Source organism: Centrocercus urophasianus, unplaced genomic scaffold (genome assembly GCF_019232065.1).
Source record: "Centrocercus urophasianus isolate 14NV4802_14NV808 unplaced genomic scaffold, USGS_Curo_1.0 seq_10, whole genome shotgun sequence".
Classification (NCBI taxonomy): domain Eukaryota; kingdom Metazoa; phylum Chordata; class Aves; order Galliformes; family Phasianidae; genus Centrocercus; species Centrocercus urophasianus.
The window spans coordinates 31,890,441-31,998,133 of NW_024884142.1; the positions used below are offsets into that span (position 1 = coordinate 31,890,441).

Below are 107,693 nucleotides of genomic sequence, written 5' to 3' on the forward strand. Positions count from 1 at the left end.
AAGAGGAAGAGGAAGAGGAAGAGGAAGAGGAAGAGGAAGAGGAAGAGGAAGAGGAAGGAAGGGAGGGGAGGAGAGGGGAGAAAGAGGAAAGGAAGGGAATATATTCCTTTCCTCAGGGATCTTCCATTCTAAATAAATAAGCAATGTAATTTAGATTCAAGATGTTACCTCATCTGAAAAAGTAAACACATGTTTATGTTTTAGTCTTTTAATTTCAAAATTAACTGCAAATGCAACTTATAAATCTACAAATGATAGCACTTTTCCTCTCAGACTTCTATGCTGTGAGTTTATTTTGTACATTACGTAACACATTTATATATACATCCATATGAGTTTCTCAAAGGTTTGTGAAAGAAAAGCTCTATTATCAGCACTGAGCTGCACCTAGCAAATTTCCTTGACATTTAAGTTAAAGCTTTCTTCTTTGCAAGATCTAGGGGTAAAATAGTGGGACTCTGCCATTGGCTAGATGCTTATAAACCATGCCTTTCATTTCTGTGCATTATGATCTCCAGTCTATTAAAAAGTGATTGTTTCAGCTGCCTTGAAGCTGCCTGCACATATACATAACCTGCACATCTCACAGCCCATTGCAGAATAATCAGAGTTTTATGAGAGCATATTTAATGCATTCATGCACTTACACTTAGGGCATTTCATACTTCATGCCATGAGGCATTTCAACCATATGAAGCCAGAGTGCTGGTCATCTTAAAAAACACCTGGGTCTCCATATTCATTAAATAAACTGTCATATAATGAAAAGAAAACAGATTTAAATATTAAAATAAAAATTAAATACAGCTGAGATGTAGGTGATGGGACAGAATGCACCCTCAGCAAGCTTGCAGATGACACAAAACTGCAAGGACTGATACCCTCTGAATGGCAACCTCAACAGGCTAGAAAGTGGAACTGGTAGATTCATAAAGCTCAGAAAGTGAAAACGCAGTGTCCTGCTTCTGGTGAGGAGTAATCCCAGCAGCTCTGCCAGAGAAGGGTTTCAAAGTCCTGGTAAACAATGGATTGACCAGAATCCTGCAACACTCCTTCGCAGCAAAAAAAAAACAACATCAAGACAATCATGGCCTGCACTGAGGAAGAATTACTGGAAAAGAGGAATGAAGGTTCTCTCTTCTCAGCCCTGGTCAGGCCATGCTTGGAATGCTGTGTCCAGTTTTAAGCTCCCCAGTAAAAGAGAGCTATAGACATGCTGGATCAACTGACATACCACAGAGGTGTAGATCAGTCTGAAGTCTCTGCAGAGGTGGGAGAGCCTGGAGAATAAAAAGACTCAGGAAGGATCTAATCAATGTTTATAAATACCTGAAGGGAAAGAATGAAGAAAAGGGAGCCAGATTCTTCTCAGTGACATAAAATAAAACGTGATGGCATGTCACGGCTTTGTGGTTTTTGTTATCATGAGATTTTAACTTTTCTTACTGCTCGTCTCTGCAGTGTGTGCTCCCTAGCCCTCTCACCTTCAGCTTTAGAGTAAAGGCTTCAGTTTTGGACACACTCTCATTTTATTTGATTAATTAGCTTCAATTCCAATTATACTGTATTATACTGTGTTATCCTGCATTCCGCTGTCATATTCAGTAAATGAGTTTTTGCCCTTAGCTCGCTGATGTTTTGTTTTTAGGTCCATCTCTACCTTTTCCCTTTTTCCCCCCTTCCCCTGGGTCCATGGGTCCCTTTGCCCTATTACTCACAAAACTGGGCCAAAGCAGTCTAAAACCATTGACATGGTCACGAGTTCAAATACAAGGAATCCTATTTAAACTTCTACTCTAGGAAGAACATCAACCTGCAATGATGAAAAAAAAATTACGTTTTGTAAGAAAACATAAGGAGTGAACCAGTGAGACTGTAAACTTAGAAGGCAAATGAAGATCTCCAAAAATATTCTTTTAATTAAAAGGAGGAAAACACAGCCACTAAGTTAAAACTCTTAATTTCAGAGCATAAACTCAGATTTGGCTGAACATTTATGGACCTGCCTACTTGTCAAGGAAGTTAACTGAAACTCCTTTTGCAGCACCTGTACACAGCTCTCCAGGTTGCTGCCCTCCTGTGGTGCCAGTGAAACAGCAAACAGAAACCAGGCAAAAACATCTCATAATGTTGCCTAAGACTTCCCCTGTAAAAAAATAAAAGATCCCTCACATACCTCCTGGCTCTAGCTCTCTTAATGGGAAACCATTACCACAATATACTCTTTCTGTCCATGCTAACCTCACAGCAATTAAAATTATAAGGAATTTCAAAAGAACAGAGATACAAGTCACAAATTAAACCAACATTTCTCAATTTTAACTGATAAGATAATCTTGATGAGCACCTGATAATATTCCAACATAAAACAATTTTTTATTTTTTATTTTTTGTTCCAGAAGACATTGTAGGTGTTCTAAGCAGCCTTGAAATAGAATTTCACAGCTGAGGAATGTTGAAACTTGAATCATCTCCTGTGATATTGCTTTAGAGACAATACCAAAAGATCAGCAGAAACATCCACCCTTGATAAGTTACACCTAAGCATTCAGTGTTAGTGCAGCTTTGATGGAAAGCCTGAGAGCTTGTTAGCACGTTCTCAGCTGTGAACTTTCCAATTATGAAAGGGAAGATTTATATTGTCAACACCAGCCACCTGGAAGTTGACTACTTCAAAATGAGTAACCTTAAGCTCTATATATATCAAAGGAATGAATGAAGCATCTCTAGAGAGTAATTCATCTCATCCAAAAACTACTGTTTTAGACAAAATGAATCCTTCTCTGCAGATGTTTGATTCATTTCACTGACTACAAAACTCAGCATTTAAACTTAGACAACTTCCAAGATTATTTGTCAGATAGGATAACATTTTATAAAATGTCTATTGGAAAGCTGTTATATCAGACGTCTGTGTAGGCATTTTATTTGGGAATATATGTCCAGAAATGCCTGGAAAAACAAATTCCATAATGACAGATATGTTCTGGGTGAAAATCATACAGAAAGCAGCATAGTTATTACATAGCTAGTAGTTACTGATATCTGAAGACATTATAGACTGCTATATAATACATATGAGCCTTCAGTAAAAAAAAAAGCACAATATTGAAGAATTATACTAATGGACTTTTCAAATATCTTGTTTGAATTTACTTTTACTATCTTTCATATTCTGTTTCTAACAGAAGGATGTATTGATATTCATAAAGATATATCTGAAAAACAGTGGAGTTTTTTTTTATCCAAGCGCATCTGTATTGTTTTCAGTGTGAACAGCATGAAGTCACCCTTCAGAAAAACGATACAGAATTAAATGGATTCATATGTCAAGCCAATATAGAATAAAATTACTCTGTTTGAGCATGCCTAAACTTCAGAGGCTGTAGGCTGTCATAGCACTGAGTTGAAGCAAAAATACTCATACAAAATTCACATTAACTCCTTAAGTTCTTTTCCCACAAATTCTTTTACTTCTTTGTGTCCATTTAACTATTTTTCTAGAAAGCTGTTGAAATGAAATTTTAAAAATAATTCTATTATTCTGTTTATAATATTCTAATATTCTGTTTATAAATAAAAGCAATCCTATATTATTTAACTTACTAATGTAAAAGAAATTTTGCTAATAGCAGTGAGAAAATGGATTAGTAAATAGCACGGAAAAATGCAGCCAGAATCATTTGGGCTAATGCAACTTTTCAAATTACCACACATTAGTTGCAATGTGATAACTGATCACTGCAAGCTCCTAGCCAGTTCCACTGGCAACACTAGATACAGTTGTTCCAGCTCTGAGTTTATTTTCTTTCACAGTTGGAAATTTTTGAAACACATTCATTCATGGGTATTAGCACGCTTTTTTATTGTGTCTCCATGCACAGAATTTAATTTAAATATAAAAAGCTATGTAACCTATTTATATCATCAGAATGATTTACTATGGAAAATAGAGTTACCAAATGTCTCAAAAAATCTTAAAATCATTGAATCGCTCAGGTTGGAAGGGACCTTAAAGATAATCCAGTTCCAAACCCTGCTGTAGGCAGTGTTGACAGACACTTGATCAAGCTGCCCAGAACCCCACTCAACCTGTCCTTGAGTGCCTCCAAAGATCGGACATCCTCTTGAGTAAAAAATTTCTTCCTAACATCTAATCTTATTTCCCCTTTTAGTTTACATCCATTCCCCCTTGTCCTATCACTATTAGACTGCGCTAAAAGTTGTTCTCCCTCTTGCTTGTAGGCTCCCCTCAAGTCCCAGAAGACCATACTAAGGTCTGCCCAGAGACTTCTCCAAGCGAAAAATTCACAGAACCACAGAACCATAGAATCGCGGGGATTGGAAGGGACCTCTAGAGACCACTGCATCTAAATCCTGCTAGAGCAGGCTCCCTACACTAGATCACACAACCATGTGGCCAGATGGGTCTTGAACATCTCCAAAGGAGACTCCACAAACTCTTTGGGAAGCCTGCTCCAGTGCTCTGTCATCTTCACTGTAAAGTTCTTTGGCATATTTGAGTGGATCTTCTTATATTCCAGATTTTCAGTATTGCTTCTTGTTCCATCACTACACACCACTGAAGAGTCTGGCTTTATCCAATTGCCTCCCAACCCTTTAGATATTTATACTGATCAGATCCCTTCTCAATCTTCTCCAGGCTGAACAGTCCCAGACTTTCAGACTTTCCTCATAAAGAAGATGCCCCAAGTGCTTTATGACCTCCACCTTTCTCTGCTGGACTCTTTCTAGGAGATCCCTATCTTTTTTGAACTGCAGAGCCCAGAAATGGACACAGTTTTCCAGATGTGAATTCACCAGGGCAGAGTGGAATACTAAAACATGTAATTTATTTTTGCTAGGGGAAAAAAAACAAAACAAAACAAACAAAAAAAACCCCACAACAAAACAACAACACTTAACTGTAAATAAGAGAAAGATCTCCTACAAGTGATCCAGACATTGAATACAAGTAAATACCATATTCTCTCCTTCAGGTAAAAAAAACATCCTCAGTTATTTTCCTCATAAAATACATCTTGAGGTAGTTCTGGAACATCACTGTTATTGGGTTTCATGCCAATTTCGTATATAATTTCATTAAAGGTTTTCCATATGCATCAATTGTGTATTCTTCTATTAAAGGACCAACCATATTTCAGCTCTTTTTAAAATGAAGAAGATAGGCCCTTCTTATAAAACAGACCTCCTACTCCCCTGCCTTCATAAGTTGTCCCTACAAATCTTTCAATTTCTTTGTTTTTAATCTGATCACACAGAATTAACTGCAAGTGATTCTGATAAAATCTAACCAGTGCCTTTCTCTGTGTCATTAACACTTCCATCATTGCCAGAGATATCTTTCCCTATGCACCCTTATATCACATTGATCATTTTTACAAATACTACACATTTTTATTCCACACTGATTCTTCTATTGATTAAGAAACCTGTTTATGTATGGTAAAATAATTCAGCCAAAGTGCTATGGTGACATAAACACTAATGTTTTTGAATTAATTCAGTATGGGAATTAGAAAATTTCTTATCATCTACATAGACTGAATCTAAAACAAATTTCCAGAGGGAAGAGAACATGCAGAAACAGCCCAATGACTATTTTAACTTCGAACTGAAAAATGTAATATGGTCATCTCTGATATGAGAGAAAGAAAACCAATGATCCAAAGTCCTCTTTTTCATTCAGGGATGAAAAGCAACCACAAGAGGTTGGGAAAGAAAATGTGAGTCAAGAGCCTGCTCCCTTGTAAAGTGATGGAAACCACATGGGTCAAAGGGGTAATTTTGAAAGTGAAGAAGTGACAGAAAGGCAGGCAGGCTTGAAACCTGTCTCTTTTCCTCCCATTAAAATTCTCTCACATGTGAAAAAGAGAGTACTCTGTGGTATAATACACTCTTCCATTTAATGGTGACTTCAGGCACCTTTAATACCTAAACCTACAATATGCCCTGAGCTTGCACCTCTGCTGATAATTCAGTGCCTATTAAAAATTATCCAAACCTCAGTTCATGGCTGCTTTCACATAGGATCGATGACATCTCAGCTGTAACTTAAGCTTCAAACAGAAGAAGCATCATGAAATACTGTAAAAATATCTAGCTGTGGAAGAAGATTCTTTGTTGCCTTTGACAGCATGAATACTTGTATATTTATGCAACAACATGTATTTTATGTTGTTTGCAATATTTTACAAGTGCTTTACTATGAATAAAAATTTTATATACTACTTCAGTGCTCTGTTCTATGACAGCTCAGTATATCAGAGTAAGATATACTTGATGTTTGCAGTAGTTCACTATATGTAGTAGTTCACTACATATGCTATAAATGACAGATTGGTCTTCTATTTCGCATTAATCGAAATACTTAGTTGAGTGGTAGAATACAGGTATATACAGCAGCATTCATTCAAATACAACAGTTTGCAACAGTACATTTGGTTTCTAATTGGACATGTTGCTGAAAACCTGTGAACATCTCTTCCCCTAAGTATTCCCAAATATCAGTTGAAACAAATGGTTACTCTGAATTCTGCGTGTTATGTTTAACCATTCCTCAAAAAAACACCAGAGGCTTTTGTCTAACACAGTAATGGAATTTGGTCACTCAAACACTTCAGTATACCTAGTTTCTAAACCAAATATAGAAAACAACCTTGACAAACAGCAATATAAACTTTATAATTTGAAGTACAGATAATTTCAGTAGCTCTATACATAGAGCAGCAACACAAAAAAGTTATTTAAAACAATAAAAATGGTATCTACATGACTCTGATTTTCTGAGTATGTCCAAACCACTTAAATAAAGTGTATGAACAAAACAGCCACTTGTGAATTTAATATTCCTTTTCAGTAGTGAAATGATCCATGTATGTGCTGTTTCATACTCTGTACATTTATAAATATTTTACTCAAAGATGGCTGTTTTATTGTTACGAAAACTCAGTGCAAAGAAAGAATCAAGGGAATACCAAGTTTATTCTATTTACAATTAGGAAGATGATCGCACTAATTAACTGAGTTGGAGTTTGGAGTATGGAGTTTCACAACTAAAGTAATTATATAGGAAAAGCTGCCTGAGGTTGGACTAAGCACTCTCCAATTAGTGTACAGCACAACCACTGTACCAGACAAAAGAGCGCAGTGAAAAACAAAACAATGTTCTTTAAAACTCTTCATTAAAGGGGGACTGTGAGCATGAAGCTGTTTTCCACAGTCTGTTGGACAAGCAGCTATTAATTCCCACTCGCATCATTTCAACTTTTTTTCTTTTAATCACTGTAGTGGTTACATTATCTCTCACCTTTTCAGGTTACCTCAACAAAATACCCCATATAAAAAAACTTACTCTGCACACAGACTAGCCAACCAAATAATCATAACTTTATGCTATATTTCTCTGTTAAGATCGGATCAATTGCATTCCCAGATTAACAAATTGTTATGCTACTCTTTCTGAGTGAAAAGAAAATATACTATTCACATTGCAGTTCCCCTGATTCATTTTTATACTAAGTAAAAAGGTTTCTAATGAACCACCCTTCTTAAGAACTTGGTTCTTTTCTATTTTGCACTACTCATTCTTTCTACATATTTTCTATATAGTGATAAAAATTCACTATGGAGCAAAAAGCACCTTGTTATATTATCAGTATTTTTTGCAAATGGCATCATAATCCATGCACAGTAATTTAACATTATAGCGTTGTCCTCCTGTCCTGTGGATTTTCCTTTATCAATAGATTAATTTGCTAATTTATCTTCAGCAGCCACATCAAATGACATACAAGTCATTTATTCCTATTATTCTATAGCTATTATTCCTAGCTATCCAGATTCCAATGGCTTTAATAACAATACTTTTTCATTACAGCCTTACTATGGCAGGCCTAACTACATTGACTACATTTTTACACTCTCCTTTCCTGAAAAATTACTAAAAAATCCAGAAAACGTTGGCCTTGTAGACTGAAATTGGTGGGCCAACAAGTAAGACTGTATGATTTAGCTGTTGTGTATCACTGTTTCCAATTCCTTCATAGAAAATATATTCTGCAAAGCACAAGAAACACATTTGTGGTCGCTTATCCAAATTTCAGAATCTTTAATATTTGAAGAGTCTGCTCTTCAACAAAGGAGATTACACCAAGGGCATTTTTAGAGATCACTAATTACTCCAAATAAGCCTTACATTAATGCTTTCTTTCAAATATTTTGTATTAATTAATGTATATTCCAGTACAACGCTACAAATCAATAGATGAACAATAAAGTACACGTGAACACAGAGATCTGAATGGGAAGTTACAGATTTTTCAGATTTCCTGCCTTTATAAAAGAAAGCTTCTAGTGTTGAAAGCTGATTAAAAAAAAAAAAAAAAAATTAAAAAAAAATTAAAGGACACTCCCATTTGATCTTAGGAGCCAAGGTTTGGAGTATGGAAATACATGTGCCTGGACTTTTCAGAAGCAATTCCAAAGCAGCAGAACTAGGCAAGTCTAGAACTAGGCAAAGACAGGATTTTGTGCATTTGAGCGCTATGTTTGTCTTCTGCTCTAAATGTTGTAATGAACGCACAAATCTTTTCTGGTCTTTTAGCTAGGAGATAATATCTCCAGCTGACTAGAACGAAAAACCATTATAACTTTCTGTAACACTTGGCAGCCTGGAGTGACCCCATCCAGTTCTTAACATTTTGGTCTTTTGAATGGTAACGTGTTGCATTGGCAAGCAGGAAAAAACTCAGAACTGAAAATCTCATTCTTTAATTCACGCTCCTTCGGTGGACTGGTAGTAATTTCAAGCTCCCTGGAAAGAAAGTTCTGAACAGTGCATATGAACATGTGTGTATGTTAGAAAATCCATTTTTGTAATGCATTTTATGTAAGATGTACAGCATTGACTCATTTTAACACCATTAACAACACTGTTTTCTTTTATTACCCACATTTGAGACAGAGTGAATTAATGCAATATTGCACATGGCCATCATAAGACATTATTTACTTTGCTTTTTATCAATGAAATGTGGCAAACAGTCATACTATGATACTTATGTAAAGTTTTATTTAATCCTTCATTAACATTAAAGCTATAAAAATCTTCAGATTTCATTTATATACCTTAAGCAGTGAAACAAAAGCATTTCTGTTACCATCACAGCTCTGGAATCAGTCAAACTTAGAACACAGTACTAAAATTAATTGCACCAACTTTATTTTCAATGGACTTACCTATCGCATGAATTTCAGGTCTCTGGTATAAGTAGCATTAGAGTTTAGTTACCTGCAAGAGGTTTGTGGATACGTAACAAATTTAACCATTTACTCTGTTTTTAACATCAGAAAATTTAATATACGAGCTGACTAAATAAAGCACTGATTTATGAGGTAAAGAACAATCTGTATGTTACTTGAGCAATAGTTGAGCATAGAAAAACTTAAGGCACAAACTGTGCAAATGTACACACATCTGGAAAGAAAAGGGTTGTTTATGAAATCTCTTTGAGGACTCAGAACCTGCAATTTAGAATTACTGATACATTTGTAATTGCTCCGCGTTTACAATCCACATGCCCCTTCTTTGCTTGCTGCTAAAATAATATGGCTCTTGAAAATAACGACAACAACAAATCTACACACACTCACAGTCTCTACAGATGATTTTTTCCCCCCAGGTTTTGCAGCTGTTGCTTGAATTCAAGTTGCACCAGGCACAACATGAATGCTTAATCTATTATACCTGAATTGGGTTTTTATCTGCAATGTTCAATGCGGCCAGCTCAAAGAAAGTGTCAGACTGTGCGGGGGGGGCCCCCCGCCGCCGCCGCGGATTTTCCAAAGGCTGTGGACTATCCTTAAAATCAAAGCACTCTGCATACATCCATGGTTAGGAAGAAGGAACCCAGCTAAGTTCCCTGTTCCTTTTCCCGACAGGAACAGCTGCGAGGATTCTATTTCCTTGCTCCTTCAACAGCGAGTTGAAAGGGACCAATGAGAATCATCGTCTCGTGGCTCCACGCAGGACTTTTCAGCTTACTCAGGCTTGTAGTTTGGACGGGGTTTCTACGAGCAGCCCGCCAACCTCGGATCCGCTCCTCGAAAGCAGCCCCGGGCTGACCCGCGGGCCGGAGACAGCCGGGTCGGCAGGGGGCGCTGTGTGCGACGGGCGCGCCGCGGAGGTGTGTTCGCTCTGGCTATCCGTAGTCGCCCGGCGGGGCTGACGTGGAACGGGAGGGCGGCCATGGCGGCCGACTGGGAGGAAATCAGGCGTCTGGCGGCCGATTTCCAGCGTGCTCAGTTTGCCGAGGCGGCCCACAGGTGAGCAGGGTGCGCCGGAATCGCGTCGGGCTTTGGAGCCCACCGTTGCGCCGGCAGCCGTCCCTGCCCGCCTCTTGAGTGGAGCCGAGCACAGAGCGATGTGTGTGTGTGGTGTGTGGGGGTGTTCTGCAGGCCCTGCCCCCGAGGTGCTGTGCTAGCGCCTGTGAGCCCAGAACGGCACCTCTGGGGTCACACGCGGGTCTGTGTTCAGGATGTAGCGCAGGTGCCTTATGGCTTACGTCTGAGCTGGCAGACAGCCTCGCAGCTCTTCTTCCCCTGCACTGTTGAGTATTCAGGGTTGTTGCAAGAGCCTGTGCGCGTTATGAAATAAAGTATATTAAAAAATAAGGCGTTGAGGTAGCTTGTTAAGTGTCTGACCCGAATTCTGTAAGCACAGCCGTGCCTCCCTGCACAGGAAGGCGCATCCTTACTGAGGGAGGAGCTGGCAGCTGATCGGGACGGGAATGGAAATCACATCTCAGCGATGACTCTCCTGAGAGAAGCTGAGTGCCTCGTTTGTGGGGGATGAGAAAAGTATGCTCGTGACATAATTTTTCTGATCAGAAATGTATGTAATACACAGAAACACAAAACAGTCATTTTCTTCCCTGTGCGTAGAATTGTCAAAACGTGAGTTGAAGTTACAGGTGCTTAGAATTAACTGGTTGTTCTTTGTGTTGTTCTCAGATTGTCGGAGCGGAACTGTATAGAAATTGTCACTAAACTAATTGCGGAAAAGCAGCTGGAAGTGGTGCATACGTTGGATGGGAAAGAATATGTCACTCCAGCACAGATCAGTAAGGAGATCTGGGATGAGCTCAGCGTTTGTGGTGGTAAGTGGCATGTGTGCTTTCTTCCTCTGGATCTAAAGATTAATTCTGAAGATCAGAGATAGATCTGAAAGTTTTGTTCAGTACCCATTGTGTTCCCAAAAAGGTGGGCACGCTCCTTGATGCTTCATCTATCCAGGAATTTGATTATTTATTTTTTCACTTCAAGTCTGTATTAGGCTTTTACTTAATTATTCTCTTAAGCCATTGTGGAACTTCTGAGGTGGAAGTGGTCTAATTTTAAATCCATTTTAAGTGTATTTAAATACTCAGCTGGGTGTTTGGCATGGACTCAGAATTTCGAAACCATTCTCTCTTCACTTCTTATTAATATTAATAATAATGACATTTTAAAATTATCATTGGTAGGTCTTATTTTATCTGTATGTGAAGCCATCTGCTTTGTCTGACCTGACGTACATGTGCAGGGAGTTCAGTAGTGCTTCAAACTTCTTTTTGTCACTGATTGTAATGAGGAGACTGTATTGTACTTCAGTTATGTATGTGGGTGAATTTCACAGTATTGTATATTTTAAAAGATAACATTTGCAATGTTCTTATAGAATATCCATTGTTTTGTTACTATTACAAGTAAGTTTCAGTTTGTGACACCACCGTGTATCATATCATTATGATAGTTTGATTTTAAAGTTCCTGAGGGAGTGGTTTTTTTTGTTTTTGGAGTTTCTCTACCAGTTTACTAGCAAAGCTGTAGTGTAGAATAAGATCATGGAATCATAGACCCATGGAATCATGGTTTGGGTTGGAAGGGACCTTTAAGAACATCTAGTTCCAACCTCCTCCTATAGGCAGGAACACCTTCCTCTAGAACAGGTTGCTTACAGCCCCATACAACCTGGCCTTCAGTGCCTCTAGGGAGGGGGCATCCACAGCTTCTCTGAGCAGCCTGCTCCAGTGTCTCACCACCATCCCAGTGAAGAATTTCTTCCTGATATCTAGTCTAAATTTACCCTTATTCAATTAAAAGCCATTTCCCCTCATTCTGTCACTACATTCCCTTATAAAATGCCCCTCCCCAGCTTTCCTGTATAACCTCTCCAGACACTGGAAGGCCACTATAAGGTTTTCTCAGAGCCTTCTCTCTCCAGGCTGAAGAGCCTCAGCTCTCTTAGCCTGTCCTCTAAGGGGGAGGTGCTCCAGCCCTCTTCCTCCTCTGGATCTGCTCCAACAGCTTCATGTCCTTCTTGTGTTGGAGGCCCCAGAACTGGACAGAGTACTCCAGGAGGAGTCCCATGAGAGCAGAGTAGAGTGGCAGAAGCACCTCTCTCCACTTGTGATTTCTTTCATTTGTCCATAATTAAAGCTGAAATTGGTCGAGTTGGTCTATGTAGAAGTAGTGAAGTATTTTGTATATAATGAACTACACTGTGTTCTAATCTTTTTCGAGCATGGTTTATGCACTAAAAGTATGTTTGTACTTTTCTTTTTTTGAAGGTCGAATAAACATTGTTGACTTACAACAGGTAACTTTTTAATAATAAAAAGTATATTCTTCCTCCTTTTCTTTACCATATATATTGTAAATGTGGATTTTGTCCATTATTTTATGCAGATTATTTTATGCATCCGTTTGCTGCATTATTTAGAGTTCCTATGTGCTTAATGATATTCCATGATCTATGAAATCAGCCCTAAACATACAGATTTCCTTGATGAACTCTTCGTTTTTAAACTGAGGGCACAAACAGAAAAGATGTGTTTCCTATTTAAATCTAAAGCAGCAGGAGCATGCATAATTAACTTTGCACGCCTCTTTGGATCTTCCCTCTTCCTTCATTAATCTCTTGTCTCCACTAACCTTTATCCTCCAGTAGTCTTCCTCTGTGACTAATTTTCCCTTCTGGCTAGAGCAGAATTACTTAGAATCAGAAAACCTTTCTGAAACACAGCTTAGTATTATCTATTCATAGTTTTGTGCCCTTTTATTTACTATGCAGCTTTCTTTTAACATTGTCACAGTTGCAAAGTTTATTATTTTTTTCCCACTTTTGTACCAAATTACAAATTTACTGTAGATGTGTGCATTATTAGGGAAAAAAAAAATCTTTTTTTCATTTAGTAGCTCAATGTTTGAGAATTAATTTCAGTTTTTACTTCTTATTTTTAGATAATAAATGTGGACCTTCTGCACATTGAAAATAGAGCTAATGATATCGTTAAATCAGACAAAGCTGTTCAGCTTGTGTTAGGACAGCTTATAAATGAGTGAGTACTTTCAGGAGCAACGTGCGTAACTCACTTCTCTTCTGGTTTTGAAAATGCAAGCTAACAGTGATGATCAGTCTTTGGTGCTTTTGAGGTGAAATACATTTTTCTTGATTGCTACTACAGCTGCTTGGTGACCACTGTTTCTTTTCCAAGTGGCTAGAGAGGCATGTCTGAAATCATCACTGAAGCCATGAAGCAAAGGCATTTTGAATGTCTCTGTCTTGAGGGCTTTACTTCTTAGTTCCTCATGTCTTTATATACAGGAGCCAGATTGCATTTTCTCCGTGGCTTCACTGTTGGCCTCAGCTGTTGACAAACCCCCTCATTTTCACCTACTTCTTTGTTTACCTCAGAAGTCTAAGATGTGTGAGCAAGTTATTTCATGGCTTTCAGCACACCAGCAAGCACTGCAGTAATGCTGTTTTGGGGATGTCTCTTTTATTGATTGTATTGCAGGATTTATTCGTGGCAAGGAATGCATAGCTCCTGGCTCCCTTGAAGTACTGACACCTACTTTGCTCACTGAAGTCCTTTTCTAAGACTCCTTCTAATAAGATATCTTCCTGTTCCTGCTTTCCTGATGGATTCATACAAGCAGATAAATAACAAATTTAAATACTAGCTGCAAGGTTACCAGGTTTTCAAAACACACTTTCACTGGCATTGTTCTCCTTTGTTCAACTACAATAACTTAGTTTAGTTTGGAAAATTTATAACAGAAAGAGTTACATATAGTGTCAGGTCAATTCATAATTCAGTAGAGAATGTCTGTAACATGTTGTCTTTTGTTTTCTTCCCCTTGTTTTCAAATAAGGAATTACCTAGATCAATTAGCAGAAGAAATAAATGATAAACTACAGGAAACTGGCCAGGTGACAATATCAGAACTCTGCAAGGCATATGACCTTCCAGGAGACTTCCTGACACAGGTGATGTAACCTGCCAATCCGGTTAGTGTAGAATCAGTTGTGTTCACCTTCTTTTGTCATCTTTGCAATAGCCATGGCTTTAATTGTAATGGGCTGGTTGTAATTCTAGGCAGAAAACAATTAATATATAAAGGTTGCAGTGTGACAGTTGTTGACAGATTTCTGTTTGATTTATTTGAGAGAAGATAGAAAGGTAACTTCATCAGTTTCGTTAAGTGTCTGAGAAGCAGAAATACAACGATAGAAACTTTCAAGGTTATTCAAGAATGGTAAATAAATGCTTTTTAAAGCTGAAGTCAAGATTCATGATAGAAATACAGAACTAACTTCTGTTAGTGACTGTTCAAGTGCTTAAAAGTACCGGGGAGAATTGTCTTAAAATTCATGACTTTTAATTGAGATGGGATTTTTTTTTTTTTTTTTTTTGGAAGATATTTTTTCCAAGGGTAATTCTGAGACATGATGGGTGAACAGTCTTATGAGGTAAAATCATGTTGACTCTCTTAATTTATAAACAGAATCTGTGTTCCATTATCAGCTTCTACAGAAATATTTCTAAAGTATGGGAATTAATATATTGCTTTTCCTTATCTCTTGGAAGATTCATTCACTTTTCACATATATGACCATCTCTTTCTTTTGTGTTTGTTGTTGCTAATTTAGTTCTTAACTATCAGAGAAAATGGATAATGAATTGGTTTGTTCAGGTTTGTACAAAAAAAAATAATAATAATAATAATACCCAATTTTAGTAGTCTTCCCCACTTCTGTTTACAGGCTTTATCCAAGCGTTTGGGTAGAATTATTCATGGAAGGCTGGACCAGGAAAACCGTGGGGTGATTTTTACAGAGGCCTTTGTTTCCCGGCATCGGGCACGCATTCGTGGTCTCTTCAGTGCGATTACTCGGTAAATGGCAGCACCTGCAACCATGTATTAAAATATCTTGTTCCTGGTTCTTTACGGACCACGTTCACTTGTGGTGTAAAAAGAAAAGAGAGATGGGTGGCTACATTTATTTCAAATGCAGTTCAGTTCCCCGAGTGACACATTCAGTTATGTTAGATTTTGTTTTTTCTTTAAATGGGGGCCAGGAGAGCAAGGAAGGTGTGACTGAAACGTTTTTACGTTTTGGCTGAAGTTGTTAATGAGTAGCTTTTTAATAATGTGTTCAGAGAATATCTATCCTTGCTGTCATTGTGCTCCTCCCCAGTCAATTGCGTACTGATATATATCCAGCACAAATGCTTTAAAAGTGGTTTTTTTCCTTATTATATTAATAATCTTCAACTTGCACAAACAAAAAACGCTTCCATATAATTCTCATAGCTCTGTTATATTTTATAATTCCATCATAATTTAAAATAGAAGCCTTTTAAGGAAGGCTTACACTGTTAAAATTCCAGTGTAGTGGATTGATACTGTATAGTTTTGGCCATTTGGAATAACATCTTGCTTCTAGATTCTCCAGGTCAGTTTCAGTAAATGCATTGTTTTCTTTTTGTCTTTTTACAAGGCCTACACCTGTAAGTAACTTGATCACACGGTATGGATTTCAAGAACATTTACTTTACTGTGAGTTTTCATTCAGACTTTTTTGTGTTTCTGTTCATTCATAGATTCTTTATTAATAGAAATACACTTTCAAGGGAACATTTTAGTATATGCTACCAATTCCAGAATAAAGCAATATGTTTCTCTGTAGTATAAAAAGTGTTAAACGTTTTGTGCTATCCATAACTAAAGGGATGTTCTCTGTATCTAAGGCAATGAGAGCATATAGTATTGAAATGCCCTTGGGTGTAGGGTGATGCAAGAAGTGCATTTTGTCATCTGTTATGTTATTTGCCTTTAGGTACTGGCAGTTTTATCAGTGAAGCACACAAAAGGGGACAGATTTTATGTAGCCAAAGAGCACTAACTGCTCTGGATTTTATTTATTGACTTTGCTCTGTGATATTAGAGGCAGAGCTTTTGTTATGGTCACAGTTCAATGTCTTTGTATGCTGAGAGATAAAGCATACTGTTAAACTGTTTACTTATGTTTTCTGCAACTCTTTAAATGGAAATTCGTTAAGATTTCCTATCCAACTACTAATATTTCAACTTTTTCTAACATCACTTCTGATATTTCAGCTTTTCTTTGACTACCAGGCTTTCCTTCTCATCTGTTCAAAATTCTACTTAAAGCATCATTAGTCTTGTGTGCTGGCTGACCACATATTGCTGCTGTTGAGTATCTTTTAATGGTTTTTCTTCTCCTCTCATGGAAGTTAATATCTCTCTTCTGTTTGATTGGGACCCTTTTCCTTCAGGCCACTGCATACTCAAGCTCCATTAATCTCTCTGCTTACTTTCTTGTTTTGTGACAAGCATATTCATTATAAATGAAAATCTTAGCATTTGAATCAAATTGTATAAATACTCTGCTTTCATATAATCAGTTTAAGGTTTTCCTAGGAAAAACTAGTACTTTGTTATCCAACTCTTTGTAGGTTAAGAGGAAAATTACTAAAACATAGATTTATAGGTTTGTTCATAATAATGCTGCACAATAACAAATTTCATTATGCAATTAGTCTTTTTTAAACCGGTCCTGCCTGCAATTACATGATCATATACTCCTCATGTATAATGTTAATATGAAGTTCTAGTGCCTTCTGATCACCAACAGTCAGCACAATGGCTAAGTGCATTTCTAGCACTGCTTTTTCTTATTTTTGTTGCTGCTGCTAATAAGTTAGTTCAACATTATCTTTAGTTCTTCTTACTGTATTTCATTCCATCTGCTGTTTCATAAGTTTTAAAAACCTTATTACTGCCAGAACTCATTTGATGCATTTTTCAGTGATGCTATTTCAATTCCATAAATATTGAAGATATCTTTTTAATGATGTTACTTATACTTTTGTGCCTCTTCCAGAGGAAAAAAAATGCTGCAGAGCTTGACAGTTGAGGTATATTTTTCAGTATACCTAGTGACTTAATGAAAAAGCAAAAGCAGAGCATAAGAGGCAAATCAGACATTCGTACCTACCTTTAATGAACTGAAAATACCTTAGCTAGAATCAAGAGAGGCTTAGGTCTTTGGTTCTAACAGTTACCAGTCCATTTGTTGTCGGCAGTGTTTGTGCTTTTTAAGTGATTTTGTTCCTGGCAACAGTGTGAGCATTGCAAACTCTGAAGATGGCGACCAGTAGGCAAGGTGCTAACATTTGTGCAGGTTAGGTAACAGTTTCTTGTATCGTTTTAGTGTGTTCAGACCTCTCTTTATTTCCTTCTTGGGTGACATGCAAATGGTGAATGCAAAAAGAACACTTTTAATGAAATATATTGTATTGTCTGCTCAGAGCAAGCGCCTTTTATGACTGCATTTTCTAAATTAAAAACTGAAACTGTCCAAATATGTGTTGTATAAAAAGGGTTTTGATCCTTCCATAGTGGCTCGCTCTTTGAGAACTTTGTATGATTTCCTGAGCTTTTGTCAAGAATGTTCTCAGAAGCATTAAAAATAATCGATACGATTCAGAAATGTTTCAGCAGAACAAGCGCTTGTAGCTTGATCTTTGGTTTCTTTCAAGTAATGCTAAAAAGAAAAAGAACTAATGAAGGGGAAAATAGAATGGGAAAAATAATTGCTATTTTCTAATAAATGGGTACATCAAGATGAGAAATACTGTTTCGTTTTTTCCTTCTTTCAGCTGTGCTAGAAGAACTTGTTAACACTGGCCGTCTAAAAGGCACTGTGGTTGGTGGGAGGCAAGATAAAGCTGTGTTTGTTCCTGACATCTATGCCAGAACACAGAGCAACTGGGTGGATTCCTTTTTCAAACAAAATGGTTACTTAGGTAATTAATATTTTTTTCTCTTAGATAACATGTCTTTCTTAAAAGCTAGTTTAGGTAATTAATCTTATGCTAGACAGAACCTATATTAGAGTAAAGCCTCACAAGAATAAGTAGAAATAAATAAAGTAGTTGATTCTCCTCTTTAGAGACTGTCTTACTGTTGTTACTTCAGCACAACCATATTTCAGCATACAAAACCATGTTGTGAAACAGTAACAGTATTTCTTACAAAGCATGTTAACAATGCTGCTTTTACTACTGTTCTGAAAACTTTTCCTAGGCTGCTCATAGTGGATTTTCCACATGGTTGTATTTGACCCACACAGTTGGGAATTTTGGGTCAGGTGTCCAGACTGCAACCAAGCTTTGACTGTTAACTGTTCAGATAGCCAAGAGTGTAGTGCACAAAAAGGAAGAACCTTTTCCACAAGATTTGCAAAACTAGAGTGGATAACAATTAGTGTCCTAATTAGAGTCCTAATATGTATATCTAAGTTGAAGCTGAGTGATGACTAATGATGATTTAAAACAGGAGATGTGGGAAAATGTGGAGCTAAATAAACAGAGAATGTACCCTTATGGTCCCAAAAGGCAAGTCCCTAAATAGCAGTTAGTCTTGCATTTTGAAGAGTCTTGTCAAAGTTTACTGTAGTACTATGAGGCATTTCTGTAATACTGCTTGACTAATACAGTGCTTGAATGTTTTCAGAATATCTTAAGTTTAAACTACCAAATGCTTTGAATGCCTTGCTTGTGAGGCATTGAATGATTCTACAACTGTATTGGAGAAAACAAAAAATTGCCATTTTATGTATTGTAAATATTCTGTTTATGTTAGAGTACTTTGAGAAGATGTCATTGCAAAGATAGATTTTATAATGTAGGAATCTGAATTAAGCATTTTTTCCAAAACTTCACGTGGTAACGTCCATGACTTAATCTTCATATGTATATATTGATTGTATTTACCTGTAACTTGTGCTGAAGTAAGTTTTAGGTGAGCATTGGCTTGAAGTTGCACCTAGGAATTTCTGTGTAGGAACGTAATTCTTCTTTTCCAGCTTTTCAAGCAGATTACTTCTTAGGATCCAATGAGTATGTAACAGTACTTAATTTTAATGGGCTTCTAACTGTTTTTAGAATTTGATGCATTGTACAGACTTGGCATCCCTGACCCAGCAGGCTACATCAAAAAAAGATACAAGTCCACAAAACTCTTATTTCTGAGAGCAGCTTGTGTTGGTCAAGAGATTGTGGACCGAGTTGAAGCTTCTGTAGATGAAGTTATCAGCTCTGGAAGTTGGATAGACGTAGCAGTAAGTGATTCTTTCTGTTGTTGGATTTATTTATTTTGACAGATGTGTGTGTCAGATGTTATATTATTAAAACTGTATGTGTGTGATGTACATCTCATGTTACAGGAGAAAAATACGCAGACTAAGATATAAGTGAAGTAACTTTGTTGGCCTTTAAGTTGACCTGAACAAGAACAAGGATAGACATGTCAGTATTCAGTTAGAGAGCAATATGTTTTCTTAGTATGTAACAGAAAGTACTTACTTTCTGTAACAGAAACTTACTTTCTGTAAGTAGAGAGTTATTAGCCATTTTCTTCTAGTAAATTCTTAGGCCTTAGAGCATTACTGCGTCTCTCGTGAGGAGGTCAGGTGTTGTTTTGGATCTGATGTTGTTCAGTATCTGCTGAGACGCGTTTTGAAGTTGTGCTGTTTCCCAGATGTAGCACTGATGCTCTTGTGCAGTGTTCACTGGGGAAGAAGATCTAAAATAGTGTTTACTCTTAAATTACTATTTTTATTGTATAAGTGCAATATATTCTAAGTAGTTAACAGCTATGAAATGGGGTATCTGTGGATCCTATTTATCCACATGCAAATACGTCCATTCTATAATACATTATTGTCTATAAACTTCTTTACCGTAGACTCTTCTGCCAAGTTCATTGTCAGTAGAAGATGTTGGGATTTTGCTTCAGCAAGTGATGAGATCTTTGAACAAAAATTCTTCGAGTTTAGTCTTCAGTGACACCATCGTGGTCAGTGAGAAATTTCTAAGCAGCTGTACTGATCTGTTCTCTGATATGATGAAACAGAAAGCCGAAAAGGTATGGTTATTCAAGTGGTCAAAATGGTACATTGAGTTTTGGATTGTAGTTTATTTGGCTTTCTAGTTGGTGTTACCATCTCTTTGCTTCTTGCCTCAAATGCAGTTTATGAAAACAAGCAAAAATGAGGAAAGAGATTGTATTAGTGTAATGCAGTGTATATTCAGTTTTGCACACTAACAATGTGATCTGATCCTGAACTTTTAAAAGAAGAATAAGTGCATCCTTGTGTGTTGCTCATGGAAAACGTTGTCTTAGATTAGTATACTTCAAAGTGGCTAAATGGCTTAAATGTTCTTCTATCCATCTTCGTCCTTCTCTTTACCTTTTTTCTATTAATTGCATGTTCTTTGTTATAGGAAATGAAAAACAGCCCTGTTCATTTAATTACTGAAGAAGATTTAAAGCAGTCTTACGTTTTAGAAAATTCATATGCTAATAAAAAGGACAAAAAAGATGAAAGAAGAAAGAAAGCAACAGGTAAGGCATAAAAAAAAATCTTAGCTTCAGAAATATTTAAAATTATTCTATTTTGTAGTCCAGTAATTTCCTATAGTCCACTGCTGAAGATACTTAGGAAACGATCCAGCTACTTCTTATGATTATACTATAGGTGTAGAGCTATGTACGTGAGAATGTATTTGAGATTTCAAAGTACAGATGAAGTCCCATAAAGATATCCTGAATTCGTCCAGCACAAGGCATCTGACTGTAGAAACAAGGAATCCATGTAGATTTTAATTTGAGACAGATTAGAAATAGTCATTTTAAGGCTTTGAAATCTTTCTATGTTTAAAACATTTTTAGAACACTCTATTTTCAGTTCCAAAAACTATGTTGCTACAGCACGGCTCAGCAGTCTGTGTTGAACGCACATGCACAGTTTTATGTGCTACTGAAGGTAGCAGTATTAGAGCACTGATGCATCTCTTTTAATTATATATATATCATCTGAAAATTAAAACATAAGATTCGGCTCTTAAAAAGGCCATGACTGAGTTGGCATGGAAACTAAACTTATTTTTGCCACAAGAGACAGCAGATTTTTCTAGGCCAGTAGCTGAAGCAGAAAAGCTTGAACTTTATTTGAACTGTGGTAAGCAGAATGTCTTCAGTTTCCAGCCTTCTAAGGATTAAAGACTCTACTCAGCATGTACGCTGGATCTGTAGGTGCATTCACGTGTACAGATTGAACATATGCTGCACTGTCAGTAAGCACTAAGTAAAAAAGTGGGTTTTTTTTTTGTAGTGACTTAGCTATTTTACAATCAAAATCGTGGTTTAAGTTCATTTAAGTTTTATTTCATAATGGCAAAACGTGACAAATGCCACATTGCCTATCTGGAAGCCTGTGTGTGACCTGCCAACTGCATAAGGGTAACCTGACCTGGCATATTTTTAATTCCATTTACACAATGCAGATCCTGCCACGTATTGTAGTAATGAAAATTTGGGGGTTGCAAAATAAATTGTCAGTTGTCTTTTGTAACAGTCTTTTATAAACAAGAGACTGCAGAAATGATCCTTCCTGTGGACTGAAGTCATACACCATACCCTCTTTTCTAGCTGAAGTCTTGCTTGTTTGCTTTCTGGATAAGATCTTGACTGCAGATTGTTGCTTTTTCTGTAGTGCTATTAAAGTGAAATACAAAACAAAAGGAGCTTTTTTGGCAAAGTAGCTAATATATTGCATACTTGACAGTTTGTATCTGCTCACAGTGTAGTCACATTTCAAATAGACTTGTGAAAAATATCCATTCTTTTTTATGTTTTGAGAGATCAAAACTCAGAAGATTTCACAACGTTTTGTTATCCGCAGCTGAACAAGTTTCTTGTTCCAGCAAAGTAATTGTGTCCACACGGGTTTCTAAGTAGTATCATCTTGCCTTTGTTTTTCCTTTTCTTAAATGATAGTACTGTTGGGACCTTATATGTATATGCAAAAATAATTAGTCTCTCAAGACTTAGGGACTGTATAGAACTGATTTTTAGTCTCTCAAGACTTAGGGAACGTACAGAACTGATTTTTCTGGAGTTTAGATTTCTTCTAACTCCAAAAAAAAAAAAAAAAAAAAAAAAAAAAAAAAAGGAAAAGAAAAGGAGAGCAAACAGACAAGCAGCTTACATTATGCAGAAGGACTGTATTGCACAGTGAGATGCTGTCTGCAGTGCGAATACGTGGATTGTGGTACCTATGAGCTAAGTAGTTTGTTATATTTGTCAAGACAGAATCATCTCATTGCTTTACTGTCATTGAGGAATAGCTGAACAAGAATTAGCTCTCTAGTTAATTGAATGCACACTTGCAAGAATATTTTGGATAAATGTTTACCATGGAGGATTATTTCTCTGACAGTTAACAAAGTTACATTATCTGGAATGTTTTAGAGTAGCTTTGTTATTTGGCACCACTGAACAAAATGCTAAATGCTTACTAAAATGCTATTTTCAGCCAAAAGAAAATCTCCTATTCCATAATGGAAATTATTATTGCATTTTCTGTCGTTTACAAAAAGATATTACAGCTTTGGTTATGTTAATGATAATTTTAATTTGACATGGCTGGCATTTGTGATTGTTTATGACTGTAGTTTAAATGAGGATTTCACTTGGTATGCTTTTTTTTAAATCTTAAGAATGGAACTGTTATGACACTAGTGTACTGGTTGATATATATTTTTAATTAACAAGTACTGCAGGTAAATTACCATAATATTGCTGACTTTTAAGTGCTGTAACTTTATTATGAAATAAGCAAGTAATTCTCCACCAGAGGGCAGTGGAAGCACGAGAGGAGGAGGAGGTGGTAATGCTAGAGAAATCAAGATTAAGAAAACCAAGAAGAAAGGAAGGAAGGATGCTGACAGTGATGAAGAGTCACAAACCACCAGCACAGGTATGTTTGGGTACTTTCTATTCATGGCTACATTAATATTATCATCGATTGCTTTTCAACACCTCTGATTTCTCTATTGTATTGGTAAGTTTCAATTAAAAAGGAATACGAGAGTACTGTTCCATTAGAATTGTACCAATGGATGTAATGCTGTTATTGAAATGAAATGCTTGTATCATAATCGTGGAATTATATAAAGTAGCCTTTAAGAAAGTAGCCTAAGTCAAGGAATTTAGAGCAGATACCTTAAAACTCTGGTTTTATGTAAGAAACACACTGGATTTTAGGATGAAATCAATGTATGCAAGTATATGAAAGGAGGGTGTAATGGGTTTGGAGCTAGGCTTTTCTCAGTGGAACTTGGTGCCAGGCAAGAGACAAAGAGCACAAACTAAAACACAAGACGTACCCTCTGAATATCAGGAATTGCTTCTTTCTGTGTGGGTGATGAAGCATTGGCACAAATTGCCCAGAGAGATGGTGAAGCCTCTGTCCTTGAAGGTGCTTAGAAGCTGCCTGGACAAGTTACTAGGAAAGCAGCTCTAGGAAAGCAGGGAGGTTGAACTAGATGACGCTCTAGAAGTCCCTTCCAACCTCAACTGATGTGGTTATTTTAGTTGGTTTCTTAACGTTTGTTGAATAGTGTATGATAAATAGAGTAGTTTGTATCCAGCTCCATTACATTTTTAGTATTTTAAAATAAGATCCATCTTGCTTTTTACTGAGATCTTTGTGTTTGAGCTAGTCACCTTTGTAACTTCACATTTTAGTGTGAGAAAGAAGGTACTTTGAAGGCCCATCTTTCTGACTGGTTTTAGATGTATTTTATTGGATGAGTCTGCATCACTCTCTATTCTTGACCATTTCTTCAAACTGACCTAGGAAAAGCATGGATGGCTTCCTCAGAAGTTGATGCATATACTATTAGACTTATATTTAACAGTGGCTGAAAATGAAACAGTGATAATTCTTATTACATCTTTAATTCAAGTACAGAACCGTGTGTTTCCATTTTATATGTAGTGTTTAGACATTGAATACTGACAGCAAGATATTTCTAAACAGAATGTTTGAAGCTTTGATATAGAGCACCTTAATTTTGGGTCATACTCCTCTCACAGTTTTCTGTAATTTACACACAGATGAAGTTATTTTTCAGGATTGCTCACGTACTGAGTAAACTGTGTTAAATTGCCCCTTTCTGGTGTAACTTCTCATGTTTAACAATTGTTTCTGCTAGTTTTGCAGAATTACAGTAAATGGATTGTGTTTGGTGGACTTCACTTTTGCATCAGTTCTTTGATGGGAAAAAAAATACTCAGTTGTCATATTCAAACTAAAATCCAGGATAAGTGCAGATGTAACCATTCAAATATAAGTAACATCCTTCGAATCCTGATTTAAGTTCCCTTTCCATCTCTTTCACTAAGTATTGTATGATGATAATTACTGCTGCAGCATGACTGAGAAAGTTATGATTTCCATTCATTCAGTTTCCTTAAGTGCAAAATAACACTTCTTTATGCTGCAGCTGGTACATGGAATGCCTGTCTCTTTCTGGTTCGCTGTCACCATCCTGATCTCATTTTCAGATGTAAAACTAACTTCTGCTGCTTGCTAATGATCTTAATATTTTGCCAAAACCAAAGTACAGATGTAGTATTTAATGTGCATTTACATGCAGCTTATAAGGTGATCTTAGTACTTGTTGTCTGGTTTAATTTTCTTTAATCTGTCTAAAGTTTTATGTACTGTAATCTCTAGCTGAGGGTTCTGTTACTGATCATTTATGTTACTGAACGGGGTTAAGGAAAAAATAAACAACCTTGTGAAATTTCTCAAATAATAATGTTCTATTTAATTTTGATATTTAAAATTATCTTTTTGGCATTGGTATTGTCATCCTTCCAAACAATTACGGACCAGACAGTTTTGAAATCTCTCACCAAAAGTCTATTTTAGTATATTTCTTCAGTTGTTTGTAACAGAAAATTTCACCAGTTTTTTGTACGTGCAGACTGTAACTGTTGTCTGTAGTCATGCTTTCTTTTGGTAATGACTCTGTGGATGTTTGAAGTTGGAAGCTGTGCAATCAATTAATATACAGATGTTATAATTAAGAAATATACAGGAAAGTTAAGCTAAACAGGTTATTGTAATAAAGAAGAATGGATGGAAAGCTTACCCTTGTCCTGGACTTGCTGAGAAGACTCCAAGAGGAGCAATCTCCAAAAGAGATCTTGCCCATTGGTAGTCAGCACTTAAATGGGGTCTAGGAGAGGTGGAGCCAGGCTCCACACCTTCAGGTAGCCCAGGAGAATTGTCTTCACCTGTGCTCCCAGGGCTGAATCATTGCTCGCCTCAGGTGGTCAATCAGAGGTTCAGGCTGTGATTCATCAGTTCCCATACAGAAGCATTTCCGTGTCTCGTACCACATGGTAGCTACAGCAATGTTAAGTATAAACTTTGGTCAGTGAGTGTTGTTTATGGCCACTGCAGGTAGGAATAAGCAGCTGGAGTTCCATTTCATGTCGCAAGAGGAAATGCAGGATGTTTTAAAGACCCATTTGCAGGACTGCCCTGAAGAGCTCATTACAGAACTTGCTGAACATCTAACGAGGTAATTTCCATCATTCAAATAGAGTTAGAAAGTCTGTGGTTCATTTCGGAAGAATCTCTCAATTCTTTTTTTTTGTTTGGGGAAAAATAATTTTACTGATGGAAGTGAATTACAATATCTTCTTTCTATACAGCTCCATCTTACATAATTCCTTCTTAGAATACAGTACTGATACAGTAATGGGAAATAATGCCTAGCTGTAGTTGTCAGCAAGTGATTTTAGATTCAGAAGTATATTTCTCCACCCTTACATTGATCTGTGTTGAGATTTCATCATTCCTGTCTTCTGTACATGCCTACCTTGCTATATTCATGTCCCGTGTTCCTTGTGTTACCACTGGCACCTGTGGTATGTAGTTAGCTACTCAGGTCAGCAAACTGATGTAGTAAGAGATGAATAATTTCTTTTAAAAAGATACACCATGCAAGAGAGAGATATGAATATATGTGTTCTAGGCAAAAAGAACATGAGAGGACCATAACAGCTTTACCTTGGTTAAACTTGGAGTGCAGCAGTAACTGTGCCTTAAGAAGGGTATATGCTATCTTAATGCATCTTAAGCTTGCAATCTTATGGCTCTCATGGATCTAAAATCTGCGTACTGACTCTTTAAAGAATTCGAGAATAGCATTGCTGCAGTAAATCTTTTCCTGTCTTACATCTCTTCCCCATTTAAGAGCTGTTACGACATTAAAGCTTTGTTAAGCACTTACATACCATGCATACTGTAACGTAGTACTTCTGCAATTACAGAAATATATTTGAATTTCCTAATGCTTTTTTTTCTCTCTCTTTTCAGTTACTTGCTTTTTATTTATTTTGTAACTCTGGCTTTCACGTCCCACTCATTTACTGGTTTAGGAGATAGATTTCTCTGCTGGTATGTTTGGAAAACCTTCAATGTTTTTATGCTTAATTTTTTTTCTCTCCTGTTCTAAGACCTCTAACAAAAAGTTACCAGGAAGTTGTGCGTTCCGTTTTTACATCTTCAACGTCTTCCTCTGGAGCAAGCAGAAGACAGACTATGAAGGACTTGCAGGAGGAGTTCTCAAACATGTACAACAACATTCGGTTATTTGAAAAGGGAACCAAGTATTTCACAGGTATAATAAATACATACTTTATAAATACTTATTGAAGAGTCTCGAATTTATTTCAGAATCTACATGCAGAGTCAGAGGAGAACAACAGTTCCAAGAAGATGAGAAAACTTTAGGATGTATTTACAGTGTTTAAAACTGACCTCACTCTGATGTGCACTTTGTACACTTTCTGAAATACATTCTCTTCATATCCACAGTCTTCATTCTGTCCAAATTATTGTGTGTTCTTGTCCTTTCTTCTGAAATGTTTACGTCCCTTCACAGTTCTTACTATTTCTTTAAAATGTATAGTAAAATTAGTTCATTCTGTCACCCGTGTAATTAATGAAAGCATTGAATACTTCCTGATTCCAAAAACCCCCACGCTTCTCTTGGTTTGGTATGAAAGAAACTGCTCCTTGAAGATGGTTTTTCAAAAAGGTGTAGATTGATTTTTCAGTAGGTTACTTTGTAATCTCATTTTTAGCTACCTGTATTTTGTTACAGGAAAGTAATATTGGGAAAATACTATAGACATTTCCAAGACTCTGTGCTATATTCAATTTTCTTTGAGAACTTTCTCTGTAGCAAGTTTACAGCAAAAGGAAATACCAACACACAAAATCTAGATACATTCCTGTGGTTTGAAATAAATGGAATTATTTCCCATTAACTTCTGTTCTTGTATGCTGGTTCTTTTTTTGAAAAATTCTATTTCAGTCTTACCTCCTGTGCCTGCTTAGTTTAACTGCTTGTCCCATGGCCTTTATGTACTTCTTACCAGTTGATGGGTAGAATCAATGCTGTATTAGTAGTTCAAGAGGATTGCATAGGGACTCATATACCTTTGAAGCACAGTGCATTAAAATGCACTTACAGATTTGAAAGCTCACATTTATACTGAATAATATTCCATAAGAAGCTGCAAATGAGAGATGTTTGCTTCATGCATTCAAATGAATTTCTAGTGCTAATGTTTGTAGGTGGTAGAGTCCATGTTTTGGAAAGCGTTGTGATAACTGTTCATATGAAGCAAATAGCTGTAGTAAGGTATTTTCCTGTCTTTTTATTTTTATTCTATTTTTTTTAACAGATGAGACTCAGACTAACCTTGCTAAGCACCTGTTGAAGACTGTCTGTACCGACATTACAAATCTTATTTTCAACTTCCTAGCATCTGATTCAATGATGACAACGGAAAATTATTCTTCCATTACAAGTGAGGTACAGAGCTATCAGTTCCTTTTCAGCAGTTTCAAGTAGTTGAGTGATTTATTTAATTATCTTCTCTCTTGATACGTCCACAGCTAAAATAGTAATCAGTATTACTAATTATTTCCATTCCTCTCTCATACAGGTGAGGACCAAGATTTTAGGTAAATTGCCAGAAGATACCAAAGGTCCTTTAACTAAACTGCATGCTTCTCTGAATGGCAAGGTAAAGCGTTCCAGAATCTTTGAGTTCAGGTTCTGGTGATGTGCTAATAAACAGCTGTAATGCATGGTATGGTATTGCCCTGCATGTGGCAGGGGGTTGGAGATTCATGATCCTTGAGGTCCCTTCCAACCCGGGTGATTCTGTGATTACGTACTGTACAGAATCACAGAATGGCCAGGGTTGGAAGGGACCTCAAGGATCATGTAGTTCCAACCCTCCTGCCTAGCAGGGACAAAACACACACATTTAGATCAGGTTGCCCAGGACCCCGTCCAACCTGGCCTTGAACACATCCAAGGACGGGGCATCCACAACCTCGCTGGGCAGCCCGTTCCAGGGCCTAACCACTCTCCTTGTAAAGAACTTCCCCCTAACATCCAACCTAAATCTTCCCTCCTTCAACTTGGATCCATTTCCCCTAGTCCTGCTGTTGTCAGCCCTTTTGAAGAGTTTACTCCCCTCCTGGGTGTAGGTTCCCTTCAGGTATTGATAGGCTGCAATGAGGTCACCCATAACTGCTGCTGCAGTGAGAACTGAAGACATCTTTTGAATTTGTCTAAGCCAAAGTACTTCTTTATATTTGAATTTTAACAGGTGACATTTGATCTAACATTAAAACTGGTAGTTAGCTAGCAGTTTGCTTCCAGGTGGAATCTAGTGTATCTTTTATTTGTAAATGAGAAAAACAAAATCTGAAAGATAATCTGCGGTATAGTGGTTGTTGCTTCTTGTAATTGAAAGATTGTTTTCTCCTGTATTCTTTAACAAGTATTCTTTAGTATTTAAAAAAAAAAATACACAACAGATAATGGCAGTGAAGTATAAATGAATGTGATTTATTACTTCTTATGTGCAAGATGCCTTACTGTGTGTTTCTTCAGAAGAAAAATCTGTAAGGAGTTGCAAAATTTGTTTCTTTTTAGTATTTCACTTTCAGACCTGATGTCTTATACTATAGTTTGCATGTTTAAATATATGAACTGTTGGAAGATGAAAAAAATGTTTGTTAAAATTGTTGGGTTTTTTTCTGTAGTTCACTCCAGTTGTATTTGGGATGAATAGCTGTGAACAGTAATTACCTCATTTTGTAGCCTGTTAACACAGATTCTTATATCTGTTATTTTTCAATAGAGTTTAGAAGATTTCCTCTCATACCTTGATACTGCAGCAGACATTTGTGATATTATGGTGAAAAAAGGCGACAAAAAGAAGGAAAGGTACCTTAATTGTGTTTATTCTGTGTACACTATGTGAAAATTAGCTCTGTTGCTGCACAAATGTCAGTTGATTCATTTGCTAGCAGTCACATCGATTGTGCAAGTACGAGTCAGTTGTTCTTTCCAAACTGTTTATCTGAAAAATACAAAGGTGGGCAGTCCTAATTTTGTGGGAGAAGGCAGACAGAAGGGTTTGTATTTAGCTAATTTGACTGACTGATTACATTTAAGTTTGCTAGGGTGGTTTGCAGTATCTGAGCTCCACCAGTGCTTCCATTTTTGGTTTTTGTGTTTTTTTTGTTTTCCCTTTTGATAAGGAATATCACAAATATCACATCAAGAATCGGTCAGTCAGAGAAGAAAATAGCATTCTTAATGTCAGATATGTTTTAGAGTCTATTATGAATTATGACAGAATGGGAAACAGATTTTACTGTAATCTATTCTTGTTCCTTAGGCAAGTCCTGTTTCAACATAGACAAGCTCTGATTGAACAGCTGAAAGTAACAGAAGATCCAGCTCTTGTTCTGCACCTGACATCAGTACTGTTATTTCAGTTTTCAACCCACTGTATGCTTCATGCACCGGGAAGATCTGTACCACAGATCATTAATTTCTTAAGCAGCAAGATCCCAGAGGTATTCCTTTCTGGCCTTATTGCATGAAAGCACTTTTTTTCCTATGACCAAGTGGAATTATAGTAATGCTGCTACATGAGACGGGCATCCTGGTGTTTCATGTCTAATCACTACCATATGTGCAGAGTATGTCATTTGCCTGATCTATAATGTATTTTAAGTCTATTTTCAATATTTCTAATAAAGTCCATCTGTCATTAGTACATCAGTACTGAAGCTTTTGCCTTTACCTGCAGCTAGCTGCATACTGTGGGGTGTTAAAAATCACTGACAATTCTTGCAACTCTCTCTTTTCTCCTAGCTAGAGTATGAACGCTTTGAACTTTTCTAATTCAGTTTGAGAAAAGAGGTACCTCTCCAAAAATTGAAATGTTCAAATTCTGTATCCAATCTGCCAAAACTGATTATTTTTACTGACTACATTGCTTTATTGTTTCAGTTAATTGTCCTGTTTCCTGCTGCATGGGTGCACTTTTCATTTTTCCCCCTCTCTGACTGTTTCTCAGAATTTAGGTTGCAAAACACTTCGATGGAAATATATTTGCCTATCAGTTTCCTCTTCAGACAAGAATGGGAAGATGTTTTTTTTTAACATTTACTCTTCAGTCAATTAAAGGTCTGTGTTATCTTTTCTATTACATTGACTTTTTGTTCTGTTTTGTTTTTTCCCCTCAGGATCAGCATTCTCTGTTAATCAAATACCAGGGATTAGTAGTGAAACAGTTGATCAGTCAGTCTAAGAAGGCAGAACAGGAGGATGACAATAAAACAGAGGAAGAAGGAGCAGATACCATTCGGAAGGAGCTCCAGGAAATCACTACCTCTGTCAAAGATCTTGTTCTCAGACCTAGAAAATCTTCTGTAACAGAGGAATAAAATGAGTACTGAGTGTGTCCATCATACAGCTTGAAAATGCTTGAAAAGCTTTAATTAATATTTGGCTTCTATTAAATGACAGCCAAGGAGCACATCATCATGTAATGGTGACAAATGGAGTTTTGTTTATCTACTACTCCATCATACACGTAAGATGTATATGCATATAAGATATTAATACATTGGGTGAGGAGGATGCTTTGGGTATAAAATTGGTGGTTTTGTTTTAATTTGCAACTTCACTTGCAGACTCAAGAAATGCTTTCTCTTGTGATAACACTGTATTCTGTTACATGCACTTGTTTATAGATTTGCTCTTCTGATTTGGATTTGTCATGGTGTAAGGGTTGCATTTAAGTGTGCATAAGAATATATCTTAATTTTGAAGACTAGGTTTGAAATAATAATTCTTATAAATAGTATACAAACAGAAGCCCATTTTTACATTTTGATAGAATTAGTGGATGTTTTCTACTAAAGAGTGAAACCATCAGGTACAGGGTCATATTCCTAAACTTGAAAGAAGTGATCCAATATTTATGTGAGTCTCTAAATATACTGAAATCTTTTGAAAATCAGCACACCCATGCTATTTATGTGTATTCTATTAATGGCAGTAATGGCAGCTCATTTAAAACTAATTTAATTGGGACAGAGGAGGTGTAATCCTTTTGTATGGGTAATTTGAGGATGGGTAAATACTGTTTCACTTGCCATAATTAACATTCTATGTGTTCATTCAGCAGTCTTGTTGAATGCTCTGTCCAGTTCCCTTAGCTGTACCAAGCACCTGCTTGCATTCTATCTGCTGCTTTGAGGGAACTTCTGATGTTCTGTTTACCCCAAGTTTTTTGGAAAAGAATTTAAATATTAACATTTAAGATCTTTCTACATAAATTTTATAGACTGTTTGTCTAATCTGAAATAGCTAAATGTTGAATGTTCCCTCAAGTTTTTTACTTGCCTTGTTTCCACAAGGACTTTGTCTTGAGGAAGGTAAAAAATACGTAAAATAAAATCTTTTGAGTTCTGCCACTGTTATTGACATAATTATTGTATGTCGAATGCACTTCTGACTTGTGTTTAAGAGAAGGTAGTTTTCAAACCAGAAATGTTTTAGTTGTATCAGATCCTTCTTGACCTTGCATTACTTCAGTAATGCCCATTGATTTCATGCAAGACAAGAAATCTGAAAATGCCATTCACCCATTTTTGCCAAAATTCTTTGATGTTGAAAGGAAGCAAATAGGTTCTATGCAAGTTCTGCTTTGTTTAAATATATTTTTTATTGTTATTATTTTTTAAAATATTTGTTTCCCAGCATTTAGTCTGTCCTATGTGGTTGATCAAAAGTATCTGCTAGCTTGGAAAAAAAAAGAAAAAAAAAAAAGTTGGTGAGGCCCAGTATGAAAACTCAGTAATGGATGAACTGTGATGGATTTTAACCATACATAAAGGTACCTAATGTTTAACAATATTCCCTTCATAATTCTGGTCTGTTACACATTGTAAGGCAAAAACTGTGCCAGAAAGAATAGAGCTAAGGCAGAATCAAAGATAGTTTTTCTCTTTGACTGAAGGATACCTTTGTGAACACTGAAGAGTAAGATGAAAAATACTCTATTTACCTTTGTTTAAGAAAGAATTTGCATATGGAGAATAGGTTTGGTTTGCTGTTACTTGGCCAGAATAATCACTGTGCTCTACAGTGAACATAAACAATTTTGTAAGACATGAATCTATTTTGTAAATAATATGCTATGTGATATTCTGTATGCAAATGTGAAATTATTTTAATAAAATTAAATGATGAGGTATTTAAAATGCAATATTGACTTAAGCAGTGATTGTTAGACTTGCAATGTACAGCTTCCAAAAGGTTTTATGCACTTTTTGATTTAACATGTTGTTTTGAGTTCCTATATTATAATATATAATATAATAATATAATATTCCTATATTATATATGTTCCTATATTTTTGATTGATTTACATTTACATTTTGATTTTGATTTACATATTATAAGAATAACTTACACAATCTACTATATCGTGCATCACAGTTGCTATATGGTAGCCATTATTATAAGAATGATAAAAATATATGTATCATTCTAATTAGATAAGAAAGATACACTAGAATTCAGAGATACCTTCTGGCTACTAAGAATTCTAGTAGATAAAGGTAGGAAAACCTTCCCAGATATTTTTTTCACTCTCAAATGTGAAAAATCAGTCTTCAGTTCATCAGATGGGAGTATCTTGAGAGAGAAAGAAAAGGAATATTCACAATTTTCTGATTATTACCCATGAGAAATGTTTTGGAGAGTAAGAGTACTCTCGTCTTAGAAATCAGAGGTTCCATTCACAAAACAGAATCAATTATTGGCATAGCTAGGAAAATGAAAGGTATCATGCAGTATGTAAATCAGTGCTGTTAATTTGGCTTTAAGTAGTAAGTGTGATCTTGTGTCCTACACCTGCAGTCTTTAAGCAGCACCATTATAAAGCTTCTAAAAGCTGATGTGAATATATATAAACAGGCTTCTCAATCTCATCTACCTCTACAGTCAGCAAATTAAAATTGATTTTTTTAACTGTAAGTAGTAAAAAATTTCAGCATCCTTTTTTTTCCCCCGGTTTTAAGTGGCAAAATCTGACTTTTGTCGCCTGCTGGAAATAAGCAAACTGTTGCTCTACTAGATCTTACAGCCTTCTTTCCAGTTCTGTTCTGCAACTTCTTAAACAACAAAAACAGACAAACAGAAGTCCTCAAGTTTTCAAGTGATAGCACTGGGATTTGATGTCTGAAAGAATCTTTCTTAACAGCTTGCTTAGATGAAGCTACAGGCTCTGCAGGCTCTTGAGTAAGCTCCTTAAGAAATGGTTGCTCCTTGATTTTATTTTTTTGGGGGGGGGAATGGGAAGTTTAGTACTCGTACAGAAAACACAAAAGGCAGATCGAATGTGTACCCCAGGATCATTTCTCCAGCGGTGGCCAAAAGTGAGTGCCTGGGGAGGAACAGAAGAATGAGGCACTCCTTGATTTTTCCCGAGTGCTTTTGGAGCCCCCAGATATGTGCTACTCAAACATTCTGAATCGTGGCAAAAAATAGCAGATAGTAATGGTCAGGAGCTTTTGGGTAAACAGGATACTGGTGCACAGGATTCTTTCTCTGCTGACCCAGGTAACAACATGTTCAGTAAATGGCAAAGATGTTTTCTGAGGAAAGCAACAAATTGGTCGTGTTTTTAATAGGAATGTTAAATATTTAAGCAAGGAAGGACACCTTATTTAAAATAAATAAATAAATAAGTAGAAAATTAAAAAAGTGAAGTGAGATGGGAAGAGAATTTGAGAAGTTTAAAGAGAAACACCATTTGTTTTGTCAACTTCCAAATCAGTGTGAAAAGGAAGCTAGGTCAAGACAGGTCACATCTGGGCTCAGACTAAGAAAGCTGCTTTCTATTTCGGGAAGTTCAGGAGGAGATGAGAGACATCATCTAATTATGAAATGAAGCAGCAGAATTTGTGTTGTATTCAGTGTGCATCTTTTGGCAAAAATACTTTAAAACACTTCCCCTGACACGTGTTCTATTAACATATTTTTCTGCAGCTAGAAAAGTATGGAAAGGATCATCTTTGAAGTTAAAGGCAGGTAATGGCTAAAGGATGTTCCTGTGCTTTTCATCCTTTTTGGAAAGAACATACTGTGTTGAAGCTATTTCTGAGTGTCATTAACTTTTTTTGACAGATCAGTTTGGATAATATTTGCTTGCTCTGACTGTGGGCTTCACAAGGTATTTGATCAACAATTGTGCTTTCAGCTTTTTTTTTCTTTCTGGAAGTAAAGGCAAAACGATGATTCACTTTCTGGACTCATGTTTGGACCTAACTTGTCTTCTTTCCCAATCCATGAAAATAGCAAGCTTAAAAAATCAGCATTTAAAGCATTTGGCATAAACAAAGCTTATAGTTTGTACGGAGATATGAGAAAAGAGTTCAATCTAGTTTGGGTAGAAAACAAAGTGTGTGCAGAGGTTTAATAAACCAGTCAGCTGCTGGAATAGAGATGATGAATTCTTGGCAATAGCAATCAAATGATCAGTCTTAATTGCAAGATACTGCCCAGACACAGAACCACCAGAACACATTGTCCAGATTTGCCAAAATCTTCGTATGTTTGAAATGTTTCCTGTCTTCTGCCTGTGGTACAAAGCAGTTCCCACCCACTTGACGTTGTAGGCTAAATGATTTACATGCATTGGCTGTTGGTGGTGGAACAATCTGCCTGGACGTTAAAGCAGTTCATAGGACGAGAGGCCATCCTTGTTTGTTTTTTTTTTTTCACTGCTTAATTTCAGCCTACTCCTTTAAATGGGTGCAATATTCTTTCTCTTAGCTAAAATTGGTTAGAGAGTCTTATGCAAAATATATGCTCTGTGTACTTCATGTATGTGGTGGAATGCCTGCGAAAGCTATCTGGTCCCTCTGTCTGAACAGCAAGAGATGACTCTGATTTGAAGTAGGCCAGAACTGAGGGATGTTGAGGCAGAACCTGGATGGGGCTGTTAACACTACAGATGGTAATGCCTTACAAGCCACTTCCTGTGTAGTGGAAGGGAGGCAAGTTGTTCCAGCCCAGAAATTGCTTTAGTAGTGTCAGAGGAATTCAGCCCAGTCCCCAGAAGTCTTTCCTTTAATTGGAGAAGTCTTACTCCTGCCCACCCACCCCCATTTCCTGTGCGCAACAGTCATAGGTTAGTAATCACGACTTTTTCCCTTCTCTGAATTACAAGCCCAAGTGAAGTCCTTTGGATTCCTTCTTTGTGGGCCACAGTGTAGCTGGGGATGAATGGTGATCCGTTTTATTTTTTCTATCTACAGAACGGTTTAAGGGTTTTGATTCTTGAGTTTTTAGCAGACATACCTTTTTCTTCTTGACAACTGGCTGAAGTACGTTCCTTTAAGATCCTCCTACACGGTATGTGTTTGCGATTTGTAAATGCACTATGTCAAAAAATGATTCAGTGGTGAGGCAGCGAGCTATTTGCATGTCATGAGGTCTCAGGGAAACAAACTGACCCTCAGCCTTCTTCTATCCAGCCAAATTCTGATGGGACCCTCAAATAGCTCTGGCAAAGTGTTCTGTTTCTTTTGGATTTGATGAATGCTTGTTTCTGTGAAGCCGTGTAATTATTTCTTCCTCTATTTCGCTGCAGAAGTTACCAGGAGAAGCAGAATAAAACCAAATGTGAGTATTGAAGCTTAATTTCCTTACTCCCTTTATGTGATAGAACTGCAAATTTGAATGGCTACTGCTTCTTTAAATTATATGCAGAGCTATGCATATATAAGAAATGTTTGACTTTATGACTCAGAAGAGAAAGCACGCTTTTTCAGATGAAATAGTTTTTGTTTTATGAACTGGCTCGCTCATTAATGTGGGAGATGTTGTTTGTTGTTTCCTTTGTCGTGAGATGGGAGTTAATTCTGTTTACTCCAAAGAACAAGCCAAGAAAATTGAATATACTGTTTCCTGTGGCATTTGAATCATTTTTATCTTTTAGCAAACGTTCATAGCTATTTGCTATCACAAGAGAAGTTGCAAAGTAGTACCTTTTAAAATCAAATTGCAAATGTTTAAAGTAGTGCCTGGTAAGTCACAAATAACATCATTGCCTAACATGGAGCGTTCTTGGTCTTTCTTTGAAGTAAAACCAGTTTCCAAGCTGGTGTTTCTATCAATATTTAATCTTGTTGTGGAAATCATGTAGCATCTCAAAATTCTGTAAATTCTGTATCAGTAAGACATTTTCTTTTTTGTGTCACATTTTTATGATATAATCTTGGTTTGGAATTTAAAGAGGAAGAGAATTGAAAGGCTATATTGCTGCCTACTGAAATGTTGCTGGAAATGTGTGCATGTATTATAGAATTAAAAAAGGAATATGGGTAATAAGGATTATTTAAAGACTACATGTATTAATTGTACGGATACTTGATTTCACAACAGCAATCTTTTTAATAAAGATTAAATTTGGAGGAAACTATCAGATATTACTTCCATTTTGGTAGTGGAATGTTGAAAATATTTTTGTCAGAAGATCTGTTTTTACACTTAGAGCTGGATACAAACTCTCTCATATTTAGAAAATAAGTTTCAGATGCTTTTGTTGTGTTTAATATTTTTCTTCCATAAACAGCTGACATTTCTAAAGTGTTTTAACAGAACAGGACAGATTTGATGTATTGATGTTACAACAGATTGTTGATGGACTTGCTATGCATTTGATTGCAGTATCACAAAAGTCACTTTGATTCACACTTGTGTACTTGGTAGAAACTTGAGGTGACATACTAACCTTCTTGCAACATTAGAGCCGAATGAAAGCAAAAGCTGCTTGAAAAAGATTCTGATCTATTGTGACCAGTGGTATCTCCAGGTTATTTGCAGGCAATCACATTTTGCTAAGCGTGTTTTGTTGACTTGGAAAGAAGTAAGTTCTGCCATAAACCAATAAGCCCAGCTTTCTACATATCTTTTTTACCATGCCTGAGTTTTACTTCTCAAAAATGTTTAAAACTTTCCATACTGCCTTACCATGAACAGACAGAAGCGTGAAAATCTTCACCAGCACGCTTCCTAATGCCTGGGCTAGAATCAGAAGGTAAAACCCTGACCCTGCTCAGATGAGCAGTACTCCTCTCAGCTAAACAATCTCTGGACTCTGTCAGACTTTTATATTGCCTAAGGAGTAAAACTGACCTAAGTTTTTCTTCATGTTTTTCTGCCAGATAAGAGTAAGATGATGTCTTATGTCTAATTCTAGGATGTTTATGATGTTTATGATTTCCAGCTCAGCAATTCTATTCAAATCTCTAGAGACAAAGTTGGGGAATTGGAATAAGGAAATGCTGCTGGTATTCCATTTGTGGTCCTGCAGTGGGGATCTTCTGGGAATCTCCTAGTTTTAGTTAAGAGGCTGTGAGCTTCTCATTTTATACATTTATATTTTCCAGTAAAGTGTAAGAGGAATGAAGTAAGGATAGATTTGTAGAAATACATAGACATTACTCCAAAAACAATGAACTGATATCTAAAAATAATTTCATAAAATCCCATGACATAAAAAACCCCGTGACATAAAATTCTGTAACAGAGATGCAGTGAGGGACAAATTACTACAAAGACTAACTTACCTCCCTTGGTTGCCTCCATGATAATGACTAAATTAAGTTTCTGCTAGGAATCACCCTGGAGAGGAATTTTTCTCACTCCCTTAACGATAAAAAGTGACTTGTGAGTTAGCCTCTATGGACTTAGGTTAGGTTTTGTAATATCCCTGTTCTCCTGATATTGAACCATATATATATCAGCTGTTATCCCCTCCAGTTTCCCTTTCTCACATTAAGAGGGTTTATTTTTTTATTTTACTTCACTTCTTCCGTAACATCAGGTTACTTTCCCTCTCAGCCATGTTTGCCTTCAAGTTTGAATTTGTTCTAAGTCCGTATATTAGGACTGGTAAATCCTTGCAACATATTCCAGATAAGGCAGCCTTTTCAGATCCCTTAAGTCATAGCTGGCATGGGAGGCTGACCACCTGGCAACTTTCATGTAGTGTTTTCAGCATCCCAGGCCAGGGCCATGACTACACCCTGACAACCAGATTTGCCTTGTGGCAAAGCTATGAAGACTGGCTGCACGCCTTCCCATACCTGCAGGTCTGCTCTCTGACCTTGAGCAAGTCTCACAGCTGTGTTTTAGGGTTACCTTTTTATCATTAGAAAAGCATTCTGAAGTCTTTGAAAAGATTGAAAAATGTCAGAGAATTAAGTTATTGTTCTATTGGTCAGAAGCCCACAGCAGTGTTAGGTTATACATGCATATATGAGGAGATGAGTCTTTCACAAGTGACCTCTGCAATTTCTAATTCAGCCACACCATAATTCAGTTATGTGTTATAACACATGAAATTGTTGCACAATTAGAGCTGTGTAAATGTCTGGATTGAGGATGCCATTTGCATGCATAAAAAGGGAGAAGATTAGAGGAAAACTGTCTTTGTTTAATTTTGTGTTTGGAAATGAAGAGCATTAAGAAACATTTCAAATTAAAAGCTAAAGCTGTTCTTTTTAAATGCAGCAACAGAATTTTTTGATGCATCTATTCGCTGGCTTTCACTTTTTACTGAAAACATTTACGAAGTTTACTGTAAGTTAAAGAAAAGCAATTGAATTTATATTTGTTCCTTAAAGATTTCTGCTGCTTTTCACCACTCTGCTCTCTTAGAGCTGTCTTATTCCCCATCGCTGGTTGGTTACAGATTCTGAGCATCGTACCCTATTGAAACTGGTGATTTCTGTTCCTACTTTGCTAGGATAGTTGCTTTGCTACTGCTGAGTATCAGGCTTCATGTTGTCACATAAATATCTTCTGTGGACTCATTGTTCCACAGCATCCTTGAGTTAAATTGCATGTTCTTAAAATGTTCCGAAATGTTAGAGAGGAATTTCTTCATTTTTAACAAATTTCCTCCAGCATTCAGAGAAATAAGTGAGCTTTTATTCCTAATGATTTGAGTCAAATGCTGACTGTCTGAGGTGTTCTGATAATTTTTAGCTTTAATTTTCCTTCAGTCAATATAGGGCAATCCCTTAGTGGATTCAGAATTTGGATAGAATGTATTTATAACCATAGAAAAAAAATATGAAAGTCATAGTGCCAAATAAACGAAATAAAAAATCTTTTCACATGCCAGAACATTACAAAAATCCCAGCAGAGCAGTAACTGAAAGGTCAATAACCTCACTTCATAATAAAGAAAGACAGAATACCAAGATCTATTCATTTCAGGGTCTAATTTTAAATCATTGCCACTTTTAGGAAGATAGACTACGTTAAAATAGAAAGAAATATGTCTAATGTCTGGCACAGAGATCAGAGGCCTTAAGAGAAATGTTAGGATACCCAGTCACATAACTGCTCTGAAGACCTTATCTACTAAGAAAACAGAGCAGGTAAAGAAAGAGGCACAAATATTTCAAGTACCTGGGAAAGAGCTCACGGTAGGTCATGGGCAGGGTGTGAACAAAACTCAGAGCTGAGAGAGGTCTGTTGCTGCTCCAGGGTATGAGAGCTGAAGTTAAGACAGAGTCATGGCACCAACTCTATCTTGTTTGGCACAATGTTATCTACTCAACAGCTCAAATCTTCACAAAGTCTTCAATTAACATTTTTATTCTGGTTAATGTCTAATGCACAGAAACACCTATTTAAAACAACAGTAACAACAACAACAACAAAAGATAATCTCTACTCAGTCCTAGTAACACTCCTTTATTTTTCCTCTCTGTAAAGGAAGAACAAGAAACCAGAGATGCATGCTTCCTTGAAAGGCCATAGTGAGCTGTTTTCTGGAACTGAGCTTTTACCCAGAGTCGTTTACCCTTTTGCTGTGTTGAAATTAAGTGTGCTGTCTTACTATCAACAGAGAATATGTCATAGAAGCAAATATTTTATTTTTTGTTTCTCGAGTCCAAATAGCTGCAGCCTGCACTTGATGCCCGTGTGTAGATATAAACTGGTAAGGTTTTCCAGTTCTACAGTATGTTTAAAACAAATACTGGGCAGGGCAAAAATTAATCATGAGAAAAGGAACAAAGTACTGTGCCATAATCCCACATTGTTAGTGAAATGCACACACAGCCACAACGTAGTACTTTGTCTTGGCCACCTTGATGGAAATGTTGAAACCTTGTAAGTGAATTGTGCCTAGCACTCACCAGTAGATGTGAGAACACCAACCCTAGCATACAGAGTTAAAAATTTAATCTAGAAAAATACTAAACCAATTTGACATCTACAAATTGAGTGGAATTGTTCAGCTATGGTAATTTATATACATATACTGCTGTTCCTAGGGTGCTGTTTCAAGACAAAGCCCACTTCCATTTAACAACTTGGAGAAAGAGACTTAAGAACATCTACAGTGTTTTTCTGGCACTCTTTCTCACCCTCTGTCTGTTACATTCTATAACCAATTCATTGCTATAAAAACAACAGAAGTGTACGCATCTTCAGATGCTCCCCAGCAGAACAGACCTTTTATCATCTACCCACCTAGCAGGCAAAGTAATGTATGCATATGTATTTTAATCAGACTGCATTGTTATAACATTCTTTCATTCCAAAGAAATGGAAATGTAGAGAATTATTGCTGCTGGTGCTCATAGCAATGCTTCTGTGTTAGTTGTCAGTAGTGAAGAGCACATAGGCACCCTTTGCTATGAGATGATGCTGTTGGTGGCTGCACTCAGCACACTGCTCTGCCTGATCCTGCCCCTTGGGACTGCACAGCTTTCCCTTGGGAAGGTCTGTGGAGGCACGCCATAGAGCTCTTCTCTGCAGAGAAGAGACTGCCTTAACAGTGGTCACTCTTAGCGCCACCTATGTAACATGAATGGAAGTTGCACAAGCTATGCTTGCTGTTGTCACCATTTCTTAGGCTGTGTACAACGGTGGCCTCACAAACTGACCTATGGTCAGCAGCCCCGAGCTTATCTGTAGAATCATGTCATCTCTGTCTTCAGGCTGTTCATTGGGCCTGGAAGTGTAAATACCCAGGAATAATGGTAACAGAGGTAGGAATCTTATCTACCAGTGCTCCTTACCTTAGTAGTAGTAGTCTTTGTTCTTCCTAAGCTGTAATGCCACCTAGCTAATGGCCTCTTTTAACACAGCTAAAATCAGAAACCTAGACTTGTTTCATTTTGATATCATAATGTTATTACAAAAGCCAAGAAGATCCATTTATTTTTTTCTTAGAAAACTAGGTCAGGTACAACTGAGACAGAAAAATAGAAGGCTGTGCTGCTCCAGCATCTGCTGTCTTACCATTTGGGGGTTCTATGTTTGGATTTGGAGGGATGAGGTCCTTTTTTATTTTTTTTAAACCAAGTAATGAAAATATTTTCCAATTTTAGGTTGCTTTAAAGCTTATCTTGTGCTCATCCTTTACTCATTTTATTTCTTAAAGCAGTTCTAAACTAGGTCACAGACTTTTAAGGAACCCAGTTAGTTAAAGTGTTAGTGAATGGTGGGTTGTTGTTACTTTTTTATGAGGATTTTAATTCTTGTGATGTTTCCGTCCTCATAAATTACTCTCCATCCTCCTTCTGTCCCTGAACTAAACAAGAGGTAAAGGAGCTCCATTCCCTGCAGTTGATGTATCTGCAAAGGAAAGGTGCGACCGATCTATTTTTCAGATCTTGAATGTTGCAGGCAGCATCAACGCTGCCAACTGAACCTCTGTTACCTCTTGTTAGTAACCAGGCTGTTTCATTTCATGGTCTGCAAGCACCTCACTGCTGGAGTAGGACAGGCATCGCTGTCTACAGTTACTGCTTTGCCCAGGTAAGTCCCAAAGGCAAGACTGCTGTATGTATGGGTAGACGTGTTCCTGTCCAACAATGTTGTTTAGAGGCTGCTGTTCTCTGGGCAGGCCTTTGGCTTTACTGCATTGTATAAAGAGGAACTAACTTATAGATTCGCTGAATATCCCAAGTCAAACGGACTCACAAGGATCTTTGAGTCCAACCTCAGGTTGCACACAGTACCATTCAAAATTCAAACCCTATGTCTAACGGTGCTGTCCAAACACCCCTTGAACTCCAGCAGCTTTGGGCCATGACACCGCCACGAGCAGCCTGTTCCACGTCCACCGCCTTCTGATGCAGAACCATCATCTAACCCCCACTGCCCCTCTCCCACATCTCCATGCCGTTCCCTCAGGCCCTGTCCCTGCCACAGGGAGCAGAGCCCAGAGCTGCCCCTCCACTCCCTGTGAGCTGCAGCCACCATCAGGCCTCCCGTCGGCTCCTCTGCTCTTGGCACGTACTTCCAACATTGGCAGTTTTAGCACGGAACAGTAAGAAGCGCTGCTCTCATTTGCACACTGCAGATGAACTAAGCGACATAATCTCTGATCAGGACTTGAGCATGGCTCTTCATTTTTAACTTTCCTTTTTACTCAAGTGCTTTTAAAGTCATTTCTGCAATCAGGAGACAGTGGGTGAGAGGAAGGCAGGAAGGGGGGGCTGGAGGAAGCCAGGAAGGGTGGGTGGAAGAATTTATATTTGCTGCTAGAGAATGGCTGTGACCTCAGTTCTTCCCCTGACCACTTCACCCAAATTATTAATCCTTTTTCAAAAATACGTAGTATTTTCATTCATTGCTATTTCCATGTAAGTACAATGTTTTTTTCTATGTTCCCACCATTTTAATTGAATATTACCCAGCACAAAGATCCTTCTTTTGCTACCAAATTTCTTACCTCAAACTGATCACACGTAGCTAGCTAGCTATAACATTTATTATCCCAATGAAACTTTCATTTTCAATCAAAAATAAAACACATGCTTTCGGTGAAAGATTTTCTGCTGAGAATTTGAGGTGTTTTTCACCAATATCTTTTACTCAAATTTTACTTTGTTGAGTCCCACTTTTCTAAAACAGATATTTTCCATTACGTTTTGTTTATTCACAAAAATTTGCTGTTAAAATGCATCAAAACTTGAAATAAAACTATTAGAGCATTTTCAGCAGAGCTGAATGCAAAAATACTTTTTTCCCCTCAAAAATACCCCAGTGCAATGACTTCTTAATTTATATTAGTTTTGGAAGCTTATAAATGCTCAAGTTTCAGAGTATGAATTTAATCCTCTAAAAGGGATTAGGATACATTCCTGATGAGCAGATTGTTGCCATCTTGCACAGGATTTCTTGCATCTTTCTTAGGATGATTTTGCCTGCTGAACTGACAAAAGGTATGTGTGTGCTTATAGTGATTTCACATTGCAAAATTATTTTTAGATCTGCTTCCTTTTAGCTTAGAGAAGAGAAGGCTCCAGGGAAACCTTATTGTGGCCTCAAGTATTTGAAGGGAGTGTATAAATATGAGGGGGAATGGCTATTTACAACAAGGGGGAATGGTTTCAAACTAAGACAGGGGAGGTTTAGGTTAAATATTAGGAGGAAGTTTTTCACACAGAGGGTGGTGACGCACTGGAACTGGTTGCCCAAGGAGGTTGTGGATGCCCCATCCCTGGAGGCATTCAAGGCCAGGCTGGATGTGGCTCTGGGCAGCCTGGTCTGGTGGTTGGCAACACTGCACGTAGCAGGGGGGTTGAAACTAGATGATCACTGTGGTCCTTTTCAACCCAGGCCATTCTATGATTCCCCTGCTAAATTCTGCTAAGAAGTAGTGTAGATTTTGGTACTCTAAACAACCCCTATTTTTCATTGTTCCATACGGAACAGGGGCTGAGCAATGCTTCTCTGCCTACATTTCCTTCTGAGCCAAGTTGTTGACACAGTCAGGATGACTGAAGACATCCAGACCTCTACATCTTTTCTGTAGCCAGGTCTGCATTAACAGCTGCAATTTAAAATAACCAGTGAAGAAAAGGAGTTTTGTCTTTCACCAGCCTGCAACACTCCAATTAACAAAATCTTCATTATTGCAAACAAGATACCACAGACAAGTCAGTAACTCCTTCTCAACAAAAAGGGCTAAGGATTTGGGCCATGCTTAGAGCTAAATATCATGCTTCTTGACAAAGGATGTGCTGATCATATTTTACAGTGACAGTACAAAGTAGTGTCAGTCTTTCCTAATTTCACACATGGCTGGGACTTGAGAATGCTGGAAGTGATATTTTCCAGCAGAAATGCTGAATCTACTAAAAATGCTTACTGGTTTTTTTTGTTTGTTTGTTTGGACAGAAATTGTTTAAAATCACTAGTTTCCTTTGCCATTTCCTCTCTAACCAAATGTACGCAATTCCACTGAATGCATTTTAATTGGGATGGATTTTAGAGACTCTGTTTATCAGATTTGAAATATTAAGAAACATTAACATTAATGGTAATTAAGAATATAGTTGCTTCTCTACTTTTTAAATCCTACTTGCCTATCTTTGAAATACCTTACAAAATCTGTGCTTCAAGGATATGGGCAGCAGAGCTTTAAACATACATTCAAATTCAAGCATTCCAGCTGAAAGCAATTGCATTTCTCTTGTGTTTAGACTACATGCATGTCTGGCTTATACATGTAATCACAACAAGTCATCTACAGGAGACCTTCATTCCTTTTATGGCAATGACCTTGCTCCTTCCCAAACACTTGGAAGGGAGCACTGAAGTTTTGAGGACTGTTTTGCCTGCTGTTTTATCATTTTGCCTGCTGTAGGGAGGGTGCTTTGGCAGAGTGGTGGGACTTGATGATCTCTAGAGGTCTCTTCCAACCCCTACAATTCTGTGAAATTCTGTGAATTTAGCAATGATAAACCTGTTTTCCATCACAGAATGTTTGAGGTGGGAGGAGATCTGTGGAGTCCATCTTGTTCAGCCCCATCCTTAGAGCAGGGTCCTATAGAGCAGGTGGCCCAGGACCATGTCATGTTTCATGTTGACATATCCAATGAGGGAGAATCCACAGCTTCCCTGGGCATCCTGTACCAGTGCTCTATCACCTGCAGAGCTCTGAAGTGCTCCTGGTTTTCAGAGGGAACCTCTTGTGCTGTCACTGGGCATCCTGGAAAGATCCTGACTCTTTGCACCCTCCCTTCAGATATTAATAAGCATTGATAAGATCCCTCCTGAGCTTCCTCTTCTCCAGTCTGAACAGTCGCAGCTCTCAGCCTGTCCTCATTACAGTAATGTCCCAGTTCTTCAGTTATCTTCTTGGCCTTTCACTGGACTCTTTCCAGTATGTCCATGTCTCTCTTGGTGTCCAGAACTGGAAGCTGTTTTCCAGATTTGGCCTTACCACTGCTGAGTAGACATTAAGGATCCCTTCCCGTGGCCCGTTGGCAATACTATTCTTAATGTTGCACAAGAAACTGCTGTTGTTCTTACCTGCAAGGGCACATTGCCTGCTCAGGTTCAACCTGTTGTCAGCCAGGACCCCCAGATCTTTTTCTGCAGAGCAGCTTCCCAGCTGGGTGCCCCAGCACATGCTAGTGCATGGAGTTATACCTCCCCAGATGCAGGGGAGATATATGTTGAATTTCATGAGTTTCTTGTCACCCCATTTCTCCACCCTGTCCAGGTTCCTCTCTAAGGCAGCAGAACCATTTAGTTTATCAGCTACTCCTCCCAGTTTTCTGTCATCTGTAAATTTGCTGCAGGTACACTCTGTCCCATCGTCTAGGTTGTTAATATAGATGTTAAGCAACATTTGTCCCATTGTCAGCCCCTGGTGTATCCCACTTTATTTTAAACTTGCTCCTTTAATATTCTACCTAAGATTCACTAGTGATTTTTCATACATCTTAGGTTCATGACTGCTCTTGGAAGCTGTGAAACTCAAGTCAATTAATTCAAAACAGTATAAATGTCTATTAAGCATATCATTCACAAGCTAATTAGGGTATAATTCTTTTCAAATGCCCTTTTGTGCCATACACAGTCCTCAGACCTGTTTTGGTGGCTAAATATGTACAGTGTGCCTGAGAATTCTGCCAGGATTTTACACAAAAAGGCACACCAATACGTGACTGAAATATTTTGTGGTTTCATTTGGTTCTGTAAATCTGACAGTAGCCATAAAGGGCTGAGATTCACAGTGAACATAGGAGAGCATTCTGGCTGTACCAGACTCTAAATACCTGTAAAAAAGTATATGTTAGAATTATTTCAGAAAAATAAAAGCAGTTATCTAACTTGAATATCTGCTGTTGATATTGACAGTGCCCAGGAATCTGGATTTACGTTCCTTAGTAACAGCCAGAGACTGGAATCAGTACTGAGCACTCCACAGATGGCTTGTCTCTCCTTAAACACAGAGCAGCATTACTGAACAGCAATAGTGAAAATCAGCTGAGCTTGCTGTGTTCAGAACAGTGCCATTCTGACTGGAATGACTGCATCTAATGTTGGTATTATTGCACTTTCAGACTCTCATATGCTGATTCGTTAGATGTTAGGAATAAATTATTTACTCAAAGGGTGGTGAGGCCCTGGCATAGCTGCCCAGAGAAGCTGTGGTACCCCATCCCTGGAGGTGTTCAAGGCCAGGTTGGATGGGGCCCTGGGCAGCTAGTGGGGGACAGCCCAGCCCATGCCCTGGGGCTGGGTGATCTTTAAGTCCTTTCCAACCTAAGCCATTCTATGATTAGTTAAAATAATAATAATAGCAATCCAGAAAATCATCTAGGTTTAATTCTGTGGCCAGCTGGCTATTTTTTTGTCTCCTTCATTGGACAAGTTGAGTGCTGTTGTTGAAAGTTCTGTGGCTGAATTTGAGCAAAAATACCTTCCTTGTTGTGGAAGCGGAGGGGCAAGGCCATTTCATAGCCAGCAAGGAGAGCCTGAGAGACACAAGCTAGTCATGTCTCTTCTGCAACAAAATTTCTGTATGTCTGTGCAACGGCACACCCCTAGTCCAAGCATTTCCACTACTCTAGTCTGCTTGTTTGAAGTTTGAGAAAGTTGTAAATTGTGTTACAGTGGGAAAAAGGACAAATTTATATAACTAACACCAGTGTTTGAGTTTGTATGGTGTAAACAAAGCAGACAGTGATACCAATTAAGGAGAAAATTGGAGGATACTTGTGATGCTCAGTCCTTCTCTAAAGGCAGAACTTTTGCCCTTATCACTCGTGGTCATAAGGCGCATAAACACAGTATAATGCAGTGTGGTGTTGCTACTAGATAGGCTCTCAATAGGCTGATTGGTTGAGATATTCCACCAAATCGGTGTCACTAGTGGCCCATGCAGCACTGTGCTCACACTGCTACAGCACAGCCCTGGTCAGCATGCCTGTCTTGGCCACTGGCAGCAGAACTTCATCAGTGATTGCTCTGCCTATGTCGCTCTGTGCCACAGCGACAAAACAGCGTGCATAGCTAATGTCTGTGCCTCTGCTTTCTTGTACCTACATGTTTTGACATGATTTATGCTGTATGCCCCTGGTTTCTATTGCTTCTATACCCATTTTTAGAAGAGCAAATATTCTGGCATGCTAAACACTCCAGCATAACTTCTGGGACAAACTGTGAAAATTACAGATACTCTTGAGGAGAGAAAGATAGGGTATTGCTGAAGCTTTGGACATACAGCATCCATTTATTTGTCCTTTAGAGAGTGTAGGTTGGTTATGGATTTTGGGGTATTTTTTCTTTACTTTGTTGTTTTTTGAGGGATCGGGACTTTTAATAGGTCTGGGAGAACGCTGTTAGAAACTTTCATTTATAAAATAATGGTCTTGCTAGAAACTTTTCCTTATAATGATGTTGTTGGCTTTATAATGTAGTTGTAGCCTTGAGTCACTAATATGTTTTGCAAATGTATGTGGTGAATTATACAGCAGCTTTCAAAAAAAAAAAAAAAAAAAGAGGAAAATGAAATCAGAAAATACATGCTAATAAGCAAAAACATGTTTCAAGATGAAAATATGTACTTAGCTGAAAATAAAACAGTGCCTGAGTTGACTTGCAACTCAGGGTGTAACCCTCATAAGGGATTGATTTGTTTTTCTTATCCTTCAGTGTTGTGACAGTGATTTATTTTGCCATCATTTTTCCTTCTTTATGACTGTCTCATAGCCCTTGTATTCTCTTAAGGAAAAAATTATGCAGCTGAACAGCAGGCTTATTTAGATCAGGAAATATGATTTCCTCAAAAAATATCTTCATATGTATGAATAGATGTACAAAAGTGTATGATCAACATTTCTGTTCTTTTTGTTTGTTTGTTTCAATAATCTAAAGTGTATTAATATGTATTTATGGAGAATATTAAGATAAATTATTAAGACATATATTAGCATTATGGCTGTGGTTTTTAGCTTCAACGAGAAAACCATTATTCCTTTCATAATGATCCTACATTTAACTGGTTTTCATGGACTTGGAAACAATTTTAATATGGTTTTCTTTGCTAGAAGACTTACAGTATCCCTTATCTTATAGAAAACAATCTGAGTCTACAGAAAGTTCCTCTCCTAATTTTCTGTAGCTAAACTCTGTCTTCATCTGTTGTAACAGTGGGCAGACAAGCCAGCTCTGTTGTTTTATTTTCATCTGCTCTATAATTTATACCATCAGACTGCTGCATTCTCAGATCTGACCCCAGGGACATCAGCTGCAAGATCTTTACATCATTGGCAACATCCTCTATGTCTCTAGGACTACCCTAATGCTACAAATCACAGGATCACAGAACAGTAGGGGTTGGAAGGGGCCTCTGGACACCATCTAGTCCAACTCCCCTGCTACAGCAGGTTCCCAACATATGTTGCACTGATATCACATATCTGTGCCAACTGTCTATATAAGAATCAGCTGTACTTTAGCTTTGCTTCAATCTAGATAACAAAATCATCTTTTCCCAAGGAATGAAGAAATCACAGTCCTTCTCTGTGCCTGGGACACGAGAGGGCTGCTGGAATGCTGGAGTCAGCTTTTCATTCCATGAGAGTGAATAGCACCAGACCTCCAGAGATTTCTTAGCTGACCTTCAAAACAAGAAGTCTAGCTTCCAGCAAACTTAAAGTAAACATATTTCTCTAGAGATTAGGATCAAAGCACAAGAAAAACATTCTACTTAACTACGTGGTGCTTGTAACATTATTTATTTATTGGAGCAAGGATAAGAGAAGCTGGGGGAGATGAGATTTTTTTTTTCATTGTCCAAGGGTAAAAGTAGCGAGCAGAGATTACCCAGAACTTTGCCAAAGGATTTGCAAAAATAATCACTCTTTCTCATGCCATCTCTGCTTCATATCCAAACATGGTCCTATTTCATCATGGTCAAACTCTGAAGAATTTTTCTGAAGAAATCTTTTCTGGACTTGAGTGCTTTACCAGAGGATCAGCCTGATCATACCTCAGTTCTTGGTTATGGTCTTGGGGATACTCTTTTAACGTTCTCCAGTAACCACTGTGATACATAAAGCAACATTATTAGGACTTTGTTCCCATATCCGTATATGCTTTATGGAGGATAGCTACACTACAGATTCAGAAATGCTTAGGTATTAGAAAACCATATCTTGTACAAGCACATAATCTACGCTTCCTGGAATAGATTGGCCTGCGGAAAAAAAATCAAGAGAACAACTTTTTGAACAAAATTGTTCAGCTTGCATACTTTTTAATAATGTGAAATCCTATTGCCATTCATCAGAATGAAAAAACAGAGATGTATCTGTAAATATATGAAATTACTTGTTGATAAGCTTTGTGGGGAAAAAAAACAGAAGACTGTAAGCAACAGATAAGTTCTTCATACATGCTCTGTTAGGATTTTGCTGTTATCACTTCTAGGCTGAGATGGAACTCTGTTAGGAAGCTGAGGTACTGATTCAGCAGAGAGGAAGGTGGAAAGGTAGCATAGTGAGGGTAATCCTCAGGGGCAGATCACAACATTAATTCCCATAAGAAAAAGGAGTTAAAGTTATTCTGAAATCCACTTTCAAGCCTGTCCTTCAACTTTCAACACAGAGCCCAGCTAGCCACAGGCATTTCTTCTCTACTGCCTCTGTAAACACCAATTTAGAAGAATTCTCCAATATAGAAATGAGCAAAACGTAACCATGATTCTAGTGACAGCTAAGTGATCATGCACTGAATTACTGTATAGTGCCTGGTTTTTATAGTTGAGCTGATGCATGTTTGTTTTCTCTTATAAGCTGGTTAATTCTTTGCACACTCAAAGCTCTGTTTGATCTTAAGGAAATGGGACTCCATATCCAAGTTCTCTTATACTATCATCCCAAGGATATCACAGAAAATCTATCTGTAATATTTTTAAGCAAGCACATATCTAAGCAAGCACTGATTTGAGTTGCAGATAATTTGACTTCCTTACCGTACCGTGTCTAGGTTAGCTCTAAGATTTAGGGCAGTCAAAAAAACAATAAATCAATTCAGCTCCAAAGATTTTCAGCTTACAGGAACAACAAGTTTTTCATAGCTTGTGCCAAATGAACAAATCATTACTTTTGCATTATAGCTTTCCTCCCTGACACTTTTTCATAGTTTTACTGCAGCCCCTCCAGAAATAGGTTAATAAATTCCTTGACTTGTGCATTAGTACCAGTAGAGACCTCCAGTAACTGAACACCTCATGGTTCGAATTATCATTTTGGAAAACAGCTAAGCAGAAATGTAGAAGTTAAATGCTTTTTCAAAGCTGAACCATGGGTATAAAACATCCAGTGAATGTATAAAACCAATGAGCAACTTACCCTAAATGGACTAGAAATAAGCTGTGTGGTGCTAAGTGCTCCTGGTTTTAGTTAATATGCTTCTCTTCCTTTGCAGCTGGTTAAGATAAACTTGCACCATTATTCAGTGTGCAAAGACTTCCGCTGCCCGAAGTCACTGATGTGTTAGGAGACCTTCCCCAATTGTTCCCAGGTCCTTGAAAATTTATGATTGCTGGCTGATTGCTCTGATTGCAGTGACACTTGCTGATGACTTTAATGAAAATTGTAATCCAGTGAGTCTGGCAGATGTTTCTGGGTTTGCTTCACTGAGAACTTTCTGGTTTCTTCTTCCTTCATTCCCAGGAATCTAGAGCCAATTTTAGCAAAGTGCTGATGATCCAACCAGCAACAAAATAACTGAAATAAGTAAGTCTTCATCTCTACAATCCTCAAAACAGTCAACACTGCAGATCTATAAGCTGCTGAAATTAGGATGCTTATCCAAGCCTCTTTAGCCTGGAAAAATGAAGGATGAGAAACTCATACAATTGGCTCTCAGTAGATCTGTGATATTTCCTTCACTTATCTGGCACAGAAATATTATCTATCTCACAGTATTTTGGCTCTTCCAACTGTGAACCTGGCAATACATAAACATGTAAGAAAAAGTAATCTTTTCCAATAAAAACAAGAGGAATTTTCTTGAAGTTACAATTTTATTTGGATTTTAGTTTGTTTATTTATATTTTGCTCTTTGTTACCTGGGGGTGTTTACACTACTCTACATACACTGCCAAAAAATGTTAGCAGGAAGCTGGATCACGCAAAAAAAAAAAAAATCTGTGAAGCTTGGAGTTCACTGTCTTCCTTCTGCTTGTAGAGATGTGGCTGTTTTCAAAATAAAGGGATGAACAGAACGAAAAGAAAGGCAAAGAAGAGCCCAGAAAACACCACAACGAGCTTGCCTCTTCTATATGGCCTTTTAGCCCCAGAGTTGGATTAATTTTTGAACTTACTTAAAAATTATTTATCTTATTTATCCTTCCATTCCCTAATTTCTGGATACACTGTACTTCACAATCCAGTACTTAGTGCTTATAAAGGCAGTAGTTGCATATACAGAACAACTGTGAAGGCACGTTCTTTTTCAGGTACCTGTCCTGTCAACGTAAATAGCATTCAAGTAAGCCAAAGCAACTTTCTTGCTCTGCATTATTTAGGTGACACAATACATCATTACAAATCATTAAAGACCACTGTTTTATTATGGAACAACTCAGCACTAGAAATCCAGAGCAAAGGACTAAAAAACACCCATCCTAACTTTCATAGGTAATCACAATTTCTTATTCTCTGGGCAAGAAAACTGTTATCCATTCAATTACATGATTTTTCCATCTTTCCAAACCACCTGGAGAACTCCACCAGAATGACCAGCAATCACTCAGAGTGCCATTACTGCCTGCAGTCTCTCCGTGGAAGGAAATATGCATTAAGGGAAGAAAATGCTTATTGTGTTAGATGCTACGACAGCCTATTTGCCAACCCCTGTGAGGAGTGCAAGCAACCTATTGAATGCGATTCCAAGGTAAGGATTTAACTTTCTTGTTCTTTGTTAAGTTATCCCCATTTCTTTAATGATTGATTCTATATCAGACTTCTGTGTAGTCCTGAGCTGGTGAAGGAACCTGAGCATAGTGGTTGTGCATCTGTACAGCAGAGCTATTTTTCCAGAACTGGGAAATCCAGATGAGAAAATCTGCTTGTACATGCACCTCAAGTATCTTCTATGTGGTATATGCATGGACCATATCTGGATTCCATCCTTCACCTTCGCTAGTTCATCAGCAGCAGAAGCTGACCAGTGCTTGAGGGAATTTGGGGTACTGATATAGTTCAGTGTATTTGGATGAGGGAACATCTGGAATTTCTGAGAGATTGCCATTGGAAAAATTGTCTTCAGCTATTCTGCAAATTACTTCAACTGCAAATGCTGACATACAGACATCAAGATGATTTATAATTCATATTTTTTGTACTACTTTTGGAAATTAGGTATATTTTCATTTTAACTTTCATGCTCACCTTGTTTGTCTCTCAGATGAAATGTGACCGGCAGTGTTTCTGGGCTTGGCTATCCATTTTCTTCTACTCTTTTTAATAATAAGTAATAATAACATGAATTCCTCTGTGATCTTTGACAGGTTTTCCAGCACCCTTAGCTCAATTTACAGCCCTTTACACTTACAATTTTAAAAGAAGATGAAAGCTGTCAAAAACCTCTTGTTTTTCTGAGTTCAGTTTGTACTGATCACCTTCTCCCATGCTCATTTTGCTTATGTTCTTTTGAAATAAAAGAACCTACTGAATCCCACCAGGAGACCATGTCCCTTGGTGCCACAGTGAGTGCTAGATCATAAAGTTATTAAAGTAAATCTCTCAGGAGATCTCTCTCCAGCCAATATAATTTTGGTTTTCAAAGTATATTGTATGAGCACAGCTCAGTTCCACGAAGGAGTAGTCAAAGAAAAACACTGATATGGATGCTAACTGTTCTCAAATGCTCACCAGTGTTTTTCAGTTGCAAACTTGTATGCTCCAGTCACTGTCACCTGGAGAACACGTGCTCTGAGCTCACTAACCCCACTTTTACGATTTAAACTTTCTAAGTGGCAGGACTAACAATATAAAAGGTCACTAAAAAAAATCTTGTCTTCAGACAGAGTGGAAAGAAAAATAGAGACAGAAAAGCAGGGATAATAAGACAGGAGTGTCACAGCTAAAGAAGTGACCCACAGAGGTCTACAGCAGGTTGTCCAACCTCTGTGAAGCTGCTAGAGCTTGGCTCTCTTCCTCTCCTTCTTATCCATTTCTTGGCTTTTGTGTGAGAGACCATTTTCTAAAAGGTTCAGAGTGCTAACTAAAGGAAATGAAAGTTCTCAACACTCAGCAATGCCCAAATGAACCCTGGTATGTATTTCATTTCTCATGTTAGCATTTAAAGTGGTGGGGAACTGACAAAGTAGAAAAATGAGATTGGCTTTGTGCCTTTTGGTGCTTCTTACCTATAAAGAAGATCTGGAAAGGCCTGGTTAATTTTTTAAGGATTATTATTTTTCTGGTGATACATTTTTCCCTTGTATTTTCTAACCTTGGAAAAAAAAAATTGATGCTTTCTTTTTTTATTGTTGTTTAATTATTAGTGGAGGCCACATACGTATACTGCTAGCTGTTTCATCTCTTAAGCCTGCTGAGTCTTAAACAAATATATTTCTGCCAGTTCTTTTAGAGGGAGTTATATTAGGTGTAAACAAAAGCAATGATTTTTTAATACACGTCCCAAGAACCATTTTGTTCTCAATTAATGAGATTTTAATTGCTTGTTCTCTTCAATAATACGTTCTTTCTTTAGTGTTATGTAGAGTCAGCTGGAAGGAAAAGTAGTAATGTTAAAAAATACATGAAGTTCTACTTAAAAGTCCGTAGAGAATATGCTTCTTGTCAGGAGGCCTCTGCACATTTAAAATGTTAATTACCTGCTTCTCCTTGAAGGCCAACAGTAAAAATAGATGCTGGGTCTTCCAATGTAAACATCTCTCTGATGTTGTGTGCTGAGGGACAATTGCCTCAATTGCCTGTGCCAAAGCAATTCCTACTGGCCTAGCAAGAGTTGCAAAATACCCTGACACACTGCCTTTGAGCACTAATACTGCCTTTGAGCACACCTGCTGGATGCAACTCTTCGAGTTGCCATTGCAGTGCTCTGCATTTTTCTCTTCAGTTCTGGGAGGAGATGAGGGAAAAGAACACTGTAAAGAAATGCCTTTATTAACATGCACTTACTTTCTCCAAGGATCTGGCTTACAAAGGCCGCCACTGGCATGAGAGGTGCTTCAAGTGCACCAAATGCAGCCGCTCTCTGGTAGAGAAACCATTTGCTGCCAAGGATGAGCTCTTGCTCTGTACTGAATGCTACTCCAATGAGTATTCATCAAAGTGTTTCCACTGCCAGAAGACCATTATGCCTGGTAAGACAACAGGGATCCTCCTGTGGAATATGGAACTGCATTTTCAATTAAAATCACATCCTCAAATAGCCTAGCTACAACTGTGCAGCTTGCAGGACTGCCACTCCCTCCTGCAGTACCCTGCCAGCAGCAAAGATAGGCAAGGCAGGCCCTCTGGTCTAGCACTGGCAGGACTTATGAATCCTTATAAAGGATATTAGAGTTCCAAACAGAATAAAATGTACTCATGCTGTGCCCTTGATTCTGCCTGCAGCCCGTAGGAAGTGCATCCCACTGTGAGTATAGGTGGACAAACAGCTATCATCAGCAGGTGTGCTGAGCTAGACAAAAGATCTGTGTTTTGTCTGTCACGTTGGCAAGGCCTTGAGAACCAGAACTATCTCACATTCTTTATAAACCACTTCTTTTACACAGAAACACTTTTTACTTCAGTTGTCAAAACATAAAGTTCTGTGTTCAAATAATTAGCAGTATTTTTACTACAGAACACATACAGATTTGTTTACAGCAGGTTTGGCAAAGTGTAAGTGCCAAAATGCAGTAGCTTGCCAAGGAGAGTGGGTCCCAAACTATTGGAGCAGCGGACTACCCTAAATCCTTAAGCCTTTTTACAGATGATTCACATAGCTCCAAATACAAGCAGCAAACTGTATGCTGTGGTCCTATGATTACTAGTTTGGGCCATGAAGAATTATTGTCTTTATATAAATACTAGGTTACTGATATCCTGGTTCAGCCTGTAGCATTGATACAACTATGTACTTTTACACTTGTATTTCTTTTTCTTCTTCATCACAGGTATAATTTATATTAGTGGAAATAAATGTTGTAGTAATATAGTTGTGTTCAGTGTAGGGGTGATGTACTGCTTAAATGTGGTATATTTTTAGAAGAATGTTGTCTAATAGAGACACACCTTGTTAGATGTGACCGGAATAACATCAGAGTATAGAGGGTTTTTGTTTGGTCTGTTGTGGTTTTTTTTACATTATTGTCCTCTGGCGTATATCCTCCTTGCAGGTTTTGTTCCAGAGTCTAGGAGACTAAATCCTCTCAGCAAGTGTTCAGTACAAGAATCAGAGGGCAAACAAAGAGCTGAAGAGATGCTAACCAGTTTCTTCTTCCTTAGCCACTGACTCTTTGGCTTGCTAGGTCTGTGTTGAAAATACTCTGTAGGCAAAGACAGTACATTTAGCCTTCAGTTTGCTAGGAGGCAGCTGCAAACTCTTTATGCTGGAATTCAAACAGTAGGTTCTCTTTCCTTTAAACCTACATCTAGGAAACAAGTTATCCAGGAATAATCATTTATAGCAGTAATTCTTTTCTTCCTGTGGAAAGGATGGTAAAAGCACCTGGCATCCCTCTGCTCAGGCTGATGCCACTGTCAGGGGTGGAAGCCGCAGTGGAGAATCAGTCTCACACATATATGTTTATCTTAGGCTTAACAAATATGTGTTAAGGAATGCAGTGCACCTGCACAAAATTTAACAGCTTCTCTAGTAGACATTTAATAGAGAGACTTTCTTTTGGGATTGCATCTGTCCTTGCACTGAATCAAAGCAACTGGCTGAATATGATTTTTTTAAAAAAGAGCCACTGGACTAGGATGAAAATGATGAGTTTTCAGAAGAGACGTGGTAGTTTATCATAGCGATACTAATATCGCTATGATAAAAAATTCCAGCTCAGGCTGGATAAGATAAATAGTGCAATTATAAGTGAAAGAAACTTAGTTTAAAGAAGATAAAATACATTAATATTTATACTAAAGATCCAAGCAAATTCACATTTAATTTACAGAAGTGCTGTGTACCTAAACATCATATCATCACTGAGTGGTCTGAGAGAAACTCTGATCAACTGGAGTGTATAACCGAGGAGTGACTCTAAAAGAGTCAAATAAATAGAGAATAAAAATCACATTTTAGGCCAGTTAGCATGTCCTTTGCCTCGTGATTATAGAGTACTGAATGTGTTCTTGAGATTAGCTACGTACTTGAAAACATGGGGGATAATAAAATACTATGACAGAAAATGAAAAATGAGACATTTGAAACCTTTGTGGCAAGACTGTACCTGGGAGCATAATTTGTGTTGATTTTTGCAGGTTCCCGTAAAATGGAATTTAAGGGCAGTTCCTGGCATGAATCCTGTTTTGTTTGTCAGTATTGCCAGCAACCACTGGGAACAAAACCACTGATCACCAAAGACAATGAGAATTACTGCGTACCCTGTTTTGAGAAACAATTTGCTCATCATTGCTACTCTTGCAAAAAGGTAACTGCAATAGAAAAATGAAAGCATTGCAGTGTGCTACCATGTTAGTTTTGGTCAAGATCAGATTGTCCAACAGCAGAAGTACACCAACAAAGACTCTTTCCGCAATCTATAATGTGCAGGTTTAAAACAACCTCTGCAAATTCATAGTTCCATTCTCATCTGGAGGTCTGAAATCTAGACCAGCATCACACAATGGGTAAAAAAGAAAATATCATCAGAACATGTAAATTCTTACATTAGCTCTTTTCAAATATTCTGTAAAAGGGCTGAAGATAGAAAAAAAAAGGGGGCAGGGAGTTATCTGTGGGAGTTCTTGAAGACAAGTTGCACATCTAACTGAAAGTTCAGACTGCATGCTTAACAAGCTTTAACAGAGTAAGAACATAGCTTTCTACCCCTTTACTTACCATTTTGTCAACATTGTATATTTTTAGTGCTTTACACTGAGCCAAACAGAAAAAGCAGGGAAAACGATCTTGAAATCAACAGAGCCTCTTATCAACTACAACTGCTTGTAATTGGTTTTAGCTCCTTTTCAGGAGCACCTGGGGGCTGTATTGTCTGTCTAGTGGATATTCATACGACATGTTTTAAAGTATTTAACGTTGATGCTCCAATTAGAAGCCTGTAGTCTTTTTCATCAATAGAGCTCTCAAGGCATTTAGGAGAGAATCTAGGAGAATATAATGAACTGAAGCTCCCCTGTCTGATTCCTGAGTTGTACGGATGAAGTATGAAAGCTTTAATAATTCCTTTTCTGTTTCAGTTCTTTAACAATAGAATGGAAATATCAGTTAGTTTTCCTTATTCATGGAAATGTTGGGTGTATTTACGGGGATAAATACATCAGAAATTGTGGTGTGTCTGCGTAGCTCTGTAACACAAGTCCTTGCAATAGTTTAGGTAATCAACAGAAAAGAGATGTGCATTAGTAGCAAAAATGATATATCTGTAGTTAGTGACTTTTTGGTTCTGTGCTACTGTATTTCTAGGCAATGGCTGCCTCTGTAGAAGCCATTAACTCTTTTCCTGAGAGCAAACTTATATCAAGATGCATAAATATTGATATATTAACACTGGAGAAACAGAATACGACAAGGGTGTCACACCTCACACCATCTAACTTCAGATCTCAAAGAAAGATACCTATGCTCCTTAGTGAAGCAATATTGCTCATGGGGACAGAGCAGCATTATGCAAAATGTTTGGTGAGCTGATAGGACAAGTCGAGTCCTCCTTCTGGCATTGATATTGGATGCTGAAAGCTGGCTGCGACAGTGTTTGTTGTCCCCTTGTGCATAATTGATAATAATAAACAGGTTGATATAAACTTGTTTAGATTTGCAATAAATTTATTCACCAAAACAAATACATTGGGATTATTTTGTTATTTTGTTAAAGGTTGTGATTTTTAACAAAGGTTGATGTTTTACTGAAAGTTGTATAACACCTTTCTTACCCAATAATGTCTGATCTTGCCTTAATGAACATGCCTCTCTTTATATTTGTCAGATATATTTGCATGCATAATGAGCCACCTAAGCTGAGAAAAGCATTCAGTCCTACCTCTTTGTCTCTTGAAATGTATCAAGCAATAACCAGTTTAAGTACTATTTAGTTATGGTAACACAAGTCAAGTTTCCCAATATTTTAGAACGCAAAGTTTCTCTTTCTTCTTCCAAATATATCAATTCATCTCTCCTTCAATTTCTTGTGTTTTAAAGTTGTCTCAAGTTGATGAAAACACCCACTAATCTGATTCTATTCTCTAGGGAATTGATTTAAGCTGCTTATTATGACAGAATTTTGTTTATTCTTTAGTGTCCATGGTTGGAAAAAAAAAAAAAAAAAAAAAAGAAAAGAAAAGAAAAAAAAAGATTTATTTCTCTTCATCAAATTACTTATTTCCAAATTTTTACAATGTTAAGCTGTAAACATCTTCCTCTAACAAAAGTTTTTAATTTAAGCAAACTTGCTTAAATTTTTAACTTGCTGCCTCTTGTTTGTTTATTGTTTGCTTTTTGTTGTTTGTTTGTTGTTTTTTTTCCTTTGTTAGTTAAACTCTAGAAAGTGTGTCTAAATATTCCTATGTTGCTGTATTTAGGCATTAATTTGCATTAAATGATCACATGACAAATATAGTAATTCTTATCCAAGTTTATTAGAGAAATTGAGGTTAGCAATATTTGCATGAAAGAAATCAGGATTTGCTTCTTAAGAAATCTAGGAATGCAAACAGACAACATGCATGCTAGCTAAAATAACTTTACTGTATGAAATTGCATCTGTCCCATAAACAAGAACTGAGATCAAAGAGATTGAATTGCCAAACTGAAATCCTGAATTTTGTGCCAGAAAAAGATGATTTGAGATTTTGAGATTTTTACAGAAAGGCAAATATGAGTTAGAAGTAGCCCAATACTAGAATACTAATATTAGTAACCATTTACATTTTTTATTGCCTGACATCACCCAGTATTATTCTTTGTTTTCTTGAAATTGTGCTTTTCCAGAGAGATTTTGTGATGCCTTTATTTTTATTTCATTGTTTACAACTCTTTCTCCTCCTGTTCCAACTACAGTCATTCATTCACTCTCATACATGTGTCTTAGCAGTAGAAATACCACCTTACATCTCATTTTATTCCTAGAAAAATTCCTTTATACAATCTCTGACAACTTCAGTGAAACCTACCCTTGATCACACTTATAAAAGCCAGAGAGCAGCTGAAAATTTCCCCCTTCAGATATAACCAATAGAGAGCTTTGAGCGAGTTGCAAGGAATTATAAACTTGATGACACTGACAAATGCTAGTCTTTTTTCTTCTGACAGTGTAGACCTCCTTTTAGTCTCATTTCTGCTTCTTTACTGCCTCTTTCCTCCTGTGTAAAATACTCTTTGAGTTTCAAGACAGGAAAATGTCAAGTCCAGTTGGAGATTAACCCTCGTCTCAATATCAGTTCTATCAGCTACTCTCCATCACTGAGAATTGTATGAGTAGGAAGAGTACGCCTGATGCTCAGACTTTACCCGGAGTTTCATCACTAGACAACCTGTTATATTATAAACTATAAGGTGTGTACACTGGTATGTTCAGATCAGCTGCAGTGAGTCAAATTGAGATGACCGCACTGTCTCTCTTATGCATATTGTAAGAGAAAAAACAAGTGGAAGGACTTATGAAATACTTGATAATCCTTCATGATCCTTTCTTTCATTACTTTGTTAGGTAATAACTTCTGGGGGAGTGGCCTACCACGACCAGCCTTGGCATAAAGAGTGTTTTGTGTGTGCTGGATGTAAAATTCAGCTGTCTGGGCAAAGGTTTGTTTCCAGAGATGAGTATCCATACTGTGTAGACTGTTTCAGCAAGTTTTATGCTAAGAAGTGTGCTGCTTGCAAGAAACCTATTACAGGTAAGTGCTATCTTTTAGAAAGGTCCAGATACTGTGGAGTCATAGTTTCCTCTGAAATCAGATGTTTAGTTTAAAGAACAGCATTAAAAAATATTACGTCATAATTAAAGACTGAGGGAGTCAGGTACTGCAGAGGCCTCACCCCATGCAATGTAATGTCTTACTCAGAAATACTGATCATGTGTTCTCTGACTACTGAGTTCTTTCATATGCCAAACATTCTTCAATTTACCCTTTTCTGCACTCAAAATCATCCCCAATAATGCATTCTTTTGATTTCAAAAAAGATTCCTCCTGAGACAATGCATACACACAATTCCCTTATGGCTGTAATTGGTTTAGCTTTGTTTTTAAATATAAATGTAATAAAATTGAACGTGAATTAACTGCCAGCTGATAAGGCACAGCTGTTATGTTGGAGAGCTTGCCAAGCAACAAAGATTTATTGCATGCATCCCTGTGTCCCTAAATGATTTGTAATTAGACATACAGGTCAGTAGTCCATGGTAGCTGAAATTATCTGAGACCATTGGCTGCTGTTCTGCATTATGATTCTATTATGTGGGAAGTCAAATCTTGAAAAGTACTGCCTGACTGATACAGGTGCATGTTGCATATGCAAATGCATAAAGAAAATCATGAATACCCAACCAAATAGGGATGATTTTGTTCTCCTTCCTCTGGGGGAAAAAAAAAAAAAAAAAAAAAAAAAAAAAAAAAGCACAATTGTTTTATTTCATTTCAAATACTCATCATAGGAATTTAGTGATCTGATAATTTCTGAAATACATTAAGATACTTAGTGGCAAAGGCTAAATTTCAGTGTCATATAGGAATGTGTATGTCTTTGCATTGCAGATAATTTTCATGACAGTTTTTGGGAAGGTTTGTAAACCTGAAGGGACATTCTGGTAAACCCATTCTGTTTAGAATGCATAACAGGGTATGAAACCAAGCAAGTAACATGTAGCTTTACATAAATTAATTGTCATTATCTTTTATGTTTTGTATCACTACCTTACAGTGTTTTAGTTGGTTCTTTTTTTTTTTCTATTCAACTAACAAACAGCACTTCAGACTATGGTTCATTTATATGAACAACATGATCACATTTCAGGAAACAGTTATGTTTCTGAACTACGTCCAGAAATGCTGAATTTACTTCCTCTCATAATCTCTTTCAGCTCTTGGAGGTGCCAAATTTGTCTCATTTGAAGAGCGTCAGTGGCATGAAGAATGCTTTAAGTGTGCAAGATGCTCAGCCTCACTGGTGGGCCAAGGATTCCTCACCAAGCAGGATGTGGTCCTTTGCCATGAATGTGGTTCTTTGTAGTTCTGTGGAGAGCTATAAAGATGCATTATTCTCACTGTATAACCATGTATTTTGTTACTCTGCAGTAAGAAAATCATCTAAAAGGTGTATCGCTTATTAAGTAATTCAAGTGACTTTCCAACAGCAGTTTAATTCCATCACGGTTCTGAACTGCTTGTTATAAAAACAAATAAATAATCAGCCACACACTGCCTCAGAAAACAGTGCAGAAAAGATTAGTATATATTTTAAATGTAACTGCAGTATGTTTCTCTTTGTAACACACTGCACTCTGCTGTTAGAAACTTTATCTTTCATTTCCCATGAACCAAGGAGATGTATAGAAAATCTATGTAACATATGTCTACTTATGAGGCATTAGCATTGCAAGTGAGGAGAAGGTACGTGTACACAAAGAGACACCAAGTCAGGGAAATCCATTCCAGGGCCAGAGAAAGAGATAAAAGGTCTTTTTCCTCTCTTTATTGGTATTGTTGAGAGTTCTCATCAGAAAAATAGAATTTCCAATAACTTTATTCATCCAAAAAAACTAAACGATAGGTCCTTTCCCACAAGTGGTTAATTGCACTTTATTTTTCAGGCATAAATGTTTTAGAACACAAACAAACTCTTTTTTATTTTTTTTTTTAACCTACTGTAAGAGGTACCAATTGCCTGAGGTTGGACAGTGGTAATGTATAGTTTCCAGTATTAAAAATGATTTAAAACTCTGTCTCCATTATCTTCTCTAGGTCTTCAAGTGCACTCTTAAAATATAGTTTCTCTTATTTGAGGCAAGAGCCAACACACTGTTGTTCCTTTAAACTTACATTTTTCCTCCCTTCAACAGTCATTTGCCATCAATTAAAATACTGATAATGGCTTTACCATTTCTGCACTACAGTCTTTTATTCACAGTCTACTCCTTTTCTTGTAAATGTCTGCTGTCTGTAGCAGGCTATCAGCTGTTCAGAGCCAATACCCATTCATTCTGCCATGTGCCAACATGCATTTGCCAATATTATGTCAAGAATTTGTAACATTGCCATCTCAAGGTAGGCAGTGCTCACATGTAGTACAAAGCATTAGTTTCTCTTTCCTCAGCTCAAGCTATATGCACACTGTATGTTACAATGGCCTGACTCATGCTGCAGTACCTCTCCCAGGCCGTGGTGTATGGTACCATGATTCTGAGCCTATTAGAAGTGCTTTATTCCTCATCTCATTATTCTCTGTCTGAAAATCATTCTCTCGACTCTGATGTTGAATGCTTACAGTTATTTGGCTGACTTGAGAGTGCTTTATTCATACTGAATTATGTAGATGCTGCTTCAGGTAGAAAAAAATAGAAAAAAAGTAGTTGTAAGCATAGGTAGGGCAGAGTTGTATAGCAGTGGCATAAAATCAACAGGTGCATAGCAATCTGTTTCCCAATCAATAAAGTATTAATCTTCTGCTATATGTGGTATTCATTTTATTTTTTTTTCAGTTTCATCTTTCCTGACTGCTTTTATTGGAGTGTGGAATTGGTTTAGTTTCTGTCTTTTCACTTAAACGTAGCTGCTTCCTTCTGTGTTTCCACACTGCACATGGCTGAAACAGGTTCTTGGTAATATTTGGATTCCCATAAATAGAAATAGGTTTCACTGCCTTAAATAAATATAAAGGAGGAGTGGAGAGGGACAGAGGGAGAACCACATGCGCGCACATATTTATGGAGGTCCACAGGTATTTACAATGCTCTAAAAATGTGCACTGAATTAATAGAAATTAGCCCATTAATAAATGTTAATGGCCTTAAATTTTTAAATGAAAATGATTAATCACCAAATGCAGTCTGTGGGGCTCATCTATTACTTTTGTTGCGTGAAATAACATTCAACAAACTGCAAGAATGTGGTTCAGGCCCTTTATTCAGTCTTGTCAAGTAACATTCTAGCTTAATCACAAAATGACACAAGAATTATCAGGCAGAGCCTTAAGGCACAGTGTAGGCACAGATCAGACAAAGTGATCACGATAATCCCAATCTTCTATCCCTAACATTTAGGAAAATCAAATTCTGCTCTGACTCACCAACTAATTATATTTTTAGAATTAGTACCAGAAGAATTATGTATTTCTCCTGCAATAAATATACCACAGTCAATCCTGAAACTGAGCATTTTCACTTCGGAGCAGTAATAAGAAATTAATGTGATTACTATAAATAGTTGGAATAAAAGTTACATTAGATTGATATTTCCTAGTCATTCTGTCACCAGTTACTGAGATCTGAACATAAATGCAGTAATATTCTGCACAATCTGGGTAACTTATGCTCATGATAAATGAAATCCAATTGGAATAAAGGCCAGAAAAGGCTACAAGAATAAACTGCATGTATCTGTGCAGATAATGGAGGAGATAAGAAAGTGGCTCAAAGACAAGAGACTACAGTGATTCATGAAAACAGAATAAAGCACATATTTCATGACCAGAAAGTGAGAGTTACAAGGCTGATGCATTATAATGGCGACTCTTCCAGGACATCCAGGTACCAAAGTGGGGAAAAGTTATGATTTTATCAGTATTTTAAATAGCATGCATGATTGCCTGGGATACCAAAGCACTGGCAAAGTGAACCAGATGGTCAGCACGATTAATTGTAACTAACATTTGATTTATTGCAGCAAGAATGCAATAAGTGGAAGATAAGAATCTACAGATAATGGGAGGAGTGCAGGTCACCTGGGAGGTGACCTGGGGAGAGGGTACTTGGGACATCCCATGGGACAGGGTACTTGAAGGTAAAGGGGCCCGAGATAGTTGGTTAGCATTCAAGGGCTGCTGCTTCCAAGCTCATGATCAGAGCATCCCAAACAGGTAGCAGGTCAAGAAAGGGAGTCAGGAAACCTGTGTGGATAAAGAGGGAACTGCTGGGCTAACTTGAGTCGAAGAGGAGAGTCTACAGATCACGGAAGGAGGGCTGGCCACCTGGGAGGAATATAAGACTGTTGTCAGAGGACGAAGGGAGGCAACTAGGAAAGCTAAGGCCTCCTTAGAGTTTAACCTGGCAAGAGCGGGCAAGGACAACAGAAAGGGCTTCTTCAAGTACACTGCAGAAAAACTAACAGCAGGGGCAGTGTAGGCCCACTGATGAATGAGGTGGGTGCCCTGGTAACAGAAGATACAGAGAAGGCGGAGTTACTAAATGCCTTCACTGTCTCTGTCTGTAGTGCTGGAGGCTGTCCTGAGGAGCCCAGATCTGCATTGCTCAGACAAAAGCAATTACACCAGTGCCTGGAATGCTACCTTATGAGAATCCTGAAGTTGTGGGGGCACTGACCTTGACTGCCATGCCCCCGCCCCCCAACTGCTCTCTTGCTTACCCTGCTCACAGTGGTGGGGTGAACGATATGATGGAACAACTCAGATAAGGAGGGGGAGGTTACACACCAGGTACAACTCTGCACAAAGCAGTTTCAGTTTGAAGAGGATTCATTTAATTACCCATTGAAAAGAACTGGGATGGTGAGAACTAAAAGCAAACTCCAACCGCTTTCCCATTCTAACTTGAGCCTAACTCAGGTGTTTGAAGCAAGGATGGCAGCAGCGCATCTCAAGGATGCTCCCCAAACTGGGACACGTGTTCACTTGTTGTCAAAGCTCCAATTTTATGTATTTTTTATTATACTCAAGTTATGTCCATAACTCCCCCCATCCCCATGCTGGGGGCTACTCTACTTCCATGTGGGCTGTGACCTCACAGAGTTATCCCCACCCGCTGGATTATGATCTCATGGCTCTGCTCATGTCATCCAGCAGTCAGCACTTTGCTTCTGCCAGTGCGGTCGTGACCAGCTTTGAGCGATGGTTGTCGACAGCGTTCTCCTTATCCCCAGCCTCCTGCTCCTGGTGGCTGGGGTGTCTCTGCTCACCGTTTCCTGGCGCCGACAGGTAGGGAAATTTGAGGATGGGAGTCACTTGAGGCTAGGTGACTGAGGGCTTTGGGGTGGGGGTGAGGGCTGCCCCGCAAGTCCTTTCACTGTGCCACGTTCATGTGCCCGTAGGGTTCTGACCGGCGCCAGCAATGGTGGACATGGTGGCTGCAAGTGGTGGCATCGAAGTCAGGTGAGTCCCCTGAGGGTCAGCCTGGCACGTTCCCAGGCTGGGCCAGCCCCCTGGGAGAAGCCAAGCTTCGTACCAGCCTCTGTCATGTAGCAGCCAGGCTGGGTGGGCCTGGAAGATCCCTGGTGCCCCCCTACCCTACTGTGGCTCATGCCCGCTCCCTGTTTTACAGGTGCTGAGAGGCAGGCAGGCAGGCACAGGAGCCCCCTGTGCAGGCCACGTTGCTCCCAGCAGCAAGCATCGCCACGGCAGGGCAGTCCCATCCTGCCCCATCTCATCCAGCCAGGAAAGATCCGGCCTTTCTTGCTGCGCAGTCGGTGCCCCTCTCTGCACACGGACTCTGCCACTGGTACCACGAGCTCTGCGGGGAAACCCGGCAGGCTTCCCAGACAGGACCAGCGCCCGCAGATTCTGGTGGCACGCGGGACCCCCGGGACGCTCAGTCAGCGTCCTAGGCTAGGCGGTGGAGTTGAAGACCTGCCACCTGAGATCTCCAACTTCCACCAGTGAAAGGGAAGGTCTTCCAGGTGGGCCTCGTTCAAACAGAGGAGAGAAAACGCTGGCGGGACTACGAGACCAAGAGGCGTTTTTGGCGTATGCTCTCCCCAGCACTTCCCAAAGTGCACAAGAAAGCAGGAGCAACAGCAAGACCATCCCGAGGACCAGCTCTGAGCCTGGAGCAAAAAGCAGATGGCAAAACTGAAACCCGCCAGCCTTTCAACTCTGGCTTCCGTGAGAAGAGGAGCACAGAGAAATCGGACTTGCTCGCTATGGAAAGGCTGTACCGGCAGCTCCTGGTGTCCCTAAAACGATCCAAGACTAACAACGATTGCTACAAATCAGGCAGCGGAACTGAAGAGCAACCACCTGACAGCTCTTCCTGCATGCTGCCACCAATGAAAGGGACAAACGAGCATGAGGACATCCTTCAAACAGAGGAGGGGAAATGCTGGTGGAAGAGCAAGACCAAGTGGTCTTCTGAGTACTGCATTGCCTCCCCAGCACTTCCCAGAGTCTAGATGGAAGCTGGAGAAGCTGCAGGACCAACACCAGGACCAGCTTCAAGCCTGCAGAAAAGGAGATAGCAGTACTGAAACCTGCCAGCACCTAAACACTGCTGTCACTGTTATGGATTTATTGTTAACATACCAAGCGAGAACTGAATCTCAGCCCTAAGATCATCGTTTGCATCATACCATTTCAGACTGAGATCTTTCAGATTTTTAAAAAAGATAATTTAATAAAAGTCTCGCTACCCTTCAGAGAATTGTTATCCTTATTTATTTTAGCAATAAGAGCAAGCTCTTTCTGCAATGAGCATAGAATCGTAGAATCATAGAATCATAGAATCACCAAGGTTGGAAAAGACCTAAAAGATCACCCAGTCCAACCGTTCACCTATTCCCAATAGCTCCTACTAAACCATGTCCCTCAACACAACATCCAGCCTTTCCTTGAACACCCCTAGGGTAGGTGACTCCACCACCTCCCTGGGCAGTCCGTTCCAGTGCCTGACCACCCTTTCTGAAAAGTAATACTTCCTCATGTCCAGCCTGAATCTCCCCTGCCGTAGCTTGAAGCCATTCCCCCTGGTCCTATCACTAATGACACGAGAGAAGAGGCCGACCCCCAGCTCACTACAACCTCCCTTCAGGAAGTTATAGAGGGCAATGAGGTCTCCCTTGAGCCTCCTCTTCTCCAGGCTGAACATTCCCAGCTCCTTCAGCCTCTCCTCATATGGCCTGTGTTCCAGACCTCTCACCAGCTTTGTTGCCCTCCTTTGAACACGTTCCAGGGCCTCAATATCTTTCTTGCAGTGAGGGGCCCAAAACTGGACACAGTACTCGAGGTGCGGCCTCACCAGTGCTGAATACAAGGGAACAATCACCTCTCTGCTCCTGCTTGCAACACTGTTTCTGATGCAAGCCAGGATGCCATTGGCCTTCTTGGCCACCTGGGCACACTGTCGGCTCATATTCAGCCGAGCATCAATCAATACCCCCAGGTCCATTTCCTCTACGCAGTCCTCCAGCCACACCGCCCCAAGCCTGTAGCGTCGCCTGGGGTTGTTGTGGCCGAAGTGCAGGACCCGGCATTTGGCCTTGTTGAAACTCATCCCATTGGCTTCAGCCCAGCTCTCCAGCCTGTCCAGATCCCTCTGTAGGGCCTCGCTACCCCCAAAGCAGTTTCAGAGCATGTAAGACTGCGCTGGGGAAGGGATCTGAAGCAAAAAGGGCCGATGAAATGCTCCTCTGGGGGCTTCTTGAAGCCAGCCAGCAAAAGTGCTTTGCCTGTGTCAGGGGGCTGCCAGCTTGTGGTCAGGCTGCCAAGCTCGCAAGGGCGCAGCTGGCACTGCCCACTGTGGAGCAGGCTACCTGGCCATAAGTAGCCTCCGGGAGGGCAGCAGCTAGCTGCCACCCACAGGGCGCACAGGGTGAGCAAACGGTGTTGGTGTGTGCACCTTGCTGGCTGCAGTCTGTACAGCAGGTTGTTGAGCCTCTGCCAATACACATGGTGAGTCTGATCGCTGGATGTGGTTTAAGTCAAGGGCACCCATCCTAACTCACCCTACCAGACGTATGATTTGTAAGGTGTCAGTAGCTTGTAGAGATCCTGCCATGGTTTTTACCTGTACAACGACTGTTAGAAAAATTGTATGTTCCCCGGGAGAGGCTTTGCACAAACATGAAGGTGTCCAGTTCACTGGCTGCAGAGTTACAGAACCTTGCAGTGGGGGGAAGTGGAGACAACACCTTGCAGAACTGGTATGGGGTCCTTCAGGAGGAACTGGCTGTCAATGAGGAGGCTAGGCAAATCTTCTCCAGAGGTCTTATCTCAATCGGATAGGCCTTCCAGCAATATGACAATCTCTTCTCTCTAATCCAGTCACCAGTTACACGAGCGAAAAGACCGACCGCCAGCTCACTACAAGCCCTTCAGGTGGTTGTAGAGAGTTGATAAGGTCTTTCCTGAGCCTCCTCTTCTGCAGACTAAACAATCTCAGCTCCCTCAGCCACTCCTCAAAAGTCCTGTGCTCCAGACCCCTCACCAGCTTTGTTGCCCTTCTCTGGACATGGTTCAGGGCCTCAATGTCTTTCTTGCAGTAAGAGGCCCAAAACTGAACACAGTAACTGAGGTGCAGCCTCAGCAGTGCTGAGTACAGAGGGTCAATTTCCTCCCTGCTCCTGCTAGCAATGCTATTTCTGATACAAGCCAGGATGAATGCAGTAAATATGTGACTGTGCACATACTGCAGTGAATAGTTTGACTCAAAGGTTCCAGTAACTCAAAATGCCCACCAGCCTTTGCCCATCTGTGTCCCAGGTCCATTTTCCTCTTTGCTATGTTTAATTATTTTGTTAACACATTGTCTCCTACACTGTTTTGTGAACAGATGCTTTTCTTGCCCAGGTCACGTAAGTTTTTTCACCCAGGAATGCTTCTCCACAGAATAACCTCTAGATGCTCTTAACCAACTTAGATGAAGTCATGGAATTATCTCTAGATCTGTCTGTGTCTGTGACAGGAGGACAGCAGTCCCACAGGCCCACCATAGCAAAGAAAGGAAAAGGGGAGTGAGGGCAGGGTTGGGAGAGGGGGTATGGAAAGGGAACAAAGGGAACAAAGAGGGAAAGGAATAACAATAATAATAATAAAACAGTGGCAGTGGCAATAATCTGAGGAGGAAAGTTAATTTACTAGTTATAATAGCAGTAATACAGTTAATTGTGTTTGAAGCTAATAAACCAAATAAATTAGAGAGTGTTCAAAACTGATGGCCTTACTCTAATGCTGAAGGCGAGACAGCTAGGGAATACACACCACAGAGATGAGCAGTAAAAGAAAAAGGGGCAATCTCGCGACTTACAAGAAGTTTTATCTTTCCCTCTGAAAATAAAATGGAAACAGAATAGTGAAAGTCTTCCGGGAGATGTAGTTCTTCTCTTCTGAGAGCTGAGTGTCTGAAAATATCAACAGTCCACGGAATTGGAGCATCAATTCTTTAACTCCCAGTGAACTACATGATGATATGTTGTGGAACACTGATTAAAAAAAAGCATCTTGTGACAAGAATCTAGTCAAAGGTTTTGTGAATGACACTTGATTTAACAGAATGAATCTTCAGCAGCATATTGTATTTTAGAAAGACAAGTAAAGATAATAGTATATTTACACAATGACAGATATTAATAGCCGAAGGATAGTGATGATATCTGTCAGCCTAAGTGGAATCTGGGAGATCATTTCTGTAAACAAAAATTTTGGACAGGATTCAAAACCATACCCAGAATAAACTTGTTTACAAATTAAGTAGGAATGCTGCAATAAATTCTCTACATTCTTGTTAATGATACATCACAGATATAATTTGTGTGTTTGCCTGCGTGCTTTTTCACCCCAAATTGCCAAAACTCAGACAGAGTAATGGGAAACCTGACAAATTAGCCACAGTACAGAGCACTTAACAAGGTTACAGTCTACTATTTCTAAACAGAAACTTCAGTTCGTTATATTTAGATGTACCAAATACAAGTACTTAGAGGTACAAGAGGACTTTTGCAGGAACAGATCTGAGTGCAGTTATTGTACCACAGGAACGTTATCCAGTTGGTAACACATGGCTACAGTGGAAGGTCTAAGGATATTGGCTTTGCCTGAACTAGCAAGCTTTTTCTTTTTCTTTTTTTTTCTTTTTTTTTTTGTTAGAGAGAACATTTGTCTTGTATTTTCCATTTCAATATCTCTATAGACTTACATTCTTCTGCTTTGGACCTACTGACAAATGTAACTGGCCTTCATTACCCCTAATATTCAGTAGAGAAGGGGGTATCAGCCAACAAAATTCTCGATTAAAGGGAATTTCTATTTGCAAGAGTCAAACAAAAAAAACCCCGCAAAACTAAGTAAACAAACAAAAAAAGAACGTCTTAATGAACTGCTGGAACATCTGGAGTACCCTTGGTTCAGGGTAAGTCCCACTCCATGTTACATGTTCTTTTGCACAGCCTGCATTTTTCACCTTAGTGCTTATTGAAGCTTCTTGACAACAAGGCCAGACAGGAAAATTTCTATGGCACTGCCGTACAAATACCCACAATGACAAGAAAATACGTCACATAAGATGACAGATTTGCTCAGTACAGCCCAATCCAGTGTCTGGATAACCACTGTAAGGGATTGCATCCAAGCTAATAAACCCTTCCTCTGTCCTGGATAACATGTACTCATTTTATCATCTTGTGCCTCTGCTGCAAGTCTTTTAATGTCCTCTCTAGTAAGATATTCAAGACTGTAGGTGCTCAACTTATTCACTGCAGATTTTTTTAGCACTACCTGTACTACTTTTTGCACAAGAGAGGCTGCATTATCATCACATTCCTGAAATAAGGACAACGTGAAACCCTTTCATGCCATAGTCTATGTGAGGTTTTGAGGACCCATTGCACTGGAACAATAAAGAAACACTCAGTCCCTGCCTATAAACTATGCCCAGGTAGAGAGAGCTTACTGTTAAAGTAAGATCTCTTGCCCTGCAAGCAAAGGAGTACAGTCTCAGATATTTAAGGAAGTGACTCAAGCATAAAGCTGCCTGGTAAAACCAAGAATCTGAGCAAGCTTTTTGAGGTTCAACCATGTCACTCAAGAACTTTGACTCCTGCTCAAGTCACTTGTTAATGCTCACTCAACCTTTCACATCCTGAGATTCCTCAGGTGCATTCCCATAATTTCTATGGATGACTTTTTAGATTTTTTTAGAACAAACTCTTTATTTCTTTAAAAAACAAAAACAAACAAACAAAAAATCTATGGCTATAAAACAGTGCTTGATGAAATACACCTGCAAGTGTTTTAGGATGGGTACACATTTCAGTTCCTCAGCTGTAAAAAGGAAGTAACTACCAATCTGACAAGGCCAGCTATAGATAAAGGCCTCCTTGTTCTGTCTCTGGAAAGGCTTTCAGCATAGAGCTACTGAGCAGGCAGTGTCGAGAAGCCCAAACACAGGACAGGGCTCAGTGCACAATCCACTCCACACAGGTGATGAGGAACAGCTTCCCTAAGAAAACTCCTCGGCTGCCATTTCATACAAAGGCTACGTATGTGCCAGCTTACGCTGGATAGTGGCAGGAACAGATCTAGCTCTGGTACTTCCTCACTGGGATCAGAGATGAGCTATTAAAAACCCAAATGAAATTACCCAGGATTAGTCTCTTTTATTCTCGTGATATATACATATAACAACCTAAACCTCCAAGGTTTGTCTAAACAGGGATTTAGTAGGATTTCTGTCCAGCAGGGATAGGCGACCACGTGCCCCTCCAGCCAGCCCCCACTAGATGGCACTGCTCCTGTCCTGCAGCCATTCGTCGATTATCCGGCCACAGCAGCCGGCCTCGCTCACCCAACGCTGTCCAGCGCCCAAACGAGATTCCTTCATTCTTGAGGCCGAGTAGATGCTGGCTGCGAGCTGGCCGTGCTTTAAAACGCCTCACCCTGCAAATGCAGCGTTAACTGCTTTGCATATTTGTTACAAGCTGCGGTCAGAGACAAACTCGGGAGGTGCATGGCACCCAGCAGACTCACTCACTCTAAGTGACCCCCACCACTTTCCTCAGAGCTAGTTTAGGAACAGTTCTTTCCACTAGAATGCAAACTGCAGAGCTGCTTGCTGCTGAGAAGGTATCCTAGCAGAATTAAACTTTATGATTTTGATTTTTTACATGCATCTTATTGATTTTCATTACTTAACCTAAAGTTGCCTGGGATGGCAGAAACTATCAAGGACAGAAATTCAGCTGCAACACAGCCTACAACAGCAACATAACACTGCCAGAACTATTAAAGAGAAATTGAGGCTTAACATGATTCCTGTTTCTCTTCCCCTTTGCTCAGATGCTGAAACAGCCAGTTGCGTTTCTGGTCCAGAAGCAGTTGCATTTCCTTGTGGCAGGGACAAGGAACAGTGAGAACAAATTGGAACACAGTTCCATCTGAACATGAAAAAGAACATATTTTGACAGTAAGAGCACTGTAACAGGCTGCTCAGAGAGTTGTGGGTTCTCTTTCTCTGGAGTTATTCAAGACCTGCCTGTATGCTTTCCTGTGTATCCTACTGTAAAGAACCTGCTTTAGCAGTGGGTTGGACTCTATGATCTCCAAAGGTCCCTTCCAAACCCCACAGTTCTGTGATTCTGTCACACTGGTAATTGTCTCCAGCCACCCAATCTAGGTTTATAAAGAAGCAGCCAAAATGAAAAAGGGTCTCACTGTGTGAGATATCAGGATAGGCCTCCTATTGGGAGGCACTGAGAGGTTGCAGATCATGATTCAGAGAAGCCATTGGCCTGAGTACGGAAGTGTGTAAATTATCCAAAAGAGAATATTGCTGGGAAGGTTATAGGCTAAGTCACACCATTCACTTCCAGATAATTGGAGGACAGGAAAGCCAGAAATGTCTCCCACTGAGATCCAAAGCTGTGAAAGCTCTTTCAAGTTACTAAAGCACTTACAGGGTATGTAAAGTCTATGCAGTCTGGAGAGAAGGAAGTTTATGCATCACCACTCTTCTAGATGAGAGCTCAGCAGTGAGCACGCTCACCAGGAATATCTAGAAGTAGCATCTGCTCTATCCAGGTTTGGTTATCAATTTAAATTTTCTCAAGTGAGTCTTCTGAGTGTTAGTAATTTGTACAGATCTGTCACTGATTTGTCAAGACACAGCATTTCCAAAGGGAATGCTTGTCGTGGTTTTGTTGTCCAATGCTGCTTCTGTATTCATTGATAGGACAGGAGCGTTGTTGGCCTCTCCTCGCTCAAGATTGCACTACAGACATCCTGTAACTTTACAACCACTTCCAACATGGTTGCACAAAGGCAGAGCTGTTAATCTGTGTTGGCTGCAGTACCCTGAGCAATTTGTTTTCACAGAAAAGTAAGAACAGAAAGCAAGACATTTAGTTTATGCACTGATTTCATCAATAACACTATGATTTCTAAGGCTGTCCTTGATGGAAATCAGATCTCTCCTGAGGAGCAGGAGAGAAGTGAGTCTGCAGAGACGCTGCCGGACACCCAGAGATCCAGGGGCTATGGAACTCCAAGGGGCAGTGGGTTCCTTAGTGGGAGTGGAATTGTCAAGGTCTACTTCTGGTCAAAATAACTAAGAGCGCTTTTTGTGCCTTGGGCACTCTGCAGGTGGTGATTCATACATGTAATCAGGTGACCGGAAAACCTTCATGCTTCTTGTTCTATGTGGCCAGAGGGGAATTTTAAAATTATATACAACAGAAACAGTCGCAAATAACTCTATCTTCCTATTTCAGGAGGAGCTGCTAGGATGAAAAGCATTACTTTTACTCTACTGTAAGATAGGATAAAATAGAAATAGAGCATCCTCAACAACATTCCTAGAGGGTACTAATGTGAATATAACCAATAACAGCTGATGAAAACTTCTGAAAGGCAAGGATATGGTATAAGCAACTAAAGAAAGGCATAGTAATAGAAAAATAAGTCCATTAAGAACTAACACAATGAGACAGGAAAAAAAAAAAGGTCTGTTTTAGCTGGCTCCAGCTTTATTGATCAGAATAATCTTTATAAGTACTAAATCAAAAGTATATGTATAATTCCTCTGAATATTGAATATTAAACATGCGCACAGCATTCTAAGTGTGACAAGCATAGTAAGAGAAAAGTGAAAGAGAGAAAATGAAATATAGGAAAATAACATTAATGGATCAATTGGTACTAACAGCAAAACTTTCTTATGTTAAAATTATGTTATATTTTCGTTATGGAAATACATAAAATCTGAATAATTTTCATGTGTCAGGTATCAAAGGCAGTAATCTCTGGCAAAAATAATTAGAAAAAAATATCTGGAAAGAAAGTACTTTGCCCTTTTAACTACTTTTGCTATTTCTATTTCATTTTATCGTCTGCTGTATTGTGTATAGTAACTGAGTGGAAAGTCAATTAAGTGCAGTAACAATTTTCAATTCATTTTTTCCTTAAAAATCACTGATGTATTTTTAGCATGCCTAGCATTTACATCACTTAGACAACTTATAATAGAGTCTTGTAGATGACTGTTATTATAATCCAGTCTAGCTTAAATTATTTTAATTTGATATAAACATTTGATAGAAATATATGTGTTACCACATATATTTCGTTATCTTGTTAACTGGAGCGAATAAGTGTGTGTATGTATTTATTTCTTGTCTTATAAGCTCATTCATAAACAACTGTACTTTCTTCCCTCTGTGAATCTAAGAAAAGCAAGTCCTTTTTTTTTTTTTAAGTCCTATACACAACAGAAATAGGATAAAATAGGACAAAATCTTAGAGGTGTTGGCTACCTCATCTAATGGCTCACGGTTACAAACACAGTTCTCAGTAACCCTCGTATCATGAAAAGTCAGGAGAAATGGTTAGCACCCATACAGTTTAAGAGAACTGCCTTCTTTGTTCATGTACAGAAGATCTCAGTCAGATCTCACTACATATGAGTAAGGATGAAGGTCACTTGCACAGCTTTTCTGCAATTACATAGTACATACAGAAGCCCAAATGCTAACAAGACAACTAAACAAGGCTACTTCTAATCCATCAGGTTACAGTCACTCTTCTACTGCATTCAAATGAATCCATGAATAAATACATGCTACAGAAGTCACAGAAGTTATAGAAGAGCCACTCATACAGTGTGCAGCAGCCACCTAGTAGCCATGCACACACCTGTCCTGACATGGTAACACTTAGCTCACAAAGCAGCTCCCAGCTGTCCCACGCATCAGGCTTGTGCCAAACAAGCCTTCAGAAGTTCATTCTCCAGTGAACTCAAAAACCTGTTTTGGCAGATCACGAAAGAGAGGTGGATGCTCTGATGGATTTAACAGAAAGCCAGAGCAAGTGAGTTTTACATTCTTTGCATCAGTCATTGGAAATGACCAGAAACTCACCTTTTAGCATGAAGAAGCAGAAACACAAGTCATTTGCCATCGTCCTTTATAAATTGAAAACTTGCTAAAGAAAGCTGTTGAAAGAATGGTCTATTAGAGTTGGTTTAGTTTTCTCAAACCCCAGGATTCTGTCGTTTACAGGCCACACTGGTCGGCCATGATACTCCCACAAAGGCCTCTTCATAGAGCCTGTTATTTATATCCATCCAACTCTGATTAATTTTAGCATTAAATTAATCATAAACACATGCTACTTCCTTCTAAATTGTAAGTACTCAATATGACACACTTTCGCTATCTCAAAATTTCTGGAGCTGAAAGCAAGCTCTTCTTAAACAGAGTTGTTTAGTGTTCCTACGTATTGACAGACAGCTTGACAGAGAAGCATATCACCCCAACATCACTGAATTTCAGGACATTTACAGCTATCTAGGTTTACAACATGACATTGCATAAAAGAGTAATATTAGCATGTTTCTCTTATTTCTCTATCAGATGTCCTGCAAGCCAGTAATTCATCATAGATACCAGCATGAATTAGTAATTAAAATTAGTGATAAGTAATATTTACTATCTCTAATGCCAGAATAGAGTAGAAAACCATCCTGAGCTACTTCTAATCCATTTTGGAGGTAAGGTGCTTTGGAGGTAAGGTGCTTTTACTTCCTTCCTGAAGGTAAGTTGTTGCCAATATGGATGGAAAACCCATCTCCTCTTCAAGATCAAACTCCTATTGACAGTTTTTCAACGCATCTAAGCACTGCTTGTGTGTTCGGCTTGCAAAGGAAAAAGTACAGTTTGAGGCTGTCCTCAAAAACTTCAGGTTTGTGGTCATGTCTTGGGGACTAGTGAAGGTCCAGAGAACTTCTGCTCCAGGTGTGTGAGTACTGGGCAACTGGTCTGCATTTGTTTATTTGTTTTCATACACCATTAGGAGTAAATATCACAAAGCAGTTTAACATCTAGAATGAGAGGGAGAATGCTTTATTAGAACCACCATAAGAGAGATGTTGCAGACTTTACTAACAATGATACACCAAGCTGCATGGTGCAGTTGACAAGTTGCAGGAAAGGGATGCCATCCAAGAGGAGCCTTGACAGGCTGGAGAAATAGGCTCATACAAACCTCATGAAGTTCAACAAAGGCAACTATGAGATGTTGCACCTTGCTCAGGGCAATCCCAAGCACAGATACAGACTGGGCAGAGAAGAGATAGAGAGCAGCCCTGAGGAGGAGGTTTTTTGTTGATGAGAAGCTCAACATACGAGACAGCTTATCTTTGTTAATGATCAAGGCTGTGGGAGACAATATACCCCCAACAAACTGTGGACAATACCAAATCAAAAGTGGAAATTAATATGAGTTATTGCTGAGTTGCAGTTCAGACAGTCAGATGGTTCTAATAAAGCTGAAGAGTTTGAATCTTCTACTAAAAACTGAGTGTGAACTTCATGTCTCCAGCATGAAACAAAAAGGCATAAAATATGGTAGCAGATGAACCCTAACTCAAATAACTGAAAAGGTTCAAATTTCTTTTACCCAATGATAATGCTGTCATATTCTCCTTGATAATATTCATGACACTATTGTAATTAGCACTTATGTGCTAACATCTTGACTCCAGTCATTTCAACAATTTTCAATTATAGTTATGAAACTTCCCAACTTAAACACAGTTGTTTCACATTATCTTCTAATAAACACATGCTTCTTAGCCACCCACTGAGTTGTGTACAAAAAGCTGCACTAGGACAAAGAGAACTCCACTGGAAGGCTTCTCTATGGACCACATGCTTGGAGCGTAAGTTACTTTTCACAAAGCCTAGCTAAAAAGAGTACAAAGGGTTAAATTAGTATATTTAGTATAAAGCTGTTGGCTAGAAGTTACATTATTGCACAAAACTTGTGAGGAATTTGAATTTAGTGGTTTACTCTTGGGTTTTACTCTTCAGTGCAGCACAAATATTTAGCTGATAATTTAGAAGTGTCAGTAGAGTTTGCAATTATATATTGGCTGTGTATCATCCCACAGATAAACCAACAAGCTTCATAAAAAAGATTTATTTTCCTTCGAAATTATGATATTGCTAACACTTTCCAACTTGTTGCAAAAAACTTTTTCTAATCCTCCTCCTCGGAGGAATGTTTCCTAATATATCTCAAAAGCTTTTGGAGAAAAAAAAAATAGTATTCATCTTTTCTAAACAGAGTTTGTAAGCAGGATTTTAGGGGCGGATTTTCACGACTGGCTTATCACACTGAATGCACTTAACACATCTGAAATAAACAACTAAGTGAATCAGATGCATGCTGCAATTCGTCAGCTATGGATCAAGTCAGTAGCATACAGAGTCAGCAGTTGGTGCCACTGACTCGCACTTGCTGTGGCACTGAGTAGACCTTTGCACACTGAGAAGCACCAGTTGTGTGGTGGAACAGAAGATTTCTGCCAATTCAGAGGGCTGAACCTTGCTATCCTTGGCTGAGAGTAGAAAGGAAGCCCAAGATCTGGAAAGGGCTGCATCGTGCAGGAGCATAGTCATTGGAAAGGAGAATGCTGGAAACAGCTCCCTCCCTCCACATCAGGAGAAATATGGCATAATGGAATAAATAGGCTAAGGGAGAAAGGATGGACGAGAACATTTCAGAAATAGGAAGGAGACAGAGACTTGCAAACCAAGCTCAAGAAGTGAACTGGAAAAAATCATTAACACCATGAAACCATAATTTCATCTAATTTTCACATTCTTTTATTAAAATATAAATATATGAAACTTATCCCTACTTTCTATCAAAACTCCCACAAATCCATCTCAAAGCAGAAAATACATTGAGAAAAAAGAGAGGAAGAAGGAAAGGGGAAGAAACCACATACAGCAGAAGCAGTCAGTGACCCTCAGCTACAGCTACATCCTCAAGTCTTCCCATGAAATGCCACTCAGCAGGTGCCTCAACTCAGGTTTGCTTTTTCTTTCTCCTTTTTGAAAAGTGGCAATAGCCACCTAAGTAGCATAGCAGTTCAAGTATGAAATGACATTACAACAGGAGTGTCCAACCCAGCAGAAGATATGTCCAGAGTACTTGTACAGTGCAATCAAATTCTGTAATTTTCAATATCTCAAAAAGCTCACAAAAAGTATAAAATAATTTGCAATCTGTTCTTAGTTTGTTTTCAAAAATCTCTGCTGTGCACTTTGAGAACTCACACAGAATTGCAACCATTTCCGTCAAACCAGACATCAGTGCATCAGTTTCACAAAAACAAGGTCATATATCCCACTAATTTTATGCTATTGTTGCCCTCTTTTTAAAAAATGTTTTAATGAAAATATATTAGAAAAACAAAACAACATATTAAGGCCCAAGGTAATTCCTCCTCACTCACCATGAAGCATGCAAGGCAGAAAGTTGGACAACCATGATCTACATGCCAGGTCTTAAATGGTTTCTTCAAGAGCTTATATAATTTTAATAGCTACTGAAATCTGGGGGGAAAAAAAGCTGTTAGGCTAGATGCCCATTTAAGCTCTTTTTTCTACCCCATTTGTTGATTCAGGATTTACCAGAATAGTAGGTGAAAGGGAATGGAAGAATTACTTATTCTGGTCAGCCAGACCAAACCAAACACCGTCACTGCACTGGTGGCACCAGTGTACCATTCTAACTCTTTAGTAATGTTAGAACTTGTTAGTAAATCTTTACTCTAAAGAATAAACAGTGGCTACTGTACATATTCCTAAAAAGAAAGCACAAGAACTAGGATTGTTTTCCTTAAAGAGCTCTCCCCCAGATTTCAACAAGAATTAATCAAATTAATTCTAATATCTTGGTAATATTTATTTTCACTTCAAAGTACATGGGTATGTTTAATTTGCTTCCTATGTATCCAGTTTTTGTCTGGAAGGAGAGCTTTGATGGACAAGGTTTGTAGTTCGAAGACCCTATTAGCACTCTCTTTGAACATCCACCTTTCTGCTTGTGGTTACTGCAGCTAAGCTGCAGGCAGCACAGAGAGATTTATTCTTAGAGACAGCACTGTGGTCTGGGAGCACTGGTGATTTTGCTGGAGGAAATACCAGCGCTGATCATAGCCATCTTCCTCTCACACAGCAGTATTTTCCAGAACCTGTGTCCCAAGCACAGGTTTAGGCAGGAAAGCATTGACAAACCAAATCAGTCGATGTTTTACAACAGCCTGCTAAGGGGCAGGATTAATCATTTCCTCCTGTAGCTTGTTCTAAATACATCTCAGAGGTAGCAGTTTCCCACCATAGATATTAAGTAAGGTCAGTTTGAGGCTGATTCTCTCACAGGTAGCATTTAGAAAGGAAGGAAGGAGTACGTGACCCTCAACAATATATGCACAAAACACAGTTTTTGGGCAATAGCATCCTTGAGGTCAGCCCAACTGCCCTCTGCTTTCTGCCAGACAGCCTGACTCTGACCTGGATTAATCATCAGGCGTATGCTTTTGGTCATATACAGCAAGTGTGATCATGCTAGCAGCTGTCTCATAATTTTATTGTTTGTTTTTTTTTTTTTAATAATTGGCATTAGACATTGCATGCTGATGCAGTACTTCCAATTTTAACTTTTTTTTTTCCAGCATATACGTGCAAAGCTTGTAAGGTACCATTCAGTTCAGATGTATGTTTGTGCAGCAGTTTTAACCCCATTGTGCAGATCCCTAATTTCTAAATCAAGCCATAAAAACTGCTTCTGTGCTGAACTCCTCTCCAAAATGCTTACATGCATACATAGTCGCAGATGTATAATGTACAGAAACTGCATTTCCAAGAGCTGCTGCAGCAAAGCTAACTTGGCCAACATCACTTAAAATGTTACTAATAAAAAATGGCTTAACATCAATAAAGCAGAAGCTATACCAAGTGTTGTCAGATAATATTGACACTTCTTCCTTCCATGCTGAAACTTCTGTAGTTTGTTTCTGCCTACCTACAAGGGTTAGCTTCTCTTTCATTTTCAAGTAACCCTGAACGGTACCTCGAGTGTGTTCAGTTGTTTGTATTCCAACATATTTAGTGTACCCTTTCTGACAATGATTCAGCAAGGCAGTGTAACCTTCCAGATTTATTTGATCTGTATCTTTCAAGCAAATAGTTAAGCTGCCTGTCTCTGAAGGAAAATAAAGCACTTGAACTCTTGCCTTGGTCCTAATTTAGAGTTATGTTTGCATGTTTGTTTTAGCATCTTCTGGGAACATTCTGTCTCCTCAAGAGCTATTCTATCAACAACACAATTTGACTGAAATTTTTTTTCATAGGCTTTGTCAACTTAATTTTCTCTTAAATATGCAAAATGCAAGGATATAAATTATGTTTGGCATGGTAAATACATATGGCCAGAAATAGAACATCTCAGCAACTGCTTTGCTGCCATTACATGCAAATACAATATTTGGCCACTAAATTAAATGATAGATTGAGGTTTTAAGAAAAGCTGAAAGAACTCTGCTTTGCACCTTCTTAATAATTTTCTCCAAACCACCTAATACCTGTGAGACATGATAACTAAGTGCAAGCTCACATTCTTATGAACTTATCGCTTTTATATTTTTGAGTGTTAATCATGCTTCATTGAAGTCAGTGTTATTTAACCTCCTTAAATTACTGCTACAGGAAGACAAAGGAGGCAGTTATTTGGGTTTTGAAGGCTGATCAATGGGCAGAGACTCAACTCTAAGTTCTTCATTTGCTTTGTAGTCATACTGGACTACTTTGTGGCATACAAGAACGTTTTCCTTATTGATATTACTGACCCAGCAAATGTCTACTGGCCCAGGGAAGCATTGTTCTGCACACCCTAGTAAGTTTTTCACACTGAAGTATCACATAAAACCTCACTGTAGGGCAATTTGTTGTACAAACGTGGAAGAAAATAAGTATTTACCAGGTTCAAACAAGTAGCTGATTGTGACAAGCAAGCTGGGATAGAAGTGCGAGGGTGTTAACAGAAGGATGGGAAAAGTTACAGAATACATCTATTTTGGAACACAGTGGCATGCTCTTGGATGTCATCCGCAGGGTAATCTCAGCAATAGTCTGTCAATATAGGTGCTTGCTTTGCTATGCCACCCTCAGAGACTGATTCACAGCAGCCCAGCACACAGGTAGTGTATTTACACTACTGCACAAACACTAGCATCATTTTAATCACTTTTTTTCTCACTGCTGAACAACAGATACTGCTCTCATCAATTTAATTCTGCAGTAATAAAAAATAAATAAATATAAAGAAGTTAAGCACCTCTACTGTGCTGTAAGAATCAGCTTAAGCAAGCTCAGCACACAGTATCTTCCATTCAGCAACTGAATAAAGAATATTCACGTACAAGAGAATGGTAAATTGGTAAATACAACAGGAAGCTGGAGTATTTCCCAAGCAACACATTTCCTTTGTGACAAAGCCCAGCTGGCTGTCACCCAGTGATACTTTGGCTTATGACAAGTTCCGAAACATCACAAAACTGGTAGAGTATCTCATATCAAGCACCAGGTGACAGCGGAGAGCAGCAACAATGCTTACCCATAGGAGAAAAACAGCTAAAGCAGCAGCTGCTATTGAGGACAAGAAAAGAAGTTCTGCAACATACAAAGCTCTTTCAAAGATACCAAGACAAAAAATGCAGTAGAAACATGTAAAGTAGAAGGATTGAGGATTGACTACCGCCAGAATACAATGTACTTTATGACTGTATGAACAACAACAATAGCACAAAACAATTTTGTAAGTACATTTGTATTAAGAAGATTTTTAAAAGCATAGATGTCCTTGACATAAGAGAAATTCTGCAGTCAGAAGTTTGTTGACATATTGAAATTGCAAGTGATTTTGACCCAGTACATGTGTTTAAGGTTGATTTACTACAGAATAAGCTTATCTTCCCTTACTAGACAGAATAACCTGAGTGAAAGATTCACACTTGCTCACATATTTGTTCTCTTGGTGGAAATAAGCTAGTCACACTTCTCTTATCTTTGTAGGTTTGCAAGCTGTAACAGCTGACAGAACCAGCTGTTCTCTATTCCTCTCTTCTCATAGGTTTTTCCTGGCAGAGCACCTAATTAAGGTTTGCTTGGATGCAGTTTATGTGGTATTGAGTAAACAACTCCATGCATTTACTAAAGTGAACAAAAAATCCCCTTGTTTGGTTGGATCATAGTGCTCAAATCACAGCTTGAAACCTTCACTGCATCCCATATAAAATTGCACAGAAATAAACACCCAAGGCCTGATGGATGATACACTAACAAGTGTATAAACTTAGCCAAGATAAAGGAATTTATTGGAAATACGAGTTTTCTGAGCATTTGCTAAAGAAAAGGCTGGACTACCCCATCAACAAAAAACTGTTAAAATCTCTTGAGATTACCGGGACAGTAAGACGGTGTCTCTCTCACTAAGCCAGCATCCCAGATGTCTGGGAATAGAAGAAGAAAAGCTGCAAAGCAGACAATGGAAGATGTTTTTTACTGGAATCTACCTGTTTCTTGCTAATGTAGAGAAAAAAACTTGGTTTAGAACCAATGGAACCAACTCATTTAGAGATCTAGCATTCTCCTCAGGAAGAAGAAGAATTAAGTGGAGAAAAAACAAAACATTCTGGAAATGCAGTGGTGTGTTTATCATAAAACCTGTGGTCTCTGTCCCATTCAAAGTCTGATATAACACAGGCTATTCTGGAATGCAGTGAAACAACAGAAAGCAAAATAAAAAAGCAGGTAATGGTAACACTAGGAAAATAGCAACAGTTGAAAATGGTGCCTGAAAATTTTTAAAAAGCTTAAAATACCCAATGAGAAAACATGCAAGACTGGCATGACCGAGTTTAAGAGCTACAGAGCCAACTGATGTTTATTTTATATTTGAACTAATGAAAACCATTTTGTAGCCACTTACTCAGGGAGCTGTACCTTTTAACCTACAATTACATTTCTCTTAATTTAAGCACAGAAGTTTTATAAAAAGGATTCTAAATAAAGAAGCAACAAAGTGCAATAGAAAAAAATGTATTTTAAACACAACTGAACTAAAATGAAAAATAATTCTTCATGCCTGTTTGCGTATGAGAACATTTGTTCCTGCCAGTAAGTGTTTTCCTGTTTTCTTAACTGGACTGAAACTGTAAAGTTGGATAATATAATTTCTGTACTTTTGTTTCCAAACTATCCACGTGCTTTTATCTCGGGCAATGAAATGAGGCTTTTGCTGTCACAGCCTTCCTACAAAAAAGCTTCAGTAGAATATAAAATCTCATTTCTGTCAAACAACTCATTTTGTACCTAATTTGGCTCCGCTGAACAAATGAACACTCTTTCAGATCTTATCAGCTTCCTCAAAAGTTCAGATAAATCGAAGGATAGTTTGGTTCAGTTATACCAAATGCAGTAGACTAGACTAAATGCGTTCAACTAAATATGTTCAACCTCAATCCAGGACAACAGATCTTCCACAACAGATCTTTATCCCTGCCCCTACATCTTTTCTCACTCTCTACTTAATTGCTACCAGTTGTTCGTAAGCTTCCTATAACCTCCCATAATTGACCACCTCTCATTTCTCCTGCAGCTTTTTGCAGTGCTCTCAAAGCCATACACCACCCAATTTCTAAGCAAGTGTTAACAAACTTGAGAGCTAGCATATTTCAACTCACGTGAAACATTCAGTCCTTCACCAAACTGAATGTGCAGCCAGCAGATATCTTCTCCATATGATAGCTTGCAAAATCTGTTTTCTGGTCCCTTGGTTTGAGAGTTCAATGCTGTGACTGGATGTTTAGCAGCTCAGTCTAATTTTGGAATTCCACCTCCCCACACTTTGGCTTTTTCTTTCTTCGGGAAGTGAAGACAAGTGATAAGTGCATGACCTCTGCCAGGTGTGTTTTTCTGTTGTCATATTATTTACAAGTTACTGCTCTGTGGAAGATAGGAATCAAACATCTAATTCTATCATAATTTCCAGTTACCTTTCCACTGGTACACAGATGGATCATAGCAAAGACTTGGAATGTCTCTTCAAATCACTAACCACAGAGCTCTTCTGTAGAAGATCTTTCACTTCTTGAGAGCATTCTTTTTTCCTCCTTTTCAGATTAAGAGATCTACCTATAGCTAAAGATGTCAAACAAGTTGTGAATATTAAAATAAGTAGTTTATGTTACAGATCAGTTGCTACATACAGAGAGCATCAGAGCCTATGTTTAAAGAGCATGAGAGATACGCTGAGCAGTTTATGTCGACTTTCTCCTTCCTGCTTGGGCCTTTTGTTCTTACTGCCTCCCTACTGCTGGCTCTGCAGTGAGCCACATCCTGATTGAGTTTTCAGAAAGGCCTATTTACAGCCAGATCATCAAAATAACTTGCCTCATCTATCATATAGCAGCATGAGGGAAGCAGTCAAGTAGGAAATCTGTTTTAATAAAATTAAAAATAATAATAATAAAATTGTTTCTAAAGCAGTGCATTTTATTTACTGTCTTAGCATGTATGGCATATTTTCTAGAGACTAATTCAACAGGCAAGTGTTCTATCTTGGGTTACATCTCACTCTGCTGACTGCTGGGATGAGAGCAGGTTTGGGTAACAGGCAATGAGGACTGCAGGTGTGCAGGTAATTCACAATTGTTTTTTAAAAAAGAAAGTTCTTATGAAAGAAAGAAGTTACCTGTGTTATTTCAAAGAGCAAATCACAAAGAAAAGCTTCAAAAAAATGATCAGATCAAAGATAAAATGAAGCTCAAGATTGTAAGTAGTGCCAGTTTTAAACAGTTGCTTGTTCAGGTGAAACCATGAAAAGCAGATATCTTTCTGTCTGTCCAGGGGAGGGAAGCAGTGCAGGTAGGGAATATACAACATTTTACATGTTTGTAATTAACTGAAAACCCCACAAATGTGTCTCAGCTTTAGATACTGGATGTTTATCTCAGCCCTATACCAGCTATATCACAGAACATAACAACCTGAAATCACTGCAAGAAAAAGAAATAAAATAAAAAGACCATTTACAGTAAATTTCATTACCTCTCACTTGCATTAGTCCTTTGAGGAAAAAAAGCTAGCACAACATAAAACAGATCCAGGACAGAAAGATCCAAGTGGACAGGTCGATGTTAGAGTTACTTCTGTATTCCTATTATCCTAGGTGTTGCCATGGTTCCTGACGAAGTTTATAATCAGCTCGTTTTTAACTTACATTCTTAAAAATAATTCCCTCTGCACAGAGCTACTGTTGATTGCACACGGGAAGGAAGGTAAGGAAATATCTCTGATCTCAGTTGATTGCTCTCTAAACCTTTGGTTAGGCCCTTCATGGAGAAAACCAAAGCAATCCAAGTTTTACCAAACTTGTTACTTTCCTACTCTCAAGAACAAAAAATATCTACTTATTTGCAACATATTATTTGTGAATTCACATATTTGCATGTGCAGTGTTAAAGAGTAATTTTTACAAGTCCAGAATGCCCAGGAGATTCATTGGACTTTGAGCAGGTCTGTCTACATCCACAAAAAGTACCAAAAGAGAATGAAATTTCTGGAGGGAAAAGGCAAACTGCAGTTGACTCTGACAGGGGAGTTTCAATATCCCTTTTCTGATCCTCTTTTCTAAGGTATTTTAAATATATGTATATATATATTTAGGAAGTACAGCCAATTCCAAAGAGTCCAAAATTGTTAACACCTGTCATAAGATTAAAACAATAATGTCAAGAAAAATGCCTTAGCGTCCTTTTGTTGCTACTGTAGCTCTTGTTAGTACTCATCTTTCAAAGTTTCCTGGTATTTGGTTTAGGCTGGAGGATACTGTTCTACAGCAGAGAAAAAACTGGGAGATGTCTTATCTTATACGTAAATAAATTTCCACTGAGCCATCCAAAGACCTTGTTATTAAGAAAATATAGGCTTCACAAGCCAGGCAGAAAAATGAAGAGTAGTGGTAGTGTAGCAAAAGGCAGCCATTTGATACTTAAATATTTTTTTGTGGTTCTCTGAGTATCAGAACAACTCCTCTAAAACTGTACAAGTCTTTGAGCTGGTTTAGTCTGTGCTTAAAGATGAACAACACTTATCAGGATGGCACTTTCTGTAGGGTCAGCCAGTTTTGTAGTGCTGAAGAGCAGCTCAATCCCAGGTTGAGTGGCCTCACTGAACGTATTCTGGGAGCCCCCTGCTCAAAAGGCTCTGTACCCCTGTAGTGCGGTTACCCACGCGTGTGCTAGGCATTGCATCTAATCCTCACAGCTAAAGAGGTCTGTCTCCAGATCCAGGCAGGCTTATTGTTCTCAGTCTTCCTGAACTGACAAATCTCCCAGGGACATAGTAGGAGAGCTTGCTGGAATACCTAACAAAGGTGCCAAACATTACTATAGCAACTGGGGAAAAGGAGAAGAACACTACATATCCAAGCTATATTTTCTGTTTCTTTTATCGTTTGTACTCAATCTTTGTGCAACTATACTGCAGTCCTGTGGCATTATAAGCCTTTATATTTATTACAAATAAAGTAAAACAATATTACTCAACATAATTGCATTTCCTTCCCTGGAGATTCCCACTGCACATTCACTGACAGGCTAGCTCCTTTTCTGTGTCAACACAGAAAATTAAAGCTTTCTGGCCTAAAATGAACTGAAGAATAGTAGGAAGCAGCATGACAGAATGTATAATGAAAACATTCTTTGAATGAAAATCATGGCACTTCTTCCTTTTTTCATGAAGTGTTTCTTTTTTTTTTCTTTTTTTTTTTTTAACTGTAACTTTCACTGCATTGTAAGGGGCATAAGGGAGAGATAAGCTCTGAATTTTCTTGTTTTCCAGCTCAGACACCTATTTCCTTGGAAGATGTTTCAAAGAGCATAGGAAACAGACTACTGCTTCAAGTGGTTAAAATGGTTTTAAATTGGAAGACAGAAGATTTAGACTGGATATTAGGAAGAAAGTTTTTACTGTAAGGATGGTGAGACACTGGAACAGGTTGCCCAGTGAGGCTGTGGATGCCTCCTCCCTGGAAGCATTCAAGGCCAGGCTGGATGGGACTTTGAGCATCCTGGTCTAGAGGGAGGTGTCCCTGCCTATAGCAGGGAGTTGGAACTAGGTGATCCTAAAGGTCCCTTCCAACCCAAACCATTCTATGATTCTATGATTCTAAGTGCATAACAGTTTCCATATAATAAATTCCCAATGATATTTTTTTTTTTCTCTTTTTTTTTTTTTTTTTTTTTTTTTTTTTTCTGTATTATGTTTGATTAAGATAATTTAGCCAAGGAATACTCTAGTACACCAAACTCCAAAACTGCACAGATCTAGGGACAGACCCCCCAGGATTTCCTCTCTGAGTGACAGTTTTGTCCCTTATACATGTTAGCACTAGATTCTACTCAGTGTTCTGGAGATTCCCCCTAGATTCATAATACTCTGCTGAACTGAGCCACGTAAACCAGAAATTAAGCCCAGCAACTTTCCAGTAATATGAGATCGGTGCTTCCTTTGTTCTGATGGACTTTGGAGCTCAGAAAATACTGATTTAAGATCCACATGGATACTTTACCAAGGCTCCTTCTTGTATGCAAAACCTTCTGAGGCTTTTAACGCTTTTTTATAGAGAACATTATTGTGGAGGTAGATATATTTATCTCAAATTGGCTTTGATGAAATAATTGCCATTTTTTAATCATATGCTTTATCTGAGTTTTAACAATTTTCAGGCAGTTCAGCCCATATATATATTTTAAATGGATTTGTAAAACTTAGAATGAATAATCCTGTAATCTTTTTTTTGGAGTTATCAGCACTTCATCTACTGTGCAGAAAAGGTTTCTTTGTGTTTAAGGTGAGTCTTTCAATATCAATCTTAACAGTGTTGTACCCTACCTAATAGGTCTCAGATTTTCTTCTCAAGAGGTTTGTTAGGCAGTCAAAAACAATAAAGACTTTGCTGTTCCTAGTTGTTCATTCTTCATTCTCTAATAAGAAAAAAATGGCAAGTTAGGATTAATATTTATTAAACATAGATACTTTTATAATTAGTATTAATTGGCTAAAGTACAAATCTGGAATATTCCGACTAGTTTCAAGAAAATTTGGCAGCTGTAAACGGGTCATAAGAATGGAGATACCTTGACTGTCTCAGAAAAACCGAGGAAGTTTTCTCATTTAAATGCATTTGTGCAGTATATACTATGACAAAGATAAAGCATATAGCACTAAGAATAATAACTGCATTATTGCCCAAAAGAAACTAAGCCTGCTTTCAAAGTCAGACAGCTCCTGAGCGATCTGCATTTCTGTGACTAGGCTTACATTGCAGAATCACAGAATTGTAGAATCACCAAGGTTGGAAAATACCTCCAAGATCATCTAATCCAGCAGTGCACCTACCTCCAATATTTCCTTACTAAACCATTTCCCTAAGTACCACATCTAAATGTTTATTGAACACCTTCACAGATGGTGACTCTACCACCCCCCAGGCAGCCTATTCTAGCACCTGACCACTCTTTCAGAGAACAAATTTTTCCTAATACCTAACCTAAACCTCCCCTTGTGTAACATGAGGCCATTCCCTCTAGTGCTGTAGGAGAAAAGGCCAACCCCCACCTTGCCACAGCTTCCTGGCATGGAGTAGAAAGTGACAGAAGCCTACTCTGAGCCTCCTCTTCTCAGCTCCCAGTTCCCTCAGCAGCTCCTCATAAGACTTGTGCTCCAGACCCCTCACCAGCTTATAAAGCTTGGAAAATATCTATTAAGTAACGAGCGGGAGAGCAAATTTATAAGTAACCATGAGAGTAATTGGCTGAAACAATAACAAAATGCTTTATGAGCAGAGAAATACAAGAGATCTGGAAACATGAATTTGTACTGTGGCTCTTCTCTCTGTCCTGCTTCTCAACCCAGCTAGTCTTCATGTACTTACAATACACCCACTGGGAGAGAGAAATCAGTGACTATGACTCATCTGAAGCTGGGTCTGTGCAGACAGGCCAACCTGTTTTGTGCCTTATTAACGAGGAGGTTGCTATGAAAGAGAATTATAATGACTGAGTTGTGCCTACCTCAAAAGGGTCATAAATTTCTCCTTTATCCTGATATTTATTTCTGTTAGACTGGTAGGAACATAAATATCCTTGAGTACTCTGACCTTTTTTCAAATCTGGTTAAATTTAGTCAGCATCAAAAATAACTGGGAGAAAAGAATTAGCAAAAGGATCAACAGGAAAAATTATGTAACAATCTTCATAGAATCATAGAATCACAGAATGGCTTGGGTTGAAAAGGACAATGATCATCGAGTTTCAACCCTCCTGCCACTTGCAGGGTTGCCAACCACCAGACCAGGCTGCCCAGAGCCACATCCAGCCTGGCCTTGAATGCCTCCAGGGATGGGGCATCCACAGCCTCCTTGGGCAACCAGTTCCAGTGCGTCACCACCCTCTGGGTGCAAAACTTCCTCCTAATATCTAACCTAAACCTCCCCTGTCTCAGCTTAAAACCATTCCCCCTTGTCCTATCACTAGCCATCCTTGTAAACAGCTGTTCTACCTCCTGTTTATATGCTCCCTTCAAGTATTGGAAAGCCACAATGAGGTCTTCACAGTGCCTTCTCTTTTCTTGTTTTAGGAATGCAGGCCTAAACAAATTCAGGTTAAAAACATCTATGCTCATTTTTTCTATTACTAAATGCACTAACTGCTCCCAAAATCATCAATGTGATATGTTCACAAATTTCCAAAATGAACCAGTTTTTCACAGCTCACAACACAGGCCCTGATTGTACAGTGAATGCTGAGCCCACTGCAAGCCCAGCAAGATTCAGTGGGGCTGAACCTTCCTGGACAGAGATGTGGGGCTGCCTGTCCACCTTGTTTTAGTGCTGGTAGCCACTCAACCAATATTGCCTCAGTAGCTCAGCACCTCAGGATATGCAAGTTGTGCATTCTTACCTTTGTGAACTATGGAGAACCCTAGTTTATGTAGGTGGTAACTCCCCTTCAGCAAGAGAGATGACTAAAAATGCATTTAGCAATTTCTGCAGTAAATTTTCAGATGCCAGGCTTCAAATCTTCTTTAGGTGCTTTTATTGTGAAATACATATTTTATATGTTTTTAATTAGTTTTGTGTTATGTGTTTGATTAATGTTTCTCCTATTCTGAGCATGCAGGGGCAATATACAGGTAATAACTGTCTATACAGATACCTGTTGGTTTTCTAATTCAAGCACGCTAACGGGGTGTTTACAGAGGATGCAATTTATACCTACACTTATTCACTTTATTTCAGACTTGTAAACTCACTGAATTGTGTATTTAGTGGCCACTGTTCTTCATGTGAAAGTAACATAAGAAGGTCTTAGTGTTTTACAATAAAATCAAAATCAGATAAAAGTAAAGAAAATATATATATATGTATATATATATATACATAAGCTAGAAATAATGTATGTATTTAAAAATTAGAAATAATTTCAAAAGCTTTGTAGTTCTAAAACAGGTAGAAAATGTTAAATTGCTAAAAAATAACCGATCAGTAATACTGATGCAGACTTCTAGAGCAAATTGGCCTGCAAACCTAAAATATAACAACTGTAACTCAGTTCCAGTTTCTCTGATTCTTTGTTTATTTATGTATTTATTTTCTTACAGGTTCATCTTTCTCTTTCATATTTCCTGTCTGAGAAAGGACTCTCGGAGAAGTCCAGCACAAAAATAATGGGAAATGTTTTTAGGAGGACAAACAGGCTACAGGCTTTCTGGGAAGTGGAAGGTGAAGCCACTGGAAAATTGTAGGATGAATGGACTGGAGGACTCTTTTATGCAATTAGATAGCACCCCTAAAGACAGGCCTTACTTCCTTTAGTTCTGGTACTGGGTTGAATATTAAATGCACTGGCACTGCAGGATGATTACCAAAAAAATTTGAAAAGCAAAATGAATGGCAGTTCTTCCTCTCTGTAATTAGAAAAGATAGTTACAGCAATTTATTGTCAGGATTAATGCAGCATCAACCAGGCAGATGTGATCTATTAAACAGCTCTGTTTTTGCCAAAAGAAATTCTTTCAGCACAACTGGATTTTAGATTGCATCTAAACATCTGTGTCTATATTTAATATAAATATCTTTAATTTTATGACATTTTTTCCATTCCCTTTTCTAGATGTTTTATTACTAGAGGGTATTATGGGCTTTAACTGATTTATAAATATGCATTCCTTTATCTGTGTCCTCTACTCAGGACATAGATTTACTCAAGGCTTTGCAGCCATTGTTATGGCAGTGATCCCAACCTCATCACTGATGTGAAGAATCCAGAATGCTACAGTTTTCATGGCACTGGACCTCCATCTAGTGAGGAGAAGAATAGTGCATCCTTCTGGGGCACAAAACTGCACAGCACTTGTTTCCATGTTAAAAAACGCTTTCATAAGGGTAAATTGTGTGTAAAGTAATTCATACCTTTCATAAGGTAATTGTGTTTGCCAGAAGATGTGGATATCTTTATATAAAGTACATAGGACAGTGCCAGTTTTTTTATTGTGAAAAACTTTATTTCAGTTCCAATTAAATGCTAGTGATTGTTCACAGATCTTATTAAAGGAAACACCTTGAGACAGCCCTGCAGTCAGACATAAGTAACAGCTGACACTGTATTGCAGCATCATACTCTGCTTTTTACCCAGCTCAATTTTAAAAGGGTGGCTCTATGGGCTCTCCTCTGAGGTGGGGAGGTGTTATTATCCCCATCACAGCTCATATGAAAGAAACACATGTATAAAGATCTGGTTTAGAGACTTCCAGTACCATAGAGATAGACACCTATGGAGCTTTTCTGTTGTTAAATGCCTGACTCCTAGGCACCAGGGCAGATGTCTGTCTTGTCCCTTTGTCAATTCAGAGCTATCCAGCTCGTCCTATTGTGCCTGCTCTTCCACCCGGCAGGTCACAGAATGGCAGTGATAGCATCTGCTACACCAACATGCCAGCCCCCCAGCAGGGCTTGCATCAAGGAAATCCTCAGGGCAGGTTTTTCAAGATGGAAAAAAACGTCTTCACAGAGGTCTGACTCAGTGTTTGCAAGTCGTGGAGTACCAGCATTATTTTTTAAGAGATGTAGGTATCGCCTATAAATATTATGACAGATAATGTCTTCAAACAATCAATTTGCTTTGAAAGTAGTTAATAAAACCATATGACGTTTTCAAAAAGGATTTACAAGGGAATCTAAAGCATTTACATCAAAATAAATCCACTCCAACTTTTCAGAATCAAAATTTGCACTTCTGTGCAGATTCTGTTTTAATGGCATTAGGTGAATTTTTGATTGGATAAACAAGTTAGTAAACTCCAGAACACCGTATATGGCTTTGGTCACTTCATCCTGAAAGCAACTGGAGAAAGTGCAGGAGAGGAAGTCAGAGCTGGTGGAAGATAGGAAATGGTTGCCTAAGATCTTTGGAATAGATTCCTTGCCATATTTCCCTCCAATATTTCACTATGTTGAAGACTTTGATTAAAACAGACACAACAGAGATGGCACAAATGAGTGTCCTTTAAAACAGAGTAGGTGAATCAGAAACATCCCATAACCCAGAATACAAATGATGTTCTGTGAAACTGTTAAGCAGACCTTCCAGAGGCAATGCTTGTTCACACCGAAATGCCTGTTCACACAGTGTAGTTCAGTTGGATTCATCTGGTGCGACTGAAGACAGTGTTCCAGATGTAGCTCCAACATGGGTGGTTTTTAACTTGCTGGTACCGACAACTGGGAGCACCAAGCAGGAAGGACGCATGTTCTTTGTTTTACACTTTTCATGAAAAATGCCATTTTACCTTCTGGTATTCAGGTTCTCAGCAGTTCCCCAGAGCGGGGATGCAGGCAGCAGGAAGTCAGTGCATGCATGGGAGGAAAACTCTTCCAGAATGTGTGATCAAAAATGAGTATGTATGGAAGCAGTCACAACTTTAATTGTTGTTTCTGCAAGTTTGCAGGATTGTATTTAGTTCTTTGCAGTTTCAGAGATGTAATCCAAAGGTGAACTGAGATAGCTCTGGGAACTATGCTCCAGGTTCTTCCACCTACAGTAATTTAAAATACATCTCCCTGCAGATCATACGCACACATTTTATACTGCTATGACTAAAAATAATACACTGAATGAAATTGCCGGAGTTGTATAACATCAATCAAAGCATTCTGCTTCATCTCTCATTTACCACGTGGCATAGCTTGTTTTCCTCTGGATTTGGCAATCCCAATGTTTTTCATTTTCAGATTAGTATCCAGGCCTCATTATGACATTCATCTGTGAGAACATGGGCCTTACCATTTTCCAGTGTATCTCCCATCTCAAAAGCCTTAAGACAAATCAGCTTATTGTCTTGTATTTCTGAAGGAAAATGCATAGCATGGTCACCAGGGATAGCAGAAAAATACCTGGAATATGAGATGTTTTCCTGTACTAATTTCTGTTCTAGCCAGCATGAAACAATTCAGCCTAAAAGCCATTATACTCACACCATACCCTCCATCCTTTATGTTCCTTCTAGCATCTGTGATGGCTTTCTGAACTTGACATTTGATCTTTACAGTGGTGGCAAGATGGCAGCTCTTCTCCCCTTCATTTTCTACACTTGAGGAGTAGAAGTACTCTTTAGAATGCATCATTCAAAGTAAAAATGGATGAAATTTGTGGTCAGTGTATCTTTATTCTTAAAGAGAGAGGTGTTATATTAACAACTAGCAATCTCCTCAGCTTGAGATGAGGGAAGTTGCTCCCCATGGTGGTCAGCAGGCAAGGATTGCACAAGCTGGTTTCTGTGCGAGCACAAGAAAGCTCCAAGAAAGCTTTTGAGGTCAACACTATTAGATTTAGGTCTGGAACAGTGGAGGCAGGCGAAAGCCCAACAGAGTTTCAAAATGCCATTTGGGCATTGGACTTGCTCTGTACTGTGAGTCTTTCAGCAGGGCTTTAGAGAGGGTTGACCAACATTGCCACCTCCTTTAGATACACATAGCTGGACTTCCCTCACTGCACCCTCAGCAGAATTCCTCTTGGCTTTAAGGTGGACTCATTTTATAACTTCTGAAAGTGCTTTTTCTGGAAGTGGTTTTTCAGAGGAATGGTATTCATTCTGTCTTACCCTCCTCTTTCTCATGTGGAAATAAAGTCCAATTGCAGTTCCTTAGCTCCTAGTTAGTATCTGTTTCCATTTTCATGACCAATATGGCAGGAAAATGCTGTAAAAACTGAGTTTTGGAGAAAAGAAAGTTGACATTTCTCTTCCCGACTCTCTAAGATACTCCCAGTTGTCCTGGAATTTAAAGACCTCTTGCAACCCCATTGCAGCTCAGGAGGAAAACACACAAACAGGACAGCTCCATCTAGGCATGTTCAATTCATTCAGGTATTATAATGGTAAATTATTTTAAAACATGTAAGAGACATTTACAGTATTTCAATAAGTAAAATAAAAGTGTATGATGTGCACATATATATCACTAAAATAGCTTCTTTAAATACTGAAGACATGGATTTGGACATAAGAATGCATAATCAATGTCAAATGTGTCATTAAGAGCATGTTAAATGTTTCATCTTCTCTGTTAACTTCCTGGATGCCATGAAATCAACCCAAGATTTAGGAAGATTGCAATATCATTGTTAGACACAGACTTGACAATCTCACTCAAAATAAAAACACTGAAGTGGTGTACTTCTGTCAGGCAAAAATAGAAAAAAGGATTCTCTATATCAGTGGGGCATTGTAATTGTAATTTGCGCCTACCCTACTTCCTATCCTAATTTAAGATGTTACTTTTGAAAGCTGCATAGAGGTAATAGATTGACATCAGCTTATTAATAGGCACAGTACAAAATAAATCCAAGGCTGGCAGCAGTGGAAATCAGATAGAAATGTTGAAAGAACACAGAAATGTCATACTTCAAACCACAGCATTCTACTGCTTCTTGAAGCTCCTTGCAATCATTGCTATGTTCTTTTATGTGCATGGCCTGTTTGCAATTGCCATTAGCAGCTCATAGAGATACTCGAGTATATTCAGTAGTTATGCTCAGTCTGAGTACTTTACTTAAAAAAATACATTTAAACCTTACCCTGAAGCTCAAAGGACTATGACCACAAAAAGCCACTTTTTAGGAAAATGGTACCTGAAATATGATGTTCTTCAGTACATACGTTCAATTATATTCTGCCTTCCTTTGGCTATGTTTTCCTATTTAAATTTATCTCAGAGCTTCATAATCCTGTGAGGGAGTAGTGAGAACTGCTTGTAAATTCAAATACATACATTCACCCCACACACTGATGGCAGGTGTATGTATATCCTTGTTCAACAGTGAACACTCATTTCATACTTCACTCCTTCTTGAATACAAGATAAATTATTGTTTCTTTCATCTGGTTTGTGTAAGTGTTTATTTATTTGCATTTACTTTATGTGAGTGTATCATTCTATATTATTATTTGCTGTTTTATAAAAAGTATTTAACTGTTTTTCTACCTACTTTTTTACCCAAGGAAGAAAATTGTTATTTTTTGTTAACCATGCCATTGTCTTGTCACAAGAACATAAAGAACTTCCTTGTCATGTATTTGAAATTCCTCACTAAATTTCCTTTGTCCACTTAAGAAAAGCTGTTCTCACACTGCAGTCTCAGGTGTGGATTCCTCATAACTAATTTTAGGCTGTGTTTGCACTAAGATTTATGCCATTCATTCTCTGGAGGCGTCTGCCTTTCTTCACCAATTAAATTGGCAGGCTGTGTGACTAAGCTTCTAATTTTGGCATCTCAGTTTCGTTTTAGGCACAGGCAGAGCTGGCAGTTCTTTGTAGCGCTGGCCACATCACCTCGCATCTGGCATTGGTAAGAAAAGCAGTTCCATCACTACCAAAAATCTTCACTTCTACAGCAAAGTCCAAAAGTGACAGGTTATTTTGTCCTTGGTCAGGGAACAGCAAAACTCAGTGCTGCCTGACCTTCATGAGGTGATATTTGTCACTTCGAGGAGACATCTCAAATCAGCTGCCTGTCGCATTGCAGCTTTCAGATCACCACCTCCGCCCAAGAGTTTGGCCAATAAAACTTGGCATATGGGAAGTGTTTATGCATACAAAGACCACCAAACAGCATAAGGTTCCCTTCAGACATCAGGAGTAAAGAAGGTGTGATGGCTAGCATAGTCAGGAGGCATTCTGTTTGCTCCATTTCTTTTATCCCAAATCTTAATAGAAGTGCAATACATCATTTTTCTTGGTGTATTCCTTAGAACTATGATATTAGTCATGGATTTTCACCGTGTCATACTTAGATGATTGTTATATATTGCAGAGCTTTAGAATTCAGATATTTTTGGTGAATTCTTAATATTTTTCTGTTGCAAAAGTGAAAAGAAAAACATTTCTGACCCCTTGCTTCTAATCCGCTGACTTCTTTCACAATATACTATTGTATATTCAAAAAACAGACAAGTTGTCACTTTCAGAAGAAATGCCTGAAATATTTATATTTTTTTCAAACAGCTTTCTCCTCATATCACAAAAATAATATAGTCATCCAAAGCACTCATTTTAATACTTTAACCATGAGGAAAACACAGAAGTATAAGAAACTTTGGTCCATAAGTTGTATTTTGTGCAAATCAAATATTTACACTGTGCATACTGTTGTAATAGCTAAACATCTTTCAGGGCAACTATTCCCCCTTTCTTTTTACAGCTTGTTTGTCAGAGTCTCTGGATTCCAAGAGGAAGGATCTGCTGGCCTGAAAATCTTCCACTGCAGATATTTACAAAATTCATTTCCTTAGCTTTCTCCCCGTATGTATGTATGTATGTATTTATTTATTTATTGTTAAATCTATTTATCAAATTTCTATTCTCCTCTTTACTCATCTTCAAAAGATCTATATTGTAACAACTGCCTTTTGTCGTCCAGAATTGTCCTGGTGAGACATTGTCTTAACAACATGATCATCTGTTCAAAGCAATCCCATACACTGCAGAACCCGCAGATTGACTTCAGGTTCAAGTTATGGGAGGACAGGGAGAGGCAGGATCAGGTAGGTGCTGTGGCTCCTACACATATGTTGAAAAGCCTTCAGAAAACAGTGAGGCTTAAAATTTTTGCATCAGTCTGTATGTGGTGGTTCCCTAAGACATCCAGGACCTTCAGCATGAATTCTTTGGAAGTCAATATTTGTTTCTGTCATGATATATGCGGTGTGCTTATGCTGAACTTGAAAGAGTTTATGCTGAAATTGAAGAGTAAGAAATGATCAGAGTTAGCCCAAATTAACATCTGTTAGACAAAGCTGGTCTGCTTCAATTCATTATTAGAGGTCCACAGAAACGAGGGCCTCAGAAAAAGTAAACATGTGGATTTCTCTGACACAAAGAGCATTTGCAAACAGTAGCAAATACAACAAGGGGAAAAAAAATGCCTCACATGGTGATTCTGAATTAATCACACAATTAATTACATGGACAGCATGTTCACAGCCATGAGAGGCATTCTTCTCATTGTAGCCCCTTGTTGGCTCCTTTGAACACTGTTATTATTTCTGCAAATCCATGTTCCAAAAACATAGCACAAACTGAAAACTGCCAGACCCTTCCCCTTTAGTAGCACAGCTTAACATTACCTTAACACTTGGATAATCTTTAGATTTGCACCATGCTAGATTACAGATAGATATTTTAATATATTTTGAAAACTAAAGCCTTAGGAGAAAGCCGATAGCTGTGAAAGCTAAAATACTCTGAAATAATAAGGCTGGTTTCTGCCGGAACACAGAGATTCAGCACTGCAACTGTGAGAAAGCAAATCAAATAATCACTTTGGATTGCCATTGGATCAGGACTCCCCAGTGACTGCCTTTTCAATTCCTCAGTGGGGACTAACAGATGGAAAAAAGCTGAAGAGAGCAGGTTTGCTTTCTCTGCCCACTGAATAATTTCCTTCTTATGCCTTTTTGTCTATCTGTAGCTTATAGCTCTGTTTACCCGAAAATGATTAGAGCTTTCTATCAAGCAGGAGCTCAGAGGAATAACAGAAGGTCATGTATTTTCTGGCTGATAGCCACCTGTTGTCTTGCCACATACCCTGTTTATTTACTACTGACTCACTCAACCTTTCTCCCTAAGCCCAGTGAAGCCAAATGGGAGCTAGATTTCCTCTTTCTGTTTTTATTGTAGCAGGTTAACAGCATGCTAAAAGCTGGTTATCCTATTTCACAATATTTCTGCAAACCCTACCTTAACCATGTTCACAAGTCGTGTCATTCATCTCTCAGAGGAGAAAAGAATGTGGAGAAACCCCAAGTCAAATCTTTAGTCCCAACCTCTCCCATGCTGAACATTCTCTCCCCTGACACCCAGGTGAAGCCTACAGCCGAGGCAAAATTTATTCACAACGTAAATCCACTGCTTAAGTAATTCTGAGAAGGCATTACTTGGGTGGCATGGATGGAAAGAAGCAAAACAGGGAACCAGGCTTTATGGATCAGCTTTACTTATCCTCCCATTAGTTATAAGAGGCTGATAGCTCCCTGTCCATGACAGTTCGCACCGCAACACAAGTCTGCTTGCTCTGCTTGGCAAGAGCTTGCCAAACCTTGCCAAGCTGCATGTGGCACCAACAAAATTGCAGTCGTACCCCAGCAGCTGGCATGTGGTCAGCTTTGCTACACACTTTTGCCTGTGTGTTTACATCAGACCCCTGCAGCCACAGACGCATGTCAGAGTTTTGTAGCTCAGTCCATTCAGTGTATTGCTTCTGTCTTCCTTCCCTTTGTGTATCTGTCAACTTACCCCACACACCTTGATTCAGCATAGTGTTCTTGATGGTGCCATTTTCCCAAGGAGAAGGAAGAAGCACTCAGGTTGACTAGATATTAGGAAACAAGAGGCTGTCCTGGCTTAGTCATTAAAGGTATGATGAAGCATTGAAGCAGAGCTAACAAAGAAAAATCTTCATAGTTTTTACCTTCTGCCACCCACACACACCGTGCAAGAGGCATGATGGAGCCTTGGACTACACAACCCATGTGGATACCTTTCAACATGGGACATTCTGAAATTCTATGATTCTACAGTGGAAAGGCTTTCCAGGCATTGGAAATAATTTTGGGTCAAGTGCACAGTCAGAGAGGCATGAGATAGGGAGCAAAGCAGGCTATTTGTAATTGCTGAAGATGCTTCACTATGGTAAAACATCTAAGCAACTGGTTTACTTTCTGAAGCAACTTGACTCTGCTAGAGATTAATTTTCTCCACACAACTTTTTGGCAAAGTTATTAGAACCTGCTGAGACATTCAGGACTGTCAAAATCCACACTAGCAAGCATCTCCAGTGAACTGACATATCTAGGTTAAGCTGATTCTGAGATAAGATTTTTACAGAAGACATCACAGAGCATAAAAATAAATGGAAGACCTAGGTCTTTACAGCCCCTTGTCTGCAAATAGACATTGCCCAATTATATTGAAAGTTTTCCAGAAATGTGTTCCTCTGGGTACAGCTCCATTCCACCTGCCAATTTTAGATGGAAAAGGCTTTAAAATAATAATCATACTTAAAAAGCAATCATTTGTTGATTGGACAGGGGTGAAGCAGCCAGAACTAGGCTTACAACAGAAAGTGATCCACATTTTATCCTTCAATTTCCCATACAGCATCTCTTATTTCACCCACTCTCATTTTGAAGAAAGGGGAGGTGCAGAAAACAGCATGAAAGGCTGTGTTAGAGGTACGTTGTAAGACGTAGGAGCACATGACTTTCAGGAGAGAACAGAGGGAGCATGAATAACTACATCTGTGGCCTTTTGCCACAGTCAGAATTTCTTACTTTTCAGAATAACCAGAAAAACAGAGACATATCTTCAAAAGTTTTTCAAAATTACTTTCAAACTCTTACTGACTAAGATTCAAGATGGTTCGTCTCTATGGTGTACTTCTGTGAAGAAACCATTTTTATTTTTATTTCCAATCACACAGGTATCTTCCTACTGTTTTTAAAGTTTGTGTCAGGAAACTGTCTTTAAATTGTCAATCTTTTGTTACTGTCTTGGTCTCTACATTGCTGTTTTACCTGAAAGTAATTGGGCAAGCACCATTTGCCTGCAGTAAACATTGTTAATAATACAAACACAGGAAGGATTAGGCTGGCTTTAGTCAGCGTCAGCAGTTTCTTTCAGAAAATTTGTGTTACGCATTTTGTCAGGTTATATTCACTATTTGAAAGCTTTTTAGGAAGCAGCACTCAAATTAGACTCATAAATGTTATAAAGCATTATGAATTATTAGAGGGAAATTCAGAAGAAAGGACCCTGCTAAAAAGAGGGCAGGGAAAACTCAGTTGGGCTGGCAGGAGGCAGCTACCAACCAGACCATGTGCAGCTCTGGATCAGCTGGAATATGTTCTGGTTGGCATTTAGATTCAACACTTCAAACAAAATGAGGGCTTCAGCACCCAAATGGCTCCAATGAACTACACATTTTCACACGGACTTGGTCCCAGCCCCATGCTATTTGAGGAGAGCTACAGAATAACACACATTTATTTTCCATTACTATACCAGTTACCTACAGGAAACCCATCAGGAACATGATTTTTCTGCTCATAAAATGTCTGGACAGCATGAGGTCATGTCTAGGATATATCCAGGTAGAACACACCAGGACAGAGCAACAAAATAGATGTAAATTGTAAAAAAATCAATACCTCCTATCTCAGGGGCTATGATTACATTTACCACTTTGAGGATGCACCTACTCTTTCAACAAAATTCCTACAAGAAGTCTCTGGCAGAAAATCTACTTCTCTCAGCTACAAGATCCCTTTGAAACTCTTACTAGAGAGACAGGTTTCAGTCACTTGCAGCATCTATGGACACCTCCTTCTTCTCATCCAGACTTGAAATTCATAAAAGTTGCCCAGCAAGGAGATGGCATACAGAAGCTTGCTTCCACTTGCCATCTCACACAGACCTCTGCTGAGGCCCAAACTGTAGATCCTGAAGGGGCATTTTTGTTCCCACATGTGGAAGACAGGGAGCGAAAAAGTTCTGCCTAGAGGTATGTCTATTTGTGATAACAGATAGACAGGAGACAGGAGACAGGACAGGAGATCTGCCTAGCCCCCCTGTGATAAAGACATAAAGGTCACTGACAAAATACTGGCTCTACATAGTGTCCTATGCCAGAATGCTTGTTCCATGATGTTTTCATGGTCCAGGGCAGTTCTGAGTTCCCTGTCCTCCAAATCCCAAGGCCTTGTTTGCATGATGAGGCACCTATCTGGTAAAGCTATGGCAGACTGATCTGTGAATTGTACTTGTGGCCCCTGCTCAACTGTAGGAACTTTGTTCAACCATTACACTTTTGTTTACCCTGAGGTGATCAATGCCAAACTCAAGATGATTATGTTGAGTTTCTGAAAGGTTTAATGAAAGCTCCAAGGTGGGACAGAGCCATTTTGCCTTGTAGCATGAATATCATCCCCCTGAACAGTGCACCAAAAATGTATAGATTTTGCAACCTATGCTTGCAATAGTAGGCAGAGTTAAATCAAGAGGTGTTAGAGAGGTGATACAGACAAGCTGTGAGAGATGTGCGGGTAGAACAACATACGTTGGTGAGACATGAAAAGCAACTGAAACAGAAAGACAGAATTTTCTTCTGCCAAGTTCTGCACCATACTGAAGCAAGATAAATAAACAAGTCTAAGGCAAGATCTGACCAGAGTGAGAGCCAGGCAACCTGTAGTGTCCTCTTCAAGGAAAGAATGGCTTCTTAAAGGTTTATATCAAATACCACTGCTAGAATAGCAAGGCATTCAAGCTTTCCAGAAGATAAAGGAAATTGAAGAATTTAAGCTCTGGTGTAATGAAATGCGCTTTCCACCCACTTAGATATAAGATTGTGATTCAGTACTGCATGCACGCAGTTTCTGGGAGGGAAGGGCATTGTGATGAATCTAAATCAGATTTCTGAGCCAGTGGTAGCAGATGGACCTCAAGAGAAAAAACACACCATCAGATAGCTAAAATAAGCAGATATGTTTCACTGCCTCTATTTTGGTGATAGTGTCACCCTCTGTCATTGCCAATTCTAAAAGACCAGTGACCTCTTTAAAAATGCGATACACGGAAGATAAAAATATCAAGAGGTCAGCTAATTTTGCAGCTTCAAGGTTTTTGACCAGTTTGCATCATCCATGTCATGTGTCTGCCACTTTGACCACATCATACACGAAGACAGCACTGCCAGTACAGGAAAGCAACTGTTGAAGGTTATCTCATGAACATAATCAGAAAAGATTACATAAATAGCATTTCTTTAAAAATAGATGTCATCCAGACTTAATGATTAACTCAATTTTAAGGAAAACTACAGCAGACTGAGAATTCATATATTTTAATCTGTTTGCTGATTTCTTCTATTAAAAGACAACTCCATAACAACAGAAGTGAATGAGACCCTGGGAAATCTTTTATGCATAAAATCTTAACAAAAGATAGTTCCATCCACTTTAAAAGTTGCTTAATGTTTCTGTATCAATGAAGAATTTGCTTTTCTTATTCCTGCATTGGAAAGTGCTGCATTCACAAGTTCTATTAAAAAACAACAACAAATAAATAAATAAATAACCACATCTGATTTCCAGGACCTTGCAGCCACTTTTGATTCAATTTGGATGCAGAAAACAGTCCAGTCTTCACCCAAAGTTTAATCTGAAAGAGATACATTACTCTAGCACAGTGCCCAACTCTGCCTGTGCTTTCAATGTGAGGAAAAACTAAACCTTTCCAAATACAGCTGAGGCAGTGGCGTTATTAACAAGTACATTTAGAATTGCATGTAAAGCAGAAAATTTCAGTCATTGAGAGACAAATCAAAATAGCTTAGAAGTTAGGAAGAGGAATTCACTGATACAACATGTTCAGTTTCAGAGACTTCCAGTTACAGAAATTGTCACAGTCAAATATGTAATTACCATCTCATTCAATGCTTTAGATAAAGTATGGCAAAAAACATCCATCTGTTCATTTTTAGCACCCACCCAGATAGAATCTATAGGGCCAATTTCTGCTCAGAAATGCACCAAGGTTAACCAGTAATAACTACTTTGACAGTAATGTATTCACTTCAGGTTTAATATAGAATCAAATTTGTTTCCCATGTAACAGTACTCAGAGAGATAAGAAAATCTCCCCAGAGCCCTACATAATACGTCTCCTGAAAAAACAGTGCCTGTTATCTGCAGTGGTGTTAAGTCACTGTTTGTCAGTGAAGTATAAACTCTATGTCCACTGTTTAACTGCTGGGCAAAATAATTTAAGGTATCATTGAGAAGAGCATCATACAGTGCTATAGTCTACTGAACATGCAGAAGAAGTAACTAGGGACTTTCCTTAATATCTGGTTCTCTAATTAGATAACATATGTGGCATATTACAGGCAGTTTTGAACATTTTTTTTTCAAACACTCATTTTCACTCTATATGAAGAAAGGCTGTCTAGAGTAAAGGTTGCAGCACATACCAGTATCCTCATGCATAACTGACTGAATATTTTCTAAAATGTATTTAAAACATTGATAGATATTCTAAAACCCCTGCTTCACCTCAAAATATTACACCCTGTTTTTCAACTGGCTTCATAAGCACATGAAATCCCACATCAGAATGGCCCTGCATATCAGATTTTATGAAGAAAAAATGCTTAAGCAAACTTGTTTTCACCCATCTTCTGAAGATGTCTGAATCGTTGTCCTACATTCCTCTATAATCGCAGCTTGTGCTTTGATTCATTAAGCTGCCAGTGAGTGTTCACAGCAGGACAAATTTGGCTGTATGTTAGAGGCCCCCTGGGACATTTTGAAAGAATGGAAGCCTTTTCCCATACAAAGCCTAAGGACTAAACTCTGCATGGCCGTCTCCACTCTCTTCTCAAAATTCTATAAAGTTCCTTTATTTGCATCTCAAGCATGGCCTAGCAAAGTCCTGGTACGATATGGCTCAGTTCTGTCCTCAGCTTGAACAGATGATGCTAACTAAAGGCAAGGAGTCATATTACAACACATCTAAACATTTTAGTACAGCCTTCCCATCATCGTTCGTACTTTTCCACAAGGATTCAAAAGGTAAGCTGTAAAATGATGATGTACTGCTTAAGGAGAAGTGCTCAGAAAGCTCTGCACCTCTAACCCGCAAAGGGGGCAGCAAGCACAGCAACATAAGAGAGAGCTTAGAGTATGGCCAGAGGATCTGTGGTCCCTTGCATTCACTAGGAAAGATCTGTGATAACTATGTTATTTAGGAGAAACACACTGCAGTGTGCTGACAACTTGAGTTGATTCTGTTAACCACACCATGTTCTAAGAAAAACCATAAGGAAACTCCTCCTTCTGGAGTTTTCTAAATATCACAGGGTTGGAAAGGACCTCAAGGATCGTGAATCTCCAACCCCCCTGCCACAGGCAGGGCTACCAACCTCCCCATTTAATGGTGGACTGGGCTGCCCAGGGCCCCATCCAGTTTGGCCTTGAACACCTCCAGGGATGGGGCATCCACAGCTTCTCTGGGCAGGCTGTTCCACCACCTCACCACTCTCTCTGTAAAGAACTTCCCCCTGACATCCAACCTAAATCTTCTTTCCCTCAACTTCAAACCATTCCCCTTGTCCTGCTGTTATCTCCCTTTCAAAGAGTTGATTCCCCTCCTGTTTGTACCTTTAGGTACTGAAAAGGATGCAGTGAGGTCACCCCACAGACTTCTTTTCTCCAGGCTGAACAAGCCCAGCTCCCTCAGCTTGTCTTCATAGGGGAGGTGCTCCAGTCCTCTGATCATCTTTGTGGCTCTCCTCTGGACCCTCTCCAACAGCTCTGTCTTTCTTGTATTGGGGGCTCCAGACCCAGACACCACAGTACTCCAGATGGAGCCTCACAAGAGCAGAGTAGAGAGGAACAATCACCTCCCTTTCCCTGATGGCCGCCCCTCTTTTGATGGAGTCCAGGATAAGTAAATAAGTAAGTAAGAGTAGTGGGATTTTATTAACAATTTCTGAGAACATTAGTAGTTGTTGAAGGTTCTCCAAGTCTTGGGCTGCAACATCTCTAATCTGAATGATCCCTTTGGATTTAAACCAATAATACTAACCGTAATTTTAATTCTGTTCTCCAACTTACAGGATTTTTCAAAGGCAATGACATTTCTGAATGCTAAAAATGGATCTACTGCATCTGCAGAAAATGAGTGCATCTGAAATTTACTGCTGTACTTTCTACTTAGCATAGTAGAAGCAAAACATGACATGAATTTCAAAAATGGATTGATGTTAAGTTTTGAAGAATCACCTTTTATCTGAAAACCTCAGAAATCCACTTTGAAAACATATTCAAACATATCCATGCCAATACATTTAAAAATTACCAAACTCTTTTAAGCTTCCATTTTAATGAGAAAACAATGATCAAGGGAAGTATACGCCATTACCCAGTGTATTCAGTGAGGTTAAATGGACCTGGAATTGGCTAACGATGCTTTTATTCTTCATACTTAGAAGTAAAACGAAGGAAAGGTAAAATATTTCCTGTCTACTGTTAGGTTTCCTGTACCACTTAGGTTGACCAGGATAATGAAATAGATGTTGAAGAAATCAGTCTGCCCCATTTTGGCCAGTAAGCAACAAAGAAAGCTGCAGCAGTTTCATGCCCTTGCAGAGGAGTAGGACACCAAAAAGCACCAGTGTTGGTGGCAGCTTATTAGAGATTGGGAAGAGCCATTAGAAATTCCTCTTGCCTAGCCCAGAGGCGTGTTGGGAACACCGCATGCTATCACATTTGACAAAATGTCTGCCTACTTAGCATAGCACCAAAACTTGGAGGGATCACCACAGTCCCTCAGCACGTCACAGTAAGTATTATCATGTGCCACGGTGCATTACAAGCAATGTTGTACCTGGCCCAGACGGTGTCCAACTGCAGATGTCACAGTCTCTTTTGACTGGACTGCGAGGACGATTCTCTGTAGAAGGAACTAGAAGTCTGATTTTCTGAAAATATTAAAAATATCCTTGGAGAGGATAGGTAAAGGCAAGAAATGCTGCTAGATACAGCTTGCAGCTAAAGAAAGAAGCCTTCAGAAAAACTTTTTGCCATGCAATATTTTATAATACTAATTATTTAAAGGATCACTCAGAATAATACTCCGTACCAGTATCATGCCAGGGAGTTGTATATAA

The 107,693-nt window shown here is 38.6% G+C and overlaps 2 protein-coding genes across 15 annotated transcripts; both read left to right on the plus strand.

Annotated features, from left to right (window-relative positions):
• The first annotated feature begins 10,226 nt into the window (after positions 1–10,226).
• On the plus strand, positions 10,227–32,901 carry UFL1 (UFM1 specific ligase 1). Its single transcript, XM_042821756.1, has 19 exons — positions 10,227–10,347; positions 11,035–11,180; positions 12,633–12,661; positions 13,306–13,403; positions 14,221–14,335; positions 15,113–15,243; positions 15,851–15,909; positions 18,036–18,182; positions 19,323–19,498; positions 20,125–20,304; positions 20,664–20,784; positions 23,078–23,200; positions 25,700–25,820; positions 26,761–26,924; positions 27,997–28,127; positions 28,261–28,341; positions 29,473–29,558; positions 30,016–30,196; positions 30,872–32,901. Exons 1-19 carry the CDS (start codon positions 10,271–10,273, stop codon positions 31,070–31,072), a joined length of 2,367 nt encoding a protein of 788 aa, XP_042677690.1. The 5' UTR covers positions 10,227–10,270; the 3' UTR covers positions 31,073–32,901.
• Positions 32,902–33,132: 231 nt separating this feature from the next.
• Positions 33,133–63,793, plus strand: FHL5 (four and a half LIM domains 5). 14 transcript variants are annotated; one of them, XM_042818077.1, is made up of 9 exons: positions 35,841–36,057; positions 36,296–36,327; positions 51,660–51,722; positions 52,517–52,628; positions 52,714–52,884; positions 55,150–55,324; positions 57,432–57,601; positions 60,836–61,022; positions 62,207–63,793. In XM_042818077.1, the coding sequence occupies exons 5-9, from the start codon at positions 52,726–52,728 to the stop codon at positions 62,353–62,355; spliced, it is 840 nt and encodes a 279-aa protein (XP_042674011.1). In that variant the 5' UTR covers positions 35,841–36,057; positions 36,296–36,327; positions 51,660–51,722; positions 52,517–52,628; positions 52,714–52,725; the 3' UTR covers positions 62,356–63,793. The 14 variants fall into 14 exon arrangements, with proteins under 14 accessions (XP_042674084.1, XP_042674056.1, XP_042673992.1 ...); XM_042818106.1 differs by having other exon boundaries at positions 52,725–52,884; XM_042818150.1 differs by lacking the exons at positions 35,841–36,057; positions 52,517–52,628 and adding an exon at positions 33,133–35,833.
• Positions 63,794–107,693: the final 43,900 nt, after the last annotated feature.

Coding starts and splice junctions, on each gene's coding strand:
- UFL1 (XM_042821756.1), top strand. CDS start 10,271: ATGGCGGCCGACTGGGAGGAAATCAGGCGTCTGGCGGCCGATTTCCAG. Junction 18,183..19,322: donor CAAACAAAATGGTTACTTAG/GTAATTAATATT, acceptor AACTGTTTTTAG/AATTTGATGCATTGTACAGA. Junction 30,197..30,871: donor TAAGCAGCAAGATCCCAGAG/GTATTCCTTTCT, acceptor TTTTCCCCTCAG/GATCAGCATTCTCTGTTAAT.
- FHL5 (XM_042818039.1), top strand. CDS start 36,244: ATGCTTGTTTCTGTGAAGCCGTGTAATTATTTCTTCCTCTATTTCGCT. Junction 36,328..52,713: donor GAAGCAGAATAAAACCAAAT/GTGAGTATTGAA, acceptor AACCACCTGGAG/AACTCCACCAGAATGACCAG. Junction 57,602..60,835: donor ATTGCTACTCTTGCAAAAAG/GTAACTGCAATA, acceptor TTACTTTGTTAG/GTAATAACTTCTGGGGGAGT.